General features: G+C 33.8%; 6 protein-coding genes across 7 annotated transcripts; 3 read left to right on the top strand and 3 right to left on the bottom strand.

Moving 5' to 3' along the window:
- Window positions 1–15,046: 15,046 nt before the first annotated feature.
- Window positions 15,047–27,568, bottom strand: LOC129806050 (uncharacterized). The gene is made up of 4 exons (XM_055854366.1): window positions 26,343–27,568; window positions 19,690–20,090; window positions 19,433–19,620; window positions 15,047–15,965 (listed from the first exon to the last, which is right to left on the bottom strand). The coding sequence occupies exons 1-4, from the start codon at window positions 26,542–26,544 to the stop codon at window positions 15,890–15,892; spliced, it is 867 nt and encodes a 288-aa protein (XP_055710341.1). The 5' UTR covers window positions 26,545–27,568; the 3' UTR covers window positions 15,047–15,889.
- Window positions 27,569–36,507: 8,939 nt separating this feature from the next.
- Window positions 36,508–52,132, bottom strand: LOC129806025 (maestro heat-like repeat-containing protein family member 1). Its single transcript, XM_055854322.1, has 5 exons — window positions 51,932–52,132; window positions 51,396–51,845; window positions 40,548–43,441; window positions 40,146–40,481; window positions 36,508–38,006 (listed from the first exon to the last, which is right to left on the bottom strand). Exons 1-5 carry the CDS (start codon window positions 51,984–51,986, stop codon window positions 36,651–36,653), a joined length of 5,091 nt encoding a protein of 1,696 aa, XP_055710297.1. The 5' UTR covers window positions 51,987–52,132; the 3' UTR covers window positions 36,508–36,650.
- Window positions 52,133–53,891: 1,759 nt separating this feature from the next.
- On the top strand, window positions 53,892–54,977 carry LOC129806053 (U6 snRNA phosphodiesterase 1). Its single transcript, XM_055854370.1, has 3 exons — window positions 53,892–54,059; window positions 54,125–54,273; window positions 54,334–54,977. The coding sequence occupies exons 1-3, from the start codon at window positions 53,977–53,979 to the stop codon at window positions 54,870–54,872; spliced, it is 771 nt and encodes a 256-aa protein (XP_055710345.1). The 5' UTR covers window positions 53,892–53,976; the 3' UTR covers window positions 54,873–54,977.
- A 7,763-nt stretch (window positions 54,978–62,740) lies between these two features.
- On the top strand, window positions 62,741–88,347 carry LOC129806047 (ankyrin repeat domain-containing protein 29). Its single transcript, XM_055854363.1, has 5 exons — window positions 62,741–62,931; window positions 63,046–64,002; window positions 72,408–72,518; window positions 80,502–80,600; window positions 84,048–88,347. The coding sequence occupies exons 2-5, from the start codon at window positions 63,991–63,993 to the stop codon at window positions 84,771–84,773; spliced, it is 948 nt and encodes a 315-aa protein (XP_055710338.1). The 5' UTR covers window positions 62,741–62,931; window positions 63,046–63,990; the 3' UTR covers window positions 84,774–88,347.
- A 9,354-nt stretch (window positions 88,348–97,701) lies between these two features.
- Window positions 97,702–134,461, bottom strand: LOC129806044 (activating transcription factor of chaperone). Of its 2 annotated transcripts, XM_055854359.1 has the most exons (5): window positions 134,294–134,461; window positions 128,461–128,736; window positions 128,265–128,363; window positions 103,720–103,943; window positions 97,702–99,811 (listed from the first exon to the last, which is right to left on the bottom strand). In XM_055854359.1, the coding sequence occupies exons 2-5, from the start codon at window positions 128,603–128,605 to the stop codon at window positions 99,101–99,103; spliced, it is 1,179 nt and encodes a 392-aa protein (XP_055710334.1). In that variant the 5' UTR covers window positions 128,606–128,736; window positions 134,294–134,461; the 3' UTR covers window positions 97,702–99,100. The 2 variants fall into 2 exon arrangements, with proteins under 2 accessions (XP_055710334.1, XP_055710335.1); XM_055854360.1 differs by lacking the exons at window positions 128,265–128,363; window positions 128,461–128,736; window positions 134,294–134,461 and adding an exon at window positions 114,992–117,048.
- A 5,182-nt stretch (window positions 134,462–139,643) lies between these two features.
- On the top strand, window positions 139,644–140,771 carry LOC129806054 (60S ribosomal protein L7). The gene is made up of 3 exons (XM_055854371.1): window positions 139,644–139,718; window positions 139,792–140,092; window positions 140,269–140,771. Exons 2-3 carry the CDS (start codon window positions 139,794–139,796, stop codon window positions 140,726–140,728), a joined length of 759 nt encoding a protein of 252 aa, XP_055710346.1. The 5' UTR covers window positions 139,644–139,718; window positions 139,792–139,793; the 3' UTR covers window positions 140,729–140,771.
- The last annotated feature ends 3,408 nt before the right edge of the window (window positions 140,772–144,179 follow it).

Raw genomic sequence — 144,179 nt, 5'->3', positions numbered from 1 at the left:
AAATGATTTACCACAGATCTTCTTGATAATCGGATCCAAGGAAAAATGTGCCATGCGAGATACGAGAAAACAATTGATTCTATTTGCCTATGTCAGAGATTGTTTGATAATGAGAATGAAAAAATTATGAATTTCTTATCAAGGTAGATAGATCACTTCTTATCGGGCACTTCCCTACTTCTCTCATTGATAACAACAAAAAAAATTGCTAATTGTGTACCTTTTCTTGTGTGTGCAAATTTTGGGTCTGATACGCATTTTATGTACAATTTTTCGTCTGAGCTGGCAAACCTGTTTATCATTCTTAATGGGTACTCAACATTGGAGCAATGATTAAAAATTTCTTATACTTTTGCGTGTTTCTTTGACAGAATTTCCCCACCCGTATTCGGTGCACTCAATGTACAGGTTCCCTGGGTGATCACGTATAAAGACTGGCTGGGTCTTTTCACATCGCATTCGGCTCTTTGGCTTCATTCGCGGTAAAAGTGCTTCCCGGTGAATTTCTTTTCTCTCACTTCTTACCAAGATCAAAATTCCAATTGATCGAAATCTTACGATCACCCCCAGCCGCAAAAAAAAACTCTTCAGAAATCATCCAATTTGGGTAAATTAGTGATTTTCTCACTAAAATTGTATCATTGAGCATAGTGTTGTTTTTGTGTCAATGTTTCTGAGTGTTGACGACGTGCTGTTAAAGTTTCTGCCAACTGTGAGGTAATAAAGCAATCAGTGTATAGAATGGATTCACTACTTTTCGCTTAGTACTATTCATACGGCCACTAACATTATATAAACGCAAAGTTTCTAATTCATTCGAAATTTTAAAAATTCATTCGAAAGTCCATTCGAAGATCTTTCGAAGTTCGAAAAATTAATTCGGGTCTCACTTGGAAATTGTGTTGTAAAAGTGTCCTGTAGGGGAATTTTGTAACTCTCTGGCAATGCCATATAACAAATTTCGTTCGAATCTCGGGAGAGCTTTTTCGAAAACTTGATTCTGTAGCCGTGACATTAACATTTGAGCTCACGTGACAATGTCAGAAGTTACATATCGCTCCTTGGAAATTACAAGGGGCCAACTCAATCTGAGCCATTTTTTAGGAGACAGCATGAAAGATTCAACTTTGTATAAGTAATTATCTCAATTAAGTATGTTAATAAAAACAATTTAAATTTTTTTCTATTTGAGCATTATTATAAACATCGAAACATACATATTTTTACCTTTCAAAATATGTTTTTTATGAGTTAGCTCTTTGTCATTCTAAATGATACGCAAATTTTCATGAAATTAGAATGACACGGGATCAACTTACTTGAGTTAGTCCCTTGTTTCACAAAAATTTGAACGATAAATCTATTTTGTGCCTCTTTATTTCAAACAAAACCGCGCAAGCAATCATAAAGAGTAAAATTTTGAAAAACTTTTCTAATAACGAAATTTATTGACTCATATCATCTGAAATTTTATTAAATTCTCTGTCTCAGTGCATGGAAACCTCAAAATCGCCAAAAAGTGAGTTGGACCCTTGTAATTTCCAAGGAGCGATATTTTTGATTCGTTACGTTACATTTAAAATGACAATGAATTTTATTAAACAAATCGACGAAGACGAACTGTACAAAAAGATTTCTTTAGAGAATCAATAATTTGCTTTTTCCAACTTAGTTGAAGTAATCCTGTTCGAATTTTGAAGTGCTCAAGTGTCAAAATGTATTGGTAATCACTTTGTTATGCGGAAAACCATAAAGCAACGATGTTTATTCATTCTGTACCATTATTTATAATCACTCCATAATCACTGAGTAACTCTTTTGCGAGCTTTTTAGTGTGATGCTTCATAAATTTTCCCCATCTTGTTCGAAAATTTAGTATGAAAATTCGTAATTGAATTTAAATTCTTCGAACATCAACGACTTTTTGTGCAGAGTTGCATTTACCTTTTATCCAAGACACTATTGTAGAATCAAAATCCATTTGTGTCTACACTCACTATATAATTTAATGGACTTTATTAAAGAATCAATAATTTGTATTTTCGAACTCATGTGATAATGACAAAAAAGCTTTATTGGCATTGTCAGGTTTCAAACTCACGTGTAACAATCCCACTGCATTCTAATTTCCTTTCTTTTCTCGAAAATTTTATTACATAAAGGCTAATTTATACGACGATATTTCTATTCGAAATCTCCCTTTCAGAAAATATCCCAGGATTTCTACTTTAGTCGAGACACATTTTTTAATGAATTATAACCGACAACTGAAAAATTTTATGTAAGGAATGGAACTGAAAGGGAGATTGTCCAAGACTAACTTAGGCATAGCATTTTGAAATAACTCTATCTAAATGATACGTTAGAGATGTTAAAAATTTTAAAACAATTGATTTGACTGTTACAGATAGGAAGACCAGGGCAGAATTAGTCAGGAACAGAATTAGACAGCGGGGTGTTATAATAAGGATATTGAGCAAACTATTAAATTTATTTAGAGGAATTAACTCTATTCCTCTATTCTATTTATTGAATTATTTATCAGTCTGATTCAAACATGTTCTTAATAAATTATGGGCAATGAAAAATTTCTTTTGCTAGCTAATTCTGCCCCGGTCTCCTTTAGATTTTTTTATCTAATCAGTAGAGTAAAAGACTTGCCCAATGAAAATACAGTAGAGTCTCTCAAATCTGAATCTCTCACATTCGAACGACAGTGACTGTTGAATTCAAAATTACAAAAGTGAGGTTATGTTGAAAAATTGGTTTGTGGATAGTTGAAAACGATATTCCTCTGCTGTTTCTTAAATATTTACACACATTGTAATCGTACCACAAAGATTTATGAAAAAGTGCGAGCATAATTGATTTAAAGAAGAATTTAATCTCACATAAATTTCGTTATTTTCGAAAACATCGTTCGAATTTGAGAGGTGAGAAATGTCATTCTTATCCCCCAAGCGTTCGAAATTGTAAGACTCTAGTCTTACCATTCACAAGTAGACTTTGAAAAATTTGAAGATCTATTTGTAAAGTCAAAAAAGAGATATTTTTACTTATTAAGAATTTCGCAAAATGGTTTGAAGTACATTCTGTTCGAATTTCAGTGCTCAAATGTCAAAATATGTAGGTCTTCACATTGTTGCGAAGAAAAACGCAAAGCAACGACGTTTAATGCTTCTGTCCCATTATTTAATCACTCCAATTTTCCTCACTTGTTCGAAAATTTAGTATGAAAATTCGAAATTAAATTTGAATTCTTCGAACACTTTTTGTGCAAATAAAATTTCATTTACCTTTTATCCAAGACACTTTTGGAGAATAAACTCTATTTTTGTTTGCACCCTATAAGGACATTTATCATCCAAAATACTCTAGTGCACAAGACAGTCCGCTGTACTTCGAAAAACCCACCTTTAAAGGAGTCAATAAACTAGAATTTAATTTTCTAGCCCATATATTTCGGAAGGAAATAAGAAAAGTTAATTGCTATTAAAAATTTTACTGCTCAAACTCAAAGAGAGAGCAGTTATATAATCGACTTTTTTTTAACTTGTGACCGTCCTAGAGCTTAAACAGTAAGAAATATCAAGTTCCGATCTTCGGTGACACCCAATAAAAAAATGATATTTCTAGACATTTTTTTTTTAGAACATTTTAATCAACTGAAAAAGCCACTGACTCTAGAACTGATGCTCAAGAACCAATTAAAGCTTCTCTGGTATATTCAAACGATTAAAACGATTTAAACTTTTGAGTATTCGATAGACCTTCTAAGTAAACTCTCATATACACGACAAAAAATTTGTTTATGTTCGTAAATGTTTGTGAATTCCTGCTGGGGACTTACGAAATGCTCGTAAAGCGTATAACCCACTAAAAAGTTCGTAAAAATTTGTTCTTTTTGACAAACTTTTCTTGTTACGAGGCAATTGACGAACAATTTTTATTATTTAACAAACTTTTGTACGTAAATTTTTCTTTGTCTGGCAACAATTTACAAAGAAATCACAAAATTTTACGACCTTTTTGCGTGTTTTCGAACTTTACGAAAAAATTTTGTCAAAAAATACGATTTTTTACGAACTTTTTAGTGGGTTATATACTTTACGAGCATTTCGGAAGTTCCCAGTAATAATGCACAAACTTTTACGAAATATTTTTTTGTGTAGTCATACTCGATTGATCTTCGAAAGCAATTTCGAATAACTGCGCAATTTCGAATGCTTGCATTTGAATAAACTGTCTGTATTTTTGTCGTTTTAAAAGTGGCCAAACGCGTGACTAAAGGCCTCTACACACTAGAGAAATTTATGTCCATATTGAAGAGTTTTTCCTACACAAGCGTAGGGGATTTTCTTCAATATGGACATAAATTTCTCTACTGTGTAGAGGCCATAATGTAACGAAAAGTAGAGAAACCACCGTAAAAGCAAGATTATGATCTTTTTGTAGTACTACTTCACTTAAATTTGAACATTTTTCTATCCATTTCCACTTGGCAGATTCAGTAGAAACCTCTGTATTGGTAAAGGCAGTCGCAGAGGAAACTCGGGCAATCGTCTAGAATTTCAAGTTCTCACCCTAATTGAGTACGTACCCTGAAGATCATCAACCTCTCCAGACCACCGAAAATGGTTCAAGGATACAAAAGTACAAGTCCAAAGGTGTCTACACACAGTGACCGCAACTCTGACTCCAAGAGATCGGGTTACCAGTCCATGCAGCAGACTCATGACAAACCGCGAGATCTTCATCAATCGAATAAGGATCAAAGTACCTCCAAGTACGGTGCATGGGGTCCAGTTTTTAAGAACCGGGAACACTTTGTCAGTTTGCACCATTGCTAAATTCTAATCATCCGATCGGAAGTGATCACATCTTAATTAAGTTATTCTTTAAAAAAAATCATTTAAATAATTGGTGTTCAAAAAAAAAATCTTGTGATCAGTTCATCAACCTCTGTTCCATTTATTTTTGTACGTCGTCGCCTCTCCTCCAAGCAACAAGATTTTCTTTGCACATTTTTCATGGGTTTTACACCAAACGGATCGCACGATAAATTAATAAAATGCGAAATTGCCTGATCTCCATTTTCGAATGATCGTCAGCTCTCGATTGTCATTTTATGCGAAAGACGCCGTTTTTTTGGTGGTTCCCACACGACATTCAGCTGGATACCCTGATGTTTTTCTTTTCAACACGACTTCAGACCAGCTGGTTGCTGATCATCCAACTAGATCATGACCTAATCGACAGGTTAATCCCAAGTATGCAAATCTCAGCATTTTGTGATTTCCCTTCTCGCATGATCTTCAATGACGCACAAATCTGCTTGCAGGAAATTAACGACAGAGAATCCAAAATTGCCGTGAAAAAGATCAAAAACTTTCATAATCGTCAAGATAAATGTTTGATATAACAATTTAGTTGAATTTGCACGTTAAATTAGGAACTAAATAATGAGTGAAACGTGCCGAAAAGCTGCAAATTCTTTTTATTAAATTTTTACATAACCTCGAACTCATTTAAAGATCAGTAACTTCTCGGTTTAAAAAATAAACTATATTTCAATAATCTTAAGTTAAACATTCTTTTGTTTTTTTACGATAATTTCTTTCATTTTATTTTGATTCAAATATTATAAACTAATTGTAAATTCGAATAGATAGTATACTGCTATCGCTGTTTCGGAGAATACGTGAACATTTTCTTTGAAGTTTCGATGGATTTTCGAAAAAGTTTATCTATAAGGTTTATGTCTTTGAAAGTCTAGTCAAATGTTATTACTAAATGCAGCTTTTGACTACACAGAGATCTCAGATATTCGAGTGACAGCTGTCAAATACACGAGAAAGTCAAAAAATCCCCCTTCTCGCTTGGGTTTTTATCTGTAATTTTTGACGCCAATCAATCGAATATCAGAGAGATCTGTGTATAAAATCCTTGATAAAATCTGACTATCACAAAGTAATTTTTTTAAGACTATATGTAGTCAAATAATAAACATAAAAATTAAACAAAAATTGGAAAAAATTACTTTAAGGAACCTGAAGGGGAATTCTGTAACGCTCTGGCAATGCCATATGACAAATTGGGTTCGAATCTTAGAATAGCTTTTTCGAAAATGCGATTCTATAGCCGTGACATTGCCATTTCAGCTCACGTGGCATTGTCAGAAGTCACATGTTTGAGATTTCTGGAAATTCAAATGACAATGAATTTTATTAAACAAATCAACCTAGACGGACTGTATTTGCATAAATTCTTCAAGTAAAGGGATTTCATTAAGAATTCAATGAATTGCATTTTCGAACTCATATGATATGACAAAAAAAGCTCGAATGGCATTGTCAGGTTTCGAACTCACGCGTGACTATGACACGAAAATTACAGAATTTCCCTACTGGATATTACGAACTTTGAGGGTTATCCGAGACACGCACCATGGAACCCAATTATTACGCTACCTCGAATGACAATTGATCAAGTATCCATTTTCAATTAAGCATGGTATATTACAGTGATGATAAACAGTGGTAAGTCTTTATTAATTTTAATTTCTGTAAGAGTTGCAACAAGTAAACTTAACCGAAAAAACAGGAAATCGACAAAAATATAGCTTTCTCTTTCTTTTCGAATTTGAAAACTGAAAGATAAATTGTTCAATATTCTTATCATTCACAGTAGATCTCGAAATATTTGAAGTTCTATCTGAAAAGCCAAGAAAGGGACATTCATACTTCTTGATACTTTCGCAAGGTGGGTGAAGTTCTTGTCCGAATTTCGAAGTGCTAAAGTGTCAAGTTAGTCTTCCCTTTGTTATGAGAACACACAAAGCAACGATGTTTATTGTTTCTGTCTTATTAATTAATCACTACCATCACTACATAATCGCTGAGTAACTCTTGCCAGCTTTTTAGTGCAATTTTTCACAAATTTTCCTCACTTGTTCGAAAATTTAGTATGGAAATTCGAAATTGAATTTGAATTCTTCGAACATCAACGACTTTTTATGCAAATAGAGTTCCATTTACCTTTATCCAAGACACTCTGGACTCTGGTGTGGTGTCTTGACTAAAATGTAAATGAGGCGTCTTCTATATGGGGGGATTTCGAAATGCACCCCACTGTGCTATACACCGGTGAGTCTCGGGAAATCTCCCCTAGTGGTTCATTCCTGAGATAAATTTTTTCCACCCTCTGTTATAAATTCTCCATGTGTGCTCTAACTAAAATAGATAGTCTGGAAGACTTTCTATTTTATTTCGAAACATTTCAAACGTCAATCACACAGTATTTTACAATCAAAGAATTTGTTAAAGAGTGGTAGAGTTAATATTTATGCCTAGAGACAAACACTTTATAAGGAAGAGGATATGGGGCATCCATCCCCATCCTCTATATCAAAACCGTCTTACCGCAGGACTTTCTGCCAATATTGTTGCTAAGTTAAGGAAATATCCTAAGTTTTTATTTTTATAAATCAACTTTATTCTATTTAAGTATTTCTTTATTTCTATTTAATGATGTCTATTTAACAATTCGACCATATTAAGAATATTAAACGATACATTCAGAAAAGAGATCGATACCGTGTCCCTATTTCACCTGCTTTTCGACTTTTGATAATTTGAAAATAGGTCACGAGAAAAACATCTCTTGAAAAACAAAAAAAAATAGATTTAAAATCGCTTAAAATGTCAAAATATTTGAACATAAACCAATGGAGCTCTCAAGCGCCTGGCAAGTTGGCCTTTTTATATAGAGCTATTTGAAGCCAATTCCTAAATTGATCTCGGACTCAGCTCACAGTGCTCCAAGGAAAAAAATTATTTAAACAAAAATTTAGTATATTATCCCTCTATACGGAAAGGTATCTTATAATAGGGAAAAACTTCTCACTTTTTAAATATTTAACATAACGATCACGAGTGCAGAAAAATTCCCATACGCATTTGTATGTGAAAGTAAGAAATTGGCTTCAACTTTGAAGACCACTCGTCGGGGACTAGAGAGCTCTCGAAGAGGGAGATTTAAAGCGCCAAAAGATAGGCAAAAATGCACCGGTCTAAAGCTCAGTGAGGGACTTTTGTGTCAAAATGGCGATTTCGTAATAAAATCCCCCCGTTTAGATGCTCCCCAAGTGGACAAAACGAGAAGTAAAAATGGTTTTCGAAACTGATCTTCGAATATCTTTTCTCTTAGACAAATTCCAGGTGTGAATACCTAGTTTTAGACAATCTAACTTCGACTTTGGTCCAAAGCAGAGTACGCTGCATTTTAAAATATTCTCGTTTAGATGATCCCTTTAAGTTCAAACTCATTGCCTCTTATTTTAAGAGCAAGTGTTCCAAATTAATTTTTTAAACAAAACCTCGTTGATAAATTTGAAAAATACGTAATAATCATGGGGAATTCCATCAAAACAAAACCTAATTTGGAAATATCTGATCTCACAGACGTAATTAAAGCAGGGTCGTAAATTTTTCGTCAATTTTCCTCAAATGTTTTTGAATATCATTAAACGAAGGAGTGCAGGAAGATTCTCAGAAATTGTAACCAGTTGGTACTGGTTCTGCCGGAGAAATATGCATTTTTAACGAATTTGACGAACTTGGCTGATGATCCAGGTGGAAATTTACTAAATGGATCATAAAAACATCTCTCTGGGAGGGTCATTTCTAACTCTGGGAGGATTGTGTGATTTTTTTTGCATATTAGCTGTTGTTGAGAGCGATTCTGGGAGACTCGGGTGATTTTTTTTTGAACCAGTTATACAAGTTTCAAACGCCACAAGACACCTTATTGATACTTGGGCATTTTTCTACGTGGTTCATCTCATGCCCCAGTCACAGTGTCGAGGGTATAAAAGTAGATGGAAGTTGTGGGAAGCAATCAGATAGAATCAAAACGTTCTTGAGCTTATACAAATCGCTTGAAGAGAAGTGAAAGAGAGTTATATTTTCCATGAGTATCTAGTGCAAAATTTTGTGTCAATGATACCTCTAATTTACGAGAGAAGATACAAGAATACGCCGAAAAATTCGTGAGTATTTTCTTATTTTTGTTTTTATTTTTTGTTTAAAAAATAAATTGCGTTCTAACAATTTTTCTTTTAATTCTTTCAGTTTAACTAAAAACTTAGGAGTGCGCAAAGGCAGTCGTACAGGAAACTCGGGAAATCATCTTGAATTTCAAGTGTTAACGCTTATCGAATACGTACCTTGACTTAATTAAAAAAAAGTAAATCGTGAAGATTTCAAGTGAAATTGCGATTAATCGCTACGAGAGAAACTCAAAAGTTTTGCATACATTTTGTTGAATAACTTGGGTGACTTGGTGCTAAATTCTTAACTATCCACAAAAATGGTACAAGGAGAACGATCAGGATTCACAGCTGTTGAGGGTGTCTACAATCGCAGTCAGGACTCCAAGAGGACCGGCTTTGAGAACATGCAGAAACGTGAGAAGGAGCACAGGGCCTCCACCTCCGTAAAGGCTTCTGCTGCCTCCTCCTGGGGCCCAATCTTCAAGAATCGCGAGCACTTCAACAGTCTCCATCACTGCTGAGAGCTCCAATTTGCAAATCTCCTTCAGCTCTAACTCTTAATCAACGCTCTTGGCTTGTGGGATTTTTTTTATTATCTTCGACTCTGCGAAGCTTCTTCATTAATATTCCCATTTATGCAAATATCGGATTTATGTGAAAAAAATATATGGTTTTTTGTATACAAATGAGCAAAACAGCCTTATTGATACTCAATGGAACATGAGAAAATCCTTGGATACAGCAAAACTCGATTTTAATATTCAACTTTTGCGAGAGTTCTGTTATCATTCGATTGGAATCCAGTTCTACTCCGGGATGTATCAAAATTTCCGCAAAAATTAAGAAAAGTAGCATCAAAAGAATTCTCAATTTCAGTAGTGAACTCGTACTTTCAAATGCCTTCGACCCGTGGCTTAGGGCCCCAACAAAACCTTTTTATTTATTTTGATAAAATTGTGTTCACTTCAAATTTAAAATTCCTGCACATTAAAATTTTTTAAATGTAAAAAAAATCTATTGAGAAATGTAAATTTTGTAATAAAATTCATTTAAATGAAAATGATTTATAAGGAGTTTTTAGAAATCTTGTAAAAGCAAAAAGGAAACATTTAAAGTTATACTTTCTTTATAAAGAAATTTCGTTAGGATTGAAACACGAGTCAACTTAATCCTTTAAGGAAGATCGAGTAAATAAATAAGTAGAAAATTCAGAAATAGGCTACTAGGACTACAGTAGAGTCTCGCTATAGGCCATCGCTCTATAGTCCACAATTTATCGACCGTTGATTTCAAAACACTGATTTTAAGTTAGGTTATGTTTTTTAGTATGCGACATGCATAATTATTTTAATATTTTTTGCAAACTTTATTGAGTAGTTGTGATAATTGTGATCCATAATGAAGAGAACAAGGACAAATACCACAATCGCAAAGAAAGTGGAAGCCGTCGAGCAATTTCAATACTAAAAATCGTTGATAATTTTAAAAAATGACATGGACTATAGTGCGACCCAAGTGTCAAATTTGAAACCAAATATGGACTATAGCGAGACTCTACTGTAAATTATTCGAGATCTTCAGTTTAACTCTAATTCTGGTACGTATGAACAATGCAAATATAGCAGTTTCCTAAAATTTTTCTGGAATAAACCTTAGGATAAAAAAATATTTCACTGATTGAGAGAGTAATAAAATTAAAACGGTGTTTAAATTCTCTTAAAAAGCTTGTGATAAACATTTCGGCAGTTCACAGCTGAATTATCTGAAAGTGTCTCGGCTAATAGAAAATGCGTCTGAGGCGTCTGAGGGGAATTTCGAAATGCACCCCACTGTGCTATGCATCGGTGAGTCTCGGGAAATCTCCCTGAATGGTTCGTTTCTGAGATAAATTTTCTCCACCCTCTGTTATAAATTCTCCAAGTGTGCTCTAACTAAAATAGATAGTCTGGAAAACTTTCTATTTTATTTCGAAACGTTTCAAACCTCAATCACACAGTGTTTTACAATCAAAGAATTTGTTAAAGAGTGGTTAAGTTAATATTTATGCCTGGTGACGAACACTTTATAAGGTAGAGGAGTTAGGGCACCTATCCTCTATATCAAAACCGTCCTACCGCAGGATTTTATGCCAATATTGTTGCTAAATTAAGAAAATCTCTTGAAAAACAAAAAAAAAATATAAAATCGCTTGAAGTGTCAAAATATTCGAACATAAACAAATGGAGCTTTCGAAGAGGGAGATTTTAAGCGCTGAAAGATAGGCAAAAATGCACCGGTGTAAAGCTCAGTGGGGGACTTTTGTTTCAAAATGGCGGTTTCGAAATAAAATCCCCTCGTTTAAATGCTCCCTGACTTAAGACGTCTTCCCTATGGGAATATTCAGAAATGCACCCCACTGTGTTATGCACTGATGAGTCTCGATAAATCTCCCTTAGTGATTCGTTTCTCAAATATTTTTTTCCACCCTCTGTTATAACTTCCCCAAGCGTGTCTTGACTAAAAAAGAAGAAAGTGGGTGCACACACAAGTAGAGTTTGATTCTCCAATTGTGTGTTGGATAAAAGGTAAATGAAACTCTATTTGCACAAAAAGTCGTTGATGTTCGAAGAATTTAAATTCAGTTTCGAATTTTCATACTATATTTTCGCACAAGGTGGGGAAAATTTAACAAATACCTGAAATACACACGGTTCTTCGTTATCCGGCACTTCGGGCTTTCATAAAATTTACAATTAATATGAGCATGTAAATTTAATATGAGTACGCAGGTAAACAAAAAATCGTTGCATTTCAAAAAATTCCATGCCCGAATTTCTCTCTAATTCGAGTGACATTTCGGTCCCACATGCCCGAATTTGAGAGAGTCTACTGTACAAGCATGAGCATGTACAGTAGACTCTCGCTAATTCGGCTCTTTTAAGATCGGGCTACTTTTTAATTCGGGCGGCAGTTAAATTTAAACAAGTTTGTTGACATTCCCAGCGAGCACCAAATGCTAAGCTTTTTCAAATCAGCTGAAAACATATATTTTTTCAGCTGAGCTCTGCTAACCTCGAAGTTACACTAGCGATCGCAGTGGCAATTAGTCGAAGTTATTCTTTTTCCCCAATCGAGTGAGAGACTTTAATGCACTTGGTTTTTGTCTTTGCTGAGTTGAGTAGAAGCTAAGGTTAACCTTTTCCATTATTGCAATTTTATGATTCTTACAATAACCACATTTGACATTAAAAAATCAAGCAAAAAAATTTTAAAAAATCATATTTATAATATATTTTGAATAATATGTATTCTTAAACCTTTTCCGACCAATAAATTTAATTTTTTTGTCTAATTTTATCAAAAAATATTGTGAATTGATTTATAAAAAAATATACTACACCTAAATTAAAATTGCATTGCCAAGAATTCTTGTCCGCTGTGATTTTAAAAAATTAATAACCCAAGAAATTCTTGGGAATTCTCAAGATATTTTGATATCTAATGAATTCTAAATTCGAGAAATATTGAAAAAACTTCGGAACCTCATGGAAATACCAAGAAGATCAAGAACATATAGAATTTAGAGCCTCTATAATTTTTATTTAATGGTATACACAGTCTACTCAAAATTATTTGAAATGATTTCCAACAAATTAGCATATTTTCCTGACTTTAAAGGTATTTAAAAACTCTCTTCTAAAAAATATAAATGCATATCATTTTAATTTAAAAAATGAATCATCAAATTGAATAAATTTTTCATTTAAAAAAGAATACGTACAGTATTAAAAAAACGATAATTGTTGGTTTGTTATTTTACCACGATAATAAAAGTAGTTTTTTGCGTAAAAATGCGCTTTAGAAAATTTATAATCGAAAATTTATAAATATACAGCAATTTATAAATATGCAGCATATACATTATGCATATGCATCGTGCACGGATCATACATTTATTTCACTTGTAAAATATAAAACATTTTATAACATAAAAAAATATATTTTTTCCGCATTTGCCGCAACAAACAAAAACGCTTTTATGTAAATTTTTCAACTTAAATTGTGATAAAACAATTATATTTTATTTTGTAGTATCCATAGAAATTTTTTTGTAGTATTTTTAAAAGGCATTATTGAACTCATTAACTCTTTCCGGACCGCAGCATATACTGTAAGCTAATTTCACTTTTTTTTTAAATAAAAAATATCTTTGCTCAGAAGTTAATTGAGGTCCTACAAAAAAATATTTTACATTTAGACATCCTTATAGTTTGTAATCATTCACAAGAATAGGATTTTTATCAGTTCTGAATAATTAAAAAAAAACATTGTTTTCCACAAAGTATTCATATGCTGCTTTGTGTATTCAGAGTCCCAAAAGAGGCGAAAGAGTTAAGTGGGGGAGTCACAACTTTTAAATGGATTTTTTTAAATGCATTTGCAACTTTATTTACCATAAAAAAGTTAAAAAAGTAGAAAAATCCTGTTTCAAGATCAATTACAATAGTTGTGACCGACTGTGAGCATAATACATCAATGGCTGTTCCAGGAAAGATGCCAATATTTAATTGCGAAAATTGAGGAAAATATGCTTTTTGCAAAAGAAAAAACATATTTTTCATAAATAATGAATAATTTTATAACCCCCGACTGAATATTTGCTCAGAAAAAAATATTTTTTTTTCTCGGGAAAATAATGACGCAATTCACTAAAAAATGCAACATTTTTGGTCGGGAGTATGTTTAATACTCTTATTTGACCATTCTCTATAGGCAGCATACCGCAGCATAATTCCTATAATAATATAAGTAATAAAAATCGTGATTATAATATCCCCCAAGTTGATAAATAATTTCAGGGGAAATTCCAAGTCCATTTTGACATTTTGAGAGAAAAAGAAAAAAAAAATGAAAGAGAAAATTTGCTGCTAAATGCTTCCTGGCGCCATCTACCGGCAGTATTTAGTTCTGCCATCATCCACTGCGAGCGCTAAACAGTGCCATTTTTATGTATTTGCTTAGCGCTTTTTGTTCGAGAGCTGCTGATTGGCCAGCAGACCGATTCAGCAAAAAAATGCTGAAAATCCTATTTTATTCTGCTAACTGTGCTCGCTGGGTTTCTCAAGTTTGACCCGAAAATGCCCGAATTTGAGAGAGTCTACTGTATTGGTGAAAGTTCAAACAGAAAATGAGAAGAAGAAGAGAAGAGACAAACAAACACCAACTATATTGAAGATTCTTACCTGTTCGCTGATTCTTTTCAGGAGAAATATTAAAGTCTCACCTTTGAGATGAGATCAAATTTGTTTTCCATAAAATTCAACAAAACTGATAGTGGCATCGCATGCTATGACTACACATCTTCGTTGACATCTTCTTGTCAGTTTTTTAACGATAAAGGCCTCTATATTGGGAACATTCGTCAAAAATTGCATTTTCGACAGAATTTTGACGTTTCTACAAGATTTTTCCTAATGTGAAGAGGCCATTGGTTAAAAAAAGTTCTTTGAAATGTATTAAATCCTTAAAAAATAATAAAATTCGGCAAGTAATTTCGGCTATTTGTTCCTCAAATTTGAACGATATTTTCAAAAATGTAACGGAATTCATATGAAATGTATCTTCTCTACATTAAGATAAACAATTTTAGAGAATATATCAGTGTAATTTATTGTGAAATAAATGGAATTTGATGCGGAAGTTAATATAATACGATAATATTGAGGAAACACCAGAGAAAAATGGTTCTAATTCAGACTCCAAGCAAAAATTTCTTCACATAACCTCAAATTTTACATTTTGAACTCAACCGTCGTTCAAATTTGAGGAATTAAAATTTTAGGAACTCGACTGTAGCTTCACAATGGCATTATAAAGCTAATATCTTGGTAAGGTTCAGTTCCATTTAAAAATAGGTTAAAATGCCCATTTTTAAAGCTGCACGAATTCAAAGGTGCCCCACCTTCCCCTATAATTTTTTGTTCAAATAAAAATAAAACACATAGAAATTCTTTTGATCGACTTTGAGTCATTTTTATTTCATCATACACTTTTTTTTTTAATTTATCCATTTAAAACTGCAAAAGAGGAACAGAATTTTAGTGAAAAATTTAATCAAATGGAAACATTTATTTGGTGTTAGTGAACAATTAAGAAAAAAAGTAGAAAATTATTTCTCCCTGATATCCGATTGAAAAACTTGGAATATAAATTTACTCTTAATGAATATCAATCGTACATGCTTTTTGTTTTAATCTTTCTCTCAATTGTCTCAAATATTCAACACTGATATAAATTAATGGAATTCTATGGAACAGTATTTTATATGCTAAATTTTCTTTTATTAAATTTAATTTATTTTTCTTCTATTATTTCTCAAAATCCGGTAAATTGACTAATTTCACTGTCTTTTTCTCCAATATCAAATATTTTTCTTTTTTTTTATCAACGTTTTAATCTTTTAATCTCTCAAATGCGCGTATTTTTGTTAATTTTCAGATTTATTGTTTCTTTTTTGTTTCTTGAATAATTATTTCATCTATTCAGTAAGTTCAGCATCAATTCTCTAATAAGTTTCTCTTTTAAAAGTATTGCATATCACTTGGCTATTATCTATTTTTCTTCATGGGTATTACAATGAAAAAAATCAAATTGAAAAAACAATCACAAAAATATTTTTCTTAAATAATTACTCATAAATAAAGATATTTTGATTTCATAAATATTCTTTTTTATCCTAAAACTAATGAATATCAAGTTCTATCTTGCAGGAATTTCATTTTTTCTTTAATTTTTTATTAATTGTAGCTAAAAATTTCAATCATGCTTGCTCTTTTATCATCACGAAAAGTTTTTTATTTATTTGAAATTTCGCACACTAAGAGGTCCTTCATAGTGACTAAGAGGACGCGGAATTGTTGACCGATCTGGTTCACTGAAATGAAAGAATTCATTTAATACATTTCTATTTTTTAATTGTTTTTGATTGTTTTCAAAATGTTCTATAAAAAGCCCAAAGAAAAAAAAACAAGCCATAATAAGGTTCATGAAAAAATTAAATGACTAATTAATTAATGATTAAAACAGCAAAAAAACATTTAATTATTTTGCTATGAGTAGAATGGCCACTTTCTACAAGGGGTGCTAATAATAGCTGCTTTTATATAAATTATGAAAATTGTTATTTCAAGATAGTAAAGAATTGTCTCATTTTCTTTTAATTGGTTCACCTTGACCTTAAATCTTCAAATTGCTTGCTGAAAATAGCAATAATAACCCAATTTTTGAAGGAACTTTCATAGCTTTTCGGTAAATATTCTGCAATAAAGTAGATATTTCTTTATAAAATAAATTTCAACACTGGAAATCAATCAAAAATTGGCTACCAAGAAAGTTAAAAAAAATCGCACTCTGGAAGGTTCATTGTTCAATAGATTTGGTTGAATTTGGATTTTTTGGACCGGTATTGAAATTCCGAACCCGGCTGCATGGGTTTTCATCGGTAATGAATCCGTTAAGTACCAATTTTTGAATAATTTTTAAGTTTGTTCCAGAGCTAGAGGTCACACGGTAAGAGATATCGACTTGCGACCCCCATAAGTGGACATTATTATCACAGATGGTCTTTTTTCTTGTCCCCAATCCTCCCATCAACCCCTCCAAAACCATGTCTTTTTGTTTTTTTTTAATGACTTTCTCGTGAGTTCGAGTATATCGCAAAGCTGAGTCGCTGTACCATTTCTTCTCTACTGAAATGCACTAATACTCCTTTGAAAATGAAACTACTTCTAAATTAACTCCACAACTCACTATAGGAACAAGAATTATTCTTCAAAAATTATTATTAAATGTCCTCTACAATTATTCCGGAGTAATCATCAAAATCGGTTGAGTAAGAGTCGAGATAATTGAGTTTATGTCAGAGGTAAGCAAGAACCGTTTGAAACCCGTTTGAAACCAAACATCAAATGAAAATTGTACGTAAATGGCCAAAATGCTACCTGGACAAACTTATTTTGACGTTTATTCGGTTTCAAACGGATCTTGCTCACCCCTGATTTATGTAATATGAAAATTGTTTTTTCGACTGTAGTGTCCCTAACGTTGGTTCTAAAAAGTTCAAGGGTTTAAGAAAATTGTAGCGCTTTCCGAGACCTTTAATTTACGCCCTCACTCATCAAAATCGGTCAAATAGAACCGGAGATATGGCGTTTTGAATTTCCTGAACTTTGACAACTCATATCTCCGTCTCTATTGTAACTACAGTGAACCCACGTCACCTTTAGGAAACTTCATAGCCTAGGCTACAACATCCCAAAAATTTGATTAAAATGCCCAATGGCGTTTTTGAGGCAAATGAGTTTGAATTTTGACGCTATCGCAGCGGCACCTGTGGGAACTTTTTTAAATTCCATCTACAAGTGCTCATCGAGACGAAACCAAAAAATCTAAATTTAGGTCAAAATGTTAATTAAAATCGTAGATAGAGGCCCGTCAATTTACGAACTTTGATTCCTTATAGCTCGGTTCAGGAGTTATCGAGCGACTTCTTTTTTTTTTGTTTGACAGATATAAAATGGAGCTATAAGATACTTTGACGAATTTGCCTCTTAAATGGCTAGGAGTAGTGAATTATGCACGATGGACCCCAATCCTACCTCCATAATGCATTCTATTACCTCCTATAACTCCAACTACCCGTTTTGGGACAAAAATTGCAGAATATTGGCTTAAGTATCACTTTTATACTTAAGCCCTATACTTCGGGAGACCAACGCGTATAAGTTTGAGTGACAAGGAAGCCAAACTTTATGAATTTCTTAAAATATGCATATATATTTTTCAGTGTTTAAATTTTAATTTTTTCCTCTTTTCCAAGAAAAATTTGTTGAGTATCCTACCCTACCGCGGTCTGTCATTTGACCTAGCGCGGTAGAAAAAACGATGAAAAACGGTCGGTAGGTTTAGTGTTAAGAATCTTACCTAACTGGTGGCTATGCATATTAGCCTTCTAAATGCTCTAACTAAGTGTCTTATACCTCAGAAAGTGTAATCTTTAATGAATAGTCCAACGGATCCAACTCACGATGAAACCATCTTAATGACAAATTCAAGCATTTTGAAAAGCTTTTGTTTCTTGTACGTAATTTCTTTATATTTTTGTCGATTAATAACCGATTTTAATCGTTTTATTAGTCGACTAAAAAATTGCTTAAAATTATGTAAATACCAAAAACGTGTGAAAATTCCTTTAATTTAATTCTTTAAAAGAAGCGATAATCGTTGTAATTTTTACTACGGTTATCTTTGTAATAGAAGTAACGTGATTATCATAGTAATATTTACCAAGGATTATCATTGCAAAACGGTATTGTTTCAAGCAAAAATTGAATTTTACAACGATTATCGTCTTTTTAAAAAACCCTTATCACGATATTCGTTGTACAGTAAACTCTCTCTCAATCGGGCATATGGGGCAAAATGTTATCCAAATTATCGAGAGATTTGGGCATAAAAATCATTGTAAATTCCACAAAAACCGCTCAAATATAAAGATTCACGATAAAAGAGGAAGAACTACAGCGAATTTGAACAAATTTGTTTTAAAATAAACGTGAAAATTGTCAACAAAATTTTGCGCCTGATTGAAAAAAGAGCCGATTGAGCGAGAGTCTACTGTAAAATTTAAATTTCGGTTGAGAAAGTAACTTTTTGTGCCGATAATCTCTGGAAATATTACTACCGTAATAGCTTTATTAGATTACTGTAAAAAATACTTACGATAATCGTAGTATTTTTTTACAGTGTGTTTTTACTGTGTAAAAAAATGCTACGATAATCGTAGTATTTTTTTTACACAGGGTAATTAATTCTCGAATAGCCCCAGAGGTTTTCTTCCCATACTCCGAAAATTTTTAAATCAATCCAATCCAAAACTATGACATGAAAATTTATCAATAATCTAAAAAATTGCTGTAGAAATTCTTTAAAAGGAATAATTGATAAAATCATTTTTTTGTGTTTTTCAGAGCTCTCTCTTGTGTTTCAAATATTCAAATTTATTTCATCTCAATCAGTAGGTAATTAATTAAATTAATTCCGAAGAAATACTGAGTGTTTGGTAATTTTCTCACAACTTTGCAGCTGAGAATTAACATAATTTCTGCAATTTCAGCAAAAAGGGGGATGATTTTCTGAAATTCTGAGACGTAATGAAATCACAGTGTGAAAGGTCAAAGGTCAGCTTCGCGCAAGAAGCCTCCTTGCAATATTAATGAAGTTCAAGTAATTTATTGCAAAGAGCATCCTTCTGCTGGATATTCATGAATTAAGCACAAGGTAAATGACGCAGGGAAAAATTTAAGAAAGGTTATAATGATTTAAATAAAGATTATCTCTCACCAATGATGAGCACTATGTGGACGAGGAAGGGCTGTTCCGCCGTGTTCCTTCAGTAAAACGCAATTTTTATTCTTATTCATTGCATTCTTTGGCGCAGGAGAAATTTCTGCCGTTGTCACCTGAATCTGTCGATTCGGTGAGAAAATCTCATTCAGTCGGGATCTTGTGTTGGAGTTTGGTCCTTCGTCCTGCAAAAGGAAAGGTCAATTTGTCAGAAAAAAAAATAATCGTTCTAATTCCCATTAATCCTAGCCCACCTCACTGCTCTGGGAGCCTTGAGAACTCACTGTCAGGACATTCTCCTGCGAGAAATTGAATATACTGAAGTGTGGTGATCTTGGCCACGTTGTCGGTGGTGGTGATCTTATCATGTGCTCCTGAACTTCAGGAAGTGTAAAGGGATCAGACTCAAGTTCAGGATTAAACTCCTGTGACATGAGAATGGCATCATCGGAGACAGTATCCTCCAATGTATCCACCAAACTCTCTCGACTCGCAATGATTTTCTGCACGAAAGGATTGTCCTGCCGTGACAGCCTCAGAGCCTGCATGTCCTGATCAATGTCACGACATCGACCAGGAGTGAGTGTGAGGGTGGATATTGACGGTGAAGCCGCTTTTGTGGCCGCATTCATTTGCGTGCAACTGTAGCTTATCACTAAATATAGAAAATAAGAACAATGTAAACAATGAAGAAAATTAAATAATCACCTATATTCATTCATTCATGTCACATTTAATTATCTCAATCGATTATTTCCCACGCTATTGCTATCTTTATGCTTTTCTCTCTCTCAATTTTCTCCTTTTAGGTGTTGATTAGGGAAATTTATACACGCAAAAAAGCCAATGATAGGCCTGAATGAGTATATGAGTGCTGTGATTTGTTTTTGAAAAATCGTGCAATAATTAAATAAAAATAATAGAAAATTTAATTGTCAAGTGAACTTCCATACCAATAAAACTACACGGATTGTGAAATAGTTAGAAAGGATACTCGAAGATCCTTCAGTAAGGAAACTATTAGCATTTTAATGCATTTAATTAATATAAGCATTTAATTTTACGTTTAATGTTTCATAATTAAAGTTCTATGTTTCATGTTTTACGTATTACGCTTTACGTTTTACGTTTCATATTTTACGTTTTACTATTTAATGTCTGACGTTTCGTGTTTTATGTTTTATGTTTCAAGTATTCAATTTCGTCAGTTAAATCAGCATTTGTCGTAACTTCATTTTTGCGATTTTGAAATTATATACATATTTGGAATCGGTGTAATTTTGTTTATTAAACGCACTTGCGAAAAAGCTTTTATAAGCCCAATAAAAATTATTTTAAACAAAAATTATCGTAAGTGCCCTTAATTAACGAAAATTTATCAGTATTTGTCGTAACTTCCATTTTTGGTAAAGTTACGACAAATTTCTATACAAATTTTTTTCTAAACAGCATTTGCCGTAACTTTTTTTGCTCGTTTGCGTGGCTTGTAATTTTCAGCAAAATTGGAATATTTCTCATTAAAACGCTTACAAACTCTTCGAAATATCTAAAGTCAGTGCGAATGATGCAATAATAAATCATTTTAATTCAATATTTGTGACAAAAAAGCAAGAAAAATCCCTGCCCATCTGTCATTAATTCAAAACAAAACAAACGCCACGGCGCACAAAATTTATTCAACAAAATTTATGAAATAAAAGTTTTAGGGACAGAGGTAAGTTTAATTGATTAATTTAGTCAAATAAAGGCGCTTATTATCACTAGAGTAATTGAAATTGATATAATGCATTTTTGAAAATTGTCGTGGCTTTCATTATCTCCACTACATTGGAAGTTACAGCTTTAATATAATTTTATAAAGATTTTCTCGAATTTACTTACAGTTTATTAATGCTACTTTTATTATTTTGACTCAAAAGTATCGCACTTGGAGCTCATTTTTAAGAAAAATAAAGCTGAACTTAAAATATCGTCTCCTGAAAAGTTGTCAAAAGGAAGTTACGGCAAATGCTGATTTAACTGACGATTTCATGATTTTTTATTTAAGTTTCAAGTTTTTCATTTCACGGTTTTTGTTTCACGTTTTATGCTTCACGTCGTAATATGCAATGTTTGACATTTCATGTTAGACGTTTTACGTTTCATATTTTACGGTCTATGTTTCATGTTTTACAGTCTACGTTTCACGTTTTACGTTGAAAGTCGTCCATTTCATGATTTTTGTTTTATGTTTTAGTTCAGTTCAGTTTATTTTCATCTCATTTAGTCTTTTTAACCCCCTTCCCATGCGGCCATCGCCGTCTTCTCGTTGATACCAACCTCCGGGATGAAAACTATGGAAAATCCCTTCACTACTTATTGTTCTATTTGTTACGTTTTCATGAATTACATTTTATTTCTCATTTTTTAGATTTAGAACAGTCTGGACACACAATTAGTTGTTGCTGTCCAATCCTTTTGATGGGCCTTTAATATGTCTTCTCTTATTACAGACTTCCTCATTTGTGAGGATAATCCTAATAATGGTTCTGGTCCAATGAAAGCAATCCTATCTTCTGCCTGTCTGCAATTCCACTGTGTCCAGGTTTCATATTTCAAGTTAAACATTTAAAGTTTTCCGTTCAACAGTTCATGTTTTACATTTTACCATGGTCCATGTTTCCCGTCTAATGTTTCTGGCTTCAATTTTTACTATTTTATGTGTAATATTTCTTGTCTTAACCTTATAAGGACGAACGGGACACCGGTTTCCCAAAAACAAAAAAAAATGAATATATACAAAGTCATTTAGTCCGAGAAACTAGTTTTTATTTTTGGGACACCGGTGTCCCATTCGTCCTTAAAGGATTAAGCTTCATGTTTAATGCATCATGATCTCTGCTTCATATATCATATTTCGCGTTTCACGTTTAACAATTTGCGTTTCATTTATTACGTTTAATGTTTCGTGTGACAAGCTTCACGGTTTATATTCATTTGTAGAAAATCAATAATATGCTCACATAGGAAATTTCATGAAAGCATAGAAGCAGACGTTCCCAACATTTTCCTCATGAGATTCGTCACCAAAGGTAAGACAGCGGCCAATATTAGCTCCATAATCGATTAATAAATTATTTAAAATTGTTATTTAATTATATTTTTGCAACGTTTTCGAATAGAAAGTACTTAGTATAATATTAATGGCTGCTCACTTTTATACACAAAGATGTTCAAATATTCTGTAAATATCAGATTGATCGTAGGTTAAATATTCACCGAATCGTATACATTACAATAGCTGTGATTATTATCTTTCCACAGAGAACAATTATCTCTCCCAATGCAGATACGATTTTTAGTATATACTTTATCAAGCTTTTTTCTCGTCAAATATTAGAAAAAAAGAAAATAGAACAATTTTATCACTTTCCAATGTACATAAATGATTATTTTTTGTACATGAAACTGAGACAGTTGAAGTGATAGGCATGAAAATTTCGACATATTAAAAAACACACTCCCTTTTATCAGTAAATCCCATTAGTTAGATTTTTTTTCAATCAGGTGACGAGCAATTTCTTTACTCTATTTTTGGAGTAAACAAAACGTCGCGTTTCACCAGGCGAAATTTTAGTTCTTTTTAATGTGCTTTTTACAAACATACAAACGGCATCAAAAGGTGATTGTACTCCTCAAAAGAAAGGGTTTGCCATTCTCAGGACATAATTCACTGAAGCATAATATTTTTTTATAACCGCTCATCGACTGTTACAGAGGCGTACGTTGATTTTGTACATTTTTCAAAAGGCGATACGCAAAATTAAAATTCATAACAGGTTTTTGCCTTGAGATTTAGCCCAGTTCCCGAGGATTTCGTATGGGGATGTTTTTTGGGATTGATCGAAAATGCGTCGTACGATTTTTTTCGTTTTTGGATACGTTCTATAGAGATTTCCCAGACGGACATTTCGTCTTTATACGAAAATACCGATGAATCATTCCTAATGGTGCTGGCATACCTTCTAGACCAATAAAAATTTCAAGAAATCGAAATTCACATACTTTTCTTTCTCAAATTGTTTGCATAAGTCTAACGTACTGTTTTGCACTCTTCTTTTTCTTTTGAACATCACACCAAATTCAATTTAGTTCAATCTGAATTTGAACGGGAAAAAGTGAGATAGAGATACGCAAAATGTTTGAGAGAGAAAAGGATGTACAGTACATTTTAATTTCACGAAATTTTTTTGATCTAAAAGGTGTACGGGAGCTATAATAATGGTCTTTCAAGTTCAAAGGTTACAATGGCTCTAGCGAGTGCATTTTTCAACAGAATGGAGTCTCGTTTGGGCTCGTTGTAAAGGTCTTGGAATTTTTGACAAATGTAAACCCGTTCCAATGAAATCGATGGTCCAGACAGCTGAGCCGGTAATAAACCATTTCATAACCGATAACTATTTTATTTGAAATTCAATTGAATTACTCCTGGATTGTATTTTGAGCAATTTTTTGAATGATTTATAAATCAATGTGAGTGATTCATGTGTCGGTTTAAATCGGTTGACAACCGGTAAATGGTAAATGATGCGTAAGTACTTTTGAGGTACAGTAGAGTCTCTCAAATCTGAATCTCACAAATTCGAACGACGCGACGCGACGTTTGGATTCAAAATGTTAATTGTGGGGTTATGTTAAAAAATTCGTATTCTGAATGAATGAAAATCATATTTATGTGCTTCTTCCTGAAAATTTACATACATTTTGATCGTATAAAATGAAAAGGAAGAATGTTACCACTAAGACTTGTGAGAAAGTAGGGTAAATTATGCTAATTCAAAACCTTCTCCAAATGGAAATTTTTCGCTACTCCAAAAGGAAACGTTATTGTTTTCATGATAAATACAGTACTAAATTATTATATTTATATATTATCTATACCACAGTTTCATTATTTAGTTAATTTTCCTCCAAATAAAGCGAAAATCCATTCATATTCACAAATTTTAATTTGTTAATTTCTCATAAACTTAAAAGTGTACCATCTCACCGTCGAATTTTTCATCGATCGACCATGTTTTCCAATTAAAAACACAATAAGTGACTGTTGTTTATTCGTTTTGTTTAACATTTATGTCATATTTCTGGCTAATTTTAGTTAAATCAAGTGCTAATCTTTATTGTCAACGGTACGTGAAGTTTTGAAAGGAAATAGTTACCTATTTCGTGAAAAAAAGGGTTTTTCTGAAGTGTCTGCAAAGGCTCCAATTGGAAACCCCGGAAATATGATTTTTTGGACTGATTTTCTTATTGTTTTTGATGGGAAAGGAGAAAAGACCAGGAATAAGAACAAATCCTTCACTCAAGAGCAACTCAACAAGGTTTTGGAAGCCTTTTGCCGCGGTTTCACTTACACTGTTTGTCTCCAATTAGAAACTTTTCCTTGTCTCCATTTTCTTGTATTTAAGAAGTTTTCAAATTATATCTAAAGAATTTTCACTAAACAGTAACATTCTAGAAGAGTTAAGGAGCAAATTTATGTAATTCTCTACAGAAAAAATATGAACTTAATGTGTTGAATCTTCTGTCAAAGTTAAAGCGTCTGGAAATGGTTTTGAATTAGGACATTTACCCTATGGGAATTTAATTCAAAGTACAATTAATCTAACATAAATTTCGTCAATTTTGAAAAAAAAAATCGTTCGAATTTGGGAGGTGAGAAATGTCAAAAATACCTGACCTGGTATAATGAATACCTGGTGGTATGTCCTGGTGACCTAAAGGGGATTCGAACCCGGGACACTTGCATCATAGAGCTAGTGCTCTACCACTTGACCCATTGAATGCCCTCTGGAGATTGGGTATCAACTTTTAAACTGAACATGTTTTTTTTAGCACTTTGGTTCCTGTCTCGACTGTTTGGTGGTTTTAGAACGCCGCAAGGACTGAGGAAAATAGTCGATGCAGGAACCAAGACAAATAACAGTTGGTAATGCAGAAACACTTGGGAACAGTAAAGTGATAAAAAATACATTTTCATTTTTCATTGGAATAGCACCATAAAAGATGTGTCCGAAATTGTAAGCTGTCCGAAACTTCACAGAGTATGCGTTATAAATCGCTATTGACGAATAAATCCATCTAGGGGAAAGTTCGGAAAACCAAACACTTAATAAACAGCTCAAAATTGCCTTTCCTAGTCCAATTTTCAATGTGTCCGATATTCAGCTCTGGCCGGCTTTTAGTAAATTATTGTAACGGTTCCTAGAATTTCGGTTTCTCTCTTCCCGTCTTCAAAGGGTTAACATGATAACTCGACCTTATTTTATTTTAAATTTTCTGCCACAGTATACTGCATAGACCTATATAATTTAATATAATTAATGACTTTAACTCAGTCATTAAAATCCCCATTCCAATTTTAGTATATAATTTACTCAGTCTACAGTCAAGAGCTTTCATTGGAAGTTTCCAAATAAGCACGTATACACAAAGAGAAGGGTTGATTTTCAAAAGCTCAACACTTTAATCACGAACACCCCTTTTTGTAATTTTACAGCCTCAACTTGAATTTTCCTCAAATATTGATTTTCCCCAAAAGCCACGACCAAATTTGCCATTTAATCCATCTCTGAGAGTTTCACTGCATAACCCATAAAATGTCACATACACTGCACACCGGTCCCCATTCTTGGTACTTCAGTAAATTAAATTTTTTTGTTGTTATTCAATTTTCTTCCTTGAAATTGAAAGAATCCAATAAAGCGTAATTACTTTTTTTTACGTATACTATCAACGATACAATCAACGTGGAAGAAATTGAGAGGAACCGATAGGGGAATTGTGTATAAAAGGACAAATAGAAAAGCGAATTTACGATTGAAAAGGACTTTAAATAGCACAGAGAGATTTATGTTGGGGTACGTACCTGATGGTTCAGAACGAGCTCTCTGGTTCATTTCTCGATTTCCCCGTTCAAACATCATATCATCGATCTCCAGCACCTTCCTGCGACGCAGCAGATTGGACAGGAATACAAATGGTCGTCTCCTGATGCTGATACTTGTGGTACTCTTACCAAACGTTGATGCACTTGACGATGGCATATGGGAAATTTGGGTCACACACATACACACACAGACAATGTATAAAAAAAAAGAAAATTGCGGAGAGACAGGAATTTTCTCCTACCCCACCGCAGAAAATGTAGAAAACTGTGAGACACTTGGGGGGCTTTTTCTTGTGCTTTTCTCTTTCTCCTCTGCCTTTCTTCTTCTTCTTCCTTTTGGCCTTTTCCCGGCTCTTTTCAGAGCCACTCACTATCGATTTTCCCTCCTTTTCCACCCTTCACTGATAAGTCATACACCCATTCACTTTGGCAAAATATTTGTCGTCAATTGTGTAGCCGACCTTATTCTCTCTCACTCTGACTCACGCAATTTTCCTTCCCAAATGCTCAAGCTGAGTGGGCAGAATAATGTATTAGCCATGAGCACCTACCCCTTCACGGAAAAATGTGGAGACCTGCTTCCCTTGAGGAGGCCCCTCTTTGGCCACAAACTTTCTACACAGAGAGTCGATGGAATGGTCAGAAAGTGCACAATATTGACCACAAACACCACCTTCAATCTGCTCCCACTTCGTGCTCCACCACAAAAGAAGTATCCCTATAACTTTCAACTTTTTCTTTTCCTATTGATTTCCCCACACACAATCACGCAATTTCAAATGAAAAATCCAATAAGAAAATGTTCGTTGAACAGCAAAACACTCAACGCACTCAACACTCCACCAAGCGCAATGTGATAATTTTTGTCCAGAAAAATTCCCAGTCACTGTTTCTCTTGTCTTCTCCCCTTATCACCTACATCCCACGCGGTTGAACCTAATACATGATACTGATGACTTGGTCAGTCACACACCCTCCTGCACTTCACGTATTATTCATCTCATCAAATATTTATCATCCCAAATCGGTGAAGTACAACAAATGAAATGTCCAGAATTTTTCTACCAAAAACTCTCACTAATCCCCATGGAAGCTCCTCTCACAGTGAGACAGAGACAGGAATGATTCTATACTCTCAAAACATCGATGTCCCGTGTGCGCAGTTGCGCTGATAAGGCAGATAAAAAAAAACTTTTTTTTTCTCCCATTTGCTCTCTTATTATGTCTCTATCACACTCACAATTTAATGCCGTAGAAGAGTGGCTTCAGCAAAGGTAGAAAATATCTCTGGTGCCGAAAGAAAAGCAACAGAGGGAAATTCGCAAAGTGCTCGAACTCCTGAAGATGATGCTAAACCAGATTTAACGATAGGACGCCATTTTCGGGCATTTTAAGGGCTTTGTTCAAATCTATGAAATAAGTCCTTAATAAGTCCTTATTAATCCCTTAAATGAGGATTTTTTAAGAGAAAGTAGTCACATCTTGCGGTAAAAATTGGAACCTAGAGTAGAGACTGCGAGAGTAAAGAAGCGAGGAGAATATGTGAACAGAGGAACCAGAAGGAACCTTAACTCTTTCGCGTCATTAGGGTCATATATGACCCGGGGAAAAAACAATTTTTTGACTATTTACATTAACCCATTCAGTCAATGTACCAGAAATACTTGAGATAGAATGTTCATATTTTGGGATTAGTTTGCTACAGGTTAATAGATGATTTTTTTGAAAAGAAATAATTTTTATCCATTATGGGGGCGCGGGGAGCCGCCCATAAACACGCGTCTTAACGGTCACTGAATTTAAATTCTGTTCATTAATTCATTACAAACTCTATTGATTTAGATAAAGTAACTATCCAAGAAAACAAATTGGCAACCAGAATTCAAATCAAGAAACAGGATGAAGGCCAATTTTAACAAATTTGACGGGATGTCGCATTTTCCGTCCGCCATTTTGAGCAAAATTTTTGCATGACTTCACGTGAAGCGAGAAAAGAACAACAAAATGTATTCCCATATCTATCGGGCTATTTTTTCCAAGTAATTAAATGACTAAAGTAACTAAAAATCCATTCCCGACAGAAACTCGAATATCAATTGCCCAGAAATAAATCATCTAAAATCAGTCAATTTGCGTATGATGTATAATACCATGGTAAGGAATGGGTTAATTGAAATCTATCGGTTTGTGCACGACATCATAATAGAAGGATGTAAGATTCTTGGCTAATTTTCTCAAGACTCCAGATATTCAGGAAAAGAAAATATTTGAGATCAAAAATCACTAATTTCGAACTTTGTGAAATGACTTTTCTTTTACAAAATTTTTTATATTAATTTATTTTTTTCAGCAAAAAGTTCTTTAGAAACACAAAATAGAATATCCAAAGATAGTATATTGCATATTTTGATATAATAAACTACTCTCAATTTTCCAGAAAAGCGTGTAGAATTTTCCGGGTCATATATGACCCTATAGTCCCCAAGGGTAACAGTGTTTTCGTCCCAAACCTATAGCGAAATGTAGTTGGGACATTGTTTTTCTTTGTGAAATGCAGGTGGGACATCTTGCTCCTGGACATTTCATCTTATATCTGATGAATTATAACATATTTTGCAATATTTTAGAGTATTCTGCAAGCGTGTCATATTGTACAATTGTATGGTGTGTGAATAAATATGTGGATAAGTTTATTTTTGCCAAATACCACTCAAAATATTGTGACAGTGACTGTTCAAGGGATTACCAGGAAGATTCCTTGAACACCCGGAGTACAGTGTTCATCAAGACAATCCGGTTTGCCATGGTTTTGGCCAAATTAATAACTTCAAGCAAAAAAAAACTCTTAAAAAGCCCGTGATATAGATTTTGAAAATGGTATGTACACTTCCCTTGAGGACAATAGGGTCATATATGACCCGGGGTTTTTCCGAGTTTTCACGCAATGGAAATTTTTTTCCTGTCTAAACTATTATATTTGATCATAAAGCATTAGGAAAAACTCAATTTTACATGAATTCATCTGCTGAATAAAAGTGTGGCGCGAAAGAGTTAAGAAGGCAAAAGATATCAGCCGAGTGTTACATGGTGCCTACAATGCTTCAGCTTCGGAAAAGTCGGTAACTTCTTAGAGAAATTTTGATGATTTCTGGTGGAAATTTCTTCAGGTAATTTTCTAAAGAATTCCCTGAACTTTCCTACAGAACATTCTATGTTGACTTCGAGAATTTTCCCATAGTATTCTCCAAATATTTTCTACCACAGAAATTTAAGTGGAATCAGTATTGAAATTTTCTTGGTCAACTATGGAAATTTATTAAGAAATTCGTTTTTCTTCGATTTTTCTTCGTTTCTTCGTTTTTCCAGATTTACCAAAGTTTCCTCAAGATTTCTTAAGGAAATCTTTAGGAAATTTCCCACAGAGAAGGTATGAAAAACTCACTAGTCTGTCTCTAGAAAATTTATTTCCACTTTAAATATACTTCAGTCGAGATGAATTTAATAAAGAATTGTTATAGAAAAAAAGAAATTTCTTAAGAATTTCATGGAAAAAATCATGGGAAATATTTTTACTTAAAAATATACTTCAGTCGAAATTTTTTTATTAGAAAAAAAATCATATAGAACATCGAATACTTAAGTGAAAATACTAAAATTTGTAGAGAAAAATCTGGGGAGATTCATAAAAAATTCCTAACACAGACAGGGAAAATTCAATAGGTTTTCTCCTAGAAATCTGTATGAAATTTATTTTCACTTAAGGATATACTTCAGTCGAGATGTTCTTTTTTTGGTAAAAGTTTATATAGAACTTCGAAAAGTAATAGGGGAAAGTAGTCTGCCTTTGAATGCGGCAGCCTTTGAATATTTCAATTTTTCTCTTATTTTCCAAAGCAAAAACCCTGTTCTCTAAACTAGTCAATACAACTAACTATTTTCTATTAACTTCGATTAACAAAATAGTATTTTTGCTATGGAAAATAAGAGAAAAACTGAACCATTCAAAGGCTGCCGCATTCAAAGGCAGACCACTTTTCCCTATATGATATAACATTTCAAGCAGAGAATTAAGCAAGAAGTGCAGGAGATATCTCCATTATAGGTTGGGAACTCAGTAGCCTCTTTCAAGGAAGTCTTGAGGATTTCGCGTAGGGAATCAAAATTAGAAAAGAAAAAAGGTAAATTGAAAGATAAATGAATATAAAAAAAAATAAATTCAAGAAAATGAAAAAGAAAAAAAAATAAACAAATTCAAATAAATTTACAATTGGAATTGCCAGGGAAATCTATAGGGAAAGTTCTACATGGATGTGGGTAAAATTCAGAAGCCTTTCCTGAAAATTTAATTGAGAAAGATCCCTCATTTTATCCTACATTTGGATTAAATTTTTCGGGAAAATTTGTGATATTTTGAGATGTATACAAGATAGTTGGATATTCTGCAACTTAACAACTTTTCGGCTCATTCGAAAGGTCTTTTAGAATTTACGATAAAACTGAACCGGTTCAAAGCGGTTCTGAATCGGTTCATAACCTATAACTATTTTATTTGAAATTCAATTGTATTACTCCTCAAATGTATTTTGAGCAATGTTTTGAGTGATTTATAAATCGGTTTAAATCCGTTGTGAACCGGTAATGAAGTTATGAACCGATAAGTAATTTTTGCCCGAAAATCAATTCTGTTACTCTTAAAACTATTTTAGGGGATCTTTTGAGTGATTGATTTATGAACTGGTTTAAATCGGTTGACAACCGGTAAACAGAAAATGATGCTAAAGTACTTTTGAGGCATCTGAGTCACGACTTCGAGTACATCGCAAAGCCTGGAACGCTTGAATGGTGAATGGTGAATCGATTAAGTGAATCTGAGAACATGCAACGATTTGAGAAGCACAGAAGAGTCGTGCTAAACTAAATGAGTTAACTAACTAAATGAGCTATAGAGCTATTTTGGGATATAATCAAAATTTTAGGTAGGGGTCAGCAAAAATCTGAAGTTGATATCTCAAAACGTTTGGCTTTTGGCACTATATAACTGGCAATATGTTTATTTTACGTTTTGAAAACGTCAGACTTTCAAGATTGCAATAAAATAGGATCATCAGACAGTATCAGTGCGTAACTCTAATTCGTTTGATAACAATATCGCTTAATCTTAAACTTCGAGCAAAATTGGAGGAAAAAAAAGAGAAAGTTGTGAGAAAATTGAATCTGAACAGGAGAGAAAATATTCTCGATGGACCCTCATCACTTTGTTTGCCAACCAAGTCTTCCTTGTCCATCAACACCCCCTCACCAAGCTCCTCTTCCCAGAGTCACCTTCATCAGGGCGCGTAATTCAATATTTGCACATTAAAGCCACTCCAGAAAAGCCTTTTTTTCGGTACCTCAATTTCACCCTCCTTCTACCTCTTTGGACATCTATATTGGCAGTTGCGAAAAAATAAATCTATTCGGTTCACTGACTTTTCCATCACCCAATTTTCCCCCTTAATTGATTCCATTCTCTCTCTCACTCAAATACATTTTCCAATTCAATAAAGTCATTCCGATGAATTGGACAATTTGCATATTTTCTCTATGCTGACGAAAAAATAAATAAAACTTCAGGATTCTCCAGTTAAATCTCATTCGAATTGTAACTCTTTGTTTTGATTGGTCAATTTGAAAATTAAGAAATAAAATCAAATGAATTATTTTTTTGTGAGATTATTTACAGATTACCAATCTCTTGAAATTTGAATTTTCACGAAAGCAATATGGATATTTTTAAAGAAAATTTTATAATGGCCATAAGAGGTGATTTTTCCAAAGAGTTTCCCCACATATGGCCATTAACTTTTAAATTGCCCTTCAACTTTTTTTCCAGAAAAAATACCAAAATCCTCTTATCAAATAAGTCAAAAGATTGTCAAGAATGCGTCTTCACATGAAATAACTCTGAGAGTACCGTCCAATTCATTATTACGTGAATGGTCTATCTAATCTAATCTATCATTGGCATCAGTTGTTTATTTAAAACCTTTCTCCAAGGGGATTCAATATTTACAAATTGAATTTCCATTTGTAAGGTGCTACATCAAATTGATTCTATTAATAAAGCCTCCCAGCTCCGAAACCAATTATCGATTTCTTTGTTAAGACTCTACGAGGACTTGGACAATTTTAAAAGGGATACGATAAATTATTTAACAGATTGATCTACCCTACACTGAAAACAAAATGTCTTTTAGAATAACCTTCCACATCTTTAATATTTAATTCCCGACGGAGACATTGATCAATTCTGTTATTGGATATGACTTTTGTTGACTTTCTATTTTTCCCACAACTTTTTTTTTATATCAACAAGGAGAATTTATCACTCACTGCAGTGGGATTTTGTTTATTCTGTAAAGATTACCCAATGCCGTAAAGAATTCTTCGGTATATTCCGTTCAAAAATTGGTTATTTGCATTTAGATTACAAAATTGAAAATTGCGTTAAGTATTTCAATTTACATGAACTTGATAAATCTATTTGCAAAAGCGACGTAAAAAAGATAAATTTTAACTTTTTATTACATTCCCGGCATTACCTTTCCAAACTCTTGATGTCTCTGACAATCTTAGACAATACAAAGTTAGTGCGTTAACAATGTAGCAATAAATGTGATAGTACATAAAGCTACGCACTTTATGTAGACCTGTATGAAAGACAAGAGATACAAGAGATAAGACTAAATTTGGATCAAGGAAATATTCTGCAAATAAGAATCGTGATTGATTCATTTTCAGCATTCAAAGAACTACGCATTTGTATAGAATTTTGCTTTTTGGAGAGAAATATTCGTGGGAAAAAGAAAAATATGAACAATCTGGGGTAAGTACGGTATACAGTAGAGTCTCGCTATAGGCCATCGCTCTATAGTCCACAATTTATCGATCGTTGATTTCAAAACACTGATTTTAAGTTAGGTTATGTTTTTTAGTATGCGACATACATAATTATTTTAATATTTTTGGCAAACTTTATTAAGTAGTTGTAATAATTGTGATCCACAATGAAGAGAGCGAAGACAAGTACCACAATCGCAAAGAAAGTGGAAGCCGTCGAGCAATTTCAATACTAAAAGTCGTTGATAATTTTAAAAAATGACATGGACTATAGTGCGACCCGAATGTCAAATCTGGAACCAAATATGGACTATAACGAGACTCTCTCTACTGTACCTTCGAACGATCCAAGCCTCGAACAATTCATTTTACTGCTCGAACTCAAAGAGAGAGCAATAATCGACTTTTTTCAACTTGTCACCGTACTAGAGCTTAAACGGTAAGAGATATCAAGTTCCGGTCTTCGGTGACCCCCAATAAAAAAACGATATCTCTAGACGTTTTCATTTTATTTTCCCCCTACCCCGCTCCATCCCCTCCAAAACAATGTTTTTTGGTATTTCTCGAAAACGGCTCCTACGATTTCTTTTATTTTTGGATATGTTTTGGAAGTGGTCTAGGCGAACATTTCGTCCTAAAAAAATTACCTAAAAAAAATCACCATCTTGGATTTTGCAGGTCAAAGGTCAAACCACTTTAAAGGGCCTATTTTTGAACCGTTTTGGTTAAATTTGGATTTTTTAGAAAGTTCTTGAAATTTCCAAACCGATCGGTCGCAATCGGTAATCAATCGGTTAAGTACACGTAAATGACCAATCTTTTTCAATATTCTTTTTTTTCTGTCCATAAAATTGTTACCCATCTAGAGACGAAACGGTAAGAGATACGAACTTCGGAACTTCGGAAGTTTCCCTCCCGCCATAAGTCGTAAAGTACTTGTTACAAAGTATAATATATAAATATTAAATATATTAATATAAATATATTATAAAGTAAAGTGTATAAAGTATAAAGTGTATAAAGTAAAGTGTTTGTTTTCTAGTTTTTCTTTAAGAAATAAAAAAAAACATTAAGAATAAAAAATATCTTTTATAGGGATTAGAATATTAGAGTAACTATACTTAAAAAATACTTAGTCGAAAGATTTTAATTAAGTATAATTTATGAAGATTCGTTCCATGTCCTTAACACAAACTACTTATTAAGGGGTTTAGGAAAGGCCTTAATTAAGTGCTTATTGTTAAGGCTAAGCCATGGCTATTCGCCATAAACCGCCACTGTAGATTTTTTTTAATTAGAATTTCTACAAAGAAAGGCTCCTTGAAGATATTTGGAGCACTTTAAAAAGTTTAACAGCTACCCGAAACACTTTAAATAATCAAAATCGAATTGAAATGAGATTCATGCCGATTTTTTTTAGAAAAGTTAAGTATTACAGCCTTTTCAATATAAAAATATTTCATTTGGGATATTATTCTCAAGCTAAAAATGTACCTCCTAGAACTCCAGAAAAGCTATTCTAATTTATGTGGACGTTTTTGTACCTTCTTTGTTTAAATTCATCAAAATCGGTGCCCATAGATCAAGGGAAAAAATATCCTTATCAGAATTTGAGACCCTAGAAGACATTTTTTGATTTTTCATAAGATGAAATTCTTTAAGCTTGGATTCACAAGTGACTTGACCCTGGCTTGACTCACAACTATGAGTCGATCCGGGGATCTATCAGACCAAAAACAAACGGTCTTGCCTATTGCATTGCGCTATACTGAGAACCCAAAGATTGAATTAAAATTTGTTGGTTTTCGTGAGACTTCTCAAGAAAGTTCTTGTTCCTTGCGTTCAAAAAACGTTTTTGGGGTAAGTTATGGCATTTGCTTATTGTCTTGTCGCAATTTTCGTCACAAAGGGATTTCAAGAAACCACAAAATTGCAAGGTACTAAATTAATAATACATCAAATATTCATAATATTGCGTTTTCTTAAAATTATCTTGTGGCAAAAATTGAAGATTTCTACGAACATGTCATAAGTTAATAAAAATATAAAATTTGCTTTGAGGGATGCGTTGCTTTTCTTACCTTAGGGCTTCTAGAGACAGTTCATCGAGTTTCTTCAAACACCTTATTAATAGCAGTCACCTTGTTTTGTTTGTTTAGGTAAATATTGTATATACTCGAAAAATTGAAAATACAGCTTAGTAATTTTGAAAAACAAAACAAGTGGACGATATTAGGACATAAGCTTACAGGTACACTTTTGATAAAATGCCTATTTTTACAGTAAAAAATATGTAATCTTCATAGGAAATTTTACTCTCGATTTCAAGGACCGATAACCAATCACAATTTACGCAAATAAGGAAAATCTTTAATGAAAATTTTGCAATATTATTTAAAAACATCGAATAAAACTTATTTGTCCTTTTTTGTAAGATCCTTTTTACAATAAAATTTCAATAAAACAGTTCTAATCCAAATTATAATAAAAATTGAACGAATTTTGAATTAAAATATGAAAGTGTCTCAATTGAAAAAAAAATACCTCAAACCTTATTTGCCTTAATGGAGTGATGAAAAAATATTTCTGAGAGCTTGAAATATCGTCCGCTTTGTGTGAATCATCGGACACGTTCAACATTTTCAATTTGTTTTAAATAAATTAATTCAATAATTCCATAGTTTCAATGAATTTAGTTGTAGTGTCCGATATTTCATTCAAAGTGGACGATATTTCAAACTGTTCGAAATACTGCCCGGATAATCAAAAAGAAAGAAACACAGGTGTCGATCAGTGCTAATTCTGAATGCTGAGGCCCAATTTTTGAAACTCTCACTCGCACCCGCGAGCTCTTTAGTGGCCGAGAGAAATCCACTCGCACACCCCGTAGATTTAAATCCTTCTGTAACGACTTCTTTATAACATAAAGTACTCGTTGCACGTACTCAAGAATTTCCGGGGTGTGCGAGTCAATTTCTCTCGGCCACTAAAGAGCTCGCGGGTGCGAGTGAGAATTTCAAAAATTGGCCCTCTGATTCTGTGTCGATCAGTCGAATGGTGAACTTAAAAGTGCAATCTGTGATCCAAGTCCAAAAAAGTGTAACCATTTCCCGCCTGTACGTGATTTTCCCAACAAAAATTCGATACCTGATGAAGAGGACATTCATCCTCGAAACGTCGTAAAGAATAAAATTCCGAAAGTCAAGAAAGGTCTAGTGTTTCTGTCAGTTTTTGAAACACAGGTGATTTAAAAGGAAACCTTATTGATTGTATACATTTTATTTATTATTAATATATGAAATGTCCATTAATCCTTCAGACTATCACAAATATACATTGAAGATTAAAAGCAATAAAGTGTAAAGTTCAATAAAATCCTTATAGATTACAATTAAGCTGAAGATGAATCTATTGTCCGGAAAAGAGGTATCCCAGTGCAGTTGCAGCTTTGATTTTCACCCCAGTATTTTCATCTTTGAGCAGGGAGCAGACTTTGAGAGTGATTTGCTCGAGATTGGGCTGATTAGTCTTATTAAATTGATGCAAGAGTCCCACAAGAACTGCTGCATTCCCTCTAACTTCTGGCCATTGACTCTTAAAGTGCGGCAGACAGGATTCAATAAAATCCGACATATTCTCTGTCAATTCCTCCCCAATAACCTTCACAAAATCCTCCAGGAAAACATCATAATTCAACTGACCATGTTCTAGTAAATGACTCTGGGCCATTGAATTGATTTTGGGAGCTTTCAGGAGTGCACACATCTTTTTCAGCGTCACTTTTGTCGATCGTGCAACAGAAGGTTCAGCCTCGCAGAGATGCAACAAAAGTGGACAGAAATTGTAGTAGAGTTGCTCCCTGAAAGGTTCAATGGACATTTGCTCATCCACTGCTCCCTCAGCCTTTCCCTCAATCCCTTTGAGCTTTGACTGACAGACATCGCCAAAGAGACAAATTGCACTATTTCTAAGCTCCAGTGCACTATTCTCAAAGAATGGCCTTATCCTGATGGCCAGAGATATCTGAAACATCTCAATTTTTTTGCATGGCATCGCCACCATTATCCGGGATAGCCCCTGAATACTCTCCAATGGAATGTTCATCAAAGCAGTACTGTTCGTATCATCCAAACCCTTCATCAGAGCCGTCAATGTCATTTCCGAATACTTTTCCGCATCAAATGCCGCCAATGACGCCACAAATCCCAATCCCCGGAGGCAACAGCCCCTCACGAGTGGATTGGGATCATTGAGCGATGAATTGAGATGAAGAATAATCACCGAGACTATTTCCCCACTCGGTTTATGAGGCACCAATTGGGAATACAGCGCGATAGCTGCAATTCTCTGAGGATCATACGGACTGGGAATATACTTACTAATCACCGTGACAAGTTGACGCATTGCCGTCGACGAAATGCCCAATTCATTCACCAAAGCATTGGCAATGGGAGGGACAATGTCAATAAAATTGCCCAGATCTTCACTGGACACCAAATGGGGACAAACATCGAAGACCACAGCCACTTGTTCCATTCCCAAATTCCTCAGGAATTCCTTAAATGTCAGAAGGACCACTTCACACGGATTCATCTTGATTGAATCCCTATTGGGAATGAATCCGAATTTAGAACTGGCTGATTTGTTGCTCATGGAATTGGTTTTACTGGCTGGGGAGGAAGTATTTGGAGCTAGCACTCCTGTATATGTTGCTAGTGACGTCAAGAGCATTCCGAATATTTCCGGGAAACGCTTTTTCAAGTCCTGCAAAAGGACAATTGGTTAAACTCAGTAACGTACCTAGAAGGTCGCGAAATGAATTTCATTCGAAAGACAGTTGGCAAAAAATATTAGGAATAATGAATTTCGAAAAGTACGGATAATTGTCAATTAGACGCAAGTGACGCTCAAATTGGACAAAGTATAAATTCGTGCATCCACCCAGGATCAGATTAGAGACCTCCATTAACTAGGACCAGAGCTTTACCAACAAAGTCCGGTCAGTTTCGGTATAGTAAGATATGGTCCGGTCAGGTTATTTTCCTTTATAGCTCAGGTCAGGGTAGTGCTAGGGCAAAGTGCGACCCACCATTGGAAAGGTCTTGACCTCAGCTACAACATACAAAAGTTTCATCAAAAACTGAAAACGGAAATTCCAAAATATTCGACATAGAAGTTTCGAAAATCGATTTATCGATTAATCGGACCTTCGATTAAATTGGATGAAATGAAAATATGGTGTTCAAGTTGTTGTAGCATCAATTTAGAGCTTTTCAAATCACCAAAATTTTTCGAAAATCGATCTTTGATGAATATGATATTCGTGATCGTGATCTATTAGAGTCAAAACTTGTAAATCTAAAATCTGGGCCCGATCTGACGAGGTCGCAGTTCACCTTGGACCACGGAAGCTGAGATTGTTAAGAATCGATTGTAGTTTATGGTAGAAATTTCGAATTTTCTGAATACTCGTTAACTGGTACAGGTCCAGTTAACGAGAGGTCTTCAGTTCGATCCTGGACGGAGGCAGGAATTTTTTCTATCTCCACTGAGAAAAAAAACTGGATGACTTGACTGTCACTTGCTCTGATTGATAATTCTCTGTCCGCAAATACTCATAATTTCGAAAAATATTTCGAAAAAATATATTTGATAATTTTTATGCATTAAAAACATAATATTCAAAAAAAAAAAAACTTTAAAATGAAAATTAATATAATTAACTAGTTGAAAAATATTTCATTCGAAATCTAATTTTTCAGAAAAATAAATTCGAAAAACTATTTCGAAAAATATTAATTATACGATAAATTCGAAAAATATTTTAATGTAACAAATTTGAAAAACTGCACTGAAAAAATGTTTAGCAAAAGATAATTAAACCGCGGATAATCAAAAACCAATGCTTTGAAAAATATTTAATGCGAAAGCTCATTTTTGAATGACAATTTTTTCGAAAATAAATTTCGATATTTAACTACAATGGCAAAATATTTCGAACAAATAAATTCGAAGAGATTACGGTGGAGTGATCACTTATGAACCACTTGCAGAAATCATAATTTCTTTTCTAAAATAGATTTCGAAAAATCACAAAATTGTTAATCGCATGATAAACTTTTTTTTGTTTTCTCGAAATCTCTTTTTAGTAAGAACTCAATGTTTTTGCATGTTGTCCATAAGTGCATAACGTCTACAAGTGATGACTTCACCCTCCTAATTAATAAAGGAAACGATGATAATGAATAAATTCTTTCGAAAATGGAATCCGAATATTCGAAAAACCATTTCGAAAAACAAATTTCGGTAATAGTTTTCAACAGATAAACTACATCGAATATTTTATATAGTTGAGTAAACGCTTTAAAAGATAGTCTTATTCAACAACCAAATTTCAGCCGAATGTAGTTCTCGACCTAATTTCGAAAATTGAGATTTTTTCGCAGTTATAGTTGGGAACGACAATGGCTCCGTTCAATAATAACCTTTCGAAGAGACAAAGCCAAGCCAAACCTATTCAAAAATCTACCGGAAGCCTAAAGTGCAAGTTCACGTACTCGCCGCTTTAGCGCTGATTGTTATTCTATTTCGAATTTCGATATTCTTAACATTCCAATCGTCAGCAATGTCAACATAGTTTTGTGGAATTTCAGAATGGCAGAACGTTTCAACTGGAATTTCATCAGATGTCCTTTTCATGAATTTGCTCGACTTTGTATAACTCGTTGATTTAAACTTTCGAACTTCCAAGGGATTTTTAGGTAAGTTCTCTCTAATTTACTTTCGAATTGGTAAAGAAAAAACCTCAACCGAAGGGTTTTGCTTGTCAATTTAGATCCGATTCCAATTTAAGTCCGATTCCAAATTACCCCACTGTAAAAGAACAAATCAGTAAGTACTTACACTTTGTATTTCCGAACAAGGAAGGATCTCCTTGAGGGCACACATGATGGCAAATGGCTGAATTGTGGCTATTTTGTTCCTATCGTCCTTCTTACTTTGATCAGCGGGTTCGTAGAGACAAGAAGTTGAAAGCGTCGTGAGGAAATTATCAATAACCGTTCCAGTTAGCTCTTGATCTGTGCAGAGCGTTCTCCAAAATTGAGCTACATTTGTGTCATAGGGCAGCGATTGCTGTAACATTTCTGCGCATACCAACTTCGGGTGATGTTTGGCCAAAGCTACGATCGCTTTCAAAACCCCAATTTTCACGCCATCGACTTCACACTGAGAGATTGCCTGAAAGGATGAAAGCGATTCCAGATTGAACGATCAGGAAGACAACGACGTAAGATCAGAACTTACTTCCAAACACTCATTGATCAGGGTTGTGATGGCATGGAACATTTCTGATCCTTTGAGTTGCATGAAGAATTTCAGGACAACAGACGCTCCAATGGCAGAACTCTTCTCGGGATCTGAAAGGCTCATTAGAAGACTTCGGCTTAGTGCCATGTGCTGGAAACTAGGTAAACGATCTGCTACGATCTTCGCAATTTCATTTGCCAACTTGTAGATTTCGTTGGGATCATCCGTTATGATCTCCGACCGAATCTTGATCAAGTCCTTAACCCACTGTATGTCTACATCGGGAAGAGTTAGAGTTTCGTAGATGTGAGAGATTTCGAGAATCTTTCTCAATACATCCACGGAAGTCTGACGAACGGTTGCATTGGAATCTATACACCGTGGAACGGTCTTTCCGATCATATGACCCGTTTGATTGAACTTTGACGGAGCTTCGCAACCCATCTTCATGGTTTTCATGTAAACTTCCAGGACACCATTGGTTACATGTCCAGCACAGATCCTCACTTCGCAATTCCGATCCCGGGACCAACGTTCTAGGATCGACACGACGTCATCCAAACAAGCTGGAGATGGGTTCTGTTCGAGGATCGCCCTTACGAATTCATTCAATTCCGGCAAGGATTCATTGAGATACTTCGCCAGATAGCTGTTGCGATCATCTTCCTCCGGAGACTCAAACTTGCTCTTCAACTTCTGAGCACAAGTGAAGAAGTTCTCACAGATCGCTTCTAGGAAATGAATCTCTTCTCGCTCATCGGCTTCTTCCTCTGGCTGAATACGGATCAGAGCTGTTCCGAGGCGCAGAATCTTCGGAAGGAATGGTAGGTTGTCAGTACCATCAATGGGAATCTTCAAGATTTGTTGTATAAGGTCATTTCTGAGCTTGAATTTGTGGTCGACGTCATTGTTGAGGATGTGTTGACAGATGCTAAGCAGAGTATCGAGGATTCGATTTTTTAGATACGCATCCTTAGCGTCCTGTAGTTCGACATGCAGACAAGATACAATGGACTGCTGGACCTCTTCTAGGAAACATTCCGGCGGACAATTAGTCACGATATATCCGTAACTCTCGACAACGAGGATCTTCACTTTGAAGATATCACTCTCCTTCTGCGTCTCCTTCATGAAGTTGAGCGTAGAGAAGAATCCAGACGTCTGTTTCTTTCGACCTTCCTCTTGAATCAGTACATCGAGTTTCTTCAGCACCTGGGTTAGGTAGGTTCGAGAAATGATGCCGAAGGCCTTAGCTGCTGGTGTTAGGACGTTGCTTTCGCCCTCTTGAAGGGTCTTCTCCAGCTTCTCTTGCTTTGCTGTACTCACAATCAAGTCGATAATAGCGTCCGCTACGGTTTCTTCGAGCATATGACAGAGACAAGTACCCAACAACCTGAGGATGCTTCCTCTTTCAGCTTGAAGGCTTGGAATTTTGAATTCTGGTATTTGATTGGCGTTGACCGTATACAACGGGAGTTGCTCCTTCAATTCGTCAATTAGAGTCGCTGGGAAGTTGACGTCATCGACATCTTTGATAGTTGCAGCAACGAACTGCAGTACCGCCTCTCCAAAATCCTGATACTTTCCATTCCTCTGCAGAATAGACGACAGTTCGGGGATTTTCTCATTCCAAAGCATTGGAAGATGTTTGTTGACAACGCTGGCGTAGGATTTTAGAAACAGCAGAATGTTCTGCGTCCGTTTGACATCTTCTCCTTCAGCAATCAAAGCCAAGCATCTTACAAAGACACTTTCAGCCCTTGGAATGGATGTCTTCATTGAGAGATCTTCAGTATTGATATCAGTTATCTCTTCTTCTGAATGCAATTGAGGATCCTTCGTGAAGAGGCTGGCGAGAGATTTGGCTAGAGTACCGCAAGCTGATGTATAGTCCTGAAGCATGAAGTAGCTGAGGAGTTCCCTCTTAAGAACGTCATCAATGGTTCCAACAGTTGTCGAAAGGATAAAAAGCGAATTGTTGCATATTTGAACAAACTCTGTATGCTCTTCGACGGTCCCATGCTCCGACAGTACCTTGTTGTACGGACAACAGTGCCTTACAATAAATCTTATAAAGATTTTTTCTTTAGTAAAAGATTTCTGTATGAAGGCAATGATCGTCTTAAGCAGTACCAATTTCATTCGCAAACTCTTCTCAGACGAAATCATCTGCTTGAGAATCTCACAGAACTCACGGTTTTTCGTCGAAACAAGGGCATCTTTGGTATGTGTGAGATGAGTGAGGACCAACAGTGCCTTGATCCTCTCCCTCTCATTGTTGCTCTGCAACTGAACGAGCAACATATCGAGAATGTGATGACTGTAATTTTGAGCCAGAAGATCAAAACACCTCAACACTTCATTGTGCCCTTTAACCGTTTGTGGTTTTTCGTAGTTCGGATTGACGCAGATCAGATCGAAGAGACTCACACAGAGTGAATACGCAACAGGATTCAGCAAATCAGCACTCTGACTTGTGCTAGTTTTGAGAATTGCCGCTAGAAATTGCGTAATTGATATCCGATCAATTGACCGGCGATAGAGACCAACAACAGTGGGAATAACCTTCTGCAGTTGTTCGACAATTTTATCCTGGGCCATCAGAGGGAACATATGAGACAGAGCCACAAGGATATCAGCACACACTTTAGGTTCACGCGACAGCAACCAATTGGTCAACAGTACCTCATAGGCTATTCCAATCTCTACAGCAAACTCATCTTTCATGTCTGCCGGCTCTGAAGGCAGAGATTCATCAATATGACTCTCTGCAATGGCCTCACAGAACCTTCCGATGGCAAAGGCATGAGCCTGCTTCACATGATCTTGCTTCACAGTGTCCAAAGTGGGCAGCAAGATTCGAAAGATGTGCTTGAGGAAGTTTACAATACCTGTTGCAAAACGAAATTACTTGCTCAAAAACTGAAGATACTCTTCAATGTAACTCCCTATATTAATATACTAGGACATTTCATAATTAGGAAGAGTTAGGTCTAACATAGAGATCGGCAGATCGGCATCTGATCGGAAGATTGACACAAGATCGACAGATCGGTACAATGTTTAGAAGAAATCGACAGATCGGCACTCGAGTTGGCTTTCCTAGTGTTAGCCTGTGAGTTACCCTTTTCAGGAGGAGTATCGCAAAGGGGATTAGTAGAGGAGACTGGGGCAAAAAGTCACAAAACGGATATTTTATTTTTTTACAACCTACTTGAGCGCTTCAAAAATTTATAATTAGCGCAGTTTTATGGGAAATTTACCGCTCTACAACTTTGTGAAAGTAATGTTTCTCTATTTTGTTAGGAAATACGTTTATCGAGCCGATTTCTAAAAGGTAATTTTGTGACTATTCTCAAAAATGCTGGGGCAAATAGTACCAGACGTGGAGTATTATCATATTTTGATTCGCTTCATTACAAGCTTCCGTAAATTTGAAAAAATACCTACAGGACATATTTTCATAGAAAATTTATTCATCTATACCTTTGTAAAACAGCGTTTTCTCTGCGAGAAAAGTGAGAAAACGAGAAAAGCGCTTTTCAAGCTATTTTAGGAAAAACACACAAGAGACTGCTAATCGTTTGACCAATGCAAACAAAAAGCGGCGAGACATGGAAATGACGTTTCTCTCGCCGTGAGACATCAGAAATTGCTTCGCTTTTTTGTTACTTTTTGCTCTATACCTTTTGTTACTTTTTACCCCAAAGTGACCATTTTTAATAAAAGGATTTCTGGAGAAAAGAACTTTTGTGAAATTCTAAAATACATAGCGGATTCGTTTTTAAAAAATACAAATTATTTAGAAAATATTCGCCAGTGCATCAATTTTGGAAAATAGTAGGTAATAATTGTTATCTTCTGCAATGAAAATATTTCAAAAATAGGGCTAAAAATTTCGATATTTTTTATTTTCTAAATTCCTTGTGTGAATTCTAAGAAACTTACGACATTGAAGAAGGTCTATGGAGGTTATCTATAGAAAAAAATTTGAGTCGCTATCTTTTTTACCTTGGAAGATATTGAATTTTGAATTTTTCGATATGTGACTTTTTGCCCCAGTCTCCCCTATAGAAAGTAAGTGCATGTTGAATCATCGTAGGGAATAGCTAGTTAGGAGGAACGCAGTGGGTTCTGATGAAATCTCTGGCAATCAAGGCGCTCCTCCACGCGATTGCCTTAAAGGCTCCTTTTTTTACAAATTCCCTAACGGATCTAGCAAATTTAAAATTTAAAGAGATCCGAGACAAAATCAGATTTTTTTTCGTCATAATCTTTAAGGATTTCCCCAAATCTTCTTCCGTGTATTTCATACGAATCACCATAGATATAATACTACGGATGGGACAAGTTGAGCATTTTCCTAAGGAGCCAGTGAAGCGACCTCAAAAACTGAAATGAAATCAAGTGTTCTGAAGCAATGAATTTTTTATTGTTTTTCTTTTTCTTGTCGGGTTGGTGTGTGGTTTAATATCAGTGAATAATTCTCCTAGAACCATAGAACAAGAGTTAGAATTCTTGTTCTATAGTCTAGAATGAAGTGCTGTGTGAAAAATTGTGAAAATAGCTCGTGTGTTGGGATATATGAGAGTGTTCCCAGGTGAGTACCTCAAGAAGATTCTTTTTAATTGTCCACCCACCAAAGGCCGCCATAAAAAAAAGTTCTTCCACAATAAGAAGAGGATATAATCCTCTATTAAATGGTTGGCTCTCAGGACCGGAATTCTATTTTTTAACGAGTTATCGGTGAAAAAAACCGTGAAGTGATCCAGTAACGTAGTCACGAAAATTTTCAATTTTTGGTGATACCTGAGCAACATAACTTTTGTGTGATTCAACAGTGTGCTTCACAAGATTCTTTCTAGTTATGTATTATTGGTATTAGAATCTTAATTCCAGTAATAATATTGGCTTTATTAATTTGAATAATATTGTTTATTTGATTTTAAATATTAATTCTCAAATTGGCTTTTTCGAAAGGCATAGGTAAAAGCCGAATCTGCAACATGCACTTCGATATAAAAGATTTAATTTTTGCAAAATCCAGAAAAGGCAGAAAAAGATACTACCTACAGAAAAGGCACAATCCCATTGGTAGATGCATTTTTTAATTGTTTCTTTTGTCTGCAAACAGAAAAATAACACTATAGTCTTTGAATGAGCATTCAGTAGATTATTTATAGATTTTAATTTATTTCTTTAGCAAAGTTTTCTGATTTCTGATAACTAATTCTGAAATTTCTTCAGAACATTTCAGTTCAGATGATTTTTTTTTAGTTAACAATAAGAATGACAAGAAGAATAGTAAACAATAATAAAACCAAAAATAATACTCCGTTCCGAATGAAGTCGTTTGGGAAAAAAAATGGAATTAAGAGAAAGTTTATTGGCAAATGTTTTATGTACCACTTCTTGTAAAGACTTCTTGTTAATGTTCAGAACTAAAATTGAGGTCTAGTCTTTGATAAGTTGAGGAACGCATGTCTTAAAAAATTCTTATTTTTCGCGTTTTATTGTCAATCGAAATTAGATGGTAAATGGTGACAGATAGAGACTTGGGACCTTCGAGGGACCCCTGTAAATTGACCCTGGGACCATTAGTACGCTCTTCATTTCCCCACTCCTCTCCCCCTTCTTTTGGGGATTGCTCGAAAACACAACGTGTGATTTTTTTAAATTTTGGATATGTTAGATATTACCCGGGCGGAAATTTGACCATGTACGAAAATACAGTTGAATCATTCCTAATAACGAATTTGCAGGATCAAGCTTTAGAGAGCGTATTTATGAACATAATGTTGTCATGTTTGAGCTTGTTGGAAAGGTCTTGGAATTTCTGACAAGACTGAACTGGTTCGGTTAGGAACCGGTTTATAAACCATAACTAATTTATATTAGAAAATCAATTGTATTACTCCTGAGTTATTTTGGGCGATCTTGTGTGATTTAAATCGGTTGTGAGATTTCAAATATGGATCAAATAAAAAAAAAACGTTGTGAAATCCTGAAATTTATAGGCATGAAAATGTTCTTTATAACTTGGATATTTGAATTACTTTATTAATTACAGATAAATGAAGCAAAACTATTTTAGGGTGAAGAACTTCATTTACACATTTTAAACAGATTTTTTTTTCAATTTTAAGAAAAGAATTATGTGTAGTGCAAACTTTTACGGGACAAAAAGTTTTTTTTAAGCAAAAACTTGAAATGTTTAAAAATCTTCAAAACACTTTAAAGCAAAGACTACAACGAGACAAAAAGTTCTTTTTTTAAGCAAACAACTCAATTATACTTTTGAATTAAGCTTTTTTATCTTACATATAACAAAAGAAATCTGTTTGAAATGAAATTCTATTCCCTAAAAAAATCGCATAAATTAGTTTTTCAAAGATCCAATTTATGAAGGAAAGTGTCATGCTCATAAATTTAAGCATTTCAAAATTTATTTTTCATTGAGCCATACTTACAATTTAAATCAATTAATACAATTAATACAATTAATACAATTGATTTTCTCATAAAAATTAGTTATCGGTATATAACCCGGTTCATAACCGGTTGGAACCGATTCAGTCTTCTCAGAAAGTTCAAGACCTTTCCAAAGAGTCTAAACATGACCCCATTCGGTTGATAAAAATCGATATTATGAATAATTCAACGGTATATGGTAGAATGTCCGCCTGGGTAATCTCTAAAAGTAATCCAAAATTGAAAAAAAATCGCACGACATGTTTTCGAGCAATCCCAAAAAAAAACATTGGTGGTGGAGGAAAATAAGGAACATATTACTGGTCCCAGGGTCAAGTTATGGGAGGGTCCGCCGAAGGTCCCAAGTTCCTATCTTTAATGATTTAGCACCCAGATATTCAAACATATAAAAAAGAATGTTCTTTTTATTGCTCATTCTGCAAAATTTGAGCAATAAAAATATAATATCGGTAATAACAGTTGAGTTCTATTTGCGCTTTCCAAAAATTTAGAACAAATTTTAGCCTGTAATGCTAATCGCAGTCCATTTTTAGTAATGAACTATCTACCGGAGATCATAAAAAAAGCGGAAAAGGATATCTTCAACACATCGACTCCTCAACTTACCATCGTGGGAACATATTATCCCTGGACATGGAGGACAGTTCATACATAAGATATTTACCAGTAACAAAAACATTATCTGAAACTATTCGGAATGGAGGGAATAATAAATAATATTATTGTTTTTATCCTTTGCTACAATATTTCATATTAATAATTTTATTAAATAAATAAATAATAAATTATGAATTAACGCGTTATATCTAGGAGAATGCTTAAAAGAAGCGTGTGTTTTGTGATTTTAGTGATTTTTAAATAAATCTGCTTACACAGATCTGTAACTGCTTAGACAGATTCTCTAGTGAAGTACATAGAATAATTCAGAAATACTGTTTTTTGCAGTTTTGGCAGAATCTTTAAAAAAAACTCATAGTTTTTCAACTAAAAAAATGACTTAATTATTTATAATAAATGTAATTGTTTATCAATCTTAAAAATTCAATGTACTAGGCTATATATCTAGGTAGGTACCCCAACAATTTCTAGTCAATTGGATGAAAATGACTACTTACTACAGTTCTACTGTTTGTCGCGGAAAACGTAAAAAATTCTACCCTCAATGCGAACTTGCCGCGCCGCCATTTTGCATTCAAAATTGAAATAAAAAATATTTTTGTATTCCTCAAGCCATATGTAATAACCCCTAAAAATTTCAAGTAAATCAATTTATTAGAAAAGTCACACAAAAACACATAAAAACCGTCAATTTTGGCTTTTAAAACCTTTTAAAGAAATTTAATTTGCAAAAATTTTAATATATTTTAGGTCAATCAAAGATCAATTTTTTTCGGCGCAGTCAGACGCTGAAAAAGAAATGGATGGACCAGTTTTTGGGGAGGAATGAGAAATTGTGTATTTCAACAACGCTCAGGAACCTCGACGAAACTGTTAAGAGTGTTTTACATTATATAAGGGAAAAATATCAAATTATGGATTTTATTAAAAACGTCGATAATTTTAGAAACTTCACAAGAGTTGTTATCATAAATTAAATCATAAGTTAATCATAAGTTAAATTTATCATAAATTTGCATTTTGAAATTATGTGAAAAAACTTAACATCAATTACTATTTGCAATAAAATCTATTAAAACGAAAATTCACTATTTTTTTATAACTAAATAAATATTATCTAACTAAATTATGCCGAGTTGGTGTACATTATTTCATCATCAAAATTTCACCACCAACCAATAAGCTGATTTAGGCTTAGGATTATCAATTGTTTTTTTTATCGACATTTTAAATTTTATAGTCACCTGATTATGATTCGGACGAAAAAACTAGAAAGAATTAATATTAAATTATTTCAGAATTTGACTTATCGGGAAATTTAGAATTTAGAAATTAATATCAATTAATACTGTAATTAATTCCGATTATCGTAAAAAACAACCCATGGATTAGAAAAAAAAGTTTGCTAAGAAAACGTGAGACATGAAAAATCGTCTATTTTGTATTTCAAGTTAAATACAATATTAGCCCCAAGGCGATTTTAGGAGATCGAGCATCTCCCAAATAACCAGTGGCGTGCTCACTCAGTTTACACTGAGTGAGGGAAAAATCATTTTATATGAAAACTGGCACAAAATTTTTGTTCGGGCGTCCTCTCCCTATTTACTCTGAGCGAATCACCCACAAAAGAACTTTTCCATCGTTTTTTTCGTGGGGTTGCAATTGCCGCTAAGACGGTGATGGTCACATGTCTAGGATATCAAAAACAAGAGTGACATGATAACTTCGTTTCGATAGTACAGTAGACTCTCGCTAATTCGGCTCTTTTAAGATCGGGCTACTTTTTAATTCGGGCGGCAGTTAAATTCGAAAATAGTTTGTTGACATTTTTCAAGTTCGATTATCATTATCAAATGAAGCAAATATGCTCAAATTTGTCATGATTTATTTTAGTTTTGATGTGATTTTGCATTATTAAGTGGTTTTCATGCAATTTTAATAGCAATGAGCATGTAAACTCAATATGAGTATGCAAATGAAAAAAAAGTCGTTGCATTCCAAAAAACTTGTCGCCCGAATTTCTCTCTAATTCGGGTGACATTTCGGTCCCAAATGCCCGAATTTGAGAGATTCTACTGTACCGACAGCCAATTCGAAAAATTTGAAATGATAGCTACATTTTTTGTAGCTAATAAAGATATTTAGGGTAAGTGTGCCAAATTTCGGCCAGCTTCTAATTTCGGCCACTTTGAGTGTAATTTAGGCCAAGCAAATAAATCAATGAATTAATTTTGCTTTCAAATATTTATTCATTTTAGTATATATTAACATTAAATGTATTAACATAGGATAAACATGGGATGTATTAACGTGAAATTTTAGGTATAATTTCAATATATGGAATCCGGCCGATAACTTGATGATAATAGAGAAAACACGGAAATTTCGACCTGGTTCTTGTCCTCCTTTATTTTCTAGCTAACGTTTTGGAGCTGGATGGCTCCTTTCTCATGTATGAAAATTGGTGGGAAAAGGGTGTCAGGGAATTTTTTCACTATCAGTTTTACTTCTGGGAACCCCATACATTTTACAGGGAACTCTCGGGGACACATACATTTTTCAGGGAAGTCTCGGGGAACCCCGGGTACCCGTACATTTTTCAAAGTAATTCTCAAGGAATCCTGGGAATCCTTATGATTTTCAGAGAACTCTCGGGGACCCATACATTTTTCAAAGTAACTCTCCAGGAAACTTTGGGAATCCTTATAATTTTCGGGAACTCTCGGGGAGCCCATACATTTTTCAGGGAAGTCTCAGGGAACCTCGGGTATCAGTACATTTTTCAAAGGAACATTCCAGGAACCCTGGGAACTCATATATTTTTCAGGGAACCCTCGAGGAATCCATACATTTTTTTCCGGGAACTTTCGGGGAACCCATACATTTTTCAGGCAACTCGAACTACTCGTACATTTTTCAGGGAACTCTCCAGGAACCCTGGGAACCCATTTCAGGGAACTCTCGGGAAGATCGGTACCTAACCATTTTTTAGAGGAATTCTCCAGGAACTCTGGAAGCCCATACATTCTCCAGGAAACCTGGGGAATGCATATATTTTTTCAAGGAACTCATGGGAAACTCGAGCCACTCTAATTTCTGACGACTAATTCACTTATGAAGGGAAATTCCTACCCTTGAAAAAATAGGCCATATTTGTAAATCTGACAAATAAAACAAAGTTTGTAATTTTAAGATCTTTTCCTATGCAAAGCTCTTCTAAAAATCTTTTAGGACGATGGATAAAGAAGGATATATGAGGTAGAAAGGAAATACAACAAGTGGGTGTGACTTCGAGGAGGCGTGGCTTCAACAAACTTATCATTTTACCAAATTTTTCGGTGATTTTTTTTAAATAAGAAACTAATAAGAAAACTTTCATTTTGAACAGTCAAGCTATATCAAACCCATCAAACCTGTCTATTATTTCCGGAAAACCGATCTCCAGGTACTAATTAGGAATTTTTATAATTGAAGGGGGAGTGGCCAGTTTTCTGAGGCAGAGCTTCAAGCCCATTTTGCCAGTGAAATAGAGAGGATAGCTAGCTTTATAGGACGCTCTGGCATTCAATAAATTAAATGCAAAAGATATTGGATTCAATTGACCATTATTTTCTGAAAGGGGCGTGGCCAAATGTTTTGTGGGCGGGGCTTTTTCTGCTGAAGAGAAATACACAGCGCTCTAGCTTTGACTCTAGCTATATTTTCTGGGGAGTTACTGATCGGTTGATTGCTTACCCATGGGATTGGCTGTGGCGAGTTGTCCCATGCTGTGCAGCACCATAAAATGCGTCACCTGTCCATGCTGCATCTGTCGCATCAAATTCTCCATCACCACGTCACAATTCTTCCTGCCCAGAGCCACAAGACTCTCCAGTGCTGGCTTCTGCACCATCGGACAGACATCTGGCATCTTTACCAAATCCACAATGCACATCTCCGAAATCCTCTGAATTGTCGCCTCATTGAGACACTCTTGAGCCTTCGTCGTGCACGTCACATGCTCCACAATCCTCAAAATTGTGGATACATTGACTTCACTGAGCTTCGTCTGTCTCTGGCGAAAATCATAAATAGACTGCAAGACTTCATTGGGACTGTGATCGGCTATTCGTATGATGGAGTTCTCAATGGAATTTCTCACTGATTCATCCTTATCGAGCGTCTCCAGAAGATTGTTTATCGAACCTTCAGCAGACAGCAAAATAGAGATAAAAACTTGCCTCTCCCCAGACAAAGGAAAAATCCCAATCCCAAAAACCTAGTCAACTCACCAACTAAACTGGTGTATCCTTTTATCCTATTTCTCCCCTCATTGCTTGTCTCCATCCTAATCCTGCCTGGACAATTTATTAAAATTAAACACAATTACCAAATACTTTTTTTTTCACCAAAATATTTTTGCGTTCTGAAATAACAAAATTTCGCTGCAGCAGCTGATTTTGACAGTTCCCAGACGTTGGATAAAAGTATGCTTGTCAGTTTGCTACATTAGTTTTCAAAATTTCATGAAATTTTCAGAATTCTGAAATTTTCATAAATTAGTATTACAATTTACAAGGAGTAGCCAGTTTGATAAAATGTGAAGTTACTCCTCATTTGGTCTCATTCTTGCAATTTTCTAACTCATTTGAAGTAATTACATTAAAAAAATTTCTTAGTACACTGAAAAAAATGAGAGCTATATCAAATAAGTCACCAATTTTTAATTTACAATAAACTAAGACATGTAAAACCCGTATAAATAATGTTGCTTCTTTTCTACAGTCTTAAGTTTTAATTATTTCAAGCAGTTCACAAAAATATCAATTGATTTATCAATTTCAACATATTTTTAAAACAAGGCATTTTTCGAGTAGTGTTCTAATGGTCGACTTGAATTAGGTAATACTTTGTGTTCAAGTAATAACTTTCGCTGAGTCACACTATTCTTCTCGATTCACTCAAGAAAATGGTCATAATTCTGTTTTAATTTCCGGGGATACCATAAGATACACCTTTTTGGAAATCTTGAAAAAGCCACTTTCGATGGGCATATAATATACGGCTCAAAACTTTTTGGGAAAAAATCCCCAAGCAATTCTATACGAAAATTATTCACTTGCAGGACAACAATTTCATCGTAATTTTTCTAGACTTTCTGCTGAAATTATTGCACTACACAGCATTTCATAATTGAATTTGTACTTTCAATTGACTAACTTTTCACAAACTTTGCTTTTAAAATTAATAATTTATTATAAAATATAACAATTTTCCAATACCTTACACAGAGAGTGAGACGGTCGATATGTCTTCCAGAGTGTCTCTCTCTATCAACAGTACCTTCACTCTCTTTTATGTGATGTAATTGATCTGGCTTGTGTGGCATTCAGTAAAAAAAATTAAATCTTGGTCATCATTTTCTGTACGAAGCTGCGCAAGTTTCCCTAATCCTTAAATTTCACTACTGTAAATTCGATTTTACACTGCCTGTCAAATAATTTAGTCAGATATCTTTAAGATTTCTGCGGAAAATATCTACACCTCTGCCGAAAATCTGCCGAGAAATCTATAGATATTCCTACGAATTTTATTTAAGCTTGGGACAAAATTCGTCAGAAATTTTTGCAGATTTTCTGACGAATCCTGGTGCACACTGTGATGAATTTCTGTAGATATTTTGCCGATTTTCTGTAGATTTTTCTGCATTCCAGACTTTCCAGACAGCTGTGTCAGAAAAGACGGAATATTTTTCACTGAAGTTTGCAAAATTCAATAGAGTGATTCTCTTGGTGATATCACAGTTTTTATATAAAATAAAGAATTCTGCGACGTCGTATTATAAGTAGAGAATAGTGAAGTGATAACTTGAAACACAGTGTCGACCTAAATTTCGTGTATTTGTATCATTCGATTGGTGATTTTTAAGAAATTAGTATTTTTGCTCGCATCTTTTTAGTTATCTAAAACGTTTATTCGGTAATGCTTGTTAAGCAGATCATCCCATTTTCTTTGTAACTTCTACAGTCTCTTGATAAATCAACAATATTTTTGTTGAGACAATGGAGACTATGCAGTATGCAGATTTCCTACGCAGAAATTCTGCCGAAAATCTACAGAATTTCTCTAAATGTACTAGAATATACCGTTACAATTCAAAAAACCTCCGAGTAAAATCGGTAGGTAGAGCAATGATTTGACGGGTGTCCTTCTCACTTGAAATTTTCACTGAAACTTTGCTTCTTTTGAAACCCTAATCTAAAATGCAAAAGTAACATTTCGCTTTCAATTCCATGAAGACCCAAGATTTTTCCAATATTTGCAGAGTGAGCAGATAATGCTTGTGGATTACAGCTCATCCGACGAGGAGACAGAAGATGGGAATGAGCAGAAAAGCACAGAATCAACAAATACAAAAGAGTAAGATTTTTCCGTTGTTCTTTGAATGCAACCCTAACTGTTGGTCGTTTTCTCTGAATAAACAGCCTACGACCAAATAAACTTCCATCGGCTGTGGAATTGCTTGGAAATATCACCAAAAGTGCCCATGAGGACATCCCGGAGGAGCATGACGGGAGAATAAGGAGTTTTGCCCATGAAAGAGGCATTTGGGCTACTTTCTGTTACATCCCATGTAAATTTTCAAGATTTCCTTTTAAATATTGTAGAAAAAATACTAATTTAAAAATTTCAGTTGATCTCAGTGAAAGCATCCAACATCTCCAGAAGTCAATAAAAAATTCCGTCCGGAAGAATCTCAATCTGGAGTTGTGTGAAGCACAAGAACTCCATGTGAGTCTGACAAAAACTGTTATACTTCGACATCACTGGATTGAGTCCTTCGTTGCGTCCCTCGAGAAGAAGTTCAGGAACATTCGTAAATTCCCACTTCATCTCAATTCCTTGAAGATCTACTGCAACGAAGAGAAGACAAGGACTTTTGTGGGATTGACCAGTTCTGAGGAGTTTTTCGCGTATCTAAGCAAATTGGTAAAACATTGTGATGAAGTTCTGAAGGAATTCAATTTGGAATGCTTCTATCGCGAAATGTCCTTTCACGTCAGCATCCTCTGGATCGTTGGGGATCATCGAGAGACTCTTTGTGAACTAGAAGAGGACTTTCGGGAGCATTTTTTGGACGTATTGGGAGAAAATTTTCCCGATTTTTCCACTCAAGTTGAAAAAATTCATTGCAAAAGCGGAAATAAATTGCACACTTTTACTTTGAAGTGAAACTTTAAAAGATGATTTCCTTTTTAAATTCAAAAGAGTTACTGATGTTATGAGATCTCAAAGACTGTAGTTAAAAAAAATAATAAAAATATTTTACAGAAAAAATATTTCTTGCTTTTATCAATTAGAAAAATAAAATGAGGATTGAATGGAAATGAACTTCATTAACGTGTAACGATGGATCCTCCATTTTACTCTAAAAACCGCCTAAAATAACTTAGGAGTAATAAAATTGATCTTTCTGATAAAAATTGATTATTAACGGTTCAGGCTTGTCCGGAATTCCAAGACCTTTCCAAAGAGCCGAATATGATACCATTTGGCTGAAAAACACGCTTTCTAGAGTCTTTTAATTCTTTTACATTGAAAAACCCGAGAAGTTACTCATAAGAAAAGAAATTGGCTTGCGTTTTCCGTTTCCAGAAACACGAGGAATGTTTCTCCGTTTTTGTTTCTATCGCTAAAAAAAAATGTGTTTCTCTCGTTTCTTGGTGTGTTTCCTCGTTTCCAGCATGTTTCTCATGTTTCCAGTAATGTTTCCTCGTTTCTGAAACCGTTTCTCGGCCAAATGGATTGTGTTTCGCCAATGAGTAACCCCTCGGAAAAACCATTATTAGGAACGATTCAACTGTATTTTCGAATCTGGACGAAATCATCCGAAAAGTGGGGGAAAACGAAGAACATAATTAACTCTTTCGTCTCCTTTGGGACTCTGGGTACCCATGGAAAAAAGTTTTTTTTTTGACAATTTAGAATCGATAAGAATCCGATTCTTCTGGATAATTACAAACTATAAGTATGTCCAAATTTAGGACATTTTTTGCAGGTTCCCAATTTACTCCTGAGCTTAGATATTCTTGGTCAAAAATCGTGAATTTTCGGTTTTCTGTTTCCTTGCAGATATTGTGACTTTTTTGATATTTCTAGACCCGAATAAGGAAAAACCCCTCGGGGCCAATAAGTATGATAACTAACAATTACAGATTGCATAAATTCGAAAAATATTTTTTTCTTAAATTTTGAAAAAAAAACTTGTTCAAACTTTTTGGGTACGCTCGTCCCCAAAAATCTAGAGGTCAAATGTAAGGTTATCCCGCCATTAATATCCTTCAAACATTAAAAAAAAAGTTAAAAATAATGAATTAAAAAATCAATTAAAACTGTTTTGTGCTTAAAAATAATTAAATATTCTTGAAAATACCAAATCAGGAAATTTAGATCAGTATAATTTCTTGAAATCAAAATTTCCATTTTGTTTTGTCTTGTCTTGTTTTACTTTTCTTTCTTCCGCTCTTGTCTTCTTCTTCTTTTAAATATCACAACAAATTCAATTTAAATTTGAGTAGAAATGTTCGTGGAGAAAGGATTTCATAAAATTTTCCTGATCTCAAGGAGTGATTCATATTAAAGAATCTTCGTCAATTTCCTAGAAAACGTTTCACAATACCGGAGAAACCCAAGATAGGGTAAGTGTGCCAAATTTTGGCATAGATACATGCAAGCGCCAAAGTCTCAAGTTTAAAATGTAATACAGTAGCCTCTCGCTCAATCGACTCTATTTTCAATCAGGTGCAAAATTTTGTTGACAATTTTTACGTTTAGGGTAAGTGTGCCAAATTTCGGCCAGCCTGTAATTTCGGCCACCTTTTTTGTTCCTCGAATTTCCATGAACTTTTAGATTTTACGTACTCTAGAGATTATACAATGCAAAAGAATAACAAAAAATGTAACTTCGACAAACGAGATGACGTGAAAAGGGCATTGGAAGAATTCCCGAAGGGTAAGGAACTATGAGAATGAAGGTGGATGAAATAGGGCACCAAAGCTATGTCTATATTTTTATTTATTTTAAAATGTATTAAGAATGATTTTAGAGCGAATAAAGGCGGTAAACTCTTTACAAGGTTCCAAGAAACACTCTTTAAGAAGAAAGAATTTAAAAAAAATCAATTTGAATTTAAAATATTACATTTCAAATTTTAGACTTTGACGCTTGCATGCAACTATGCCGAAATTTGGCACACTTTCCCTAATTGTGAAGCAAATTTGCTCAAATTCGCTGTAGTTCCTCTTATTTTATCATGATTCTTTATAATTGAGCACTTTTTGTGGAATTTACAATGATTTTGACGCCCAAATCTATCGATAATTTGTATGACATTTTACCCCATATGCCCGATTGAGAGAGAATCTACTGTATTTTTTAATATTGAGTTTTTTGTTACTTCTTTTTAACGAGTATTGTTTGGAACCTTGTAGACAGTTTAAAATCATTCTTAGTACATTTTAAAATGAATCAAAATGTAGATATAGCATTGGTGGCCTATTCCGGCCACCCTTATTCTCAATGTTCCTTGCCCTTACGGAATTCTTCCAATGCCTTTTTCAGATCATATTCCTCATGTAAGCGATATTTTTTATTATTTTTTTGCAATGTATAATCCCTAGAGCAGGCCTGTGCTAAAATAAAAGCCGAAGGGAATAGGGTGGTGCCAGTTGGGATTCTTCGAAATGTCGCGAAAATTCACGTTGAGAAAATGAGAGGTTTTTCAATGTGAAAATTGTTTAATACCCTAGAGTTAAGTCATTTTCACAAAAAAATCCTTTTAATAATTTATTTGAATACAGTTATTTGAGTTAATTGTGAATAATTGTCGATATTACAACAAAAACATTGGGATGAAATTTTGAGCTGGAAAACTCATATTCTTTTGAGCTGTCTCAAAATTCAGGATAGGTTTGAGAAAAACCCTTTTGTACAATACTATTTTGGTTAATAAGGAATGCAAAAGTACATATCACAAGAAGGGACATGACCTGCTAATAATGAGAAAATAGAGAAGAAAATATTTTGTGGCATTTTAGAGATTTTTTGCAACAGTGCCTCCAGACCAGAGCCCGGCGCGAGACGCCTTTCGGCGGCGGCGGCTAAATTTCGTTTTACAGTCAGCGGCGGCTGGCGCGCCGGCGCGCCAGCCAAAGCTCTTGGCGGCGACGGCGCCAGGCGCGCCGGTTGTTTTTGCTTCGAATTGCATGCAGAAATTTAAACAAAATCTGCTGTTCTCAAATATTCTGTATTTTTCTCAAGAAAAACCGTTCGTGAAAGCTCTATAAATTATCGCTTTGGGTTTTTTTTTAAAATTGTTTGACAATTATTTGACAAAGGAAATAATTCTATGAGCTGAAGTGAAGCCTTTACGTAGTTTCAGAAAAATAACAATACTCCAACGGTCTTGGAATTCGTCCAGTTATTCATTGAATGTCATGAACTCCACAGACAGAGCGTGACGCTTTGATACTTCTTTTATAATAATTAAGGAATTGTATGGGTCAGAATGGCAAAAACAACACATTTTGATTACATTTTTGTCAAAAGTATAATTTTTTTTTTTGAAAAGTATGAATTAAACTCTTAAGCCTCTTAAGCATATAAAAATGCAACTGTTGTACTATATCCCTTGAAATTTTCTTTTAAAAATTTTAAAGATTTAGCCGTTCGGAGTTGGGACCTTGTTTTCGGAGACCTTTTTGAAAAAAGATCTTTTCGGAGGACAAAATTACCGTGACAAGGAAAGTACTCGGGCCATCGGAAGAAATTTCTTAAGCCTCTTAAGCATATAAAAATGCAACTGTTGTACTATATGCCTTGAAATTTTCTTTTAAAAATTTTAAAAGATTTTAAAGATTTAGCCGTTCGGAGTTGGGACCTTGTTTTCGGAGACCTTTTTGAAAAAAGATTTTTTTGGAAGACAAAATTACCGTGACAAGGAAAGTACTCGGGCCATCGGAAGAAATTTCTTTATGAAACTTTGCATATTACTTAATTTTAGAACGACAAATACGATAGTGCAATTTATTGTGTAACCCGTTAGAGGGTGACCTAAAAATATGTTTTTTAGGGATATCTCGAAAACTACTCTCACGATTGTTGTCATTGTCAGATACGTTTTTTTATGTTTTTTCCATTAAATTTATGAAATTTTCATGAAATTTATTAAATTTTCGTGAAACATATAAAAATTTACTGTATTAAATTGAATGGTAATGACTGGTTGATATATATCTTGCGAAATGCATTGCACTGATTATGTTTTGTAAATGAAATGAAACTGTACTTTTTAAGTGAACGAGTATGATTATTATGATAATAACATTTATTTTCAATTCAATTCCAAACCATATAAATATTGTATGGAGTACGATATAATATGCATAAAAATTTTTCACTTTTTAGAAGGTCCGTTGCTATTTTTAGTTATGAAATTTATCTATTTTTAAGGTTTCATCTCTATTTGTTAAATAAAATGGTGCTGAAAACACGCACAGCTCAAGCATCAAACGGGCAAAATTGTGCTGAGAACATGCTTACATCAAGCATGAGCGGGTAGATACTTCACGTAAAAACACGCACAGCTTAAGCACAAAACGGATAATGATGCGCTTAAAAATCACGCATAGTTTAAGCATAAAACGTTTATTATTCCGCTTAAAAACACAAACAGCTTAACCCTTTAACAACGAGATACTTTCTACGGACTGAAAATCAACAATAAAAATTAAACTGGGAAATATAATCAATGATTAGTCTTACATCTAACCTTGGAAAGTCCAACAGAGTCTGATTCGGTGTATTTTGTGCTTCTATGGACGATAGGGACAAAAATAGCCCAAAAATTTAAGTAATTTTTCTGACAATACCAATGAATTATATTTTTCGCTTTAATGAAAAATATTACATATGAGTATTGTAGTTTTTAGTAGCGAAAGGGTTTTGCTTAAAAAAAATTGGAAGTATAAAAAGTAAATAAAATCAATTATGAATTTGAGAATTTAAAAATTCACCATTTTTGAGCTTAAATATTTACTACATATCAAATAGCTAGAGACTTTCAAAAAATATTGTAGATTCCTTAAATCTTCTACTTTACAATTATGTACAGACATAAGAAAAAAATAACTTTGGGTAGTCAGGAAAAATTATTTTCTTTATGGGACACCGGTGTTCCAATCGTCCTTAAAGGGTTAAGCATAAAACGGTTAGCGCTTAAAAACACACACAGCTTAATCACAAAACGGTTGATATTCCGCTTAAAAACACGCACAAATGAAGTACAAAACGGGTGACATTCCGCTTAACACGCACAGCTTGAGCATAAAACGGTTATTGTGCCTAAAAACATGCATAGCTCAGACATAAAACGGTTAATATTGCGCTTAAACATACGCACAGCTTAAGCACAAAACGGTTGATATTCCGCTAAAAAGCACGCGCTACTCAATCATAAAACGGATAAAAATTCGCTTAAAATCACTCACAGCTGAATCGTAAAACGAAAAAAACGTTTAAAATCACGCACAGCTCAATCATAAAACGACTAAGAATGCGCTTAAAATCACGTACAGATCAATCATAAAACGGTTACGAATGTGCTTAAAATCACGCATAGCTCAATCGTAAATCGGTTAAAATCACGCACAGCTGAATCGTAAAATGGTTAAAAATTCGCTTAAAATCACGCACATCTCAATAACAAAGGTTAAGATTACGCTTAAAACCGTTCCATGATTGAGCTGTGCGTGATTTTAAGCGCAGTCTTAATCGTTTTTCGATTGAGCTGTGCGTGATTTTAAGCGCATTCTTATCCGTTTTTCGATTAATCTGTGCGTGATTTTCAGCGCAATCTTAGCCGTTTTACGATTGCGCTGGGCGTGATTTTAAGCGCATTCTTAACCGATTTACGATTGAGCTGTGCGCGATTTTAAGAGCACCCTTAGTCGTTTTATGATTAATCTGTGCGTGATTTTAAGCTCGTTCTTAGCCTTTTTATGATTGAGCTGTGCGTATTTTTAAACGTATTCTTAACCAATTTATGATCGTATTGTGCGTGTTTTAAACACGATTTTGGATAGCGTTTTATGCTTGCCCTGTGCGTATTTTGCAAACGATTCTAGGTATGTTTTTTGCTAGCGCTGTGCGTATTTTACACACGATTTTAGAGAGCGCTTAAAAAATAAAAAAAATATATAAAATTAAAAAAATTATAAAAAAAACTAAAAAAAAGCATCGTGAGAAATTTATGGAAAAGAGTTAGTTTTTTGGTGACAAAAACAAATTGTGGAGCATAGGTTTCAAAAGAAAACGATAATGGAATTTGAGTATATATGAAAACAGGGTCAACAAAAAAACAGTGATAAACCCAGATAAGCTTGTGGTAGCTAAGATTCTTTACAGGTGACCTCGAAATGCGTGCAGCTCGGAGTGTTTGCAACTTGGTATGCGTGAAAATTCGATTGTGAGTTGAATTTCGGGGGTAAAGAATCGCGTCAAGTAAACGGTTTTCGTCGGTCGAAATGAATAAAATTGGCTCGACGCGATTCTTTACCCCCAAAATTCAACTCAAACACGCATTTTGAGGTCGCCTGTAAAGAATCTCAGCTACCATAAGCTTATCTGGGCTTATATCACTGGTCATTTTCTATTGTGAATTTAAATAGTCCGAGTGGAAAAGGCGAACAAAAAATCATTGAAATAGGTTAATAAACTTTAAAGATAGAGTCCGGTCCATTTGGATATAGTAAGGGTCGGGGTACAGTGGGTTGCGGTAGAGACAGATGGGACCGATACATCCTTAGGACAGTTTCAAAGTTGCCCCAATTCAAAGTGCCCCATTTCCTATTTAACAATCGCAGAAATTGACATATAAAAAAAGTTGTATTGGAATGCAAAAAGTTTTTTTCGGCGCCTAACGGCGCCGCGCCAAAAACTTTTCAGCGGCGCGCTCGGCGGCGCGCCTAAAAATTTCTCGGCGGCGGCGGCTAAGAAAAAAGCTGGGCGGCGCGCTAAAAACGGCTAAAAGTCGGCGCGCGCCGGGCTCTGCTCCAGACGTTTGTCAAGTGAGTTATCTGTGTCTCTATTTCTCTCTCAGAGTTGAATTGCGCGCGATTTAGGAAGCTTGTCATTTGAAATGATATTTTCTTTAAATTTCTTCATATTTCCGCAAGATTCAGGTAAAAGGATGTTTAGTGAACAGCTATCCGTCTTCCGACAAAGATATCAAGAAGACAATTTATTTTTATGAGAGTTTTTCTTTCTATTTTGTCTTTTTGGCGCAAAAATATTCATCATGGCACCGTGCATAAGCGGGATTAGTGTTACCAGCAAAACTATCTGCAATTTCCATTAGAACTATCAACACAAAATTTCCGATACTACACGACTTTTAATAAGCACAGGTCTGCCCTAGAGTATACAAAACCTAAAAATTCATGGAAATTTGAGGAACAAAAAATGTGGCCGGAATTGCAAGCTGGCCGGAATTTGGTACACTTACCCTATTTTTCGCGAAACATGAGAAACTTAAAATAGATTCTCATTTTAAAAGGTTTCAAGAACCCTTGTCAGTGTGAATTTTCACTTATGAAATATTATTATTCAAAAAAGTCTAATTCGAAAGTTTTAAATATTCAAAAAAGTTTATCTTTTATTTTTAAATTACAAAATAATATAAGAAACAAAGATGAAACTTAATGTAAAATTTTGTTGCATGAATATTTATAAAAATAGAATTTAAAAGTTGTTTTTTCTATTAAATTCAGTATCATCCGGCAGAAAACTTGATGTAAAATCCTCGGAGAAAGAGTGAATAGTCCCAAAAGTGGAATTAACAAACTTTTACAAACCATGAAACATGAAAAATTAGTGTTTCATGTTTCATCTGAAATAATATTTATTTTAAAAATTGACTTCCAAAAAGCTCTATACGTGTAAAAAAATATAATTTTCCCTTGCAGATTCCATCAATCCTGAGATAGAGTACCGGATGATTTGGATAAAATCAAAATCTCACGGCGAAATTCGCCAGAAAACTGACAATCCGTCCATGTTTCACGTGTGTGAATGTATTTGTAGGTAAATAGTTGAGGTAAAAAAGTTGCGAAAATGTGCATAAATGAGAACTTTTCGCGGAAATTACACGTTCAACATTTGGATTATGAGTTAAGTGATGCAAATAGTTGTAAAATAGTGTTTCCCCCATGTACTACGTCGCTCAGAATTTAGGTAATATTTTGCGCTAAAAAATTGTTGAGCAAAATCATTGATTAGTTGAGGAAGATGTTTTTGGCCAGTGTTTTGTTATATTTTGAATTTTTTTTCTTGCTTTGGATTTTGCAGTAATCCCACATTGATGCCACGGATCACTGTGTGAGCCGGCTGGAACGATCAGTGTGTGTGGGGAAGACCGTTACAGATTTGGCGGAGAGCCCGCGAGAGACGAAGAAAAAGGTGTTCTTGGGCTCTCTGAAATTGGTGAAGTAACAGTGTCTGGAGGAATTCAAGTGCGTGCAGTTGAGGAATTTGTCTGTGCAAAAGAGAGACTTTGTATCTTTTTCTAGTCAATCACTCATTTTTTTCCCTCCATTGTGGACTTGCACTTGAGGAGACTCCGCAAAGGCTGGGGCAGGTATTTTGCCCACCTCAGTTCAGAGTCTCACAGAAAGAGAGAAGGCAGTTGCATACGAACCAAGGCACATGGAAGAGTGATTTGGTTTGGGTGAGAGAATTAGCACTGTACTGGAGAAGGGTACAAGAAACGTGAATTGCCTGCAAATGAGAATCTTCTTTACCTGCGTGAAAATTACTTGAGTGAATTTAACGGGACTGTCCAGGTGAATCCCACCTAATTGGACGATTTAATTGATACTTTTTTTCTCCCTCTCTGTGAATGCTTCCCTTTTAATCTCAAAGTGTGTGGTTTGTGGGAGAGAGATCATTTTAGGAGATTGCGCATTGCAGAAAGTTTGTTCAGTTACTATTTTTGTCTCTAGTGATGCAATTCCTCAAGTGACTTCCTTAGCACTAAAACCGCGCGCCGTGGTGGTCATACATCATCCAGCAATGTATACGCAATTGTACTCTCAATGTTGACCAATTGATGAGGCGCTTCGACATGAGTATCAACACTCACGTCAGTTTATCACGCGTCTTCTGACCAGACGGACAAAAAACCGTCGAAGCTCTTCTGGCCAGTAAATTCCACACAGCTAAGAAAAGTGATAACAAAAACCGCGGGAAAAGTGAACAAGTGAAACGTGATCTGAGGATAATATCACTCGAAAAATGTCTCTCAAGGTAAGCAAAAAATATTGATAGAATAACTGAAACTTTGCGGGATGCTTGAACTCGTGATCACGGAATCGGTTGAAAAATGAATACTTCTAGACTCTAGTCTAGAGCCTCTTTTAGTCCAAAATGAAATCCGAACTCGTTAGATCAGGCCCAAACTTTGCATGTAACACGTTTTAACACCCAAAGGTTACGAATATAAAAACGCCTGCATACCCGTGTGACGTAGGTGAAAATGCCCATGCTTTGTACGATCCCAAGCTTCGTAATGACCAATTTTTTTCTGTTTCTCAATAAATGTTACTCCGCAAAATATTTTAAAAACTAAGCATTTTCCCTTAACCATTCTGTAATACAAACGCTTCCGGAGAGAGAACGGAGAAAGATATCAACTTGTGGTTCTAGGAACACCCCCAAGGGGTAACTCATTCCCATTTTTTCTGACAAGTGTTTCTGGTTTCTCGGGTTTCGCGATGCAGAAATTGGATTTCTCGGATTTCGCGATGCAAAGAGTGAGTTTCTCGGGTTTCGCGAAGCGTTTTTCGGGCAATTGACGAGGGTTTCTCAATATGAGTTACCCCTTGAACACCCCTAAATATTAGATCCTCAATAATTCTGCATGAGGCATAGATCAGTATGAAATTTTAGTACGTTACCAATAGGCCTTAGATTATTATTATTAATCGTGTCGGAATACTTGTTACAATGTAATCATGTTATATTGCTGCTGTTGTATCCCGTGTTGGAAGAATCCACTAAGTTCATGTGTAGACCACCCAGGAGCGCCTTCCCCGTGCCTTCCATGCTCCCAGAGTTTTTTGGGCAGAGGCGGTGCATTTTTATTACGTTATATCGCAGTGAAAATGTCCTTTTCTAAACATTCAGATGTTTGCACCGGACGAGACTTGAACTCACAACTGTGAGAGTCGAGCCAGAGATCTCATCCGCCCAAGAACTAACGGTCTTGCCTATTGTGCCGCTGAGACCCCAGGCCTTAGATTTTTCGATTAAGGAAGATTTGAATCTCTCTTTAGTTAGAAGAACCCTAGCTGTTAGAAGACTAAATTGTCTATTTTTGTCCGGATATTGTCCGGATTTGATGATCTTAGATTACACAGAAAGGTTTCGTAAAATTCTAGAACTCTTCAGAACACCATAACGAATTTTCGACTGTAAAACCGCCTTTCGAAAACTCGATGTAAAATATATCGAAAATGTAAAATATTTCAATTAAAATTAAGTTTAGAATTTATTAAGAGTTAGAATTTAGGGTAAGTGTGCCAAATTCCGGCCAGCTTGTAATTACGCCTACCTTTTGTGTTCCTCGAATTTCCATAAACTTTTAGATTTTATGTACTCTGGAGATTATACAATGCAAAAGAATAACAAAAATATAGCTTCGACAAACGAGATGACGTGAAAAAGATATTGGAAGAATTCCCGAATGGCAAGGAACTATGAGAATTAAGGTGGCCGAAATAGGGCACCAAAGCTATGTCTATATTTTTATTCATTTTAAAATGTATTAAGAATGATTTTAGAGTAAATAAAGACGATAAACTGTCTACAAGGTTCCAAGCAACACTCTTTAAGAAGAAAGAATTAAAAAAAAATCAAGTTGAATTTAAAATATTACATTTCAAACTTCAGACTTTGACGCTTGCATGCAACTATGCCGAAATTTGGCACACTTACCCTATTTATAGAGTTTTTAGTTAAAATTTATTAAATTTCCGACAATGGGACAGATTCCCCATTCCATGTACTCTGACCTTAGCATAAAAAACCGAAAAACCGTTTTTGAAAATTCGATGTAAAGAAGGCTAAGACGAAGTAATTTGAAATGAGTCATAATTATTTTTATAAGTATGAAAATGTCGGGAAACGGGATGGTTTGAAACTGACTTTCAATTCATTCACGCATTATATCTTCGAACCATACAATTAAAATCACATTTCTGCTTCGCCCTACTCCAATCTCGATCTACTACTGCTCTTTTTAGTAGGGTCCGGTACCTTACATAGATCTTTTACCAAATAATTCTTGATTATACGTAGCCTAAGGGCCCAAATAAATTTAGGCTGATCCTCGAAACTATTCAGACTTAGACTGTGGCATTTGGCAGTAAAGGATTCAGTAGAGGAAATTTATGCAAAAGACCTCTAATCGATGATCCTAAACCCTCAGTTTTTGATAGTTTAGGACAAATCTTTACAGTCATATTTTGCAGGATAACTATCCTCCTTAAGAATTAAACCTTGGATAAAATAGATAGTGGAAAACAAAAGAAATCCCTTGTAAACTTTTAAATAACACTAAAAATCGATAACGATCCGTTCCTTGTTAGGCACGCCCGCTTGCATATATTCTATTCAGGTCCCGCTTAAAATCCCGAACTGAAACGCCAGAATTCAGAACGCTAAAATCTAAAATTGGTCGAAATTACGAATGAGCCAAAACGCCAAACGACAAAATCCCCAAAGTTAAAATCCTTAATGAGTCAAAAACTCGAAAGCCAAAATCTTGAATGGACCAAAATCCCGAATAGCCAAAATCTGGAATACAAAAACCCCAAAAGGGCCAAAACTTCGAATGGCATTTTGCAAACTACAACATCCGGAACGCCAGAATCTCGGACACAAAAATTCCGAAAGTCAAAATTCCGAATGAGTCAAAAGCTCAACAGCCAGAATCCTGAATGGGCCAAAATCTCGAATGTCATTATCCCAAAAGGGCAAAAAATCCTGAAAACCAAAATCCAGAACATCAAAACCCTGAATGACAAATCGAAAGTCAAATCTTGAAAAGAAAAAATTTAGAATACAAAAATCCTAAAAGGAACAGAATCCGGAACACCAATATCCGGAACACAAAAACCCCAAAAGCCAAAATCCCGAACTACAGCATCCGGAATGCCAAAATCTCGAAGAGCCGAAATCTAGAATGCTAAAATCCCAATAGGGCCAAAATCCAGAACATTAAAATACCCGAATGAGTCAACAATTTGAAAGTCAAAATCCTGATTGGGTCAAAATCCCGAGTAGTCAAAATTTAGAATACAAAAATCTCAAAAGGGCCAGAATCCAGAACGCCAATATTCGGAACCTTATCCGGAACACAAAAACCTCAAAAGCTACAATCCCGAACTACAGCATCCGGAACGCTAAAATCCCGAATAGCTAAAATCTAGAACGCAAAAATCCCGAAATAGACAAAATTCCGAAAGCTAAAATCTCGAAAATCAACATCCGGAACGCCAAAATTTAGAAATCAAAAATCCTAAAAGGCAAACGGAAGCTTTCTATGCTTTATGAAAATGTTCTATACGGTATTGTCCGTATAACTTCATTCCTTTCAACGGTTTGACCACTCCGGATTTTGGCTTTCGGGATTTTGACCGGAACTGATTCCCTTCGATTAAAATTCCTAATTTTTTAAACATTATTTCGTATCAAAATTGTTAAAAATGCATACCAAAAACGATTATTTTCAAATTTCGATAACTTTTAGCAAAAGAGAATTAATCTATTCTAAAGCTTTTACCTTTCACACAATTCAGAATTTAAATTTGTTTCATAAAAGAAAAGAAAACAGTCAATAAAGAAGATATTCTCGACATGGCTGAAGAATTCTTCAATTTAACTGCATTTTTTCTTAAATAAACACCAATAAATTTTGCAAGAGTTAATGTTGCAAATCATATTTACAATTTTACAATTCATAAAACTTCTAAAGTTATCTGAGCATTTTTTTTGTATAATAAAAAATTAAACTAATAATAATTAGGTGTAAATATAATTATCTGTAAATTATTTCAGTGAAATTAGATAAAATCTGTAATAAATCATTAATTAAACGGTAAGATGGGAAAGTTTGATCGAAAACTTTAAACAGAAAACACTTCAATTTCTCAAAGTTAAACTTTATAAATGTGTTGGGATCATTTCCAACTTTAGGAATCATAATTTTCACGGATTTTAGAGTATTTTTAGAGTATTTTGTCGATAAAAAATAAGAAAAGAGATGATATTCAAGAGTTGTTTTCAGGATTTGACCCAACACGAAGTGCCTTTTAAAGTTTATCAGTACAAAAACGGTATTGTTTCTCAAGCACAGACGGAAATAATATCACATAATCTAAAAGTTTAGCTATTCCTCTTCCCATCCTCAAACCATTGAATTAATGTGGGAGATTGTCTATTTGCAAGCAATAGTTTGAGCAGCTTGAGTGAACAATTTGGCGTCAAACACGCGAATCTCCCATACAGTAAATTAGCAAACGCTTATCAGCTGATTTTCACCTCTCTGCACTATACGAAAATTCATTGATAATTTTGATAAACATTGCTGACGCGGCATGGTAAGAAAAAAAATTGATTTTCCACGCTATCGCGCTCTAAACTCTAGAATTATGTTATTTTGAGCACGATGGGAGATGGAAGGGAAGTTCAAGGACTTGTATTTTCTATTTTTGTTTTTCCGCACAACTCCATCCTCCGATACATTGGCAGAGTGTTGAGGAATTTACAAGAGAGTTGAATTGATTGGGAAAATGCTTGAGTTTCAATTTATACAAATAGCTCTATTGAGCTTTATGCCGGAGTCTCGTGCACGAGCTATTCACAATAAAAGCAATTCTTGGTGGGATATATAATTAAAAAGGCGAAAGTTTTGTATAGTACTTTTTTGCCATTAACACAATTGTCAATAAAAATATAACAATTTTTCTGTGTTGGAAGAACTTTTTTTATTGTTTCTTCAACTCTACAAAGAGAGTGCCATTATTCTTTCAATTTTTTCGATAAATCGACATTTACCTCCACAACCCCTCAATCAGATTTATTTCGATGTAATTCTACAAAGTCGATATTCTATGAAAGATAACGTAATGGTGTGAATAAACTCAAGCTGATCCTCGACACTATTTAGCTTTTAAAATTCAGTAGTAAAGATTATCATACTGAGTGCTTGGGATCATCGAATACATGTCTTTTGCATTAATTTCCTTTACCTAATCCTTCAGTGCCAAATTTTACAGGCCAAATATTTAGGAAGATCAGCCTGCGTTTATAGCGGTCCTCAGACTAGAGATTTGGCCCATTCCCAGTTTTATTGGTTTTTCGAAATCTAAAAGATCATTTGCCCTTAATAATCCATTCTTATATCAAAATTTTCCAGAAAATCTTTTCTGACAAGAAATAGGGGAATTAAGCCATACGGCTAAGTCTTAGGTCTGCAGCCAGTACATTTGGACCCTAGTAGAAGCCTAAGACCTAAGGCATAGTCATATGGCTTAACTGCTCTAATTTCTTATCAATCCTGATTTTTTGGAAAAATCTAACTTAGGATTGGAATATTAAAGATAAATTATCTTTTAGGTTCCCATGAAGCAATAAAATTGCTCGCTATTTAAGATTTTGAGACCTTCGGGAGAACCGAGCTAAAGCACTAGTCTGAAAACTACTTAACGTTATTCTTCCATTCATTATGAGACATAGAAGGAAAACTATTTGAGATAGTGACTTGGAGTCTTTGGACGACCCCCACCACAAGTCGATCTTATTAACATTACTTTGATTTTCTTTCTATGTAATTTCCAGATATGTTTAGAATGTTTTAAAGCCCAAGCTATGTTCTTCTATTTATTTCGTAAATCATTTCTATTTTCAGTTTTAAAATAGGTGGTAAGCAGTAAATTTATTCAAGAAAACGAGGATGTAGGATTACCACATATTTCAAATCATGAGGGCGACACTAGCTCTAAAAAAATTCGACTGGTTTTAGTGTAAAGTTTTTCCTGTTTTCGTACACATTTCACGAGATATCTCCAAAACTAGGCAGGTTGCCAATTTGGGGTTTTTGATTGCCTAATTCAATATTGAGTTGGCTTTTATTCTGCATTTATATTTTTTGCTAATTCATTTTACACTGACAGAAAACATCTAATAAACTCAAAAGTTGTTTTCAGCAGGTTACAAACATAGTGAAACCTCATGTCCCTTTTCAAATAGTCTTGCATTTTGAGTTTAATCCATGTTTAATCTATGTTGAGTTCTGAAATAATATTGGTGTAGGGGAGACCGGAGCAGACGGAGTAGAATTATCCACGAAAAAAATTAAGACAGTAGGATGTTACACTCAGAAAATAAACGAGTATAACTTGCTCGAATCGATGTTAAATAAAATCTTTTTCTTTGTGATTTTCGATTAACTAATTTTCGAGTTAATTTTACTTCTATTTAGTTCTAATATTCAGAAGAGTTGTTTCAACTTTTTTGTCCTAAAATATACATGACAAAGTAGTGAAAATAACTCGCTTCAAGTGTTAAAATAACTCGTTTTAACACCTAAAATAATTCTTTTTTATAATTACAATAACTCTTTTTCAAATCCCAAAATAGATAGATTTTGCAATTTTATGCTTTTTTATTTAATCATTTTCTTTATTATTTTTTTTTCTTGATAACAAGGTCTCCATGTTCCGAGATATCACATAAGATGCACTGCACATATCTTTATATAACAATGTTAGGCATATTTCTAATTGATATTCCATATGAACTCTGTCACACGAAAATCTTCTTGACTGAAGTATATACTTAAAACGCAAATATTTAAGCATATACTTCAGTCAAGATGAAATTTTACATCGAAAAACAGTAATAAGAATATCGATATCCGTCGAATAAATTCAACTCGGACATAGAGTTTTTCCAGCTGTACAGTTTTTTCTTATTGCAAAGTTTATCTTAGCCTTAGAGGGAAAATTGAGGTCTCTACTATTTATACGAAGTAAATATCTCCCTTCCTATTCATTGAAATATTTATTAGCCTGATACAAACATTTTCCTGTAAAATTATATGTAAAGAAAAATTTTATTTCGAAAATTTGATTTCGAACATTTTTTCGGTCATAGGTATCTATCGATGATATATGCGAAAATAAAAGGAATCGTAGAAGTTTTCAAAATAAACCAAAAAGTCTTGTTATGGAGGGGTAAGAGGGAGTGGGGGGAAAATGTCTCGAGATAATATTGGCTTATTTTCCGAAAGATCTTCGGGGTTCACAAAAAAACCGGGCGTCGATAGCTTTATCTGTTTGACGTCTAGCCTGGTAGCAATCTTTTGGAACGAATAAAAATGAGATAATTAAGAAAGATAAGTCAATTAAGGTCAAAGGAACACACATTAGCTTTTCAAGAAATCGTATCACGACTTATTGGCATCCTACCATTTAGATGGGATATGAAATTTGAATATCTATTCTTATAGGAAAAGGTAGTATTAGGGGTTACCAAAGACCGCAAGTTGATACCTCTTACCGGTGACAAATTCGAAAACAAGAGGATTGTATAGGGGAAAGCACGCTACCTTCGGATTTTCGATTACTCAAGCTTCAGACAACCCATTTTTTTTGTTCCCAATGGATTTTTCCCATGGTTCTTTTCAGAAAACCTGTAACAATGGAGTAGCTATCAAATAAATTAAAAACACTTGTTAAAAATGAATTGTTCGAAGCTTGAATCGTCCGAAGTCCAAAGGTAGCGTGCTTTCCCCTACTGCCATCTCCTGTGAGTTCGGCTAGTAAAATATGAGTATGATAAATTAGTTTTCTGCCGGTTTATTAAAAGCTGTTGGAAAGCTTACATAGGGGAGGATAGGGCAACAAAATAGCCAACAAACTGCACTACCCTCCCTATTTATTTAATGTAAAGATTTATGATATTAAGGTCATAAGTTAAAATGTTACCATTAACCTCTCCTTTGGACATGATCCAAGTGTTTAGTAATTAATGCAGTTAGCAAAGAGAATCATAAACATCAACAAGATAATTGAGAATCTTCTGTATTCTAATACCACAAATTTACAAACTTTATCTCAAAATATCGCGGGAAAGAAATTCACATCTTTCTCCACTTTTTACGATTCACCTAATTCTCAAATAAAGTCTGATTTGAAGCACAAAAAAAAAACAGAGAAAAGGAATAAATTAGCCAATTCATCAAGAATAATTTTAGACTGACTACTACTTTTCTGTTGTCAAACAAACGATGGGCGGCAAATTTATTTTCTCCCAAAAGATACAACAAAAAAAAAGCTGTGAGAGAATTTCTATAGCTGGGACTCTTTCTCAACAAATGTAGAACCCACTTATGAAAATATTGTGTAAATTTTTGTCCACTATCTTATCAGAAAAAAAGGGGACGCAAGTTTGACAAAATGATAATTTTCTCTACCAAGGGGAAAAAATTATTTTTTAATTCATTGCAATCAACAGACAATGTACTTAAAATTACAAGTAATTTCACAACAACGAAGCATTAGATCATCTTAAGCTGATAATAGCATTACACATTGTTCTTCAACCTCAATGTGTACACAATTGTCTTTTTTATTGTATATTTGCAGAAAGAATCACCATCAGATGTCCAACTTCATTTGGCGGCTCTTCGTGGTGATGACATGATATTGAAGCGTGTTTTGGACAGTGGAAAAGTCCATGTTGATTCCAAAGATGAGGTACAGAAAATTTTAAAAATACACAAAAATTTCAGCCAAAATTTACCGAACAAGAAAAAGAACACTTAAAGTGATCTTGAGGTGAAATATTCAAGCAAATATTTACTTCACATGGCAATTATTTGCATAATTTATTCCGGTGATCGTACAAAAACGAATGAAATGCTCACGATCACGCATGATCGTGCAAAAAAAAAAACATTTAAATTGCTCTGCTTTCAGAAAGAAAGCAAAAATACCATCTCCAAGTAAAAGTCAATGAGATATTTTAAGGGAATCAAAAGATCTATTTTGGGATCAGGGATTGTCCACAGAGTTTGGCTTTTTTTTTACTCCTCCTTAATGACTTCCACATTTTCTCAAAATGCAAATTATCTCTCTGAATTTTGCCACAGCATTACCCTAATTCTTCCTCATGAGAAAGAAGACAAAGATTAACTTGTCTTACTTAATGGTAGGTGACAACACTCAAGAGAGAAAACTTATCTTAGCTGATTACGTTTATACACTGGACTGTCAAAATCCAAGTGATCCGGATTAAATACCAAAAACGTTAAAAATGGAATAAAAATGGTGGCAAGGTTTCAAGATAGAATTGTCTCAAATTTTGAATACAAAATTTGTGAGGGTAGAAACATTGATTTCAATTCTGAGACCAAGAACTAGATCAAAATTTCAAGCTGTCAAATATTTCCAAAATCCAGATTTCATATTCTGACTTAAATTGTCTTAGCTAAGAACCAAGATTTCAAGATTTTCCGCACACTTAACGAAACGTCACTTCTGATAAATATCTTCATTTATCTTTTCAATTTATTGAAATTTACCATATAAATTAGGAAAATGAATTATAGGACGTATTAAAGAATAAATGAGAGGCCATAAACAGGAATACAGAAAGTGCAAACCAAACTCGTGGCCTGTGATAAATCTTGAAATTTATCCAAGATGTGATTCTTTTGGAAGTATTCTCAAGATATTCCACTTCAAACGCAGTATTTTTCATAGTTATTCTCTTTTTGTAATAGATAGAAATATAAAAATATCATAGCTTTTAGAAATATTCCTCATCTAGAGTCATTTTCGTATGAAACTCTTCAAATTGTTAGTATCTTGAAAATTCCAAGCACCTTCGAGAGGTTCTTGGAATTATTAAAAAAAAAAAAAAAAAAAAACAAGAAATTTGACGTCTTGAAATCTTTAAATATTGGTTTCAGAATTGCAAATCTTGATATCCACACAATTTATGTCATGGATTTTAAGATTTCAAGACATTTGACAGATTTGACACCTTGATCTTGATTTTTTTGATTTCAGAATACCAAAATCTTGAAATTTTCTTGATTTTGGTCTTGATCTTGGTCTCAGAATTGAGGCCATTGTTCTTAATTTCTATCTTGTCCCATTCTGGTTGTTTTTTAAATAAATTCATAAATCAAATTGATTAATTTTGAGTCAAGAAACACGGTATAGACCTTTTTAAAAACTTCTCTATTTCCTCCTGCTACGACGTTTCGGAGATTGGTTGTCTCCTTCCTCCGGTCTACAATGTTTATGGACAATATTAGGACATATAGATTTTTTTTTACCGAGAATACAATTCAATTGATTAATTTTTATCGGCAACGATTCCTATTAATATTTTTGTCCGTTTTTAGTTATTAACGCTTATAGATCAGCATCCTTAAGTGTATTTGTCCTCCGGTCCTCTTAGCTGAATCCTTTTTTATATTTAAATCAATTTCACATTAAAATTTTGTTTTACATTAATAAATTGTTATTAATATGTGTCCAAATATGCAAGTTTTGGCTAGATCTTTTAGAAATCGAATTGTTTTGTGACAAGAATATCGACTTGGACTCGGACCACAAAAATTGGTTTAACCCTTTAAGGACGACAAGATCAAAAATTGGAGTTAAAAAAAGCACTTTTTCTGCCTTCTTAAAGCAAAACATAACTTTAGAAAAGGAAAGAAAAATGTTTTTTGGGACATCGGTGTCCCAATCGTCCCTAACTCTTTAAGGACCAGTGGGACGCCAGTGTCCCAAAAACAAGTTTTTACCAAAAAAAAGTTATTTTGTCCTCTAAACAATTTAAAAAATCAGTTTTTATTTTTGGGACATCGGAGTCCCATTCGTCCTTAAAGGATTAAAAGGGTTAAATAGATTAAAATAGAGTAAATATGATTATTCCATTAAATCAGTACATTAATGAGAATTGAGCAAATAAATTAGCAAAATTTGCTCATTAAATTTTCATTGGATATTACTTCCTTGCAGTTATTCGTGTAGTTTCCTTGGTATTCTACACAGAAATGACTTAATGCTTTATCACTTAAAGAGAATTTTTCTTCTTTTACAAACATTTGATCGTAGATCAAATTAGTTAAAACATTTTAAGTTAGTTAAAACATTTTAAGTTCCATTAGTGTTTCGCGTCAGAATATGAAATCTTGATCTTGGAAATATTTGACAGCTTGAAATTTTGATCTTGGTCTCAGAATTGAGGCCAATGTTTGTGAAAAATTACAAACTTCTACGAACTTACAACAATAAAAAAAAAGTATTTAGATTTAAGAATAAGGTTATTATAAAATTAAACCAGTGATAAGCCCAGATAAGCTTATGGTAGCTGAGATTCTTTATAGGTGACCTCGAAAAGCGTGCAACTCGGGGTGCTTGAAACTCTGAATGCGTGAAAATTCGATTGTAGGTTGAATTTTGGGGTAAAGAATCGCGTCAAGCCAATTTTTTGTAGAGATTTTCTTATTGTTTTAGATGGCAAAGTAGAAAAGACCAGGAATAAGAACAAATCCTGCACTCAGGAGCAACTCAACAAGGTTTTGGAAGCCCTTCGTCGCGGTTTCACTTACACTGTTTGTCTCCAATTAGAAAATTTCCCTTGTCTCCAGTTGGATTAATTTGTTTCCAATAGAAGCATTTTACACTCGCGTATTTTTCTTGTATTTAAGAAGTTTTCAAATTATATCTAAAGAATTTTCACTAAACAGTAACATTCTAGAAGAGTCAATGAGCAAATTTATGTAATTCTCTTCAGAAAAAATTGAACTTAATGTGTTGAACCTTCTGTGAAAGTCAAAGCGACTGGAAATGGTTCTGAATTAGGACATTTACCCTAATTCATACGAAAATTCTCTTGAGGATTTTTCTTCCGGACGGAAGTTAGAAACGTCAAATTACTCACGATTGAACCTCAAAAAATTCAAATTTCAAATCATTTTTCCGAACAAAAGAAAAGGAAATTTTATCTAATTTCAAAATATCTTACAAGCTAATTAATTTTAGAATATAACACAATTTCTCAACTTACTATTTATTCTGAAAAAAATCCGGATTATTCTAAGCGTATAAACGTAGTCACTGAGAAATATGATTTTAATTGCAAATCGTGAAGTGATGAGAGAATTCAGAGTCAAATTCACGTTGACACTGCTCCAACAGCATAATGCTTTGATGAACGCTTTGAGTTTTAAGTGAATTGTCTACACTTTTCCCATATTTATTACAAACTCTCGATTACGCACAAAAACGCATAATTCATACATTTGTTGAACGATCTCGTGCTGGTATTTTTATTTTTGTTAATTAAATCAAACTATAGTTGCGCAATTGTGGATTTTTATCTGTATTATCGGGTCTCGTTTTTTTTTATTACCCTCAAAGGAAAGGCATTTCACTCAATTTGATACAATTCACGCGTGAGAAGCGTTAATATTTTGTACGTATTTCAGGTGCCGCATGCGGAGAAAACTCGTTGATTTTTTTTTCTTTATTTCCTCCAAACACCAATGTAATCTGTATAATTCTTCAATCAATATTGCTTAGCTCTCGAGTACAGCAATCAGTTACATATCTTTTAACACTACTTTTTATTCCAAGAATTAATTTAAATTAAAATATGGCAAAACGTAACGTTGCAATTCATTATAACAATAAAAATGTTGTGCATAATTAAAATCGCGATATAAATTTTCTATTATGAAAGATTACAGTGTCTGTGAAAATTACTCAAACGCCCTATTACAAAAAAAAAGATTTATTGCAAACTCTGTCTGCACGTTTAATATTTAACAGCAAATAATTTATTAAACATCGTCGATTGCAGCAAAAAAAAATTGTCAAGCATTGATTTAACAACCTACAATTAATTAAAGCAAGATCTACCAAGAAATTAACGGGATAAGAAAATGATGATATTGCTTTTTCCAGCATTTCTTGGGGATATTTGATATGGAAGGCGATACTATTTTTCCTACTTTCATGAATAGAATGCGTAAGATTCTCTGCTTTTTTTGTCATGGCTCGAAATTTATTATATTAAAGACACTTAGCAGCTTCTTTAAGGCTGCGACTTTTTGGTCAGTAAAAAATAAAATTTGGTTAGTAGAAAATCAAATGTGGTCAATTAAAAATAAAATACGGTCAGTAAAAAATATAATATGGTCAGTAAAAAATAAAGAATCTGGTCAGTAAAAAATCAAATTTGGTCAGCAAAAATCAAATTCGGTCGGAGAAAAGTCAAATTGGGTCGGTAAAAAGTCAAATTTGGTAAGTAAAAAAATCAAATTCGGTCAGTGAAAAATCAAAATTGATCAGTAAAAAATGAAATTTGATCGGTAAAATATAAAAAATGGTCAGTAAAAAATAAAGAATCTGGTCAGTAAAAAGTCAAATTTTATCAGCGTATATTTTAGGCAGTAAAAAATCAAATTTGGTCAGTAAAAAAATAAAATTTGGTCAGTATAAAATAAAACTTGGTCAGTAAAAAATCAAATTCGGTCGGAGAAAAGTCAAATTTGGTCTGTAAAGTCAAATTTGGTCAGTAAAAAATCAAATTTGGCCAGTGAAAAATCTAAATTGATCAGTAAAAAATGAAATTTGATCGGTAAAATATAAAAAATGGTCAGTAAAAAATAAAGAATCTGATCAGTAAAAAATCAAATTTTCTGTGCTTCGGAAAGTTATCTCTATCGCCTGTTGAGACAAAAGGAAATTTTCTGTGCTTTGGAAACTAGCACCTGTTTAATTTTTGTACAAAATTTAGGAAAGACAAAATATGAAATACGAAATGGTAAAATACGAAATGTACTAAAATACTTAAAATACGAAATTTCCACAATACGAAAAATGTTATCCGGATATGCAAAGTTTTAACTTTTATTGATTTCCTTTTAGTTTTTTATTGACTAAATTATTATTCACTGATCATATTCAATTTTCCACTGATTAAATTTCACATTTTACTGATTTAAAAACAAATTTACTGACCAAATTTGACTTTTTACCGACCAAATTTGACTTTTCTCCGACCGAATTTTATTTTTTACTGGCCAAATTTCAGTATTTCCGATTTTTTTTAATTTTTTACTGACCAAATTTGATTTTTTACCGACTTTTATTTTTTACTGTTTTTTTTTAAGTTTTTTACTGACCATATTTATTTTTTACTGACCATATTTTATTTGTTACTGACCAAATTTGATTTTTTACTGACCAATATTTTATTTTTTTACTGACCTATATTTTATTTTTTACTGACCAAATAGATTTTGCCCTTCTTTAAGTATTGATTAATAGGTTTATAAATACAAGAAATAAGCGAGGAATTGAGATCAAGAAGCTTCTCACAAAATCACCACAAAGTTTTCCAAGAATTAGTTAAGGGGGTTTCCCTAATTATAAGGTCAAATAATCGATTTTTATTGCTTAAATCGAGAGGTAATATATTTAAGAATATACCACAAAAATTTCACTCTGCAATTCAAAGGCATACTCTGCCTAATGGATGCTGCACGACACTTTTTAAGAGATGACTGCTGAGCATTGGTGAATTTTAAATTAAGGCCTATACTTCATGTGAGCAACACATACTCGCAATGAAGTAAGTCGAGTAGGGGAAAGTACCCTACCTTCAAACGACTGAAGCTTCGGACAACTCTCTAATATCAATATGTTTCCAAATTGAACACATTACAAATCGTAAACGTATGGACACAATCAAGATTTAATTTATTATTTTTAGAGAGTCTTCATAAACTTCTTGAAATATTTTATTGAGCAATTTTCACATTTCTTGAAAAAGAAAAAAAAAACATTTCATTAAAAATAATTGCTAAACGCATTTGTAAAATAACAAATGTTGAAACACGTGAAATATCTCACTCGATAAACTGACCCTTCTTGCATTTCTTGTACAAGAAAACTGTTTTATTAAATATCAGATTTTTAAGATATCAACTCAAGAGAGAAATGAAAACAAGTTAGTGTTTGTGAATGTGTCATTAAAATTAAAGCTTAAATCCACTTCAAGCACATCATTTTCCATCCATTAATTGCACATCCAGTTTAAATGGTAATTGCAGAGAGAATTTCATACAAAGAAATCCAGCGCGGAACTTCACTTTCCACTCAAGAAAATAGTACCATGTGATTGAAAGAAAATTAAATCCAGCAAAATTATTAAATAGTAATTTATCCTAAAGAGCTGATTGTCTTTTTTTGGTTCTTGGCACTCAATAACGTATTATCTTCTCAATTTTGAAATTGTGCAAAAATTGCTTGAGGTTTTAATTAGTATTCCTCAGACTGTTCTGACCAACTTTTGAGTGGTTCTCTCCCACTTTGTTTCTCATATTTCCTCCTCACATGTCCAAAGAAATTTGAACTGTATTGAATTCCGTTGACCTAAAAGTAACTGAACAGCTAGTCCATGTTAATACCTCATGGGATATTGAATGAAGAGCCGTGTAATTAGATAGTCTCAGTTGTACGAAATTGTTCTTCGATCTCTTCTGGATCACCTTTCAGCTGAGATAAAAGTCTCTCGTTAATTATTTTTTATTTAGGGTGGACTATCTGCTTTTTGCCATTTTAAGTGATCAAGATCTCCGAAATCTTATTTTTATTTATTTATTTATCAAGGATTTATTTTAATAATTTATCGGTTTATTTATCAAGAAACCGAATCTTATTTTGTACTGAACGTATCTTTTTTTTACTGACCACATTTTATTTTTTTATGTTTTCAGCACACCTTTTAGCTCGGTAAAATTTCATTAAATCGAAATTTGCGGTCCTTTCATTTTCAAAAGATTTACCTAAGTCTATCCCATTTTTTCGGTTTCAAAATTGAACTGAACTAAATTTAATTTGGTCTGATGTTCAAAAGAAGAACAAGAGTCCAAAAGAGTGAGATAGACATATGCAGAACCTTTGAGAAAGAAAGAGACGTAAATTTTGATTTTATGAAATTTTCCTGATCTAAAATTTGTGCCGGATTTTTATATTTTTATTGACCAAATTTCACGTTGTACTGATCAAGTTTCATTTTTTACTAAATACATTTTATTTTTTACTAGTGCGAATTTAGAAATAAACTAAATTTAATAAACTTTCAGATTCGAAATGAAGCCGAAAATGTATGATTCGAAATTGAAGCCAAAAATGCTAGGTTGAAAATTTCAAAAATGCCCTTCAAGAAATCAAAATGGCGACTTTTCCAGACCTAGGTGTATTATGAATGAATAGATTCACTAGGACCTATTTTGAGATATACCAAAAAGCATTATTTTTGAAGGGATAGAGGGAATGGGAGTAGTTTGCGAAAAGTCTCGTTAGGGGATATTTTCAAGGGGGGTCACTGAAAACCGGAAGTCAATATCTCTTACCGTTTAAGTTCCAGAACGGTGACAAGTCGAAAAACGCCGACTACAAATTGCTCGATATTTTGAGTTCCAGCAGTAAAAATACCTTGAGTTTATCAAATTAAAATTAAACCATGAATATGTAAAAAATGTGATCAAGTTATTAAAGCTTTTTCAGCAAACATGAATTCTTAAGAAATCGTTAACTTTTTTTTGGCACACTTAAAATGTTTGTAAATTTACGATTATTAGGGTAAATAAATCATTTCAGTTAATTCGCTTATTGGACACTAACAAAATTTTTCTTCTGTGAAAACAGGATGGTACAACTCCACTCATTCTGGCAGCTGCTGGTGGTCATGTGGAGTGTGTGAAGGAACTCTTGGAACAAGGAGCTGATGCCAATGCCAAAAGAACTGTAAGTAAATTTTCCCTACTTCCTGCTCTATAAATTTCCTATTTTTCTTTTCATATCAAACGAACAGAAGGAAATCCCACCATTGCTTTTATCTCTGCATAAAAGTCATATGCAAATTATCAATTTCAATGCAAAAAAAATCAATGCTGTAAGATAATTTGTAGAGGTATTTAATATTCAGAGAAAATCGATTGTTGTTTGCAAAAGAAACCAAAATAAAGAAATTTCAGGAAAACAAAACTCTTGCACATTCACTGCTCTTAAACTTGCCACAAAAAAACAAGTCAATTAATTTTCGATGAAAAGAGCATTTTTTCTCATTACACTGAATCACTGATTTTTCATCTTATTAGCACTAATTACATCTCTTTGGTCAATTACATAGTTTTCTTTTTAATGGGTGATAAATTGACGTGCATGTAGTTCAAGTGCACTCATGAAGAGCTTTTTATTAAAGATCTTGCCTTTCAATGAAATCGATAAAACCATCAAAGGTGATATATCTGTGAAATTAGCTAAATTCCATTAATTAACTATATCCGCTTCTCATTTTAAAAACTTTAATATATTCTCATTATTATTAATCGTATCGAGACACTTTATTTGGTATTGCAATGTAATCATTACAATGTGTACCGTGTTGGCAGAATCTGCTGATCGTAGATCGCCCAGGAACGCCTTCCCCGTAGTGAACGCTTCTTCTGTGCTCCTGAAGGTTTTTGGGCAAAGGCGGTGCATTTTATTACGTTTTATCACAGTGAAAAATGTCTTTTTCTCGACATTCAGTTGATTGCACCGGGCGGGAATCGAACTCACAGCTGTGAGAGTCGAGTCAGAGATCTCACCGCCCAAGAATCAGCGGTTTTGCCTATTGCGCCCGAATTAGAGAGAAATTCAGGCGACAAATTTTTTGAAATCCAACGATTTTTTATTCATCTGCATACTCATATTAAGTTTAGATACTCAATTTATGGTAAATTTCATGAAAACTCCTTAATAATGCAAAATCATATCAAAAACAAGACAAACCATGGGAAATTTGAGCGCATTTGCTTCATTTGATAATCGTAATGAAACTTTAAAAATGTTAACAAACTTTTTTGAAATTTAACTGCTGCCCGAATTAAAAGAATAACCCGATATGAATAGAGCCGAATTAGCGAGAGTCTACTGTACCGTTGAATCATTCCTAATAACAGTTTTTCAAAGTCAAATGTTAAAAGGGCTCTAGAGAACGTATTTATTAATTGAATGGCATCATGTTTGGGCTCATTTGAAAGGTCTTGGAGTTTTCAATAAAACTGACACAGTTCCAATCGGGTTTGAATCGGTTATTAACCGATAAATAATTATTACTCGAAATTGAATTATATTAATCCTTTATTTTGGATAATGTTTTGAGTGATTTATAAATCAGTTAAAAAATCGGTTGAGAACCGGTAAACAATAAATGATGTCAAAGTACTTTTGAGGTCCAACATCTAAGTCACGAGTTTGAGCACTTCGCTAAGTATGGGATGCTTTGCCATGACTTTTTGATGCCCGAGTTTTTCCCTAGACAAATTTAAGGTTTAAGCCGAGCGACGGCTTAGTAGCACATTGATGGGAACGTAATCTAATCATAATTTTGATTATACCCGTCAAATAATTTCGTCAGATATCTTTAAGATTTCTGCAGAAAATATCTACACCTCTGTCGAAAATCTGCTGATATATCTGTAGATATTCCTACGAATTTTATTGGCTTGGGACAAAATTCGTCAGAAATTTTTGCAGATTTTCTGACGAATCCTGTTGCATACTCTGACGAATTTCTGTAGATATTTTGCCGATTTTCTGTAGATTTTTTCTACATTCCAGACAGATGTGTCTGAAAAGATGGAATATTTTTCACTGAAATTTGGAAAATTCAATAAAGTGATTCTTAGTGATATCACAGTTTTTATATAAAATAAAGAGAATTCTGCGACGCCGTGTTACAAGTAGAGAATAGTGAAGTAAAAACTTTAAGCAGAGTGTCGAACTAAATTTCGTGTTTTTGTATCATTCAATTGGCGATTTTTAAGAAATTAGTATTTTTGCTCGCATCTTTTTAGTTATCTAAAATGTTTAATCGGTAATAATTCTTAAGCAGAACATATCATTTTATTTATAACTTCTACAAATTTCTTAATAAATCAACAATATTTTTGTTGAGACAATGGAGACTATGCAGACTTCCAATGCAGAAATTTTGCCGAGAATCTGCAGATTTTCTACGTTGAAATTCTATCGAAAATCTACAGATTTTCTCAGAATGTACTAGAATATACCGTTACAATTCAAAAAACTTCCGAGTAAAATCGGCAGGTAGAGCAATGACCCACCCGGCAAATTCTGCAGAAATTCGTCAGATTTGAATTACTAACTGCCGAAAAATCAGCAGAATTTCTACAGAATTTTGTTCTAAGGTGGATCCGATCGTTGTATGAAAATTCTGCAGAATTTCTATAGAAAATTTTAAAATTATCTGCAGAATTTCTTTAGAGTATTTAGATGATTTCTACATTTCTTCTACCCTTTCTAATGTTTCTAAACATTATTTTAACTACATAAAAATATGTATTTCAATTTATTTAAAATTCAATTTTTATTCAACAATTTTACGTGAATACTCTCTTTTTTTTACAATATTATTATAATGTTATAATACAATATTATTAAATAGGCCATAATAGAAAAAACGAAGGGGAAGGAAATGGTTAGAAAACGTGAAAGACATTCGCGATGCTCACAAAGTCGCACGACTATCCCGAAGCCACACGAACTATCCGATTGAATGACAAGAAACGTTAAAATTTCAAAAGTGCAGAATTGCAGATCGAAGTTTTGCTGGGGATTTGACGGGCTAGAAACACAATCGATCTGTCACATTTTTTGTAACTCTTTCCACACTGAGAACGCAATTTAAATTCAAATTATACCTAAAATTTAACGGTCTTTGTGTTAATACATCCTAAAATGAATAAATATTTAAAAGCAAAATGAATTAATTGACTATTCGAAGATAACATACATAACTTTAATTAATTTAATTCCATGGCCGAAATTACACTCAAAGTGGCCGAAATTTGGCACATTTCCCCTAAGTACTCAATGAAATAGTCTCGAAAATATCGGATCGTGAAGATTCTCTTTGGCTTCTCAATATTTCAGCCATTCCTGCAGATACTGAGTATTTCTTACTCACTTTGAAAGCAGTTATCATATTGATAATGATAAAACATTTACCACTTGAAATCCATCAAAATCACATTATTGCTTGGGATATTCGATAGATAAGAATTCAGGTGAACGAGGTGAACCCCTCAATAAATTTAATGCCACCTGAATTAGGAAGCTTCCAACCTGAAAGCCATTATTGCAATTTGAAGAGGATTTTTGACTTACCGTCTTTCCACCTTTCAGACCGGTACTTCTGCGCTCTTCTTCGCTGCCCAGGGTGGCCATGTGGATGTGGCTCGGGTGCTTTTGGATGCAGGTGCAGATGTCAATTCTGCCTCCCTTGACGGTGCCACGGCGCTCTTCGTCGCCTGCCAAGGAGGACATCAGGCCATGGTGAAGGAACTCCTCCGTCGCGGAGCCTGTGTCCATGCCAGTCTCAAAGATCGCGCCACTCCGACCTTCGTAGCCGCCCAGAATGGCCATCGAGGAGTTCTGCTGCAACTGCTCGCTGCTGGCGCTGCAGCTGATGCCGCTCGCGGAGATGGTGCTACTCCCCTGTGGATCGCCTCGCAGATGGGCCATGATCACGTGGCCAAGATTCTCCTGCAGCACGGAGCAAATGTCGATGCTGTACGATGCGATGGAGCAACGGCCCTCTTCAAGGCTGCTCACAAAGGACACAGTTCCGTAGTTCATGAACTCCTCAAATGGCGTCCCAATCTCAGCGTCCTGCCAAATGGCGAGACAGCCCTCCATGCAGCTGCCCTCTTTGGCCATCTGCCCGTGGTGAAGCAATTGGTAGCCGCTGGAGCGGATGTCCGTGTCCGGAATCAAAAAGGCTACACAGCGCTCAGGGTGGCACGCCAGGAAGGCTTCCTGGGCGTTGCTGAGTACCTCGAGGAACGGGAATGTCGAACGTCTCAGAGCGGAAGTGCTGCCAGTAGTTGTGGTCAGCTCAGTTCTTCCTGAAACACTGTCCACTTTGGCAACAAACACAGGGTTGAAAAGTATTCAGATGCGAGATGACAAAGATAATTCATTTCTTTTTCCCAATATCTAATGCTTAGAATTGCGGAAAAAAAACATTTTGCACTCGAAATCACCGCGAAAATCCCAGAAAATTCATTCTTAGTAAAATTTTACCATTTTTAGAATATTGTTGAATATCGAAATGACAATATCCTTTTTTTCTCAAAGTAAATATTAGTCTAAACAAAATTTTGATCTTTATTAAAGGATAACGTAAAAATAGAAAATTTACCAAAACTCTCCATGTTTTAGACGTGATACAACTTCAAGTGATTCATTTCAATAAAATCATTAAAAAAAAATATCAATACATCAGAGCCGAAGCAAAATATTTCCTTATTAAAAGCTTAAGGGTTTGAAAAAAGGAACCGATATCGAAGCGGAAACGTAAATAGGACTCGCTGAGATTTATTCCCTAGGCACACTTACGACTTAAGCCGAGAGACGGCTTAACGTAATTAACATCAAAATAATGATCTGATTACATTTCCATCAGTTTCTGACTAATCCGTCTCTAGGCTTAAGTCGAGAAACGGCTTAGTGAAAACTTAGTCAGTTTCTCGGCTTAAGTCCTAAGTGTGTCTAGGGCATTAGGCTTCAAGGTAAATTAATCGGTTTTCATGAACTTTTGAATGAAAAATCGTTTAAAAAAAACCGTAACCTTATTTATAAAAAGGTTATGTTGCAAGTTGAGGTTATGTCTTTACATAACCTAAAAATAAATTAGGGTTCGTTCGCCATATTGTACTTTTACTCTCAATATTTTTATTTTTTCAACTATATTTCTCATCTTGCACAGTGAAATACATTAAAAATTCGTGAGATTACTAAAAACCAAAAATATTGCAATTTTAAAGCATTTCTTTAAGTGTATTATAGTTGTGGCTTCGTCAGTAAATTATTTGTTGTGAAATACGATTTAAGGTTTACTTGCACTTATTAATATACGTTCCAAAAGAAAACTACGCATTTTATAACCATGAAGGATAACAAAAAAAAAACACTTACAAAAGCAATTAAAAATCTCAGTAAGGCACAGTTTTGTCATAAGGAACTAATGTAGCTTTCCCATCAGTACAAAAATCTCAATTTTTAAGGGGTTATATCTACTTGAACGCCCAAAATTACTTTTTTGTGAATTTTTTTTGACTTTGTTAGACAATCAATGTGAAATTTTCAGCCTTTGAGAAGAACTAAAAATTCAAATACAAAAATTTAGCTGTTTGCACATGATTTTCAGAAACTTCTTTTTTGTTTTGAAAAAAATAACTTTGCGGTAATCATGATTTATCAGAGTAGGTTCACCAGAAGTCAGAAAACAAAATATTTTCTGTTGGCATAAAATGTAAACTTATACTTGAACAGTGGATTACGAAACGAAAATGTAAAGACTAGCGTAACGCATTTGCTAACAGGAAACATTTGGTTTTTGACTTCTGATGAATTTTCTTTGAGCAATCGTGACTCGTGACTACCACAAAGTAAGTTTTTTTTCTTTCAATCCCCGTCTCGAAAAATCAGATACCAACGACTTAATTTTTAAATTGATTTCAGTGAAAATTGAATTTAATGAGATGGAATTAGATTTTTTTATTATTATTTTGTGGCTATTTGATTGAAGAATTTGATAAAAATTGTGACCATTTTTTAGTAATTTAGATCCACGTAACCCCTTAAAAAATTTCATAGTAAAAAGAAAAGTTACTATTACATAAGTCATTCTTGTAGAATCCCTTTTTCACTTCAAATCTCTTTATTTTCTGCTCCTCACTCTTATTATAACCTTCATTCTATGCGATAAATCTTCTGATTCTCCTATTTTTTTTCCACTACTACTATTGTTATTATTCCACACAAATGTACCTTACCTAACTATATTATAACTATATTATAGTTCCCATACTTGGTACGATCACAGCTTCATAATAACTAAATTTTTCCTATGTTTCTGAATAAATGTAACTCATCGCAACTATATTTTAAAAACTAGACGATTGTTTATTTAGAATTATAGGAAAAATTTGTCATTAGTAAGCTTGCTTAAGATCATCCGAAGCATGGGCACGGGCACTTTCCGATACAACAATGTTATTAAAACACTTTTTGATTGTAATGATGCAAACAGGACTAAGAGTTTATAGCTTCAGACCCCGGAAGTTTCGTACCACTCGATTTTTCCTACACTGAGAGAAATCCTAAAAAGTTAAAATATCATTCCGGAAATGTTAATTTTACCCTGCAGTATTGATCCGAAATCGGTGTAAATATTACCCTTTTTAGGTGTGTTAGGGGTTAAATTAACCCTTTTTCATATTCATTTTACCCTTAAAAGGTGTAAAATTAACATTAAAATATGATGATATATTTTTACACCTAAAAAGTGTTAAAGTTACGAGGAAAAAAAGTTAATCGCACCCTCTTTTTTTCTCAGTGTATGTTTCTTAATGAATTTGACTCAAGGGGAAAGTGCCCATGCTTTGCATGGTCCCAAGCTTTATAATGACTAAATTTTTCCTATATTTTTCAATAAATGTGGCTCATCAAATCCATATTTTAAAAACTAATGTCCTGTTTTTAAAATATATTGCAGAGTTGCATTTATTCAGAAACGTAAAAAAAATTTAGTCATTATGAAGCTTGGAACGGTGCAAAGCATGGACACTTTCCCCTAATACAAAACTTTATTCATTCACTGAGGAAAAAACGGGGGTGCGATTAACTTTTTTTCCGCATAACTTTAACACTTTTTGGGTGTAAAAATATATCAACATTTTTCAATGTTAATTTTACACCTTTTTAAGGGTAAAATGAACATGAAAAATGGTAACTTTAACCCCTAATACACCTAAAACGCATAATATTTACACCGATTTCGGATTAATATTGCAGGGTAAAATTAACATTTCCGGAATGTTATTTTAACTTTTTCGGATTTCTCTGTATCCGAAGCTTCAGAGCCTCAAACTTAACTTAAAATTTGCATTATTTTTATTATCAATTTTAGAAAACAATAAAATTATTTTCATGATCGCGATCTTGAAATTGAAGCCAATATCATAAGAACCAAAACTTTAATCGAATTTTGAAAAATTTTCATTACATTGATCTTTATCTTATCAATCGAATCTGAATATCAAATCTTTTCAACTCTGATCCAAAGACCAAAACTGAGAAATCCACTGATCATCAGTAGTGCATTTCCTTCTTTGATACGTTATGAAAGAAAAAAAAAATAACACTCTCGGTCAAAGAGTGTTTAGAAATCCAATGTGTTCGAAATAATCCAATAACATCTCTTTTTCATTATGTTTTTTATATGTACATAAAAAAAGGTAATGAAAGTCAGTGCAATTTCATTTTACCTTTAAAAAAAATTAGCAATTAATATGTAAACGTTATATGTGAAATATCAATAGAGATTAAGGTCAAATTGGGGAGGGGATTATCTCTCAACGTGCAATAATCTTGATGTAATGTGCGAAATGAAGAAATAAAACAAAATTCAAATTGGAAATAATTTATTTATCTATCTAAATGCACTAATTAACATTTCCACTAGGTTTCCTTCATTGTGGCATCTTCCTGGTCAGTTTTCTGAACTTCATTGTTCCCTGTGAGAAGTTTGGTGACTTTATTAAAGGTGTATTTCTTGTCTATGACATTCAGAACATTTTCCATGTGGCACGAAAATTCTTTGGCATCTTTAGCACACTTCTTCTTATCCTTGAATGCCTCAATGGCAGTTTTAACAAAGGCTTTGATATCGTCCATCCTTTCTTTATCGCTTTCTGGAAGGATACAAGGGAATAATGTAAGTATCATTGGCTCTATATTAATCCAATATTTTGCACTTTAGGACACGCCCCCTTCGGAAGATATGACGAATTTATCTTGATATAAAGTCCCTAAAACAAAGGCCAAACTTAGATTTTCATACTGAATAAGGACACGTTGTGACACTTAAGGATACACCACTTTTGCGAATGCAATTCTGAAGGAAGATTAATTAGGCCCCGCCCCTTGAAAAAGAGACCACGCCCCCAATTACGCAATTATAAGGTTCAGCTATAAAAAAAGAACGGCTATTGAAAGCTTGCGGTGGTAGCCACAGTAGGGGAAAGTGCCCATGCTTCGTACGGTCCCAAGCTTCGTAATGACAAAAATATTTTTTTTTTCTGAATAAATGTGACTCATCGGGGAAAGTGTCCAGTTTTAAAAACACATTGCGGAGTCACAATTATTCATAAACATAAGATAAGTTTAGTCATTACGAAGCTTGGGATCATACAAAGCATGGGCACTTTCCCCTATTCATAATCGGTATTCAATAAATAAAGACCTTAAATTACAAATAATTCAAAAGATCATTAAGATTTAGTTCACCTTAAAGGCATTTCCATCCGAAAAACCACTTTACAGTAGACTCTCTCTCAATCGGGAATATGGCGCAAAATGTCATTCGGTTTATCGATAGATTTGGGCGTCAGAGCCTTTGTAAATTCCACAAAAAGCGCTCAATTATAAAGGATCACGATAAAATAGAAAAAAACTACAGCGAATTAGCTTCATAATTAAACGTGAAAATTGTTAACAAAATTTTCCGCCCGATTGAAAATGAGCCGATTGAATGAGAGTCTACTGTAACTGGCTTTAAGGTTTACGACCTTTCCAAAAAGACCAAAATCATTAAATTTGGGATTTAAAAATATTTTTTTTAAGAATTTTAAAGATACGTTAGACAAAATCAAATAGAAAAAAAGCTTTTGGATTTTTGGAAGGTGTTTGAGGAAGCTTTTGATCAACTCCTTTTTTAAGGAAGGTACAATGTCTTAGATGAGGTTTTATTGAGTCGTTCAAGCCTTCCCATTCTACCAAAAAATCATCAAAATCGGTTTAGCACTGTTTTCTGGTGAATTTCTGAACGAAATTTAGCAGAAAAGCTTTTGAAACACGTAAAGAGCATTTGAAGTTCAATTTTTAATCAATTTCCGGGTATTATTCACAGAAAGAGCCTTCTTCGTGCCTTTAACAAGCTTTCAACTTCCCAAATCCGATAGGTTTATCAAGATTGGGATTAAATTAATTTTTTTTAAACACTTAACAACATTTTTCTTTGTCAAAATTTTCCCGATTTCTGAATTTATAATAAGGTGGGGTAATTGGATCGTTTTCCGAAGAGTGCTACTTAAACTTTTGTTTTTGGACTGTTGAAATTCTTTTTTACTTCTTCTAAAACCATAGAATTATTCATTGTTTCATTCAGAAACATAATATAAAAAAAATATCAAAAATATTAAAGAAAATTTATAAAATAATGATAATACTGAAATAAGTCAGCATGCACTAACTGGGTCGCCTTTTCGCTAATTCACTTTTAATTAAACCTTTGGATTTAAAATACATTTTTTCACAAGGAAAAAGCAATAAATGTTTTCAATAAATCAGTTGTCATTAGCGAAAATAACACTGCTAGAAAATTTTTAGTGAAGAACCCAGCTGGCACAAGATTGAAATGAGTCGATTTCACTCACTTATTTAATGAATAAAAATATTATTTTTGCTTTTTCTCAAACTTGAATAGTTATATTATGTTATATTATATTATATTACGGAAATAAAAATAAAAGTATTATTTTAAGTGCATTAGTCATAAACGATCCAGATAGCGCAGCGCCCGGATTAGCACACTTGACTATATAATAAATTTCTAATAATAAAAAGCCAATTTAGAAATGTTTTAGAGAATTTTTATGGAAATGTTTTCTCTTTCTTTAAATGCTTAGTATGTTGAGATCAGGCAATTGATGCAGAAATGGATTTTAAAATCATCAAAATCGGATAATGACGATTTTTTAGCAAAGTGCAAAGGTGTTTTGGTCTAAAAACATTTCTTATGGGACATTATTTTCAAGTTTAATCGGAATTTCTTCCATGAAAAACTACTAAAATTCATGAGACCGTTTTTGCACCTTTCTGCTAGTCCGTTAAAATCTTCAAAATCGGTGCCGAAATATGACAAAGATCAGAAATTTGTCTAAGAAGAGTTCCTAAGTGGATTTTTCCCCAAAAGATCCTAGTAAATGACGTTCTTGATTTTCAAAAAAGCTTTAATTCTTAAAGTTAAGCTTTAATTCTTAATTAAAATCGGATTTTTTCGGGATTGTCCACAATATTGGCTCCCCCCCCCTTTCTAAAACCCTGGCTACGCCCTGGGATGCAAGTCTCCCTGGAAGTATCGTTCTTTTGTAAGAATGAAACGGTTAGTTCATGAATGAAAAGCTACTAAGATACAAGACCGTTTATTTTTGCACATTTCTCTAACTCCGTTAAAATCATCAAAATCGGTGTGAAAATGGAATAAAAAACAAAAATTCCTAAAAGAACAATTCCTAAGTGGATTTCTTCCTCAAAGTACTAGTAAAGGACTTCCTTGATTTTCCAAAGTTTAAATTCTTAAAGACTGAATTAAAATTTAATTTTTGGGGGAGTGTCCGAGAAATTGCCCCGCCCCTCTTTACTAAAGTCCTGGCTACGCCTTTGGATGCAACTCTCCCTGGAAGTATCGTTCTTTTGTAAAAATGAAACGGTTAGTTCATGAAAAGCTACTAAAATTCAAAAGATCGTTTTTTTTTTTGCACATTTCTCCGTCTGTTAAAATCATCAAAACCGGTGCGAAAACGGAACAAAGGACAAAAATTTCTCAAAGAACAGTTCCGAAGTGGATTTCTTCCCCAAAAAGTACTAGGTAAAGGACCTTCTTGATTTTTCAAAAAGCTTAAATCCTTAAAGATTGGATTAAAATTTAATTTTTGGGGGAGTGTCCGAGAAATTGCCACGCCTCCTTTTTACTAAAGTCCTGGCTGCGCCCTTGGATGCAAGTCTCCCTGGAAGTATCGTTCTTTTGTAAGAATGAAACGGTTGGTCCATGAAATGCTACTAAGAGTCAAAAGACTGTTTTTTGCACCTTTCTCTAAGTCCGTTTAAAACGTCAAAATCGGTTCGGAAATTGGACAAAGATCAGAAATTTCTCAAAGAGCAGCTCCTAAGTGGATTGCTTTTCCAAAATGCCCTAGAAAAGAACTTTCTTAATTTTCCAAAAAGCTTTAAATCTTAAAGAATGGAATAAAATAGGATTTTTTGGGGGAGTGTCCAAAATATTCGTCCCGCCCCCCGCTCCGATTTACTAAAATTCTGGCTACGCACTTGGATTTAAATCCCTCTGGAAGTATCGTTCTTTTGTAAGAACAAAACGATTGGTCCATGAAAAGCTACTAAGATTCAAGACCGTTTTTTTTTTGCACATTTCTCTAACTCCGTTAAAATCATCAAAATCGGTGTGAAAATAGAATAAAGAACAAAAATTCCTCAAAGAACAGTTCCTAAGTGGATTTCTTCCCCAAAAAGTACTAGGTAAAGGACCTTCTTGATTTTTCAAAAAGCTTAAATTCTTAAAGAATGCAATAAAATTGGATTTTTTGGGGGAGTGTCCAAAATATTAGCCCCCCTCCCGCTCCGATTAACTAAAATTCTGGCTACGCCCTTGGATGCAAATCCCCCTGGAAGTATCGTCCTTTTGAAAAAATTAAATAGTTGATCCATGAAGAGCTACTAAGATTCAATAGACCGTTTCTTGCACCTTACTTACTTACATTGTCCGTTAAAATCATTAAAATCGGTGGAGAAATTGGACAAAAAACAAAAAATCCTAAAAGAAGTGTTCCTAAGTGGATTTTTTCCTCAAATGGTCCTAGTAAAGGACTTTCTTGATTTTCCAAAAAGGTTAAATTCTTAAAGAATGGAATGGGGATTTTTTGGAAGAATGTCCAAAATATTCGCCCCGCCCCCCGCTCCCCTTTACTAAAATCCCCGAGAGCTCCACCTCGTAAGATCGATCCATCCACCTTGCCATAAGATTGTTGGAAGTAATGGGAAATTCAACGAGGTTCGAAATAATTCGGTAAAAGTTTGAAATATTTCAGTATTTCATACGAAACACATTAGGGGCGTGGCCTATTTTCTAGTAGGCGGGATTCTCCAGATCTTGGAAAAATTAAATTAGTAAATGTTCAAATTTCCCGTATTGAATTACCCTATCTCATTATATAACAAAAATTAACAATATTAATCTAAATTGGGAATATCATCAAGAGGCGTGGCCTAAAATCATTTATGGGACTTACTCAAAAAATCATGAAATACTGAATACAACCAATTTTACTTACTTGAGTTTTGCAAACTTCGGAAGTATCCCTGATCAAAAGCATTGCCAGGATATTGAGGAATCCGATTGAATCCCATGGACAAATTCGATGAAATTACAGGAATAAACAGCAAAAGGACGAGAATTGCAATAAATTTGACGATTTTCTTGAAGAAGAGAATCTTTAGCAGTATTTTTGCCAAAGCAAAAATGCCAATTTTGAATGGAATAAGCTTCTCCAGAAAGAGAGTTTCTCTTGGTCTGGGAAGGGCAAGAGGAGGTGCTGGGGTTGGTTGTGGAAGTACTACTGGATATCGTGCATGTCCTCCTGCTCCAAAATGCCCATCGTGATAACTATTGAACTCATGGTCGTAGTAGCCTCCTTTGTTGTAGTACCCTAAGCCAGGTCTATTCCCCAGCTGATTTCCAAAATATGAATCCTGGGGTCCAGGATTTCTCGAACTATACGATATTGTGTTGTACAGGGGATTGTACGAATTGAAGTAATCTCCACCACCGTCCCCTGCGTCACCACCTCCTGTTAGTCCTGGTACTGAACCTCCTCCAGATGGTCCCGATGGAAATCCAGCTCCAGATTGGGAATCACTCTTTTTCGCGAGAGCCAACAAAAGCATAATAAAACTTGGCGATAACATTTTTTTTCAATCACTTCTTCTTCTTCACTGTGTATGCTCCACAAAAACCTCAGACAACAACTGACTAATTCATCTCTCCGACCATCTTTTTAATATAATTCAATTGTGACAGAAAAGCTACAGGAGGGAGTAAATTTATCGATGGACTTTATGATCCTCAACAATTTCAGCTTTTTCTCTCAATCTGTTATATTTATTATTTTCCCTTTTTTCTTAGTTATTGTTGGCAATTTCACAAATTTGATGAATGGAGATGCATAAAATCAGTGAAATTGACAAAATTGAAAGAGAAAAAGTCTCACTGGAGTATAATTAATTAAAAGGCGAATCTTTTGTGCACTGGTTTAGCTTTTTTATTTGACTAGATCAAGATCAACAGAATTATTAAATAAACTAAAATCAAACATGATAAATACCATAAATACGCACTGTAATAATTTATTTTTTACATAATCATAACTATCATTCGAGGTCGCCTGTAAAGAATCTCAGTTACCACAAGCTTATCTGGATTTATATACTGGTCATTTTCTATTTTAAATAGTTTTAGTGAGGAAGGCTAACGAAAGAAAAGGGGTGGCAAAGCGTCTCAGGCTTTGCTAAATGCTCGAACTCGTGACTTAGATGCTATACCTCAAAAGTACTTCCGCATCTTTTACCGTTTACCGGTACTCAACCGATTTGAGTCGATTCATAAATCACTCAATAGATTCCACAAAATAGTTTGAAGAGAATTATATTCGAACAAAAATTACTTATCGGTAAATAATCGGTTCATTACCGGTTCATAACCGATTTGAGCCGACTTATAAATCACTCAAAATATTTCCCAAAATACACCTCAGGAGTAATTTAATTGAGTTTCGTATAAAAATTATTCATCGGTCATGAACCGGTTCATTACCGATTCAAAACCGATTGGAACCGGTTCAGTTTTGTTGGAAATTCCAAGACCTTTCCAAAGAGCCTAAACATGACAAACAGCGGGACGACATTTCTCAGAAATCGTCTGAAACGTGAAGATTTGTTGACAAAAGTGGTCTCCGGAGGGTGGAAGGTAAAAATTTGGGGGGGGGTGAAAAAATCGAGGGATTATATACTGCTCTCTCCGTGGAGTTCGAGCAGTAAAAAAAAATCATTGAAATCGGTTAATAAACATTAAAAATAGAGTCTGGTCCATTTGGATATACAGTAGACTCTCGCTAATTCGGCTCTTTTAAGATCGGGCTACTTTTTAATTCGGGTAGCAGTTAAATTTGAAAAAAGTTTGTTGTCATTTCTCAAGTTCGATTATAATTATCGAATGAAGCAAACATGCTCAAATTTGCCATGCTTTATCTGAGTTGTGATGTTATTTTGCATTATTAAGGGACTTTTATGAAATTTACAGTTAATATGAGCATGTAAACTTAATATGAGTAAGCAGGTAAACAAAAAGGCGTTACATTTCAAACAATTTGATGCCCGAATTTCTCTCTAACATGAGGCAATTTGTGAGAAAGATAAAACGTGTTTAAAGGAAACTTGCGATACCAGAATTGATTAAAATTAACTATTTTGAAGTCTTCTAAGATTCTGTCTAAAACATAAAAATATAATCGAAGAAGAACTTTATAACAGAATTTTAACACAAATTAATCATACAGAGAAAATAAAATATCGCGAAAGATTTCCAAGCCTAATGCTCATCAATTGAGTAATTTTCTTGAAATTTTTATACGAAAGAAATGTCTTTGGATTAAAAAAGTAAATTGTTAGACACTGGAAACTTCTCCGTGTGCTTGAATAAAACTGCCCCTCACACACTTTCGGAGCTCAAATCAAAATTGTCAGAACTGTCTTAGAATTCATTCAACGCTAAATGCATAATAATAATAATAAAACCACTGGTAAAATAATACAATTATATTACTTCGATAGATAAGTGCAATAGTTCAGAAATTGTTGAAAATAAAACATTACAAAAAGTTTCATTTTGATGCAGTTTTACAAAATCAATTACAGAATTCAAACGAGAAGCGTCACGAAATTATTTTTATGAACATGGGTCTCAGTTATCTCTTCAATAACATAAAGATTTTATCCCATTCCTTTCAAAAGGATAAGAATATGCAAAAATTGAAACTGCCTTGTCGTTAAACTGATTGACCATTTGAAACTGCCCCTATGACCATTTGAAAATTAATTTTTTTTACCCCTTCTAGATCGGGTCAGGGGCGTCGAGTGGCTTAATTCCTTTTTAATCGAAAGCTCTTAGGCCCAGCTATAACATACTAAAATTTGAGATCGATCGATACCAAAGGGTCTGAGTTATTTAGAAAATAAAATTTGGGGTTGTTTCAAAATGGCGGAGCCATTCTCTAACATCACCAACTTGGCTAAATTAAGTTTACAATTAGATAGATGAAGATCTATTCTATAGATTTAGGTAAAAACCCTATCAAAAAATATAAACTATAACTGTTTTTTCATAAGTTTTTCACAAAATCCATCCTTAAGTGGTCGACATAGGGTACTTTACCTTAATTTTCATCCTTTCAGGATTTTGAGTTCGAGATTTTGGCCTTTTCGGGGTTTTAGCTTTCGGAGTTTGGCTTCAGGAATTTTGGCTTCAGAGATTTTGGCTATCGAAATTTTGGCTTCAGGGATCTTTGCTGTCACCAGTCTATCTCATTCTTTCGCACTTCAAATTAAATTGAGCTAAAAATTGAATTTGTTGTGATGTTTAAAAAAAACAAGAAAAGTGCGAAGGAATGAGATAGACGTGTGAGAAAGAAAGGGATGTGAATTTTGACTTCATGAAATTTTCCTTGTCTATAAGGTGGCCCGGAGCCATAAATGCCTAAATTGATTACAGGTCAAATTTGACATTTTTCTAACCTAATTTCATTTTACTGCTCGAACTCTACGGAGAGTGCAGTATATAATCTTCGCGTTTCAGACGATTTCTGAGAAATGTCATTACGTTGTTTATCCGTCTGTCCGTCCAGCTGTCGCCAGATCTAGAGGCCAAACGGTTAGAGATAGCGAATTGGGACCTTCGGGGAACCCCCATTCTGCCCCCAGCCCTCCATAACCATGTCTTTTGGGATTGCTCGAAAACGCGTCGTGCGATTTTTTTTCATTTTTGGATATATTTTAGAGATTACCCACGTGGAAAATTGAACATGTGTGAAAATACCGTTAAAGCATTCCTAATAACGGGTTTTCCAGGTCAAAAGTTAAAAAGGCCCTAGGGAACGCATATATCAGGCGAATGGGGTGTTGCTTGGGCTCGTTGGAAAGGCTTTGGAGTTTACGACAAAACTAAACCGGTTCAATTCGGTTTTGAACTGGTAATGAACCGGTTCATAACCAATAAGTAATTTTTGTCCGGAAATCAATTTTATTACTCTTAAAATCATTTTGTGGGACCTTTCGAGTGATTTACAAATCAGTTTAAATCGATTGAGAACCGGTAAACGGTAAATGATGCAAAAATACTTTTGAGGAATAGCATCAAGCCACGAGTTCGAGCAGTTCGCAAAGCCTGAGACGCTTTGCCTTGCCACCCCTTTTTTTACTTCTCATTTGTACATTAGAGAACCTCACCTGATATTAGATTATTTTAAGTAAAATTAGGTGGATAAATTTTGAAAGATCTGGGGTGGAATGATAACTTTTCGACACTATCGAATCGATAGTATCGATAAATCTATATCTGTTAGATTTAGTGAATGTCAACTTTTTATGCATTTTTGAGTCATTCATTGCGACATTATTAAAAGAATGAGACTGTTGATAAACATTTATTTTACTTACAGGAAGTCGATAGTATCGAAAATGAGTTATCATGTCACCCCTGAAGAGGTTATAGAGCAGGAAAATTTTTAAATCAAAATTCAGTAGTTTTATTAATCTCTGATCCAGATTCTCCTCTTACCTTCATCCTCAAACTTGTAAAATCGACCTGCAATCTTTCAATTAAAAATAAATGAAAGGAAAGCACGCAATGTTTGATGTAAAACATGAATTTTTTATCCATATGTAAACCCTTTATTTGAAATATTTTGCTTGAAATCCAAATACAAGATCAAAGTGTTATTCAAATAATTATACAATCTTGAACTTATTCTTGTCTAAAGCCAGAATATTCACAAAACAAATAAGAATTGTACAAAAATGTTTTTTAAACAGATTTTTTTTTGATAAGTGGAGAACTATATTTAATTTGTCAATCTTACTTTTTCTTGTTTTTTTGTGTTTTGTAAAGGTAAACAGAAAAATGCAATTTCGGTGTAAGTTTTTTCCCCCTGGGAACTACCAAAAAATTAATCTTTCCCAAAAGACTCCATTTGAAAACTTCAGTAATCTTACGTCACAAGCAAAATTGGAGTCTTTGGGGGAGAAATTTCTGGAGTTTTTGTTTTTTTTTTGTATTTTTGGGGGAAGGATTTAAGGGGCAAGGTGTATGCTTTTTCTTGTGGAATAGAAAGGGGATTACTAATCTAAAGTTACAGTGCCAAGAAGACAACGAACTATACAACTCACTGCATCATCATTTTTTTTCTGAGTAAATGTTGTAAGAAGTATTGACATATTTTGCTACAGATAAACATATATTAATTGTATTTTTTTAATTTTCTTTGCGAATATCTCTAGAATGTTCTACAATTAATTTTATTTTTCTTATTATTTATTTATTAATATTTTGTTTTCAAACTACATTTAATCATTTATTAATTTCGATGATGTCTTAATAAAAAAAACTTTGTTTTCAACATCATCGCATTAATATATGCCCAGCTACTCACTAGAGAATTAGTATTATCATTTATATCAATCTTAATTACGGTCAATTCTAGGTGGTAAATAAAAAAGAAAATAAAAATTGTAACTTCTAAAAAATCTAAAATATAAAAAAAATAATAATAGGGGAAAATGTAATTTTCTGAAGAAAATGTTTAATTAAAAAATAAAGGACATTAAAGATAAATAGAGGCTCAAGATCTCACTGTGTTATCACACTTGCATATTAAAATTTTAATATGATTCACATTAATTGTCGCTAGTGAGAGTCCAAATGTGTAATTTGTGTGGTTGAATCATTTTAAATTCAAAATTTGATCTATTTGTTGATAAAAAGGTAGAGTTGGCCCGTAAAATTTGATATAAATTTATTTATAGCATTAATGCGAAAAATTAATGCAATTTTCTCATTAATTTTTTAATGTGAAAAATATTTATGCTTTAGGTAAATTTAAACTTATTTTTGCAGGCCAAGTCCACTTCTTTATCAATAAATAGAAAAACCCCAAATAATAAGTGACTCAAAGACACAAATAATATATTTGGATGCTCACAAGCGACAATTAATGTGAATCACATTAAAATTTTAATGTGCAAGTGTGATAACGCCGTTAAGCCCAGATTCAATCAAGAAGACCCTTTGCCTTGTACACTTCACGCATGAGACCCTTCAGGTACTTAATCTCGCGCTTGAGGTCTTTTGCTTCATCGCTCAACTTCTCATGGACACGCTGCAGGGCCCTCTCCTCCTCCAGCACCTCCTCAATCTCCTGCTTCTTCTTCTTCCTGTAGCGTGTTGCGGCATTTTTATTTTGTTCCTTCTTCCTGGATTTCTTATCTTCGGACCCTCGGGCATAGGGGCGTGACCGCTTCCGGACGCCACCACCGCCCAATATCCCACTTCCACCCACCGCCGCCGATCCCTTTGACCCCTTTGCCGCCCGTGACTCCGGCAGCCACTCATCATCCTGCGAATAGCTAGATCCACTGAATGATGCCTCACTTCGTGGTGAGGAACTTGCCGGAGAGGACGTAAATTCTGAACTATTGTCATCATCCGTCCAATCTGGCAAATCCTGCGCTCTACTGCGCACCAGCTCATCCACCAACTCCATCTCATGGTCAATGTCCTCGGGCATCGGTGACTGAACAATCTCAACCAAACTCCCACCATCCACAACACCAACTTCCTGCTGCTCCTGCCCACTAAATGACGACAGCGTGAATTGCAGAGCATTGTCACACTTATCACCATTCTGTTCTTGGGTCAGAGCATAGAAAGATGCTGGTGTGGAAATTGTCTCATAGAGCACAGGCTCCTGGTAGATGAAGGTCTACACAGACAAAATTCCAAATTTTACCAACAATATTCCTCCAAATACTTTTTTTTTACCACAAAAATCCCAATGAAATGAAATGAAATGTGATACGATGAATTCTTTGCATGAAAGAGATCAAGCGTCGAAGAAGCGTGTTTCACTGTGGGCTATAACTTCCAAATAGGGGTCCAAATTTATTCCAGAATTCTCGCAATAAGTTATGCATAAATCTTCATAAAGTTGGGAAATCTGCTGCACTTATCAAGCCCACACTTTTGTCAATTCTTTGTTCCATTTTATTTAAAATCACTTATTTGTCCCAAATCTTTTTGGAACTATTCTGATTACATTATTGATGACCTATTTGTGGACTTCATCATTTCAGCTATCAATCCCCTCCACAAATAAATTTTCTAACAATAATAAATGCGCCAAATAAAACAAAAGGCAGACGCAATGCATTAAGCGGTGAAGCACTTGGTCTCTTAAGCAAGTGTTACAGGTTCCCGGTGTTCCCAGGATTAAAATTAAGGAATTCCACGACTTTTCCAGTGGATTTTTAAATCGATTAAAATATCCACAAATAATAGTATTGTTCTAATTTTGAGTTGAAAACATTACAACCATATCATCTATTTGGGTATGTGCTTCTCGCTAGAATTATAGCGTTAATGTAAAAACATGAATACGGAGTTTTTGCAATAGATTCCATTGAGTCTCGGCCGCAGAAATATCGGTAATTATTATTATTAATCGTGTTGAGGCTTAAAATCAAGTTTGTCTTGCCCAAAAACGGGCCATGTCAATGGCAAGCGGACTTGCCGACATCAAATTCCCTCTTCCGCATGAAGCAGGGGACAACGGACAAACACAGAAGTGGGAGGTGGTTTGGATCACTCCACAGTCACAAAGGATGTCACATTCGGAGAATCCCCATCGCCGTCTGTTGTCTCTCGAGCGCGCTGCGCCGGTTCGCAAACAATTGAGAGACTTCCATGTCTTCCAGTCTTGGTCACCACCAGGAGGGAGGCCTTCCCTTAATTCGATAAAATCTGGTGGAAAGACTTCCTTTCACAGATTGAGTCTACCCCATAGCAAAATTCCGCGGAAATTCCAGTGGAAAACTAGCGTCCAAATTGCAAAAATCCGCGTAATTTGACGCAGAAATTCCACTAAGTTTTCCATGGAATTTGGAGCCGGAAATTCCATTGGAATCATAGCTCTCCATGGAATTTCCAATACGAACCACTGGAATTCCAGCGTTGAATTCCGCGGTGTTTCGCGGAAGATTTATATGGAAACTCACACGTGAAACGTCCGGGGAATAAGCTGGAAAATCATATGGAAATTTTCACTATATTTCCATAGGGTTTTTTTTATGGTTTTTTTCACTTTTTTTCTCGAATGTCAAACAAATAAAATGATGGTGTGACAACGTGGATAATTTATTTCCAAACCTTCCGCAAACATTTTTAGTGACTCCTGCGACGAATTATAATATAATTAATTATGCGACACTGCGTTTCGTGTACATAATAGTGAAGTGGTTACATTAAATAGGTCGCCAACCTAAAATAAAACTGTTTTTATATCGTACAATATCTATTTTATGAAAAAATATTTTTTTATAAAATAGTTTTTTATTATCTAAAAGTGATAATTCGTTATCGCTGGTTCGGTAAAACTTATTAAAATCCCCGTGATCTTTGCTATTTCTTTAATATTCGGAAGTAAAATCACGAGGTGCACGTTACAGCTTCATTTTTTCTCCATTTTATTTAGGTGGAAAAATCCACATAAATTCCACGAACATTCCATGGATATATTCCACAGAAAAAATCCAGCATAAATCCATCAAATTTTCCTTGGAACTTATTATGGAAAATTTCCATGGATTTTTTCAAGGAAAAACACCGGAAAATTCCGAGGAATTTTTCGCTTGTTATTCCTATTCCGCTTTCTTTTGCTATGGGGTTGCTCTTGATTTTTTGTGACCATGGAGAAGATGCCTCGGTTCAGAAAGAAACTTGGACATCTCTCTACTAGAGATGATTTGTCTCCTCACCCGTGGTGGAGCAATTCCTGCTATATCGGTAATTATACTTAATGAGAACTTTGAGTTGATTTTTTAGGAATGTAATTTTTTCAGGGACTTCCACAAGAAAGACAGATGATAACTCCACGGAACTCTACACGGCATATTTCAGCGGATAAATTCCAAGGATTTTTGTTCTAAAGTAAAACTTTACCCCGTGTGGTTAAGGTACACATAGGGAGCGTCTCAGGTGGCGGACAGGGATTGGCTGTGGTTGGTTCTTGAACTTGCTGTAGTTTGTTTGGAAACAAATGATTCTGGATGCCAAATAACAAACGTCCATGATAATTGCACATAACTTCAAGGAGTTTCCAACGCAAAAATACACGGATTTGATAGTTAAAATTCTAAATTGTTTTCTGTGGATTTTACAGCTTACGACACGCATGAGCTTTCACGCTAAACTTCCACAAATGATTTTGGAAGCCCTCTAGCTAACGTTTATGGAAATATTCCAATAGACTTCCAGAAGTTTCCGATGCAAAAATCTACGGATATGACCGCTAAAATTCCGAGACGTATTCTGTGAATTTTACCGCTTAAAACACGCTCGGGATTTTGAACAGGAATTGACATCTAAATTTCTGCATAGCGTTCCACAAATTGTTGTAGAAGACCTAATCAACATCCAAGGTAATTCTACTGGATCCACTAGGATTTCGTATCTCCGTATACCCGGTTCGTGTTGCCGCTTTCTTAGCGACTCCCTTCCCTATTTATTAAGGGAATCGTTCTTTAGAATAATTTGCCTCGCGAGCGGAAGAGGAAGCTTACACTTAGATTTACGGCTACCACTCCCTCGTGTTTATTTCCACAAAATTCGCCACAAAATTTTCCATAGAGCAACGTTCAAAACTTCCACGGATTATAAAGAAAAAATACGAATTTTTCCGACAAAATTCTCCCACGAAACCCCATACAAAACTCCCACAAATCATCCACAGAAGTGGATAAAAAAAAAGTCTATCACCAATTGGCAACTTGCAACATGGACTACTCAGCTACGAAACTAAACACACACTTGTTTTGCTTCTGACTTTAAAATATTGCTACCATAAGGTCCATCTATCAGAGTATGTGTTGCTCTCAAGAATTATAGCGTTAGAGTGAAAATTCTATGCAGGGAATTTTTGTCTCGAGAATCAAGGAGATAAACTCCCTCGGGTGCGTCAGGGTTGATTATCCTTTCAGGACAGGAAAACACGAATATTTTTCAGTGGCTAAAAGAATTTTTGTGTTCAATTCCAGGGAGTCTTCCCCGATACTCGGGTAACGGATAACCGATCATCGGAAGTTATACTTGGAATATTCTTTGGGAATTTTTAGACAATTTTCAGGGAATACCCTCAAGAGTGCTAGCAGAAAGTTCCTGTGATTTTTTTTCTGTTTTTTTTTAAACACATCCTCGTGAAAAGTTTTAATACAATCTATGAGACTCCCTACATAATTTTTTCGTCTTGGGTATTGGGACAATCAATTATCCACTCTACAAGCCCTATGACAACAAATCAGAAGTGGGATTTGATCCCACTTCTGAGGATGTTGGTTCATATTCCACTTCTGATTTGTTGCACTGGGTCTAGTACCTCGAGCATGGATCAGAAGTCTCATTTTTTTTTCAAGTACTCAATTTCAAAAACGTTTACAAAACTCAACCCCAATTATTTTAAAAAGATCTCTTTGAGCTAAAGAAGAAACTTTCTACTACTAATTGAATTCCACAATGGATAAATTTTCTGAGATTTTTGAAGATGAAACACGTTGCTGATCTTTTCATGATCGCGATGACAAATGAAATGGGCAAATTTGAATTTTGACAGAAACATACCTGATCAATGCATTGTGCAGCCTCCCCAAAAGTTATTCTCTGTGGAGATGTCTGAGGTGGAGTCTGTGGTGGTGTCAAATGAGTCAACTCCACGGCATCGTAAACAGATTCAAATTCCTGAAGAAGCTCCTGAGTATCATGCTTCTTCACGGCAATTGGCTCAAGTGGCGGTGGCGGATATTCATCCAGGCTCGGAATTATCATCTTTTCGTTGAGCCATTGTTCTGCAGAGACAGAAAAATCCACCGAGAAAATTAGCTTCAAATCACAATCTTTTCCACATTTATTTCTCATATATTTACTCAGACAATTACTATTCAAACTTTGACGCTAGATTAGAAGGAAATATACAAAGAGTGATAAATGGGGTTACCCGGAATTGGAACTTTTGTCTTAATCACTTCTCTCTCTCATTGACATTTTGTCACATTTATCTCTAAATATTTTTTTGCAAACGTTGCTCAAGCTAGACAAGGGATTCCCACTTACATTTGCCTTATATGCATTCTGAAAAGTTTGTGATCCATGAATCAAAACATTGATACAAATTTCTTAGGAAAGGTTACCCTTTCTACTTCCTTAATAAGCATATTATTTGTGAGTTGTAATATTTAGTAAACACTGCAAGTTCCGTTTCCAAGACCTTCAGTTTCAATAAATTAAAGAATTGAATTGATGATTTATTGTATCAATCATTCAATCGCAAACACATGCAACATATACAGATTTACAAAGTATTTGCAGATGATAAAATTTAATTTCAGTATCTTTAAACGAAAAAAAGCAACGGAAAAAATTCTCATGATTTGAGTTTATAGAGATATCGATAGAAGTATTGGCCTTTAGGTCCTTTGAAGACCGACACAAGGAATAATTTTTCGAATAGACAAAGCCACTCTAAAGTCAATTCAAACCTATTAGAAGTCTACCCGAAGTCTGAAGTATAGTTTCACGTATTCGCCACCATAGCGCTGGCTGTCCTTTCATTTCCAAATTTTCTGTATTTTTGACACTTCAATTGTCCTCAAGAGTGCGTAAACTTTTGCTGCAAAAAGTGAGCCTTTTGTAGTTTTTTTTTAGTTCAAAGATGGTAAAACATTTGAACTTTAATAAAATAAAAAAATATAATTTTCATGGACTGAATTCAAAGCCTGAATTAACCCCTATCTCTCATTTCTTACTATTAAGAAGCCCCTGTAGAAAATTCCCTTAGAACACTGAGAGAAATCCGAAAAAGTTAAAATAACATTCCGGAAATGTTAATTTTACCCTGAAGTATTGACCCGAAATCGGTGTAAATATTATGCTTTTTAGGTGTATTAGGGGTTAAAGTTACCCTTTTTCATGTTAATTTTACCCTTAAAAAGGTGTAAAATTAACATTAAAAAATGTTGATATATTTTTACACCTAAAAAGTGTTAAAGTTATGAGGAAAAAAAAATTAATCGCACAACCGTTTTTTTCTCAGTGTAAAATATAAGTGAACATTTAACATTATACCCAGCGTACAATAACTTTTGTTTGTAAACATGTTTTTAACATTTTCTATAAGAGTGAGCGAGATAACTATATCTAGATTTCATTCACTTTCACTGAAATGTCAAAAACATGTTTACAAAACAAAACTAATTGTGCGTTGGGCATTAAGCATTTAACAATTTAATTTATCTGCCATTAATCTGTATTTTACCGGCCTTTATTAGGGCATACAAATTAAATCTTAACGGTAATGCCATAGACTCACTTACGACTTCAGCCATGAGATGGCTTAGTGTTAAACTGATGGGAATTTAGTCTAATCATTACTTCAATTATAATTAAGTTAACACGTCTCTCGGCTTAAGCCGTAAGTGTGTCTAAGGCATAGGGCCTAAACTAATGTTTATTGCCGGATGTTAATTAAAAAGACCTGTGCCAGGCGGGTATTCACAAACGTTTTAAACAACTTGGATCAAAATTTTGGAAATGTCAAAATTCTTTTAAAAAAAAATGTAACCAAAATCGGTGAAAAACGTTTTGTAAACCTGATGAAAGAGATCGCATTTCCGAAACGTCACCGAATCACTGCGTTTGATAATATAATAACATTTCAAAGAAACGAAGTCACTCCAAAATCAAGCCAAACCAATTCGAAAATTTATCTGAAGCCTAAAGTGCAAGTTCACATACTTGCCGCTTCAGCACTGATTGTTCTTCTTTTTAGAATTTCGGTATTCTTGACACTTCAATCGTCAACAATGTCAACAACAGAGTGCGTATAACATTGTTGCAAAAAGTGAATTTTTGTGTAGTTTTGTGGAATTTTAGGATAAAATGTCCGTTTCATGAACTTGCTCACTTTTGTGTAACTCGTCGGTTTAAACGTTCGAAGTTCCAACTGATTTTTAGGTAAGTTCTCTCTGATATACCTTCGATCCGATACAGAAAAAATCTCAACCGGAGAGAGCTCTCAAATCGGGAAGATTATTACTGAACGAGATAATTGATTCACTTTTGAGTTCGTTATAAAGGTCTTCGAATTTCTGAGAAGTATGAACCGTATCGGTTATGAATCGATAATCAACCGGTTCTAAATCGATAAGTAATTTTTGGTCGAAAATTAATTGTATAACTAATTTTGACGATCTTTTAAGTGATGTGTAAATCGGTTTTAATCGGTTGTGAACCACCGTAAAATGAGTCTAGGCCAGAAGGAGTAGTTTAGCGCTGCTGGCCTATTTGACAATGGTTCACTAATAAAACTAACTTTATCTAGCTAGTCTCTTTATTTATTTATTTTTTATTTTGAATTACCTAAAACAACTTTCCCACAAATTTATATTTTCGAATCATTTTAAAAGACATTTCAACATCTTTCTCTAATTAGGGTAAGTGTGCCAAATTCGGCATACTTGCATGCAAGTGGCAAAGTCTCAAGTTTGAAATGTAATATTTTTAATACAAGTTGATTTTTTTATTCGCTTTTCTTAAAGCGTGTTGCTTGGAACCTTGTAGACAATTTATCGTCTTTATTTACTTTAAAACCATTCTTAATACAATTTAAAATTAATAAAAATGTAGACTTAGCTTTTGTGCCCTATTTCGGCCACCTTCATTCTCATAGTTCCTTGCCCTTCGGGAATTCTTCCTATGTTTTTTTCGCGTCATCTCGCTTGTCGAAGCTACAGTTTTTGTAATTCTTTTGCATTGTATAATCTTTAGAGTGAGTAAAAACTTGAAATTCATGGAAATTAGAGGAACAAAAAAGGTGGCCGGAATTGCAAGCTGGCCGGAATTTGGCACATTTACCATATATATTAAAAATATAGATAAATAAAATCACAAAAATTCCTAAAGGGACAATATGGTATGAAAATGAGTCTATTTTACTCTGTTTTCAGCTCTGACTGTAAAATATCATTTGCAAATTTCAGTATCTCTGGAAAATAAGAAGTAAAATTGAGAGATTTGAATAACCTTTGACCACATAACATTCTCACACAGAAAATCATAAATATACTGTGTGTCATTTGGCCTAGATTTTCTTACACTCTAATCTCCACAATATTTACATCGTATTTTCATTTTCTCTGTTATGTATAGAGGGAGTCATGGAGAGAGAAAAATTAATTGAAAAGATCAACACTGCGTTGAATTAATTTTGTGGATATTTGAAGGTGATCCACGCAATAATCAAAGATTGTAACTTAATAAATTCTTCCTTTGCCCCAAGGATTTTTCAACAGTTATCGCTAATTAAATGCTTTAAAAGATTATGCACATTTTCAATAAATGAATGGACTTGTTCAAAAGGTTACTAACTCATTATGCATTTCAATTTTGAACATTATACAAAAGCATTTTCAATTAAAACAGAAGTTACGGAAATGACGAAAAGGGGCAATTTTTGTTGTTTGACCAATCATTCAAAAAAACAAATACAGCACAAGACGTCACTTTCACCTCTTTTTGCTTTGTTTTCTTCTGGAGAAAATTTCTAATTTTCAAGTGATCACGTGGCAAAAGTCACATGAAACTCTCCTCTTTTGCATCATTCATCTTTCGAATCTTTTGATTTTTTTTGTGTGAATATTTTACATGTCTGAAAATGATCATTTTCCTTCATGTGCATCATCTCTGGTTTTCCCATAACAAAAAAAGATAAAAAAAAAGAACTAGATAGAATGAGAAAAAGAGAGACATATACCACCAAGGTTATCAACGAAATGCAGAATATAATTCTTAAAGCAAAAATGTCCCATAGTTGAATGATCGGATCATGGACCGATTGATTGTGTTCCATTCCTATCTTCCACATACTCCTCATTTTGCCCATTTTTACTGCCTTTTGATGCGTCTGTTCTCTCCATAATTATCACCATTCTCGTGCGATCTTTTTTCGTATTTTTGAGCTCCATGTGACATATCGCAGATTTTTTTTTTTGTACTGTCTCGCAGTTTTAGCTCTATAAGACATTTTAGCCGTATTTTATTGACCTATGAATATTTGGACAAATTTTTCCACACACAAAAAATCTCAAAGTCGCTGGCGAAGACACAAAATTTTGCGATGATGCAAGCATTTATATGAATTAAAGAATACAATTTCACTTATTCTAAAATTTCAAGTAATAATTGATTTTTTTCCAATTATCTCTAAAATAGAGACATTAATGTGATATCTTCGCTTTAAACATTGTTTTTTTTTATTCTTCATTTTACTATCACCTAAAAACATGTCCCACGTTTAGTAATGATCATCACGAAAACGAGATTGTAATAAATATTTTCAGTTCCACTGAAGTTTCAATTTTGTAGATAAATGAACTAAATTCAATCTTTAGAAGTTGTTCAGAAAATTTTGCAAACTATACTCGAACAATAAATACTAAAAAGCACCGGGTTGAAAATAGATTAGAATACCTTTTGAAGTCATCACGGAAATTGTTTAAAATAGGTCATAAACAATGCAAATGCATTTCTAATAAAAGAAGTCTATTGTGAGTTTTCTTGCGAATCAGAATAGGAAAAGCTTTTCCAAGAACTTTAAAAAATATTTTATTATATTTACATTTTTATGAAATTTTAGTCAATAAAAATGCATTTAAAACGATTGTACGTAAAATAAGCACCTGTTTATATTCGTTTTGCCAAAGCCTTCATGAAAATTTCATTGTTTTTAATTCTTTTAGACTCTGCCCAATTTCGGACAGCCTACATGCAATATCGGACACTTGTCATATTACTCTAAATTCAATAAAATTTAGTCTTTTTTTAATTTGTAAAACTTGTACAATGCCGAAGAAACAAGAAAGCGTAGCCTCTACGAACTAAATGTTGTAAAAAGAGCCTTGGAAGAGTTCCGAAAGGGAAATGAACTTCAAGGAACTAAGTGTCCGATATTGCACACAAAGTAATTTCTGTTTTTTTTTTAAATCTATTAAAATTATTTTAGAGAAAATTAAGATGTTAAACTACTCTAAAATATTCCAAACAAAACTCTTGAAATGTAAAAAAAATCAGTTTGTAATAAAAATATGGTAACTACCAAATTTCGGCACAGTAGCATGCAAGTGACAAAGTTCTTTTGTTAGAGGAGACTGGGGCAAAAAGTCACAAAACAGAATTTTATTTTTTTTACAAGATACCCGAGCACCTCCAAAATATCTAATTAGCACAGTTTTATAGGAAATTTACCGCTCTACAACTCTGTAAAAGTAATTTTCTTCTATTTTGTAAGAAAATATATTTATCGAGCCGTTTTCTGAAAGGTAATTTTGTGATCATTCTCAAAAATGCTGAGGCAAATAGTATCAGGCATAAGATACTATCACATTTTGATTCGCTTTATTACGGGATTCCGTAAATTTAAGTAAAATACCTATATTACATATTTTCATAGGAAATTTATTCTTCTACACCTTTGTAAAACACCATTTTCTCTATTTGAGCGAGAAAAGCGCGAAAGTGGCGACACATAGCATTGACGCTTTTTTTCACCGTGGGACATCAGAAATTATTTCGGTTTTGTTACTTTTTGCCCCAAGTGGCCATTTTTAATAAAAGGATTACTGGAGAAAAGAATCTTTGTAAAATTCTCAAATAGATAGCAGATTCCTATTCAAAGAATATCCAGAAAATTTGGGAAATATTCACCAATGCATCAAATTTAATATAAGTAGCTAATAATCGTTATCTCCTGCAAGGAAATATTTCAAAAATAGAGCTAAAAATTTCGATATTTTTTTATTTTCTAAATTCCTTGTTCAAATTTTAACAAACTTACGACATTGAAGAAGACCTATGGAGGCTATCTATGGAAAAAAATTAAGCCACTATCTTATTTATCTTGAAAGATATTGAATTTTGAAATTTTCGATTTGTGACTTTTTGCCCCAGTCTCCCCTACTTTTTTTTAAGGAGTATTTCTTGCAAACTTGTAGACTGTTTATTGTCTTTGTTTTCTCTAAAAACATTCTTATACATTTTCAAATTAATAAAAATGTAGAAATAGCATTGGTGGTCTATTTCGGCCACCTCCACTCTTATAGTACCTTGCCCTTCCGGAATTCCTCCAATGCCTTTTTCAGATCATCTTGCTCGTCGAAGCGATATATTTTGTTATTTTCTTGCATTGTATAATCTCTCGTGTACGCAAAAACTACAAAATCATGGAAATTTGAGGATTTAAAAATGTGGCCGGAAATGCAAGCTGGACGGAATTTTGTACACTTACCCTAATATGTGAAAGAACACTAGTAAAAAACTACGTAATTTTTCTTAAATCAACAAATTCACAAAATTATGATTGAGGAAGGAATCTGTACGGTAAAGTTTGTATCAACTCTCGGTCTCGTCGGTGTTGCTCAGACCATCTTCAGTTTGTCCCCTGTATCGTTTTCCCGCCATAAAATGAATTCTTATCAACTATTGCAATGTGCATTGCGTTAGTTTATATTTAATCTAGAACCAATGATACGTGGCACAACTGATTAAATACATGGGGATCCGGGGGACAGTAGATGTTCGCTATTACACAAAAATACTTAAATGTATCATGAATAAACCAAATAGTGTTTTGCGATTTTTTTTTTCAACTAATTGTAAAGCATTTTTCTTAACCACACGATCTGTGGTATCATTTCTTTATCAACTTCTCGAGATTTTTAGTAGCAAAACCATGGAAACTCTACAGGTTTGGTGAACTAAATATTTAATAATAATATTTAATTTACAAAATAGCCTGAAAGACAAATCCTGTATTTCTCATTGACTCTCAACATCACACAGCTCACACAGAGACACTCTGCTTGATAATAATCACGTTTCTTCACCTAATAAAATGCTCTACGATCCCACTACTAGAGAGATCATCTTCATGTATCATTAGGTAATTCAGTGATACTTTCACATACGAGATTTGTGTCTCTTTTTGAACGTTATCACAATCCCCAGGAATTTTTGACACAGCAACAAAGCTGGAGAGAAGATTGGATGAGCCATCCAATGAAATCACATTTTCAATGATAATTTTTACATTTCTTGTATTTGTGTGTTGTTTGGCTCATGAAGAAAACAACACTAAAACTGGACACCTCTATACCCATACCTATATCTATTTTTATTTATAAAAATATATATATATATATTAAATTAACATAAAAACTTGTTGGCAATTCTATCTCTATCGCACAATATACGATCATGGCTCTGTTATTTTTTTTTTTTTTAATTTTACGTCCTCCTCCTCAGCAACAACAACCATCAACTTTTTTTTTGCTGGGGCAATCAAGAAATCGAGGGGGTCAGAGAGAAAGACAACAAGCATAACTCGAAATATTTTCCATCTCAAACCTTTCCAAGCACTCTTACATTGGAAATAGGGTGAAGGCATAGCTAATGGCCATATCAAACATATTCCTAATTCAAATTCACAGAAGCAGAACTTGAGTTTATGATTTTTCAGGAATTTTCATGAAAGAACCTTTAACACATTTCTATTTGATATTCCATATAAATTTTGCCAAAAGAAAATCATCTTGACTGAAGTATATTCTTAAATTGAAAACATTTAAGCATATACTTCAGCGCATGTCACCATTTGCATCAAAATTGATGAACAGTGAAGAGACGCAATGACACTTAACTTAACACTCTCGAGTGTTTATCCAACACTCAATATACAACTATTCTACTGAAAATAGACACAGGCTGATCCTCGAAAATACTCAGCTGGAAAAATTTGGCGGCGAAAGATCATTCCGAATTACACTGAGAATTTAGGATCAAGCATTAGCGTTTTTTGCGTAAATTTCTATTAATTGTGCATAGATTACTGAAAGACTCCTTAAGAGCAATAGAAATGCATATTTCATACAGATAGGAGCACTCTGACTTTCCCATTACTCCAATTTTATTGCAATTTAAGATTTTGTGGTATTGCGTACCATAACTCTTCATGTGCCCAAATTTTGAGCTAATCCCTGAGTGTATTGATACCAATTCTCATTTTCGTGCTGATCCCTAAACTGATGCCTGTGTCTATTTTGAACTTTAGAGTGTTGTCATTAGGCCTATTATATAAATATGAGGCTTGTATTAACACTTCACTGGGAAAAAGAGGCTGCGATTAACATTTTTTCGTCATATTTTTACACCCAAAAAGTGTTAAAGTAATATCAACATTTTTCAATGTTAATTTTACACCTTTTAAGGGTAAAATCAACATAAAAGAAGGGTAACTTTAACCCATAATACACCTAAAAAAGGTAATATTTACACCGATTTCGGATCAATACTGCAGGGTAAAATTAACATATCCGGAATGTTATTTTAACTTTTTCGGATTTCTCTCAGTATACATGCACTGACATGATAATTGTCAGGTCAAGTCTTACTGATAATAAAGGTAGAACGTGAGTGTAATATCAAGTCTTACTCTGTGTCGAATTGTTTCAAAGTTAATTTCTTTGAATTAAGTTCTCTAACGGTCCTATCACACTAGGATTTTCACAATTTAATTTTGAATTCAATTGAGCCAATTTAGCATTAAGATTTCTAGAATTTACTTGAAAATCCTCACAGCCAGGACACATTTTGCAAGAAATTTTCTCAATTTTAAATAATGCCGCGAGATTTTTAGTTGTGAATGACTCCGGAAAATGTGTGATAGTACTCAAAATGTCTTATAAGTCACTTATCTGTTATGCAAAAGAATCCCGAAAGCCAGAAGAAAGGATTGTAGGCAAGAGGACTCATGAAGAGACTCTAATACAGTCTTGTTAAAAATCTGTATGACGTCATCCCAACTGCGATTTTTTGACACAACTTTTGATTTTTTTCTTTCGAATTACTTTGGAAGAACTCAACAAATTACTCCCAAAAATTGAAGCTTCACTCGCGTACAAGTTTATCACTAATCACTGTACATATTTTATTTTTTTTGCCACAAATAATAATTAATCACGAGTGAATAAATTTTAATAAGAACAGTTTGGTTCAAAAGGCTACTTGTTTAACTACAATAAAATTGAAATTAATGAAATTATTGAGCAATTTTAACATTTTAATTTGCTGAATTCAAATTTAATTGAGCAACCACATTTATGCTATTTTCGCATGTTTAAACATGTTTTGGTGAGTCAAATATTAGTTTATATCAATAAATAAGCTAAAATCTATCAATTCAAATGATTTTTAATGCAAAATAACGCACAGGAACAATTCATCTGAAAATTTAATTGAATTTACAAATTGAAAAAATCCTAGTGTGATAGCACGGTAAGTGTAGTAACATTTTATTAAAAAAACAAACGATCACGGTTTTACAAACGATTTAATCGGTGTAAATATTACCCTTTTTAGGTGTATTAGGGGTTGAAGTTACCATTTTTCATGTTAATTTTACCCTTAAAAAGGTGTAAAATTAACATTAAAAAATGTTCATATATTTTTACACCTAGAAAATGTTAAAGTTCTGAGGAAAAATTTTAATCGCACCCTGTTTTTTTCTCAGTGTAATACTTCCTTCGTATCGAAAAAAAAATTCACACATTTACTAGACCATGTGCGACTTTTTCGATGTGGAAGGAGTAATTTTGGTTTGACATTTTGCCGATTGGATCAGCCACAGTCATAAATTTTACTCAATTTTTTTCTATGTTCTTAAGGGATTTGACCCATGGATCTTTTCGGTAAATTTGAAGACTTGAAATAGCTATTAAAATAAATTATTACAATCTGTCAAGTTTATAAAAAAAAACATGTTGGAAAAAATTAAATGTTAGAAGCTTGAGTGGTCCGAAGGTAGCGCGATACAAAACAAATGCAGATACAAAGCAAATACATTTAGCCCAGCTACTGATCCAACAGATTATTAATGGACGGCCATAAGTCTGGAAACTAATCTGAAATGTTTCCACTTATGGCCATACTCAAGTTTTATAATAATTTTGCAAAAAATTGTGCGATTTTTTTTGTTAAAACTTGCTTTAATTATATGAGAAAGAAACTTAAGGAAGAGAACTTCTTTTTCTTCTCTTCTTTAAAGTTCTTGTAGGTGCCGGACGTCTCTTGACATCCACACAGACCGAGGGGAAAGCAAATTGCATATTTTCAATGATATATCGTCTCCTCAAAATGAAACTGTTCTAACTGCATTTTTTTGTATCTGCAATCTTAGCAAACGCACTTCATGATGCGTCATTAGCTACAAATGCTGATACAAATTAAATGCACTTAGGATAGTTTCATTTTGAAGAGACGATATGGTGATCAAAATCGCTAAATTCCTCGCAAAAGTCGAGAAATTTCTTAACGATTTAACCAAGGGGCGAATCACGCTACCTTCGCACGTCTCAAGCTTCGGACAACCCAATTTTTCGTCTACTTTATTATTAATGGATTTGATCCAAGGCTACTTTCAGAAAATTTGGGAAAAAACATATTAAAAAAAGGAGTTGTGCGAAGCTTCAGTCGTCCGAAGGTACCGTGCTTCCCCTGTATTTTAATCATCTTTGATATCAGTCTTGACATCAGTGAGATATTTGATTTTAAAACAATGAACTGCTGTGCTAAATTTGAAAATGTCTGGTAGAGGCCATAAGTACAGTTCTGACCATAACCTATGCCACCACGCTATATATGTAAAAATTTGAGATGCGAAGAAAACGCCCTGAACTAAAATCATATTCCTTTCAAAGTCAACATGCAATCAAGTTTTTCAATCAAATCAACATTTTCTCTCCTTCAACAGATAAAAATATTGCTATTTTTATTTTTTTTTTCTACTAACCATACGTTGATATCATGTAGGTACTCATGAGTGTAGCTTTTCCTCTAAAACACCTTTATCCCTAAATTTTTCCCGCGCAATATCTTCCCACCTCTTTAGAGGTGTGCACAGGTGCAAATGGTGTGGTAATCCCCTTACACACACACACACACACAAACACGTCAGAGAGAGAGAGAATTCGTTATCGTTATTCTTTTACCTTGGAAACCGTGCTTTTCTTATTAATCAACAATTACAAAATACATATAAATTTTAAAAAATAAAACTTGTACGTTAAATTATGGCAATGATGTTTTCTTTTGACTTAAAAAAAATAACTTGGATTTATTTTTTTCTTTTATAACACAGATATTTAAAACTTTTTTTTTAATTTCTTTTTTTTTAATTCTTCAACAGGCACAGAATTATTTTTATTTTATTTATTTATTTGTTTTACTATGAATCCTCTGAGTGGAATGTATTATGGCAATTGAGATAATTCATTTAAAAATCTCTTTTATTAAATATTCTTTTTTTTAATATTTGTTTTAACTAATTTTAGTGTTAGTTTTTCCTTATTTTTTTTGTTTAATCTAAGTAAATATTTATTTAAATTGGAATGTTTTTTTTTATTCTTCTGCAACTGTTGCGTTTTTTATTATTATTGTTTTTTTTAGTATATGTATATTTTGCTTAGACGGTAATAAATAGTTCCAACAGTTTCTTTCCTTACTGTTTTGGTCGTCTCTTCACCAATTTTTGTGAATTGAAGACAATTTCACGGTTCCAAGTATAACGATAAGCGCATGTATAGATCATGCTCACGGATTGAGCCAGTGTCCAGTCCTTAATATTTACATATAGAAACAATCCTAGAAACACTCCTTATTTTTTTACTCTCTCTCTCATTTATGCAACGTGTCTTGTAAAAAATTCCAATGCAAATTGATCCACGCTCCTAGAATTCTGAGGATCGCTGCTTATGATCAATTTCTTCCCCTGCCAAAGGATCATGCAGATTGAAGACTTCTTGTTAATTCCAAAAAAAAAACGTGTCACAAGTTTATCCACATAAAAAAACTTCAATATTGTACGTTTTTTTTTTCACAAAATAACTTTTTGTTCTTTCTTTTGAACAATCACAATTTCTTTTAATTCAACATTAATTTTGTTGCTAAGCCGCTACCACTTTTGTTTTGCATCAAATAAGGCAAATTATTTTCTTGTTTTCTTGCTCTTCTCCCAGACAAGAGAAAATCATCCGCAATCGATTGAGTTCTCAATTCAACTGATCACACATGAAATTCCATCCACTCGTACGATCACTTTGAGATCACTCATACATCCAGGCCAAAACCCATACAACAAATCCCTCTTCTCTATATACTCAAAAACGATATTGAAAATATGTTTCAACAGACACTGAGAAAAATAATTTATTACATGGTTTGCAATAGCAATTCTCTCTTGAACCTTTCAGAGTATACATTTATTTAAATAAGTTCAGAGTATATCGTATCAATATTTTTCAATATATAGAGCTTTTGTTGATTTTCTCTTTTTTTTCATTAATTGTCGTTGAAAGAGACAAATAGGACAAGTTTGTAAGATTTTTCCTTCTCCCGCGCGACCCATACCTTATCTCTTTTATAACTTTTCTGTAGTCCAAGAGACAATCTCTTGTCCCTTACATACAACAAATACTTGCAAGCAAAATTACTTTAAGAACAAATAGACATGTCTACTTATTTTTACAATTTAAATGTATTTAAATGCTATTCATGCAGTGATGATCAACCTTGAGCTCTTTGGTTTCAATCTTCCCAAAAGATATTTTATTGCTCGAATCTTAAAGAGAATAATTATGATAATTCTGGAATTTTTAATAGAAAAACCGAAAAAAAGAACTGTTCTATTGCTTTGACCTGAGGTCGTATTCTGTAACACTATGACAATGTCATATGATAAATTTAATTTTTTATGTATATTAATTTTAGTTACAAAGAGCTTCATAGAGCTCCTTACAATGACCATTCGATGTTCCTTTAGCTTTAACGTTGTCCTACTCCCGAATTTACTACGCAAATTTGTCTTATGACAATGTCATATCGTTACAGAATTTTACGACAGACCGTCATTAAAGGCCGGTCTACAAACTTCTGGATCATTGATCTTAGTCACATCATCGAATACTTTTACCTAATTTACCACATAAAAAATTCTAAATTTGTCATATGACAATGTCATACTGTTACAGAATCTCACTATTGGGAGCGTATTCTCTAACAGTATGACAATGTCATATGACAAACTTCAAAAAAACTTTATTTAGTAAATAAAAAAAACTACAAAAATTAAATTCAGACCGATCATCTACATTTATACCAGGGGGTAACATTAGCTCTGAAAAATGCGACCGGTTTCAGTGTAAATTTTGCCCTGTTTTCGTACACATTTCACGAGATATCTCCAAAACTACGTAGGTTGCTAATTTGGGGTTTTCGGTTGCCTATTCAATATTAAGTTGGCTTTTATTTTGCATTTATATTTTTTGCTAATTCTTTCTACAGTGACAGAAAACAGCTAATAAACCCAAAAGTTTTTTAGGCGCGCTAGAGACATATGGGAAACATAGGAAATGTCATGCCCCTGATTCATACAGTTCCTTTCAATGCTCACTGGCCTACAATCTTGTCTTGCTTCCCAATATACTATAAGACTTTGTCATATGATATTGTCAGAATGTTTCAGTATTGGCGCTCTAGAGATTGAAATCAACGGTAATGACCAGCACATAATAACTTTTGTTTGTAAACATATTTTCAAAATTGTCTATGAGAGTGATAGAAATGACTAGATCTAAATCTCACTCACACTCATTGCAATGTCAAAATCAATGTTATTTCATTTATCCTCAAATTTTACTGCTCGAACTCAAAGAGAGAACAAATATAATAATCCACTTTTTCAACTTGTAGCACGGCCAGAGGCCAAACCTTTTCCTTTCCCCCCGACCCTCTCCTGCACCTCAAAAAACCATGTTTTTGGTTTATTTCGAAAACGGCTCCTACAATTTCTTTCATTTTCAAATATGTTTTGAAGGTAGTCTGGGTGAATGTTTCGTCCTTGGACACCTATATTCGAAACCCAGTTCGATATCGAATTTTCGAAAATCAAAGTTTAACCACTTTAAAGAGCTTATTTTTCAACCGATTTGCCTAAATTTGGATTTTTTGAAAGATCTTCAAATTTCGGAATTAATCAGTAGTAAATTGGTAACCCGTAAATGTTCTACCTTACACGGATTTAAGATTTTTACTGCTCGAACTCCATAGAGAGAGCAGTACACAGTAAAAAAAAAAGATTACAAGGATAATCGTTGGTTTACTTCTTTACCACAATTATTCTTGTTAAATTACTCAAATATGTATTTCAGCAAAATGCGTAATCTGAAAATGTGTAATGTAAATTTTATGTAATGGAAAACCGTATACACACAGTCCCGGGATTATGCACATTTTCGGAACCGAAAAAATGCGCGAAATGGCTTTATGTATCGAGAAAATTTGCATCCCGTAGGTGATTTCTTTTGAATAAATGGGCCGTAGAACGAATTTCGCGCAGACTAAAAGTAGTCAGAGCAAAAAGATTCAACTGTTTAAAAGAAATGCATGGGAAACTGCATTAGATTGATAGAATATTCAAAAATTTACATTAATAAAAGAAATTAAAGTTTGATTCTGAAAAAATGAGCATAGTGTTTTCAAATTTCCAGCGTCACAAAATAGTATACATTCAGGCGTATTTCAAAAATGATTTCATAAATTGACTCCCAAAATTAGGCAAACTTGCATAATTGTATGTGCATAATCCCCAAGTGCATAATGCCGGAACTGAGTGTAACCAACTACGAATGATTACACAGTGGTGTACATTTTCTTACATATTTCGAATAAAAAAATTACACAGTTTTCAGACAAAATATGTACAAATTACACAAATGTGTGTAAGTACACGCAATTACATATTTATGTAAAATTTATAATAACAATCATGGTAAAGTAGCTGAAAACTTTTTACTTTGTATATAATCTCGGAATTTTGAGTGATTTCTCGACTCCTTTCCTTACTGGTAACTTTTCGATAATATCGAATCAATAGTATCGATAAATTTGTATCAGTTAACTTAAGTGAATGTTGACTTTCTACACATTGTTGTTGGACCATTCATTACGACATTCTTAAAAGAATGGGACTGTTGATAAATATCTATATTAGATACAGGAAGTACACCTATTATTTAAATTTTTCAAAGTAGACAGTCGATAATGTCAAAAGGAAGTTATAATGTCACCCCTGAAGTTTCGCGATTTTTGGCATCACGCTGTTTGTCCGTCTGTTCGTTCGATTGTCGCCAACTCTATAGGTCAAACTCGAAAATGATTACTCGAAAACGCGTGGTGCAATTTTTTTTTCATTTTTGGATATTTTAGGGATTATCCAAGCGGACATTTTGTCCTTATACGAAAATACCGTTGAATTATTCCTATAATAACGGTTTTTCGGGGTCAGAGGTTAAAAAGGCTCTAGAAAGCGTATTTCTTATCCCAATAATATCAAGTTTGAGTTCGTTGGAAAGGTCTTGAAATTTTCGATAAAACTAAACCAGTCTTAATCGGTTATGAGCCGGTAATGAACCGCTTCATAACCGATAAATAATTTATATCAGAAATTCATTTATATTACTCCTGAGGTATTTTGGACAATGTTTTAGACTGGTCAAATTGGTTGTGAACCAGTAATGAATTGGTTATGAACCGATAAGTAATTTTTGTCTGAAAATAAATTTTATTGCTCATAAAATTACATTTTAGGGAAATCTTTTGAGTGATCTATGAATCGGTGTAAATCGGTTGAAAACTGGTAAACTGTAAATGATGCGAAAGTACTTTTGAGATATAGCATCTAAACGTACGTATTGATAACGCTTCTTGTGGTAATCTCACAAATTTTGAACGTTCAAAGGAGTTCTAGATAAGTTTATAAATTCTCAATATAAAGTCCAATAGAATAAAAGGAGGACAGATTTAGAATGAGCTTTTAAAAAACTATATCCGCAAAGTTTCCCCCATTCCCTCCCTCTTTCTCAAAAAGCTTGTCAACACATTTCACACTTAAGATTATTTATGATTCAATTAAAGCTCTGAAGTTTATTATCGCACGATCTCAAACGATGATTTTAGGCCTTAAATGACAATTCAGCTATTCAACATCATCTATTTGGGTTTTATATTTTTGAATTTGAATATATTCTTGATCCCATTTTCATCACAAAACACTCTGATTTGATTTCTATTGATCGTTTAGCTAATGAGATCAACGATTTCTAATTACGTAACATGACTTATTCCTCCGTTTAGGCATAGCATTTTCATAAAATCAACATTAAGGAAGCTTTATGTTTTCTTAATTATAACCCCAAAAAAAAGAAGCAAACATTGAGAAACTTCTCATTCATAACAGGAAGTACATATTCGCATATAAAGTCCTTGAGAAACATTCAAATGTCTCAGAATATTTTACACACATGATTCAAAGAAAAAAAAAACAGAGAGAAAAGGTGGACCAACCAAAAACCCTTCATACCGGAAAGAACTCTCCCAAAATTCATAGAAATCAATCAAATAAATTTTTGCATACTCTATTGTAAACTTAATTCACATATTTCTCTTATCATTAGAAGTTTCTTCTTTTTTATCAAGTAATCAGTTGCAAAAAGAGTCACCCAAATGACATTTGGCCTCAATTAAAAGTGGAGGAAAAAAATTGCAAGTAGAAGAAAAAGGCATTATCGCAACTGACCTCAGAATTCTGGAGCTTAAATATCTATATAGAGAGAACTCAATCTTCGATGAAAATTCTTCAAAATGTTGATCTTTTTGAAGCGTAACAATTCCCATTTAAATTAATTTCCAGTTGAACCCTCCCCCCTTCACCCTTCACATTTTCTATGACCCCGATTTTCAGGGGATCTTTCCATAGCTTCCATGCAAAATTAATGCAGCTGGAATATGCTAATTGGAAGGGAGAAGTTCACTGGGTTTCGATGGCTGGGTTACCTCTTGCAACCAACAACAACAACGACAACATACAGAAGATTATCGTCGGGGAATATTCGAGAAATGACGCAGAAACTATACCATTAGGGTAAAAGAATATTGTGCGAAAGAGAAAAGAATTCAATTGTTTTTACAGACACGTGCAAAAAATGCAATCACGAGCAGATTTTTCCAATGTGTCGGCAAAATTTCGTGCCTCATTTTCATGCTTCAATATGAATATTTTATGCGCATTCTTTTTAAGTTGTAACTTTACTAAATACAGAATAATAGAGCAATTACAAAATATTTAAATATGAATATTTTCTTCAAGTAACTAAATAAATTCGTACGGAAAAATCGAATTAAGTTACTAATAGATATTCTTATTTATTTAAAATTTGACTTCGAAGAATGGAAAAAGTTACGAGTTTAGGATTTTAAACGGTAATTCGCATAATAAATTTTAGTACACATTTTTAGTACAAGTTATTATACGTATAATGAAATTTGCTGTTAAAGAAAAATCATTATTTTTCTCAAATTTTGCAATGTAGCAAATGCATAGTACACTTATTGTGTCCGTATTAATTAATTAATTAAATTATTTATTTTGAGAATACCGTCACGTCCCCTAGCTTTGTTTCTACATCAAGCAGAAAACAATAGAAAATACAGCTCTGAGATTTTCTTTCCGTATTTTTGAGAAAGATAATTATTTACATAATAATATAAAAATAATAAAAATAATATTGAGTTATTTCAAAATCAATAAGATTAAAATTTTAAATATTAGTACAGATATGTACTAAAAATAACTTCTAAAATCACTGCATCAATTTACTGTCAAATTAATTGAAATAAAAGGTAATTCTAAATTACAATTAAAGCATTAATTATATTGTCCTTAATGTTAAGTAAAGCGAATAAAAACCTTTATACATTAAGAACAATTTTCGTTAAAAATTGCATTTTTGACAGAATTTCGACATTTGTTGAAACCTAAGCAGTGCAGAAGATTTCTGAGATATTATGTCACGCTGTTTGTTCAGCCGTCGCGTCGCCAGCTCTAGAGGCTAAACGGTAAGAGACAGCGACTTAGGACTTTCAGGGGACACCCCCTTCTCAATAGATCGATAAAACAGTATTTGCATAATAAATTTTAGTATTTTTAGTACAAATTTTTTGCGATGTAGTAAGTCATAGTACACTTATTGCGTGCGTACTAATTTTTTTAATTATTTATTTTGAGGATACCATCGCGCCCCCTTGCATTGTTTCTACATCAAGCAAAAAACAATAGAAAATACAGTTCTGGGATTTTCTTTTCACATTTCTTTGATGAAGATAATTATTTACATTAAAATATACAATTAAAAATAGTATTAGATTATTTAAAAATTAATAAGACGAAAATTTTAAATATTAGTACAGAGATGTACTAAAAATAATTTCTAAAATCACTGCATCAATTAACTGACAAATTAATTAAAATAAAAAATAATTAAAGCAATATTTCTTTTTAAATGTCAGGAAATGAGCCATTTCCATTGAGAAATTTCTTGGCAAATTTGTTAGAAAATTTTTAATTCTATATTAAAAAAAGGATGCTTTTATGAGAAAAAGTTCAATTTGGCTGAACTTTTTCGCGTCAAAGCTTAAAAATAAAAATTGGGAACAGTTTTCCAGACTGTTCCTATGGGAACAGCGCCATCTATTGAATTTTCTTCTGATACTTGCATGCCAATGAGTTTTCAGCTGAGCGAATTCCCATCAAAAACTTGTTTTCATGTCACAGTGAATGTGTTTTTAGATGAAATTCAAGTAAATTTGGGTTCTTTGAAAGTGAAAATAATGCGTGCATTGAGAAAATGTCCCTGTATTGGGAATACGGTATGCCCAGAACTCTGATTTACGGTAAAGGCGGACAAAGTGATGGAAGTGCGTCGAAAAAGAAAAGCGTTGCTGTTTCAAAGTGGAAATGGTTTCAACAGCCGCTCATTATCTCTTTCCCTGCTTCAATTTGCATACCAAAGGATCAAAGATGTCCTTTAGCAGTGATTTCACGAAGGTTTCAGTTGTTTTTATGCATTTTTATCCAGAAGCTAAATCAAAACAAACAAATGTCAACGAGATGTTCGTATTCAAAACTAGGCTTTTTTGCGAATTTTCATGTGAATTGAGTTACAAAAATCTGAAATTTTTCTCAATGGAAATGACGCATTAGTGGCTTAAAAATAAAAATTGGGAACAGTTTTGATAGCGCAGATAGCGCCATCCATTGAGTTTTTTGTGACATTTGCATGCCAGTGAGTTGTCAGCTGAGTGAATTCCCATAAAAACTTGTTCTTATTTCATAATTAAGGTATTTTTAATTTTAGATGAAATTCAAGCAAATTGTGGTTCATATACAGGGGGAAAATAGTTAAAATAGGTCAGAGATGGTAGATAGGATCAGTAAAGACCATCCTCATGTGCTAAAATTAAAGAAAAGCTTAAGACGTCTACACATTGTAACAAATTTTCGTCAAAAATTGGGTTTGATTGCGATTTTGAAGGAAATCGCCTGAAGGGCACTAGGCGGAAACGTCAAAATTCTGTCTAAAACGCAATTTTTGACAAAAATTGCTCCCAATGTGTAGAGGCCTTTACGAAGAGGAGGGAAGCAAAGTCATCTTTATCTACGATACAAGGCTAAGAAATAAAAATTGAGAACAGTTATCAGCGCCTCTTGCGGGAAAAAGCAGTGCCATTATAAGGAAGAAAAGTTTGCTAGTACCCTCATAATTAATTCTAGGATTTTTTTTTCAAATTTTTAAACGAAATAGGCTCCATTATTTTCATTAAAACCCTGTTTTTTCCAACGTTTTTGAATACATCTGTTCGTGTTTGGTGTGAAAACTTGTTCTTCCACTTCCATTAAGTGTCTCACCCCACTTTTTAATAAAATCTTCGTCATCTACCAAACCACACCAACTCAATCGACAAATTAACTGATAGCAGAGCAAGTAATACATAGAGATTTGGTCAGGAATTTCCCAAGCAGTAGCTTCATCATAAGCACTACTTCCAATCAGTTCAAAAAGAAGCTATTTAGAGTTGTCTGCGTTTGTGTTTGACTGAGAGGAATTTAAATCAATTGATTCAATATTAAAACTCTTTGATTAACGTCATTCGAATGTGTCGCGATCTCTCGTCAGTCATTTTTCTCACACTCTCTCGTTCTCTCTCTCTTCCACTCCACCAGACTCTACAATCGCAATCACAAAATGTTCATCTCTCAAAACCACTATCAACATTGACAAGGCACATTTAGAGAAAAAAAAAGGAACACAAGCCATCCATTATCAGTCAGCTATTTTCAATTCCCTCCTCACACCACACACAGGTCATGGAAAGGCTCTTTTGGGCATCAAATGAATCTCATTTTGTATTGCTACAAATCCCATGAACTATTTCACCCAGCCAGAGAGGCACACAATAAATATTTTGCAAAAAGAAACAGAGGAAAACAACCTCAACAAGGAAAAACCACAAATAACCTCGAAATTTTCCTTCAAACATTCTCAAGATATTTTCCTTTTTTTTCATTTTTCTTGATTTTTTTTTACCATTTAATTTTCTTTTGAGTTATCAGTCCATTTTGAACTTTCCCAGAAGCGAGAGAACTGATAAGCTTTTTTTTATAATAAATGTTTTTTAAATAAAAATAAAACAAAGTCAAACACGGAAGTTCTTTTCTTAGTCCCAAATCAACGCATTAAATAATATTTAAAATAACTGTTCTCAAAAAAAAAATTATAGAAGTGTGAGAACTAAAATTTGAGAACAGTTGCCAGCGCCATTTGCGGGGAAAAACAGTACCTTCAAGAGGGAATTTTAAAAATTTAGAAAAGTTTAAGGATCAGAACTGATTTCTAGGAATTCCTTTGTTGTTGGTAAAAATCTTGAATATGTGTTCATCAATGAAGCATTAATTCCATTATGATGATATTCCAATAAAAAATGGAAACGAGAAATGTTTCTCCTAAACATTCTTTTTAGTACATGACTGTTCTCAAGTGATTCTGCACAATCGACTTTTCTTTGCGATGGTACCTATCACGACTGTTTGGTGGTTTTAGAACACAGAGAAAACCTTATAACACAGAGGAAAAAATCGATAATGCAGAAGCACTTGAAAACAGTTGTACTAAAAGAAAAATGTTCAGATTTCTCCTTCTCATTTTCATTAAAATTGTATCAATATGGGCTATTTCCATTGAGAAAATTTTCAGATTTTTGTAATTCCCAATTCATATGAAAGCTCGCAAAAAAGCTCAGTTTTGAATGAGAACATCTCGTTGAAATTTGTTTGTTTTGATTTTGCTTCTGGATAATGCCCAACGCACAATAACTTTTGTTTATTAAACATGTTTTTGACATTTCAATGAGAGTGAATGCGATCTAGATCTAGTCGTATCGCACATTCTCATAGAAATTTTGAAAACATGTTTACAAACAAAGGCATTGTGCGCTGGTCATAAAAATGCATAAAAACAACCAAAACCTTGATGAAATCACTGTTAAAAGGGTATCTTTAATCGTTTGGTGCGCAAATTGAAGCAGGGAAAGAGATAATGAAGGGTAATTGAAACCATTACCACTTTAAAACACCAACGTTACTGTTTTTCGACGCACTTCTAACACTTTCCCGCCTTTACCCTAAATCAGAGTTCTAGGCATACAGTATCCCCAATACAAGCATATTTTCTCAATACACGCATTATTTTCACCTTCAAAGAACTCAAATTTACTTGAATTTCATCTAAAAACACCTTCACTGTGAAATGAAAACAAGTTTTTTATGGGAATTCACTCAGCCGACAACTCACTGGCATGCAAGTATCAGAAGAAAACACAAAATAGATGGCGCTGTTCTCTATAGGAACAGTCTGGAAAACTGCTCCTAATTTTTATTTTTAGACTTTTATGCGAAGAAGTTCAACCAAATTGAACTTTTTCTCATAAAAGCACTCTTTTTGATATAGAGTTGAAAATTTTCTAACAAATTTCTTAAGACATTTCTCAATGGAAATGGCTTATTATAGTAAATTATTTTACCCAAAAAAAAACAACAATTTTTCATTGAAAAAGAGGGAGTAATTAATAAAATCAAAGCAATAAAATATCATCAGTCGAAAAAGTACTTTTTGTTACTATTTTAACGAAAAAAGATTGCGTGTTTTTCAAACTTAGAGGAATGTAGGCATGGTTCGCACAGAGTGGACCTTCAAACAATGCGAATTTTCTCTTTGTTTTCAAAGAGAAAATGATCTATCTTATGGCTAAGAAATGACGAAGTAGTTCTTTGCAAACAAAGAGAAAATTTGCGTTGTTTGAAGGTTCACTCTGTGCGAACCATTCCTATATTCCCCTAACTGTTCTCAACTGATTCTGCACTATTGAATTTTCTTTGTATTTGTTCCTGTCTGGACTGTTTACTGGTTTGCAACACGACGAGAATTGGGGTAAAAAGTCGAGAATTGAGCCAACACAAAGACAAGTCGATAATGCAGAAGTACTTGAGAACAGTCATGCGCTAAAAAACGTTTAAGAGATTTCCTCTTTTCATTGTTCACCACTGTTTATGGTGCTACTTCAATGAAAAATAAACATATTGTTTTTTAGGACTTTACTGTTCTCAAATTTTTCTCCATTATCGACTTTTCTCTGTATTTTGGGTCCTGTCTTGACTATTCGGTGGTTTTAGAACACGACGATGACTCAGCGCAACAGTCGAGACGAGACATGAACCAAAAAAAGACGATAATGCAGAAGCATTTGAGAACAGTAAAGTGCTAAAAGAATATGTTAATTTTTCATTGGCACAGCACCATTACGAATTTGAAAAATGCAAAAAAAATGTTGGAAAATCTTTTTACTTAAATAAATTATTAAGAAATCCTACCATTTGTATTTCTCTTATTAAAAAAAATGCAAAAAAACTCGCTTCTGAATTAAGTTTCAAATATTTTTCTGAGAGTTGATTGTCTCTAAAACCTCTTCATTACAAAATTAAAAATATTGAATTGCTAAAAATCTGTCATTGACAACTCTTTCCTCCGCGTCTGGTCATTGTTTTCCCCGCAAGTGGCGCTGGCAACTGTTCCCAATTTTTAATTCTCAAAATTATTCAAATTCATCAAAATTGAACATAGTTCATGAAAACTTTTCCAAGACATAATGCCAGATTTTCAAAAATTTGTCTTTTTCAACTGGAAAGCCTTTAATTTGAATATTTTAAAGTACCTTATTTTTAGAACATGTACTAAAAATATTGCTAAACAAATCTTTACACTGATTTTTTTTCTCTTTTTGTTAAAAATTTATCCAAAGGATTTTTTCCGGAGTAATTTTGAGAAAAAGATCACAAAAAAGTACAAACTGAAGGGTACTTTTTCATAATTTATTTCTTTATGCCCAAATGAAACAGTAAGGAAATCTCAAAATTAAAATTTAGATTATATTCAAAATTACTCTATTATATTCCTAATAAGTGTTCCCAAAATGTTTTTATTTTGAGATATTTTTAAGGAGATTCTGGTTCTGGTTTTAAAAACTTATTCTTTTAAAGTATCAGATGATGAAGAAAAATTGTTAAATATTTACTTTGGTTCTCGAGGCATTAGAGATCCTATTTTTGTAATTTTGAAGGTTGTTTTCCAATATTTTTTTTTATATTCATTTTTCGCTTTTTTCTAAATTGTGCAAAATTGTTTTATTGAATAACTTGTTTTTTTGATAGATTTTTATTTGTGGAGCTCAGAGGCAAAATGACACATATCCTATGGCTAAAGCATAGGATATGTGTCATTTTGCCTCTGAGCTCCACATTTATAGAATATTAGGAATTATTTTTACTTGCAAATTCTTATTCTTATTCTAAAAAACTATCGACCATTCGAAGACCTTTTACTTTTTTCATTATTCGTTAAAAACGGTTCAGTAGAATCTAAGTTATGATCATTTTAGTTCCAAAATTGTGAAAAATCAATTTGCCTAGATTTCGGCGAAAGGACACAAAAAACATAATAATGCGCATTTATGTTATTAAATTGATAAGTAAATAACTTGGGAACCCCTTCAAAAATTCTAGCATCAAAATTATTAACGCGTTTAAGACCGAATAAAGGAAAAACATTGAAAAGACTTACCATCTTTAATGTCCTGACTCAGCTCAGTGAGTAGCTGTTCAGCAACACATTTTTTCTCAGGTGGTAAATCAAATTTGAAGAGTTCGTCGATGGTTAGTTCTGCAAGAAAATAAATTAAAATAAATTCCACCGCCAAGAGCTGCTGAAAAAAAAACAGAAGAAAATGTCAATTTTTTTCTTCTTGCCAATCATGTACCATTTGTAGCAAAATAGTCTTCATTGAGCCATGGATCTTCAATACTCTGTTCCAGAGTAACATGGGAGGGCGACAGAGGTTCCATCTTGCCCTCCCAGTGAGCCTTCACTGCAAAAAGCTCCATTGTTGTGTCCAGAAATTCCATCTTGACTCTCACTTCCTACTTCAAGTGATGCTAAATCTGATGACGGTCGTATAGTTACAAAAGGTTCTTGTGATTCCTTGTCTTCTTGTGTGGAAAACACACTCTTCTCCGTGAAAAACGCCATTGTGGCACTAAAAGGAATTCAAAGGAAACAACAAAAAAAGGAACAATTATATCCACAATTTATTCCCTTGATCTACAATTCAGATAAATTTTGCGTAATCTTTTTTTTTTCTTTGCAAACTTTGGCACCAGGTGAAAGGCTTCACAGAAAACCATTCATCAAGATAATGAAAGTCTGCTTTTGATTGTATTTCGCAGACAGACTTTTTTTGTATTTTGGAGCGCGTGGAGCAAAAATATTTACTCAATAATTTGCTTTTGACACGCATCAAAGCCTCTCACTTGATTGTTCTAAGTGCTAAGCTTCTTCGTAGATACAACATTTGATTAGACACCTGTGAATTGTTTCCGTATCACCCATTAAAGGCAAACTAATCCTATTTAGATGTCCATTGTGTCTCCATCATGATTTATTCAGAAGCTGATTCCATTGATTTTAATAGAATCATAACGATAAAATAAATTGAAGATAAAAATGAGTTAACTATAATTTTAGCCGTTTTTTTACCCCTTTTAATAAGGTCTATTTAATTTATTATCAGTTTCTTTGCTAAATGATTCAAAATAAGAAATTAAAACCGAATATTAGCGATGATTAGACAAAATGCTTCTAATTTCGGACAACTCGTAATTTTGGACACCACAAATCAATTCGTTAAAATGAAGGAATTTTCTTAGAATATTTAATAAACTGTGTAGGGGAGACCGGGGCAGAATTAGTTTGTAAATGAAATTTTTCATTCCATATAAGTTATAATAAAATGTTTGTATAGTGCTGACAAATACTTTAATGAATGGGAAGGGATGTGTTTTATAAGCTTTTATAGCTTTTAAGACAAGCTATAACATCCCACTATCTAATACCATGCGTGGCTAATTAGCCCCGATATCCCCTGTTAATTTAGGAGAGGTCATAGAAGCCTTTTTCCCTCAGTTCTTATGGTCACTCACGGTTCCTTTTTATAAACAGGAAGAGGACTTGGTAAGATAGGTTCCTAAAATGGACAACAATAAGCATCCTATTGAGGCGGATTAGTTGTCCGAAATTGTAAGCAATGTGTCCAAAATTACGGTCAAATAAATGAGGTCATTCACAAGGTTTTTAAATCTCGAAAATTAAAAAGGCTCTTAAGAACGTATTTCTCAATCCAATGGTACCACGTTTAGGCTTGTTGTAAAGGTCTTGGAAGTCCTGACAAGACTGAACCGGTTCCATTCGTTTATGAACCTTGATGGTTATATACACCCTATTCCAAATAACAAGAACTACCCCTGATGAAAATCGTTGTTAAATTTTAAAGTGCAATTGGGAAATGTAAAAAAAATCCATTGCCGAAAATGAAATGATATGGACTCCATTAAATGAATAAAACTCTGAAACAAAGCTACTTTTCATTGAATTAATAACAGTATAATGAACGAAGAACGAAATGGTTTAATTTATAGAGCACATACTCTAAAATGCTATGTCCTGGGTTCGAGTCCCCTTTTTACCTCCACATAATATACAATTTTGTTTTTTATTTTCTTAGATTTGTCAAGTCTTATTTAAAGTAAAAAGTTTTTGTTTAAAAAAATCAAACAAAACCTACGATTTTTTTTAATTAAGGAAAATGAAAATTTACTTCTTTAAAAATTTGTAATAAAAAAAATATTAAAACTATCTACATCAACTATTGCAATTATTTTCTTTTAGTGTTTAAACATATGTTTTCTTCAGTTTTTTTGCAATATGAGACTATTAGTGAATTTCATATTTTCAGTAACAATTACAAATAGATTACTCATTGATCGGTCGATAGGATAAAGCTTCAAAGCTATAACTTATATAGGAAAACATTTAATTTTTTTTAATATTTTTATTTTTATATTTTTAGGATTTCTTAGATTCTATAATTATTAAAGAAAATATTAGAATTTAGTATAAAATTCAGATTATAAGTTTTTCACATTTTCCACTAAATAAAGTATCGGATTAGACCAGAACGGTCAGAATATTTCATCTTTTTATTTTAACCGTGCTATTACAGTAAGATTTTTTCAATTTGTAAATTCAATTTAATTTTCAGATGAATTGTTCATATGCGTTATATTGCTTTAAAATCATTTGAATTGATAGATATTCGCTTATTTATTGATATAAACTAATACTTTGCCCAACAAAGCATGTTTAAACATGCTAAAATAGCATAAATATGGTTGCTCAATTAAATTTGAATTCAGCAAATTAAAATGTTAAAATTGCTCATTAATTTCAATTTTATTGCAGCTAAACAAGTAGCCTTTTGAACCAAACTGTTCTTATTAAATTTATTCACTCGTAATTAATATTTGTGGCCGAAAAATATAAAATAATTAACAGTGATTAGTGATAAACTTGTACACGACTGAAGCTTCAGTATCGGGAGTAATTTGCTGAGTTCCTCCAAAGCAATTCTAAGGAAATTGTTGTGTCGAGAAATCGCAGTTCGGATGACTTCATACAGATTTTCAACAAGACTGTATGAGAGTCTCTTCATGAGCCCCCTTGTCTACAATCCTTTCTTCTGGCTTTGGGGATTCTTTTGCATAACAGATAAGTGACTTATCAGACAGTTTGAGTACTATAACACATTTTCGGGAGTCATTCACAATCAAAAATCTCGCAAAAATACTTAAATTGAGCAAATTTCTTACAAAATGTGTCCTGGCTGTGAGAATTTTCAAGTAAATTCTAGAAATCTTTTATTGCTAAATTAGCTCAATTGAATTCAAAATTAAATTGTGAAAATCCTAGCGAGATAGTGCCATAACACAATTTATTTTTCGTTCCACACGATTTTAAGTTATTCAGCTAAAAGTTCAATCTCCGTGTAAAAGCAAAAGCGAAATTTTTAATAAAATTAAAGATCAAGATCTACCTAAAAATAAAAATGAAAGAAACAAGTTTTGCAAACAAGCCATAAAGTACACCATGTGCTCAAAATCACGTGAACAAGTAGTGAAGGCTTGTTGATAAGGTCCAATCAACTCAATAAAAAAAAGTCAGGAATATTGTATCTCATACATAAATCGTTCCCATTAATATTTCTTATTCCAGTTATTAATAAAATAATTAAGTACAAATTCTTTAAATTATGTTATTTTTTTTGACAGACTTCAAAATTTCACATTTTTCCCATATTCCTTTAATGCATTTTATCTTTTTCTTCAGGAAATGCGTGACTTAATGGCCTCTACACACTAGAGAAATTTATGTCCATATTGAAGAGTTTCTCTTGCACAAGCGTAGGGAATTTGCTTCAATATGGACATAAATTTCTCTAGTGTGTAACGGCCATAAGTCTAGCTATTGTACTAATCGGAGTGTTTCACTGAATTTATCAAAAAAAAAAAAAGAAGGTAATTTTGTATTCTTAAAACAAAATTGATTTACGAAAATAGAAATGAGATTTCGAAAAGGAAATTAAAAACAATAAGCAACAAAAGATAATTCTAATTCCGATTTTTCCTTAAAGTTTTCTTTAAGGTTACCGGTTTTAAACTATTTTAAAATATCGTACTTATTCGACGACTCCATTCCGTACTATTCTATTTCGACTTAGAATTATATTACTCCGAGAGATATGTTGTTCCTGAGACTGAGATCTACAACTATTCATATTTTTCGAAAAAATACACGGGCAGCATCACCAAGTTCGCCAAGTTCAAATGGCTCTCCTGGAGGGGAATTCTGTAATGCTCTGGCAATGCCATATGACAAATTGGGTTTGAGCCTCAGGAGAGCTTTTTCGAAAATACGATTCTGTAGCCGTAACATTGCCATTTCAGCTCACGTGGCATTGTCAGAAGTCACATATTTGAGATTTCTGGCAATTAATTTGACAATGAATTTTGTTAAACAAATCAACCAAGACGTACTGTATTTTCATAAAATCATCAAATGAAGGGATTTCATTAAAAATTCAATGAATTGTATTTTCGAACTAATCTGATATAACAAAAAAAGCTCGAATGGCATTGTCAAGTTTCGAACTCACGCGAAAATGCCACGAAAATTACAGAATTCCCCTACTGAAAAGTTGTCATTTTGAGATAGAATAATATGGAATGGAACCGTCGCGCTGTTATCAAGGGATACCAAGACCTTTCCAAGAAATCCAAGTTTGACTAATTCAATTAAGGAATACGTTGGCTAGAGGCTCTTTATGTCTTGTCCTTGAAAAATTCGTTATTAGGAATAATTCAGGGACAAATACATAAAATAAAACCGCTCGGCCTGTTTATTGTTTTCAATTTTGTAACTGTATTAAATTAAATAAAAGCGAATAAGTTAGGCTTTTTTCGGTCCCATAAATGTCTTTCAAAACGGAACGTTTTGTACTCGGGCTTTTGATGCCATTTCTCAATTTAGCATGAGAAATTTAATGAGCCAAAGGTCATTAAATTAGAGCTATGTCTAAGTGCATAAAAAAGTCCTTAATAAGTACTTATTAAATTCTTAAGGCATTTTTTGTGCTAAATATGGACAATTGGATCAAAAGAGATGAGTAAATCTAAACAAATATTGATGAATTAAAACAAATACTTAATATCCTTTAGGCCACGTACTTGGAAAGTGCTTAGTCATAAGTACTTAGGTAAGGACATTCACAAAGGCATTAAATAAGTACTTAGTGTTATAATAGTTTTGCAATTAGCATTTTTTATCGTGAATAAAGCACATGGCTTGTAGTTTTTCTTTCACTAAAAACAAAAAATAGTGCTTAATCCTATATCGCTCAAAAGTTCATTGATAATCTTGTGTAGTGGAAATTTTAAATCCCATTAAGTTTTCTTTGTTTTATGCTTTTTATGCCATGCTGAGCCACGAATGAATTAGCGTCTGATGTTGCCAAGTTATTCTCAATAAATTCGTACCAAAAAGCAAGAAAATGGAATGCTCGACAATCCATAAATATTCTCTTTTCTTTTTTTTATTTATATCGAATTTTTGGCGTTGTTTTTGTGATTTTCAGGAACTGATACTAAAACTTTTCGCGTTTTGTTTTGACCATTTCTTTCTATTTTATCATTTTTGGCGGCTATTTTTATTTCATTTTCAGCTAATTAAAAACATTTTTCTACTATCGCATTTCATCCGGCGGAGTAGGCTTAAAAATATCTTGAAAGAAAATTGTTTTTTCGATAGGAAAAAATCAATCACTGTCCCGGAATTTCCATGGAATTTTCCCAGCTGAACTTGAGGATATTCGATGGACTTTCTCCTCGGGGAAATGCCCAAAGTTGTCCAGCTGGGCCCTAAGGCGATTGCATCATCCTCAAAAAACGCTTTGGAAAGTCCTTTACATGCTCCTAGGGTTACTGACACTTGGCCTTTCCTATTGGAAACCCATTCCCTGTTCTTTTTTCGCCCATTGACAGCTTACATAATGCAAACAAATGGGAGAAAATGCATGTGTATGACCTCATTTATTACTCATACGGAATGCAAAATGGCGGCGTGGCATAGTGCGAAAATTGCCCAGGGAATGTTTTTAGCCCAATTTTCGCGATAATTAGCAGGTAAATGGCAAAGGTACTTACAACATTTTGATGTATTTTAGTTGCGAAGGCACACCTGCGTGTGCAGGACACTTAATGCACGGCTAGAAACCCATTTTCACCTCGATATAGGCGGGAGAAAAATTTTCGACACTTTTACCTTTGACTTCATGAGAAACGAATGAATGGTTCCTGCGATCTCACAGCACTGCTAGAAAAGAGCATGCTCAGTTTGTGAAACTTTCAATGTAGGTTTTTAGTGCAGTGAAATTTCAAGGGAAGTTTTCATTAAAGTTATTAAAAATTGAAAGAAATACATTTTAAGTTCAAAATTAAGAAATAATAAATGAAAGTGATAAAAAAAATAAATAAATTATTATTATTATTGTAGGAAAATATTAAAAATTATAAAAATAACCATTGCATTAATTTTTTTTAAGGGGTTGTGCTGTACGTGTACCTACACACAGCTCTCTCCGATATCCGGCACTTCAATATCCGGCCGACAGCTACCAAACACGACGGTTGATGAATTCGAAACGTTTTTTACGAAACATTCAGCTTATCCTGAGTGAATTATAATGCGTTTTTTTCACTTTATCAAAGCCTTTGATACTTCATTTTGGTACAAAATGAAACATAAACGCACAGCGCACCATAGAAAAAAAAATTGTTTTTCGACAAAAAATAAATTCACACAGCACTAAATAGAAAAACCGTTGACCAAATTCAAAAACCCAAATGTCATTTTGTCCCCCCGTCAGCCGAATATCAGAGAGAGCTGTGTAATAGATATTTATTATACTTTACTTTAGAAAGCATTTCGATATCGTCTTTTACAATAGTACTGCACTAAAGTGCGGCACTTTAAAACTCTTATGCAAAGCAGTTTATAACTCACAACAAATATGTAGAAATTTTGAAGTTTGAACGAACTGTAATTTTGCAAAAAAAAAGTGGCTACAGCTACAGAAGCACGCACATTATTTAAATAATTCATCTCATTTTAAATAATTACAGTATTTTATAAGTGATAGCGAAATTTAGTAAAGAGCTTTGAAAATATGAGAAACATATTGCAGAAAATTTTTGATTTTTCATCCAAGCATTCATCATCTATTTAAAATGATCAAAATCAAAAAATATACTTACCGTGCAAACAGACGGAATTCCCACGGGAATTCCCACGAGCAAATGGTAAATTTGCTATACAAGCGCCCTCTGCAAAAGTGCACGAAACTGCCCGAATGTCTTGAAATATTTTGAATTTCAAATGAAAATTTTCCGTTGGAGGGTGAAATATTCAATTTTCTAAACCGTGTAAACAGACGGAATTTCCACGGGAATTCCCACGAGCAAATGGTAAATTTGCTATACAAGCGCCCTCTGCAAAAGTGCACGAAACTGCCCGAATGTCTTGAAATATTTTGAATTTCAAATGGAAATTTTCCGTTGGAGGGTGAAATATTCAATTTTCTAAAATGGAAAAAAGCTATCTCGCTCGAGATAGCTTTTTGCTTCCGGAGAATTCCGAAAATTTAATTTGGAGTGTTTTTAAGCACATAATATATGAAAAAAACATGTAAAATCTCCTGTAGTGATCAAAACATTGATTTTAAAAGCAAATTTGAAATCGAATAATAATACTATAATAATTTTGAAAGGATTAGTGTTTCTGGTTTAAATTAAATATTCATCAATAACATTTCAGAAGAGGTTTAAATGATTGGAAAGGCAGATTCAAAATTTATCTTTTTCAATAAGTCCCATTATTAAAAAATGTACAGAATATAATAATGTAGATAAGGAAATACAAAGAATAGTAAGAACTATCGAAGTTCACTGATGAAAATTATAGCCAGAAACCATATAAACTGCCTTTTCGGATATAAAATATTACTTCAATATTTTTTATTGTTTACTTTTTCTTGGAAATAAAATTTTAAAATATTTTACAGTCTTCTTGTTTTTTAAAACAATTTGTATTCAATTATTATACAATTAACTAATTTTTGTAAACATCTCTGTTCCGAATGAATTGACTGCTTGGTCACCCAGGGATATTTTATACATTTTCTTCCAACACTTTATAAAATTTTAAATTATCATCACTACAATTAAACGAAAATTAATCAATAGGTCCTATCAGCAAAGATATCCAAAGCCTGTCGTTGATTTATCCACTTTAATTGGGGGTTTTTGACAAAATATTTACGCTATAACAACGTTTCTAATCATTTCTCGAGAAATTTTAAAAGATTTTCCATGAAATGTATTAATAGATAATATTACTAATATCCTTGTGGTATAATAAAGCCACTTTAATAAAATAAAATACGTAAAATATCTTCTAAATACACATTCCGTTATTTATATTCGGAAAAAACAAAATTTGAAATTCAAATCTTCGGAGCATTTTTGTGTTGCGCTTGAAGTCCACCAGAGGCGCATAGAGCAAATGGTAAAAATGTGACAGTTCAATATGGGAATTTCCATCCGGAATTCCCATCCGGAATGGAAAATCTCATGGGAATTCCCGTGGAAATTCCGTCTGTTTACACGGTTACCGTGTGACAGTTCAATATGGGAATTTCCATCCGGAATTCCCATCCGGAATGGAAAATCTCATGGGAATTCCCGTGGAAATTCCGTCTGTTTACACGGTTACCGTGTAAACAGACGGAATTCCCACGGGAATTCCCATGAGATTTTCCATTCCGGATGGGAATTCCGGATGGAAATTCCCATATTGAACTGTCAAATTTTTACCATCCGCTCTATGCGCCTCTGGTGGACTTCAAGCGCAACACAAAAATGCTCCGAAGATTTGAATTTCAAATTTTGTTTTTTCCGAATATAAATAACGGAATGTGTATTTAGAAGATATTTTACGTACTTTATTTTATTAAAGTGGCTTTATTATGCCACAAGGATATTAGTAATATTATCTATTAATACATTTCATGGAAAATCTTTTAAAATTTCTCGAGAAATGATTAGAAACGTTGTTATAGCGTAAATATCTTGTCAAAAACCCCCAATTAAAGTGGATAAATCAACAACAGGCTTTGGATATCTTTGCTGATAGGACCTATTGATTAATTTTCGTTTAATTGTAGTGCTGATAATTTAAAATTTTATAAAGTGTTGGAAGAAAATGTATAAAATATCCCTGAGTGACCAAGCAGTCAATTCATTCGGAACAGAGATGTTTACAAAAATTAGTTAATTGTATAATAATTGAATACAAATTGTTTTAAAAAACAAGAAGACTGTAAAATATTTTAAAATTTTATTTCCAAGAAAAAGTAAATAATAAAAAATATTGAAGTAATATTTTATATCCGAAAAGGCAGTTTATATGGTTTCTGGCTATAATTTTCATCAGTGAACTTCGATAGTTCTTACTATTCTTTGTATTTCCTTATCTACATTATTATATTCTTTACATTTTTTAATAATGGGACTTATTGAAAAAGATAAATTTTGAATCTGCCTTTCCAATCATTTAAACCTCTTCTGAAATGTTATTGATGAATATTTAATTTAATCCAGAAACACTAATCCTTTCAAAATTATTATAGTATTATTATTCGATTTCAAATTTGCTTTTAAAATCAATGTTTTGATCACTACAGGAGATTTTACATGTTTTTCATATATTATTTGCTTAAAAACACTCCAAATTAAATTTTCGGAATTCTCCGGAAGCAAAAAGCTATCTCGAGCGAGATAGCTTTTTTCCATTTTAGAAAATTGAATATTTCACCCTGCAACGGAAAATTTCCATTTGAAATTCAAAATATTTCAAGACATTCGGGCAGTTTCGTGCACTTTTGCAGAGGGCGCTTGTATAGCAAATTTACCATTTGCTCGTGGGAATTCCCGTGGAAATTCCGTCTGTTTACACGGTTAACAGCACAAAATAGCTTTCCCTTGCGAAATTTTCTGCAAATAAACTTATATGAAGAATTCCTTAGTATCTTTGAAACAATCAATATATTTGCCAAATAGTCTTACATTTCTGGACCATTTCCATTGAGAAATTTCTCAAAAAATTAGGTTATAAATTTTCAACTCCATATAAAAAGAGGGTGCTTTGATGAGAAAAAATTCAAGCTGGTTGAACTTTCACGCATTAAAGATTAAAAGCTTGAAAATAAAAATTGAGAACAGTCTCCCACACTGTTCCTATCGAGAACAGCGCCATCCATCGAATTTTCTTCTGACACTTGCATGTCAGTCATTTCGTCGGTTAAATCAGCATTTTTGCGATTTTGAGATATATGCATATTTGAAATCAGCGTAATTTTGTTTATTACACGCACTTGTGCAAAAAAAAACTTTAAAAAGCCCAATAAAAATTATTTTAAACAAAAATTATCGTAAGTGCCCTTAATTAAGAAAAATTTATCAGAATTTGTCGTAACTTCCATTTTTGGGGAAGTTACGACAAATTTCCATACAAAATTTTCAATAATCAGCATTTGCCATAACTTCTTTTGCTCACTTGCGTGACTTGTAATTTGCATCAAAATTGCAATATTTCTCAACAAAACGTTTACAAACTCTTCCAAATATCGAAAGACACTGCGAATAGTGTAACATGAAATCATTTTAATTCAATATTTGCGAGAAAAAAAGTGAGAAAAAATCCCTACCCATCTGTCATTAATTCAAAACAAAACAAGCGACGTGGCGCACAAAATTTATTAAATAAAACTTGTGAAATAGAAGCTTTTAGGGACAGGGATAACAGTATTATTGACTAATTTAGTCAGATAAAGGCGCTTATTATCACTAGAATAATTCAAATTGATATAATGAATTTTAAAAAATTGTCGTAACTTACAGAATCTCCATACATTGGAAGTTACGGCTTTATAAACGTTAGAAGTTACGATAAAATATTATTGTGTTTCTTCTAACATATTTCTCAATTTTTGAGCTTTCAAATCATTTTATAAAGATTTTCTCGAGTTAACTTACAGTTAATTAGTGCCACTTTTATTATTTTGCCTCAAAAGTATCGCATTCGGGGCTCATTTTTAAGAAAAATAATGCTGAACTGAAAATTTCGTCTCCTGAAAAGTTGTCAAAAGGAAGTTACGACAAATGCTGATTTAACTGACGTATTAGTGAAAACAAAAACATTCGAAACCATCATAGCAAAATAAAATTTAAAAAAATAGATTTAGACAGAGCTAAAAAAGTATTAGTAATATTATATTATTTCATTCTATCTTATCTCATGTTTAATTTTTTTAAATTAATTTTAATTTATAATATTGAAAAATTGATATTCATTCGAAACTTTCTCATTTTTTTTTTAAATTTCAAGTTATTTGAAATTCCCGCTTAAAGAAATGCTGTGAGTTTATGAAGTGCTAGAAAAATGGCGCTGACAGCGCTGCCACTGCAAGAACACTTCCTTTTTCACCAAACGTGCTGATTTGACGAGCATCAGGTTAGTTTTTGCTTTGAAAAATTGAAATTTTCCAGGGAAAATCATTTGTCAAATGCGGAAATTTGTCTTGTAGATATGCCTGCTGTCGCTAAGAAGCCAGCCGAGGGGAAAAAACTCCCCGCGGTGCCAGAATCTAAGCTCAAAGTAGCCAAAACTTTGGTCTCGAGGAAGGATCGTGCCGTGAAGCTGAGACTAATCAAGAAGTCAAAGGCTCTGTGGAGGAAACGAGAGAACTTCCGTCGGGCTGAGCAGTATGCCCGTGAGTACAAGAAGAAGGAGAGGGAGATTATTGAGCTGAAGAGGCAGGCCAAGAAGGAGGGAACATACTACATCCCGGCAGAACCCACGCTGGCATTTGTTATCCGTATCCGGGGGTGAGTTTTCTGCTATTTCGAGGGGTTTATTTGTATTCTGGGGGATTGGGAGGGAGTCTCTGGGAAGTTTAGAAGCATAAGGTGTGAAGAAAAAGCCGGAATTTATGGCGAAACATCGGGAAATTTGTGAAGAAGGATTTTGAGGTTATGTGCCTTTTGTTTTCTCTTTTGGTCAGTATCAACAAAGTTGCCCCCAAAGTCCGCAAAGTCCTGCAGCTCTTCCGCCTTCGGCAGATCAACAATGGAGTATTTGTGAAGCTGAACAAGGCCACCATCAACATGCTGCGAATCTGTGAGCCCTACATCGCCTGGGGCTATCCCAATCTCAAGTCCATCCGGGATTTGATCTACAAGAGAGGTTTCCTGAAGATCAAGGGACAGCGCATTCCCATCACGGACAATCTCCTCATCCAGCGCAAGCTGAAAGTGAAGAGCAATATTCAGTGCGTGGAGGATCTCGTTCATGAGATCTACACCGTTGGGCCCCACTTCAAGTACGCCACCAACTTCCTCTGGCCCTTCAAGCTCAACACTCCCAACGGAGGGTGGCGCAAGAAGAACAACCACTACGTGGAGGGAGGAGACTTTGGCAATCGCGAGGACAAGATCAATGCTCTGCTCAAGAGGATGGTCTAAGACAGGTTTTTCGTGAGGAAAATAAAGCCAGGAGAAGAATTTACTTTTGTCTTTCAATTTTGTTTTCTGGGAGGTTTCCTTGGGGGGATTCTTGAATTGATTTCTGGAAAGGTTTAGTCCCAAATGGATTTTTTTAGAGAATTGTTTGAAGAACGGTAAGTAGCCTCAGTTGAATTGGTCAAAAGCGACCTAGCTTTGCAAAATGCTCGAACCCACGACTTTAACCTGGTTTACATGGTCAGAAAACCCCATACTGAAGCGCCTTAATTCCTTCCCGGACTCCCGGAAAACGAAAATCCCCTCTGAAGTTCCTCTTACTGTGTTATCACACTTGCACATTAAAATTTTAATATGATTCACATTAATTGTCACTAGTGAGAGTCCAAATGTGTAATTTGTGTGGTTGAATCATTTTATATTCAAAATTTGATTTATTTATTGATAAAAAGGTAGAGTTGGCCCGTAAAATTTGATATAAATTGATTTATAGCATTAATGCGAAAAATTAATGCAATTTTCTCATTAATTTTTTAATGTGAAAAATATTTATGCTTTAGGTAAATTTAAAGTTATTTTTGCAGGCCAAGTCCACTTCTTTATCAATAAATAGAAAGACCCCAAATATTAAGTGACTCAAAGACACAAATAACATATTTGGACGCTCACAAGCGACAATTAATGTGATTCACATTAAAATTTTAATGTGCAAGTGTGATAACGCCGTAAGACCGTTCAAACACGGTCATCACAAAAATCGCATTAATTTAATTAATTGCAAAAGGCTTTATTGTTTATAATTCAAAATTGCTTCAGTGCATAGTAAATAAAAGCAGTAAATGTTAATTTAAATCCTGTAAAAGCGTGTGTTCATACATGAACAATATGCTAGTGAGCAAAGAGAATTTATTAGCCCCTTGCGGCGCAACGACGAATTTATTAGCCCCTTGCGGTGCAATGACAATTGACACCGCACGGGCTTTCCTCTATGACGCGCGCGGCTACTTGAGCCATTTGTTTTTCTCTTCTCTTTGCTCATCATGCACTTTTTTAAAATAATTTTCCCACAATAAAAATGGATTAGTTAGCAAAATTATTTGTATATAAACCCGAAATTTTGAATCAATAAATCACTTCCAATTCCACAATCATCGTGGTCCCATCGAGACATCAAGCTTTTGGTTTGAAGAAATACTTTAAATCCAAACAGCAATGGAAACCAGCACCATTCTAAAGGAGCAGGAGAGCATCGCCAAGACCATCGAAAGGCTGCGGACGAACTTCAAGAAGGATGGCCCTAGCAAATGGAAAGCGCCTTACCTTGAAAACAAGGTTAAGGAGCTCAACTCATATTGGAGGCAGTTCGTGACCAACAATGCGACTCTCACATCTCAGCTCCCGGGAAGTCATCCTTATATCCTGCATAATTTATACCAAGAAACCAAAACGGTTTACGAGGATTTTATGCAAAAAATCAAAAACTGCCCTGAGTTTGAGAAAGACTCTAACTCAGAGTCGGACGATACTCCACCAACAGATGCGGGGTTACTTCGACCATCGAAACTTTCCAGTACTACGGAAAGTGTGACAGTGACGTCTGAATCTTCATCTGACGTCATCTTCATCCCAACAACAACAACACCAGTAGTTACCCCATAGCAAAATTCCGCAAAAATTCCAATGGAAAACTTGCGTCCAAATGGCTAAATTCGCTGGAATTTGACGCTAAAATTCCACTAAGTTTTCCTATGGAATTTAAAGCCGGAAATTCCATGGAAATCATAGTGCTCCATGGAATTTACTAGTACGACATGCTGGAATTCCAGCGTTAAATTCCGCGGTATTCCGCGGAAGATTTATATGGAAACTCACACGTGAAACGTCCGCGGGATAAGCTGGAAAAAACATATGGAAATTTCCACTATCTTTCCATAGTGTTTTATATGGATTTTTCCACTAGTTTTCTGAAATGTCAAACAAATAAAATGGTGTTGCCGTTGCGACAACTTTTAGAATTTGTTTCCAAACCTTCCGCAAACATTTCTAGTGATTCATGTGGCAATTATAATATAATTAATTATGCGATGCTGCGTTTCGTGTAGATAATAATGAAGGGATTACATTAAATAGGTCGCCAACCTAAAATAATGCTGTTTTTATGTTAATTAATATATATTTTAGGAAAAAAATTTTTTTTAATAAAATATTTTTTTATTGCTCAAAGTGTCAATTCGTTATTGCTGGTTTATAAAAACATATTATAATCCTCGTGATCTTTGCCGTTTCTATAAAATTCGGAAGTAAAATCATGAGGTGCATGTGACAGCTTCATTTTTTCTCCATTTTATTTTGGTGGAAAAATCCACATAAATTCCACGAGCATTTCCATGGATGTATTCTATAGAAAAAATCCAGCATAAATCCATTCAATTTTCCTTGGAACCTATTATGGAAAATTCCTATGGAATTTTTTAAGGAAAAATAGTGGAAAATTCCAAGGAATTTTTCGCTTGTTATTCCTATTCCGCTTTCTTTTGCAATGGGGTACACAGGCCGTGTACACTGGGACAATTCCACGTCAATACGACAAGGTTGCGACAACCAGCAACAACGCAGTTACTACTACTATTTCCAGATGGAATCAACCCATCACCACGACTGAGCATCCGCTCAATACAACTACGCCAACTTGGAATCTACCTTCTACAACAACAGGGGTGAACAATTTTCCGAACAACCCTCCATTTTTGGGAAACTTCAATACCTGGCCATCTTGGGCTTCATATGGTGTACAGCCAGTCACATCAATCTACAATCCAGGGCAATATCTGCCACCTTACGGGCAATATGGTGGACAACAAGGCCATCTCCCGGCTTGGCAAAAAACCCATTTGCCAAAACTCCCACCAGTTCAAATTCCAAAGTTTAACGGAATTTATAAGGATTGGTATAAGTTTTATGATGTCTTCAAAAGCGTCATACACGACAACTATAATCTGGGGAACGTGACCAAATTTCAATATCTTCTCTCTTACTTGGAGGGGGAGGCTGCAACCTTGGTTTCAACACTTCGGCTTAGCGACACGAACTACATCGCCGCTCTAGAGATACTGGAGGAACGCTACAAGAATCCCCGACGCATTATTACTTCTTACTTGGACATCGTCGTCGACCATAAAAAGTTGGAGCATCGCGTAGCAGAGGACCTTTCATCTCTTCATGGTGCCATTCGGGAATGTCTGACTGGACTAGCTAACATGGGCTACAAAACCAATGAATGGGACGCTATAATAGTGCACATCGCCATGAAGAAGCTGGACAACGAAACACAGCGTCTCTTTGATGAAAGTTTGGATTCCGCAAAAATAATGCCAACATTAAAGGTATTATTGGAGTTCTTGATGAAACGCCACCATAATCTGTTGAATTTCAACAAGGGCAAGAAATCAGCTAA

Source organism: Phlebotomus papatasi, chromosome 3 (genome assembly GCF_024763615.1).
Source record: "Phlebotomus papatasi isolate M1 chromosome 3, Ppap_2.1, whole genome shotgun sequence".
Lineage (NCBI taxonomy): Eukaryota > Metazoa > Arthropoda > Insecta > Diptera > Psychodidae > Phlebotomus > Phlebotomus papatasi.
Note: the sequence above shows the minus strand (reverse complement) of the source record. Positions and strands in the feature narration are given on the sequence as shown.

Excerpts from the sequence above, each read along its gene's own strand:
- LOC129806050 (XM_055854366.1), bottom strand. The coding sequence starts at position 26,544 with ATGTGTGTGACCCAAATTTCCCATATGCCATCGTCAAGTGCATCAACG. Across the intron at positions 20,091-26,342 it reads AGCTCGTTCTGAACCATCAG|TGATAAGCTACAGTTGCACG; the intron begins GTACGTACCCCA and ends TTCTATATTTAG. Across the intron at positions 19,621-19,689 it reads AAGGCTCCCAGAGCAGTGAG|GACGAAGGACCAAACTCCAA; the intron begins GTGGGCTAGGAT and ends TTCCTTTTGCAG.
- LOC129806025 (XM_055854322.1), bottom strand. The coding sequence starts at position 51,986 with ATGGAGACAAGCAATGAGGGGAGAAATAGGATAAAAGGATACACCAGT. Across the intron at positions 43,442-51,395 it reads CGCCACAGCCAATCCCATGG|GTATTGTAAACTTCCTCAAG; the intron begins GTAAGCAATCAA and ends GTTTTGCAACAG. Across the intron at positions 38,007-40,145 it reads CTTGTTCGGAAATACAAAGT|GACTTGAAAAAGCGTTTCCC; the intron begins GTAAGTACTTAC and ends GTCCTTTTGCAG.
- LOC129806053 (XM_055854370.1), top strand. The coding sequence starts at position 53,977 with ATGCTTGTGGATTACAGCTCATCCGACGAGGAGACAGAAGATGGGAAT. Across the intron at positions 54,060-54,124 it reads GAATCAACAAATACAAAAGA|CCTACGACCAAATAAACTTC; the intron begins GTAAGATTTTTC and ends CTGAATAAACAG. Across the intron at positions 54,274-54,333 it reads TACTTTCTGTTACATCCCAT|TTGATCTCAGTGAAAGCATC; the intron begins GTAAATTTTCAA and ends TAAAAATTTCAG.
- LOC129806047 (XM_055854363.1), top strand. Across the intron at positions 72,519-80,501 it reads ATGTTGATTCCAAAGATGAG|GATGGTACAACTCCACTCAT; the intron begins GTACAGAAAATT and ends CTGTGAAAACAG. Across the intron at positions 80,601-84,047 it reads ATGCCAATGCCAAAAGAACT|ACCGGTACTTCTGCGCTCTT; the intron begins GTAAGTAAATTT and ends TCCACCTTTCAG.
- LOC129806044 (XM_055854359.1), bottom strand. The coding sequence starts at position 128,605 with ATGGAATTTCTGGACACAACAATGGAGCTTTTTGCAGTGAAGGCTCAC. Across the intron at positions 128,364-128,460 it reads AGACTATTTTGCTACAAATG|AACTAACCATCGACGAACTC; the intron begins GTACATGATTGG and ends ATTTTCTTGCAG. Across the intron at positions 103,944-128,264 it reads GAGTCAGGACATTAAAGATG|AACAATGGCTCAACGAAAAG; the intron begins GTAAGTCTTTTC and ends CTGTCTCTGCAG.
- LOC129806054 (XM_055854371.1), top strand. The coding sequence starts at position 139,794 with ATGCCTGCTGTCGCTAAGAAGCCAGCCGAGGGGAAAAAACTCCCCGCG. Across the intron at positions 140,093-140,268 it reads TTTGTTATCCGTATCCGGGG|TATCAACAAAGTTGCCCCCA; the intron begins GTGAGTTTTCTG and ends TCTTTTGGTCAG.